Source organism: Alosa alosa, chromosome 22, assembly GCF_017589495.1.
Source record: "Alosa alosa isolate M-15738 ecotype Scorff River chromosome 22, AALO_Geno_1.1, whole genome shotgun sequence".
NCBI classification, from domain to species: Eukaryota; Metazoa; Chordata; class Actinopteri; order Clupeiformes; family Clupeidae; genus Alosa; species Alosa alosa.
The window spans coordinates 15,967,532-16,106,834 of NC_063210.1; the positions used below are offsets into that span (position 1 = coordinate 15,967,532).

At 42.1% G+C, this 139,303-nt stretch overlaps 8 protein-coding genes across 19 annotated transcripts in view; 4 read left to right on the forward strand and 4 right to left on the reverse strand.

Annotated features, from left to right (window-relative positions):
• prkg1b (protein kinase cGMP-dependent 1b) overlaps positions 1-5,415 on the reverse strand; it is a 145,567-nt gene extending 140,152 nt beyond the window's left edge. The window contains exon 1 of one of the 2 annotated variants that reach the window (XM_048233584.1): positions 4,933-5,415. In XM_048233584.1, coding sequence (XP_048089541.1) covers positions 4,933-5,198 — 266 coding nt within the window. In that variant the 5' untranslated portion in view covers positions 5,199-5,415. Of the gene's footprint in view, positions 1-759; positions 1,270-4,932 lie in introns of those variants that run through there. The other variant, XM_048233583.1, reaches the window with a different exon arrangement.
• Positions 5,416-19,062: 13,647 nt separating this feature from the next.
• On the forward strand, positions 19,063-32,123 carry a1cf (apobec1 complementation factor). 3 transcript variants are annotated; one of them, XM_048233354.1, is made up of 12 exons: positions 19,063-19,169; positions 21,593-21,736; positions 22,353-22,487; positions 23,002-23,132; positions 25,532-25,770; positions 26,657-26,821; positions 27,131-27,228; positions 28,158-28,437; positions 29,290-29,510; positions 30,038-30,174; positions 30,879-31,030; positions 31,499-32,123. In XM_048233354.1, the coding sequence occupies exons 2-12, from the start codon at positions 21,638-21,640 to the stop codon at positions 31,648-31,650; spliced, it is 1,809 nt and encodes a 602-aa protein (XP_048089311.1). In that variant the 5' UTR covers positions 19,063-19,169; positions 21,593-21,637; the 3' UTR covers positions 31,651-32,123. The 3 variants fall into 3 exon arrangements, with proteins under 3 accessions (XP_048089311.1, XP_048089313.1, XP_048089312.1); XM_048233356.1 differs by having other exon boundaries at positions 29,314-29,510; XM_048233355.1 differs by lacking the exon at positions 19,063-19,169 and adding an exon at positions 19,253-19,582.
• Positions 32,124-33,000: 877 nt separating this feature from the next.
• Positions 33,001-48,404, reverse strand: asah2 (N-acylsphingosine amidohydrolase 2). The gene is made up of 21 exons (XM_048233353.1): positions 48,338-48,404; positions 47,808-47,964; positions 47,326-47,432; positions 46,516-46,659; positions 45,842-46,018; positions 45,190-45,317; positions 44,380-44,457; positions 44,137-44,257; positions 42,655-42,780; positions 42,218-42,304; positions 41,268-41,372; positions 40,801-40,882; positions 40,454-40,569; positions 39,494-39,588; positions 39,053-39,092; positions 37,972-38,070; positions 37,663-37,758; positions 36,837-36,989; positions 36,531-36,587; positions 36,337-36,425; positions 33,001-33,610 (listed from the first exon to the last, which is right to left on the reverse strand). The coding sequence occupies exons 2-21, from the start codon at positions 47,938-47,940 to the stop codon at positions 33,409-33,411; spliced, it is 2,235 nt and encodes a 744-aa protein (XP_048089310.1). The 5' UTR covers positions 47,941-47,964; positions 48,338-48,404; the 3' UTR covers positions 33,001-33,408.
• A 415-nt stretch (positions 48,405-48,819) lies between these two features.
• sgms1b (sphingomyelin synthase 1b) lies at positions 48,820-66,661 on the reverse strand. Of its 3 annotated transcripts, XM_048233263.1 has the most exons (7): positions 56,486-56,778; positions 55,793-55,933; positions 55,035-55,705; positions 54,479-54,596; positions 52,213-52,366; positions 51,106-51,272; positions 48,820-51,004 (listed from the first exon to the last, which is right to left on the reverse strand). In XM_048233263.1, exons 3-7 carry the CDS (start codon positions 55,679-55,681, stop codon positions 50,831-50,833), a joined length of 1,260 nt encoding a protein of 419 aa, XP_048089220.1. In that variant the 5' UTR covers positions 55,682-55,705; positions 55,793-55,933; positions 56,486-56,778; the 3' UTR covers positions 48,820-50,830. The 3 variants fall into 3 exon arrangements, with proteins under 3 accessions (XP_048089220.1, XP_048089219.1, XP_048089218.1); XM_048233262.1 differs by lacking the exon at positions 56,486-56,778 and adding an exon at positions 66,485-66,661 and having other exon boundaries at positions 55,035-55,933; XM_048233261.1 differs by lacking the exon at positions 56,486-56,778 and adding an exon at positions 58,493-58,619 and having other exon boundaries at positions 55,035-55,933.
• A 764-nt stretch (positions 66,662-67,425) lies between these two features.
• Positions 67,426-72,730, forward strand: minpp1b (multiple inositol-polyphosphate phosphatase 1b). Its single transcript, XM_048233989.1, has 5 exons — positions 67,426-68,250; positions 68,610-68,804; positions 70,001-70,098; positions 71,240-71,370; positions 71,563-72,730. Exons 1-5 carry the CDS (start codon positions 67,671-67,673, stop codon positions 71,939-71,941), a joined length of 1,383 nt encoding a protein of 460 aa, XP_048089946.1. The 5' UTR covers positions 67,426-67,670; the 3' UTR covers positions 71,942-72,730.
• Positions 72,731-73,958: 1,228 nt separating this feature from the next.
• papss2b (3'-phosphoadenosine 5'-phosphosulfate synthase 2b) lies at positions 73,959-92,876 on the forward strand. Its single transcript, XM_048233141.1, has 12 exons — positions 73,959-74,148; positions 76,716-76,830; positions 77,431-77,666; positions 78,030-78,168; positions 82,971-83,089; positions 83,635-83,748; positions 87,143-87,254; positions 87,873-88,078; positions 88,981-89,116; positions 90,103-90,371; positions 90,766-90,995; positions 91,238-92,876. The coding sequence occupies exons 1-12, from the start codon at positions 74,122-74,124 to the stop codon at positions 91,377-91,379; spliced, it is 1,845 nt and encodes a 614-aa protein (XP_048089098.1). The 5' UTR covers positions 73,959-74,121; the 3' UTR covers positions 91,380-92,876.
• Positions 92,877-92,927: 51 nt separating this feature from the next.
• Positions 92,928-99,952, reverse strand: atad1b (ATPase family AAA domain containing 1b). 5 transcript variants are annotated; one of them, XM_048233145.1, is made up of 10 exons: positions 99,882-99,952; positions 98,811-99,003; positions 98,539-98,637; positions 98,093-98,213; positions 96,269-96,469; positions 95,670-95,776; positions 95,051-95,140; positions 94,917-94,967; positions 94,645-94,787; positions 92,928-94,276 (listed from the first exon to the last, which is right to left on the reverse strand). In XM_048233145.1, exons 2-10 carry the CDS (start codon positions 98,982-98,984, stop codon positions 94,153-94,155), a joined length of 1,110 nt encoding a protein of 369 aa, XP_048089102.1. In that variant the 5' UTR covers positions 98,985-99,003; positions 99,882-99,952; the 3' UTR covers positions 92,928-94,152. The 5 variants fall into 5 exon arrangements, with proteins under 5 accessions (XP_048089102.1, XP_048089100.1, XP_048089103.1 ...); XM_048233143.1 differs by lacking the exon at positions 99,882-99,952 and adding an exon at positions 99,817-99,878; XM_048233146.1 differs by lacking the exon at positions 99,882-99,952 and adding an exon at positions 99,753-99,773.
• Positions 99,953-101,691: 1,739 nt separating this feature from the next.
• ptenb (phosphatase and tensin homolog B) lies at positions 101,692-121,538 on the forward strand. 3 transcript variants are annotated; one of them, XM_048233718.1, is made up of 10 exons: positions 101,692-102,470; positions 112,864-112,948; positions 113,752-113,796; positions 114,121-114,164; positions 114,472-114,710; positions 115,310-115,451; positions 116,886-116,954; positions 117,532-117,698; positions 117,930-118,151; positions 121,009-121,538. In XM_048233718.1, the coding sequence occupies exons 1-10, from the start codon at positions 102,392-102,394 to the stop codon at positions 121,186-121,188; spliced, it is 1,272 nt and encodes a 423-aa protein (XP_048089675.1). In that variant the 5' UTR covers positions 101,692-102,391; the 3' UTR covers positions 121,189-121,538. The 3 variants fall into 3 exon arrangements, with proteins under 3 accessions (XP_048089675.1, XP_048089676.1, XP_048089677.1); XM_048233720.1 differs by lacking the exon at positions 101,692-102,470 and adding an exon at positions 110,843-112,658; XM_048233719.1 differs by lacking the exon at positions 116,886-116,954.
• Positions 121,539-139,303: the final 17,765 nt, after the last annotated feature.

Consider the following 139,303-nt stretch of genomic DNA (forward strand, 5'->3'; position numbering starts at 1 on the left):
ACTGAAGAACAGTGCTCAACTGGAAATTATATCAGTTGTTCACATACTACGGTACAAATAAGGCTTGATGATGACTCTGGGCATAAAGTTGATAAATAGTATGTCACTTAATTAAATGAACAGAGATGACACTGATGAATATTCCTACTATGTTGCGAGGGTCATTCATATTTACACTGAAGCACATAACTAAATAATTATCAAAATTCAAAAGCCAAATCCAGCTCTCAAGTCTTCCAGCCTCAACTGAGCCTTTGTTTTTGTCATGTGCAAACACACACTACTCCTGAAGTAGGGCTAATGCAACAAGTCCCAGCATTCCTGATGGACTGCATGGAGTCCAAATATGTTCACATGACGTCAGCTTCTGGTTCTCCCACTACACTACACTAACACTGTCACAACCAGTCACATTATGCAGACTCTGGAGTTATGCTGACAGTCTATAAATTACCTGTACAGAAGCTGGTTAATTGTAACTGACGTGTCTAATTTTCAGTTAATATGTGATCATGTGTCTGACATGTAATTCGTCTCCAAAGAACACACACACCGATCAAATCAATTGGGGAGTGTATAATTTGCTCTCTAAAGGGAATGTGCAGGCTTTCGTGAAATCTCTGTTTGTATAACGGCTTACTGGTATTATAAGGCACAAACACTGTGATTAGGAATGCAATTTGCAAAGACAGAGGTCGCGTTTCAATGTGCGCAACGGGCACCTGAGCGAATAAGACCTTGGGTAGGTCAGACACCTACTGAGGACTCTTCGGGTAGAAGGGAAGGGTGACGTGACTGAGATCTTGAATGTCAAAGGCGGTAGGCTCGGCGGATATGGCTTGTCTCTTCGTCCGTTGCTGTTCCTGCAGAACGCTCTGCTTGTGGACTTGTTGAGTGGCCGGTCGGATGACGGAACGGTACTTATCCAGTTCGTTTTGCAGCTTTTGTATCAATTCGTCTTTTTGGTCAAGCTCTAGCTCCAACTCATCAATGAGCGCGTCTCGCTGCCTCAACTCCTCGATTTTCTCCTGCAGCGCGTACTGGAGATCGCGTAAAGTGCCCATAGCTCCTTCGGATTTCTCAGGGGCCAGCAAAGTTATTTCAGAATCCTCACGCAGTGGCATAAAATCACCGGAAAGGCTTCTTTTAAAAAAAAAGGAACCGCGGTGGCGAAATGCCTTGCTTTGTGGAAGCGTCTAACTGCTTGGCAAAAGAAGGAAAGGAAGTAGAGCTCTTTTCAGTGACGCTCCAAAAAATGCTCAGTGGCTTCCTATCAAGTAGAAAAAAATGGGTGGACAGAAGTTTCACGAAGCATTCATCCTCTCAACTACGTCAGTCGCCACTGGCTGGAGACGCGAGTGTCACGCAGGATGCCGAAGCTCAGAACACCGGCTTATAGCAAGTTCCAAGCTCCGCTCAATTGTGCGCGCAGCCAATAAGACAGCGCGAACACACCTATAACGGGAAACAGAATCGAAGGAGCGTATCACTCTCATCAGAGGCAGCCCTATAAAGACGACCCTACTGTAGATTGGGGGGTATCACGGATGGATTGACGCAAGAATATAAAAATGCCTCAATTACTAATTGTGGCTGTCAACAAGCAATAATAAGAATATTTTTGCTTGTAAGTATTTATATCCCCAGAAGCACTTGCAAGTTATTGGGGATTGGTGTATTGGAATAGTGGAGGGAAAAGAACAGAAAATAATTGTCAATGTTTATTAGAAAGGGGTAAGAGAGGAGTGAAGAATTGTAATCCTGAGATTTGATTGTATACATGTCACTGTGCTATGTCACTTGGCCAATTAGATGACATTATGTCTACATCATTATTCTACTCTGAACTTTGGTATGCAATCATTTAGCACAGAACCCTTGGCTACCAAAACTCAACCGCAGAATTGTCTCTGCTGAATTTAGAATTATTTTCACTGTGTAAATGTTATCACAGGGCATGTGCGGTCTATATGTGCAGACACATATCCCCCACACACTAGACTGCAGTAATGGACACACGCGCGCACACACACACACACACACACAAACTTCCATTATTGTCCTCTATGATCCATGACCTCCCCATTATTGAGTCTATTGCTAAATCTCCTCTCCTGAGGTCACGGCCCTCCGTCCACTGATAAGTGATTGAGTTTGGGAGGCTGTAAGGGCTAAACATGCTATTAACAGGAATTGGACGGCATCTGTGACATAGGCCTAAACTTAAATTGACAATACCAAAGAAATAAGTCGTAAACTATTTCCTTTTCATGTACGTGGCTTCCCCTGTGTTTCACGTCACAACGACCCAACCCTTTAGTCTGCAGAAATGTAAATTGTGGAAAGGGCAGAAAAACAAGCAGTCGTGCACTTCACGATTTCACCTTGGGATAGCCCTAGCACTTGCCGGGTATGTGCATCAAAGTCTGAGTGCATGAGTGTGAAGATTGAGACAGGACGAGCGACCTCCCCATTCGTCCAAAAATAACAAGTAGCCTGAAGAAGGTAAAAGGCGCCCTCTTGTGGTTGTATATTATACATTGCGATCACCGAGAGAACCACATGTTATGTATCGTATCTTATAGGCTACAAAGCTCACTGATTCATTTCATCGAATTAATTCCTTATATACAGGATTGGGCAAGTTATCACATATCTCTTGACCTATATTTCTTATACCTCGCTCTGCCAGCTACAGCTATCCTCATTACGTCTGTAATTTGTGTCACCTCATTTTCATTGACTGCTCTCAGCTCATCCATCCCTGCTGAATATGTTTAGGCGCACGGGCCAATTAGGTCGACACCGACACGGACATCCTCGAAGAGCCCTTGCAAGATACCAGACCACGCGTAGATCAAAGTGAACGCAAGGTGACATGTAAATGCAGACACCGGGTCCCCAAGACCGCCGCGCGCGCACTTAACGCACGAAACCGAGCGCCTTTTATGTGTCCGATCAAGATAACGCACTGTTCAATGCTCAAGTGTTTTTCGAGGAGCTTGTTGATTACACTGGGGGGTTCTAATTTAGAAACACTGCGAGAGCAGGGGGACGGACTCGCTAGGGGCTTACCATTCACAAGCGCCTACTTATTCAAGATCTGTTCAGCCCCTCGTTATGGAGACAAAACAGGCCACAGTTCATGGAAGCAGGGGAGGGGTATGCAGGGACACTGGTAATGTATGCTGCTGTCGTCTTCATTATATCCATTACTAATACAATGACAAACTCTATGGTACACACGTTTTTGTGAGAGCACTGGGAGGTCATAGTGTGCAACCATAGGTTACTTCTTGATATCTACTCACTCTACTCAAATGCGAATCCATAGCCTACTGGATGTCTTAATAAACGTAGACAGACATTCACGTTTTGAATGTTCCCAAAGAAAGCAGGAAACACTATGATAGCATTATCACTATTATTAGCACTGAGCTACTGTCATAGCACTGTTATAAATGTAATTTATAGCAACTGTTGTTTAGTCCGTCCAAACCTAACGAATCATCCTATAATCCCCTGTACGTTCTTTTGCCGACACCTAGTGGTCAAACGTTGCTCCGGAGAGAGAGGAGAACAGAGGAGCAGAGAACTGACAGCCATATGTAGCCAGGGTAAACTTCACCTCCTTTAAACTGAGAAGGGAGGACATCTGACTAATGCAGTTGTTAAAACACCAGTGGTACCAGCCCTGCATTAATAGTTTTGAGCAAAATCAAAGACATTTGGGGGAAAAGTATGATAACAGAGAAAAGTAAAACTATTGGACTGCAAACCTGACTTTCCGACCCTGGAGATCACCAGAAATGGAAAAATTCGCATATAATTCATGTCAACCTCAGAGTAGAAAGCTCATTTGCGCCCTTATAAATAAAGAACGAATCTTTGAAATTATATCCTTAATATGGAAGTGCCATTGGAATGAATAATTCATCAAACGGGCATTAAGAATTGATCAAGGTAAAGATGCGGGGTTCGGGATTACAGCGTCACAGAGCGACGGAGGATGAGCCAATGATTGATTACGCTCACCCACGCAGGCAGAAAGAAAAACATTATATCAATTTGTACTAATGTAGATATAGGTGTTTACGTAGCAGCTTATGTGGTTTTAGAAACAAGTTCCCAAACTGTACAGCAATCCAAAAGCGACTGTATAGGCCGATATCTGTTTGCTCATCATTCTACATTTCAGTGGCCTCGTGACTCAAGAATACAACGTTTTAAGTATAATTGAGAACCTCACTTCGACATAATGTAATACAGGCCTGCATCTTTCTCTTGCCTAAAGTATAATACATGTTTTCTATTACTCTATGTAACCGTTGAAATAAACAGGTTTATCCCATTTTTGCTTTTCTCTTGCGCTTGGTGGTATAATGAGTCATATTATTCCTCTGCCCTCTTTGCAAGGTTCACTGACCAATCTCTAGGGCAACATCAAGCGTAACAGCTTAGATATTTAACTAGTTCTTAGAAAGGACATTGTCTGCTGCATTGCAGACAACTTTTTTAGAGATAGTCCACAACGAAGATGATTAGGAGGCGCTTGGAAATCAACAAGCGCATTTTTCTGGGCGTATAACGGTTTTTTTTACGAAGTATTAACTGTCCCATAATACGCGGCGAGCCCCTTTCATCCCATCCGACAATGTTATGCACTTCCTGAGGACAATACTCCAGAGAGATTAACCATAGACGCGATCAATTAAAACCACTGGAGCCAAGCCTATTCCAACTGTCTTTCCCTTTCTTCACGAATGAAAGCCCAGATCGATTAATCAACCCAATGTTCTAAGTAGCTTCCATTCACCACATTTTCGGTTGCCGTTTCGGTACCGTGTCTGTCTTTCACATAAGGGGCAACAGTAAAAAAAAAAAAAAAATCAGAAATAAATGGAGCACGTGTGGCAAAAAGTAAGCGGCTACCTGTCAGACTTGGCATGTTTTCTAAATGCTTGACTCGTCAGGTCCTGAAACGATCTGAATGACTGTGGTTCCGCAGAGATGCCTTGGGCTCGCCTGGTGCGCGGTCCAATAATTTGAGCGCTCGGCAAGACAGATTGGTATTTGTGCAGTTTTCTCCTCAATTCGTGGATCTCTTCCTCCTTTTCAGCAAGACGTCGCTCCATGTCCTTAATCCTCTCCTCCTTTACGAGAAGAATCTTGGTAAAGTCTTCCTCTAAATCACTCATGCTGACGAAAGGAAACAAAACTTTGCCTACAGCACTATTGACAATGTAAACCCGGCGAATTCCACACTTAACTAGCCAGGTACCCTGGATATTCCCCGGTGTTCCTTGACGCACGGATGAACGCGGGCTTTCGCCACTGATTTCAATTTTTCCAACGGCCAGCTAAGTGCTTGTCCACGGACTCTCCCACAGGCTAATGGCTGTATTGCGTTGAGAAACCAATTAGAGCTGTTCTTTCCCTCCTTGGAGACGGACCCGGGTCACTACGTAGTGAAGTGGAACGGGTGCGGGTGAGCGCGCAAAGAAGTCAGCTGCCGCGCTGGGTAGTGAGTGTAGGCTAGGCTACTCTGACGTAGGGGGAAGGACCATTCACATATTTATTCCAATGTTAACCCTAGGCTTCAATCCTGAAATAGCAGCAATTATTATTCGTTTTGATTGGTGATGTAACCTTGTGCAAGCCGAGCTTATGACTGGGGAGACATATAACGGGGGAGAGATAATTCGGGGAAGGGCACTCTAACGCGTGTATTTTATCCCATGCGCATCACTAGTAGTTATAGTTAGTACCCTATGCCCAAGCCAATCCCTAATTGCTCATGATGGTAAATAGTTTGAAGCTGTAACTAGTAGCCTGTTTTAAAGAGGGCTTTGCCTTATGGGTCAAACTGTATAACCCCAGGGTCACTCACTACATTGAATCAGGGTTGAATTGGTTGCACTGGTAACAATTGTTTTATCAATGACTGTGTAAGAGGTAAGAGGTGAAGTTGCAGTGCGTAGCCTAATTTTCTCTCAAAAATTGGAAATAGTAAGCCATACAAACAGGGACACACATCATCTCAGGCACTGAGCAGTGCTGTCACATGGCGCGCGCACCAAGTGGCAGATTTTAGCGGTCACCTTGAACCTTCTCAGCTGGAGCAGAAGCAGCTGCGATTCACAAAAACGTGAGCATCGCCAGATATCATATCGGGATGAATGTGTGCCACTGGTGTCATCCCCTCGGGAGCAGCTCGGGTTTCAGGCCGAGAGCTGGCAGACGTTAGTCACCCCTTTCCTGTAACGCATACAGATTCTCTCATTGAAACCGGAGAGGGTCCCTAAGTGAGGGCAGGATGTTGCAAAATCAATATTGTTTACCTCATATGCCTAGCCAGCAGAAATCATCAGTGGTGTGTGTGTGTGTGGGGGGGGCTTAACTGTTCATGCTCCATTGTGGACAGAGGGGAGGTTATGCTATGAGGTTGATTGTTAAGTCCAGAAAGTGGACGGCTGAGGTGAAGTGAGTGGACTCTAGTCTTAATAATCTTAATCAATGTGGATGTTGTGGATGTCACAGGAGGCGAGCCACTACAGGCTTTGCGTGATTACTGTAATGACAGGGATTTAGCTGCCATCAAATGTGCCCACACAGAAACACTCATGAGCACAGGCAACGCGCATGCAATACAATCACAGGTGCAATAAAGCACCTGCAGCAGTGTCTAGCACAAAGAAACACATATACATATAGCAATATGTCATTATCACAAAATACCTGAAAATAAAGATGCCCATGAACATAATCAGGGATCTTTTCTAATCGGGGGAAACGTGGCCCTCCCTGGAACTTCTCCCCATCCACTACCCTTTTGGAGGCCCTAACAATGACCTCCATTGTCATTGTAAAAGCAAGTGGGGAGATGGTACATCCCGCCATGATTTCCTATCTAGAGTTGTTGCCACCCTGTGGTGTACTCAGCTATAGTAAAACATAGTTGAATATCCAGAAAGTATGCTTTCACTAGGCTTTTAATGCTACCTGGGATTCTGAAATAATCAAAGGCCTCCCACAACAGACTATGCGGTTCCCCACTTGCAGTCATTCCAGAGCTGCATTGAAGTTTACACAGACACAAACTTGTGTGCCACAGGATGCATGTGATGCTCCAAGTGGCCACATTATGATGGCATCTCTGATTCAGTGTTTACTTACTAGGATTCCTCTTGCTTGTTTATGAAGTTTTCAATACATGACTGAAGGTCCAACCATAACAACAGCCCACATAGAATCAGCTCCATCCCCATCTAACCTCTCAGTATTGTGGTCACCCAGAGACATGATGCTGCTCCTCTTACTTTTCATTGTTTCTGAGAATGGCTAATGGGTCAAATCTGAAAATGCTCGTCCCAAACACATGCAGCGAAGACCTTCAAGGGAAGAAGTGAAGTTGGTTGTGCCCTACTCTCGTGTCATGGTTAGGGCATCCTGACCTCAATTTTCTTTCGTGTCATTAGAAATAAAAGCTTGCTTTGTCAGTGCTGAAAAAACGCCGTGGGAGAAAGAGTTGCAGATGTCTGTAAAATAAACAGATGGTGGAACATAAAATGGCAGAAACAGCAGAAAGAGACACCAGAGAAACACTGCCGAGGTGAGGGTGTGTTGTTGCCATGGGTTATTATGATATCCTTATAGTTCTTTATCTTTTCATCACTGTACCTCTGCCTCCTATTCTTTTTTGACTCTCTCTCCCTCTCTCTTTCTCTCTCTTTCTCTCTCTCGGTATGGTCCTTTCATCTGTGTCTTCATCTGGTCTCTCTACGGATGCCCTTTGGGCTCATGCATATATGGCAAAGGTTCTTCAACTGAGTTCCCCTGAAATAAGCCATGCCTCTCACAGGTCCTGTGTGTTTCATTAGTCTCAATAAAGCTAATAGTTCAGGAACTGTCAGAAAAGTCCTTGATCAGCTTCTGTGTAGACAGAACCAAAGATCTTAGAGCGGAGCATAGCGCTCTATAATCTTTGGACGGAACTTTGATGGAGACTAGTTGAAGTATCTTTAATGGTCTATGTTCCCTTCCTCTCTTTTTTCCTCTTCTCTCTGTCCTCTGTCTTTGTCTGTTCCTTCTCTTCAACCCCGGCTCTCTCTCTCTCTCTCTCTCTCTCGTCTCGTTTGCCCTGTGCTTGCCTAGACTGAGTGTATGTCTGAAAAGGTCATGGCACTTGTATCATACGATTTTCAGACACCGCAATAAGGAGCTGTCATTGATCATAAGGCTCCACGCCCTAGCCCTCAAGACGGGTAGTCATCCACCAGGCACGTTGCCAGAAGAGTTCTCCACGACCCTCTGAGGCAGACAGGAGCTGGAATCAAAGGGGGGGGGGAATGCGGCGGTCTCACAATCTGTGCCGTAATCTCCCCAGCGTTCGCCACATCCCATTACCGGAACGCAAATCAAGCGGGATCAGTGTCGGGTGTGGAGCCACGCTCGGCTGATTGTTATTTATTGTTCTTGCGTTCGTCTTGAGAAGGGTGAGCTGCCTGAGGCTTCGGTGTTTGGACTGCTGCCTCTGCTGACAGCGGGGACAGCGGCACAGCACTAAATGAAAGGCCTTTTCATCGGTTACATGAGAGTCAAGGGTACATCATGCATAATGCACGTCAGACATTTCTTCTGCAACGTCTCTTATTTATGTTTTTGAGTCCTTCACATTCTCTTACAGTTTTTATTCTCAGTTTGCTTTGGCTCATTTCTCAGATCAGAATGGTAATTCTTAAAACTGTTTGTTCAAACTCTATATCATCGTATCACTTGTGCACATCATTGAAGCAGTTTCTCCCCATCTTGAACAAATAGCATTATTTGATTAACTGATTTTCTACAAATGTCTTTTTTTTTTTTTTTCAATGGCCAATGTCATGTTGGTCAAAATGCACTATACTGGTTCCCTGCTGAATAGAACCCCATAAAAAACAAATTGGCCTTTTTTCATTGCTTGTGTCATTAGATGCAATCTTGAATTTCCCCTTGGGGATCAATAAAGTATCTATCTACTGTATCTATCTATCTATGCAAATTTGTTGAACTAGCAGTCATAACTAGTTGCCATAGTCTGTTTGGCATACATATATGTGACCTGACAGACAGGAACGTCAGGTATAGAAAGATGTACAGTGGTGCACAGCTCTAACCAAGGGGTGTTTTATGGTATATTAAACAGTCACAATGTCTGTGAACAGTAAAAACTTTGAAACTGTTTTGCAATCAACCCCCTCCATTCACAATAATGTGTAACTTTGTAGTTTTGAAATAGAAAATAGTGCTGCCCTGCGCATTGTTCATCAGAAAAAACGTACAGAATAAACTGTCATGTTGACAAAGACAAAACAGTTTGACTATCTTGACATAAACAATGGCATCATGACTTATCATTTTGATTGCACTGACCATTTCATTGGCATAATTATTTGCTTGAGGCATAAACTAAGCATTTTAAGCAAGGTATGTGCTTTTGCAGGTTATTAGATACACAATGCGGTGCAGTTTGTACTAATTGTTTTGAGAAAAACTGTTCATTAGGATTCCAGAAATGCACCAAAGTGACTGAGAAAAACTGTAAAAGTGACATGATGTAGGAAATTCCCCTTTTCGGCAATTTCCAACATACTTGATACCCATTAGGAATAAGGGGATAGGCTACTCAATTCCTCTAAAGCCTAAAAGGGTCATGCTTCTATCCATGACAACACAGTCACGCACCGGCAATGTCAGACACTGCATTCTCCTTATGCTAAGTCCTCGAGGCATCAGAACGAGTTTGAAGTCGTTATTTTAAGGTGAAGAGCTACGCTGTGTTGCTTAGAATGATCATTTACACTTTACTTGACAGTGTCGACATAAGAGTGACATGACACTGTCATAAACGTGTCATAAACAAGTCATAAACGTTTATGACATACCGCTTCTGTTATTAAGTCACATTTGGTTTTTGTCATAACAAGTTAGGGTTAGGATTAGGGTTAGGTTTAGAGATATGATTAGGGTTAGGGTCGGGATTGGGGTTGTACAGATTTTGGAGGAAACCAAAGCTCATGTGTAAGACCTACGTCGTGTCTGCTATGAATTTGTACATTTCCCTGAAATAAGCTGGTGACCCCAGCTTTGACCTCAGTACTTCCTGGAATTCCATATAGCATACCTTTACATTTTAACCCCTAGAGCCATTAACTTCAAACTGAACATAAATAGTGTTCATGTAGCCTACTGAATGTGTTTTAATTATTAGTCACTGAACTAATAATTACATTTGGACTTATTTTCTCAAGCAAAATTTTCAGTGATATGTAAACATTAATTCTGCTGTTATGCATTTTACTTTTATTATTTTTATAATAAAATATTATTATTATTATTATTATTATTATTATTATTATTTTTCACTTAACATGAGGGACTCTCTGATGCCCTGACATCCAGTACGTAGCTATTAATTTAGTCCATCTTATGAGAATAATTTGGAGCTTTTCCACTGAACGTGGAATAGGAGCAGGAAGCACTAGATCAGTATTATCCAAACTTTACTTTCCGTTAACAACAGAGGTGAGAATTATTGTGACCTGACCTTCAAATACCGGAATCTCCAAAAGTGTGTCTGTTGATAGAGGGTGTTACTGTTCTTTCCCTTAGGAAAGACAGCAATACTCCTGGAGGATTTGTGTCTCTCAAAAAGGGATATCTTTTGTAGTTACAGTATGTGTTCTGAAGGGACAAAGCTTTTCTTTTCAGTGACCACTGTTAACCTCTTTGTTGCACTGAAGGCCTGTTACATCAAAAAGAACATGCCCCAAAAAATATCCCCATGAAACCAGAGAACACTGTCAGCATATTGATGCGTTGATTGAAGTGCAATTCCACATAGACTAACCTGATATGAATAGTGCATTTATTTTTTTACTTGACATTTTAACACAAGAAATGTTTTATTTTGTTTTTAATAAATTAATAAACACTTCCTCATGCAGGTAGGGCCTACACATTTCCTGAACATGTGCTCACATAACCTTTTAATCCAGCAGTCAGTGGAATACCTTAGTCCTTTGCAGTCAAAGAGTCAGGGTTCACACTATTACATTAGCAAGAATTCACAGTCTTGTGTGACATTAAAATGAGTCCCCAGGTATTGGTCCTATGTCAGATTTAATCAGTTCCCAAAGCTGTGGGAGGAAATGACTTCTCTATGTGCAACAACCCCAGGAGAGACTGAAAGAGAGGAACGTAAAAATAATGTAATGCAAGTGAGCTGCAGCACATTGGGAGGGGGGGTATCAGAGATAAAGAGGATAAGATACTGTACCCATCAAAAGACTGGGCATGAACAAATTAAGTGAAGACAAGGGTATATAAATGAATGAAGAAGCAGACAGAGAGGAAAGGAGGATAGAGAGAAGAAAGAAAAAAGCAAGAAAGGCAGAGAAAGTGAACGAGAAATGAGTAGAGTGAGAAAGTGTATGCAACAGAGCGGCAGACAGAAGGAGAGAGAGAGAAAAAAGAAGAAGAGTCAGATAGACAGAGAGAGAGAATCTCATCCTCATCCCTCCCTCGATCGATAAACATCACATGAAAGGCCAACACTCTTCTCTGGCTTGTTAATATTCAGACTTGACTCCGGGAACAGAAATAGACGAATGTGGAGGAAGATCAATAAGGGACGCTCTCTCAATGGCCCCCAGATTTTCTTAACGGAGAGAGAGAGGGAAAGAGAGAAAGAGAGAGAGAGAGAGAGGGAGAGTGACTGTGATTTTTAAGTTCTCTAAGGGAAAGATGAGCTCTGATGTGCTTAGCGGATGACAGTAATTCTGCCCGCAGACGACAGCATCATCGTGTGATTTGAATACTTGAAAAAGCTCCATGTCTCTCCCAAATCCCCGTGGAATGCCACTCCAGGCAACAACCCCATTCCCGCTGCCTATCACAATCCTGAAACATTCTGATGTAGTCGTTACAAAACAATGAAGAGAAAGTAAAGGAGAGAAAAGACACCACATTATGTTGTTGTATGGATTTCTGGTACTTGCTATTATTTCCCGACAAAACAGGTAGGCCATATAGCTTAAGGCAACCTCAGAGTTGTTCACATATTACCTGGCATTGCCAGCGATTTCAGATATTCACAGGAGGTGTTTATCCTTTCACTATAGGTAGGGGATTTCCCATCGTGGCCAATCAACAACCAAGCCTATTTAACATTACACAGAATGACGCGGGATACAACAACAAGGATACACTTTATTTATTGCGCTCTCCCACCTGTGTAAACAACAACCAAGTTTATGATTTTTACATCTTTGATGACCTACAAAATGGTCCAGAAATTACTGGGTAAGTACCTGGTGATATGCCGCAAGAAAAAATAAGATTGAATAGATTGAATAGATAATTTGGGCCCTATGACAGACAGATAATTCTGGGATAATATATAGTATTATTGGGGGGGCCCCAATAATGGGCCCCAATAATGGGCCCCCTGTCTCTCTGTGGGCCCCGTCAGTGCTGGGCCCATAGAATCGTCCTAACCCCTAACCCCCCCCCCCAAGCATGATTTAATCAAATGAGCACACGATTTAGTAAAACAAGCGCATGATTAAGGAAAGTGAGCGCACAATCTATGTAGTAGAATAAGCACATGTTCTCTCAATATACAAAAAATCTTGCAGTGACACCTCCCGGCCTCTTTAGGTTAGCCACTGTTTGAAATTTAAGTTAGCCACTGGTTGAAATTTAAGTTAGCCACTGGTTAAAATGTTAAAGTGTTTAGCCATGGTTAGTCATGGTAAGCTCATGTGTGGTTTAAGGCTAGAATCAGTTTAGCCGTATTTAGTGATAAGAGATTAGCGGCCATGTTATGTCAAATGCAATGCGTCACATCTCCTAATGAATGATTAAAGGAACACAACAACTTTTGGGAAATGAGCTTATTTACCGTCTATCCCAGAGGTAGATAAGAGGATGCATGCTATTCTCTTCTCCATGTGTGTATAACCCAGTCTGAAACCCAGCCTAGCCTAACTGTACAAAGATAATACAATCCTTTTTTCAGTGTCATTTATTACTCATGAGGATGGGCCTCACACAGCATTTCAAAAACTTTTTCAAAAGTCTTTACATTTAAATTTATTTTATGATGTTAAAAAGTGCAAAAATATTAGACTAGGCTACTCTGGACACAAACCATAGTCTTAGTCTATATATATACAGTATATAGATATATTATAGTCCGTAATCTATAATCTTCATCTAAAAGCACCATATTATAATTTATTTTAAATCTCAGCTAATGGCCCCCTTATCCCACTGTCTGCTATCTGTCATTGTCAGTAAATCCCTGTGTCATAACCAAAGGTCAAAGGTCAAGGTTTCTCTCCGATAAACTCAACTGCACTTAACTCAACCCAGTCCAGCACATCAGATAAGGGATCACCTCTAATCTCCGCAGATGGGAGCATGCAGAACTGGCTGTGTGAAGCGCCCAGAAGTCTTCCTGTGGAACCTTCCCAGGGTTCTTTTGTTATAAACACAAACACAAAGCAAGATGTTAAATTCCTTTATTCCTTAATTCCTGTGCTGCCTTGTCGTTAGATGATCTCATTTACAGTAATGGCCAGACCTTTTTCAATGTGCCATGTACTGTATACCTCAATTCAGGGATGGGGAAAAATACATCAGAATGTATTTTTAAATAAAATATCAAATACCCTAATTTTAAGAATATCAAAATAAAAATACTAAAAATAATCTTTAAAGGGAGCATGATGTCACATTGCAAATTTTCCATATCTGTGTATTTAATCTATTCCTTCATCAGTACACTGACTGTTGATTTTTAAAGCGATGGTTCGGAGTAATTTCACTCTAGGGTCCTTTGCACCATGACCCTGAGCCAAACACCCTCCCAGAACCTGTTTTCTCTTGGTCCAACCCTCGTCAAGTAGCACTGTCAGAAACTAATGACTTTCTGCAGGCGCTAATGGAACCAACTTAGTATCTCGTAAATTACCCCACTAATAATTCCCAGAAGTGTTTACACTTAGTGTTAACTAATAATTGTTGCAAACTGGTACTACGAACAAAATATTAGTGCATTCCTGGATCTACATCCTTATGCATGCTTCCTGCCAAGACTTTCCCAAATCACGGCAGTAACGTCGACGCAGTGGTAGATAGTAACAGAGAGTAGAATCCATCAGGCAAGTGTTATTTAAATAAACTCCTGGTGTACTTACAAACTTTTCAATGCCTCATTTTATGAGTAAAGAACATAGTTGTACTGCTGTAGAAGTTTCGTACCATTCAGGGCATTATTAGTGGGGTAATTTACGAGATACTCTATAGGTTCCATAAGCGCCTGCAGACAGTCATTAGTTTCTGACAGTGCTACTCGACCAGGGTTCAACCAAGGGAAAACAGGTTTGGCTCGGGGTCATGGTGCAAAGGACCCTAGGGTGAAATTACTCCGAACCATTGCTTTAAGTGAACAGTGTTTGAGAGCAACAGTGTTTCTCTGCCTACGAGACATGCCATAAACCTGCAAACAGTCAACAGATCAACTATGCTGACCTGCCTGTTACATCTCATAGCCTATATATCAGAGATGCCCTCAAACAGTCCTGCCCTGTGAAATGCTGTTGATCAGGAAGGATCATGAGCCTTTCAGTTGTTTTTTTTTTGGGTCGGCAAAAATATTAGCCTGGAAAATCCAGACCCTGATAATCTAGAAAGATTAAGGGTCTGGCAAAGAACAATGTAATGGCCCAACTTGAGGGGCGGCAACAAGCATGCATTTAAAAATCTCACTGCACGCAATCGGATAACACTACGACCAATGTGTACTGTCCTCCAACGTTGCAGCGCTGTCTTCATAAGTTTAGCAGGTTTCCCGGAATGTTGGGGTAAAAGTAACGTGCATCATTGCTCTTTGCCAGTGTCTCGTAGAGACAATTCCATTGTGCTCTCGCGAGAACTCTGGATTTCCAGGGTACAAAAATATTGGGGTGGTCGTGAAATAATTTGCAGTCTGGATTAGGAACCTTTTTCTAAAGGTTTTTAGTCAAAGGCTGCCATTGACATAATGCCTTTGGTGTTGACATAGCCTACCTATGAGAGAACACATTTTCTGCCTCTGCTTCTAATGCCGATCTCGCAGCATTTCAAAACCAGGTTCCGCTGGTTAGAGAGAAGGGGGTCGCAAAACTTGGCCCACGTCTTTTGGGGTGATTTGGCGTCTTTAGGTGATTCATGAGACAACTTTTTGAGCAATGTTGCAGAGTAACCACATAACCAGTTCCGATTGGATGATTGAAGTTCTCAAGAAACTGACTATTAAAGTTCTCAAGAAACTTGCTGTACACATTAATAAAATAGCAGATCTTTCTAGTCAAAGGCAACCAAGACTATGAGGTGAGGACGGGGACTTCCTCCAACTACAGGTATGATATCTTCCATTATGTTGCCATGCTAAGATGGTAGCTCCTGAAAGATGACATCTCTAAAAACTGAAGAATGCGCTGTTCAATTCACCACAGCAGGTAACAGGGAGAGAGTAGCAATCTGTCAAGCTGGGCTTTAAACAGGATGGAGACTAGCTGAAAAAAAAGAAGGCACCCTGCTGACCACCCTTTCTCCCACAGCGATGCGTCTGAACACATGTGTCTTCCTCTCGTTTCATCTTGAAAAATAGTGGTCTTTAGATCAAGCAATCCTTGAATTCCCCCTAACGAACAGCCATTAAGCAGATATACATGTGTAGGGCTCAATGCAGGATTTGCTTTAAAAGGCTACAATATGGGGGGTTTGTTCTCTTTGTTGACATTGGCAACAAGTGTTTGAAATATACTGACCCGATGAGTGTGTTTATGGATGTTGCCACACTTAGACATTTTGTTTATCTAATGCTGTTTCCTAACTGATGGCTTTTCTGCTAGCTGAGTGCTGCTTCTTTTCCCTTTTGACAGCGCTGGGCAGCAGCACACAGGAGGTCAAGCAGAAAAAGAACAGAGGCAGAAAACCTCTGCTGGGAGAGAGACATTTTCGCCCGTGATGTGGAAAACAGCGGAGCACACAGACTCTCACTTACACTCATAGACACACGCACACACACACAAACACACACACACATTCACACAGCCAGCAGGCGTGACACACACACACACTCTCACTCACACTCATAGACACACACACACACACACACACACACACACACACACAAACACACACACACACACGCACACACACACACACATTCACACAGCCAGCAGGCGCGACACGCACACACTCTCAATCACACTCATAGACACACGCACACACATTCACACAGCCAGCAGGCGCGAGCCACGTGCTGACAGAGGGATCCCACCTGATTAATTCAGAAAGGGGTTGCATAATGCAGACGCGGAGGAAAAACAGGGACTCATTGAGAAGATGTGTGTGTGTGTGTGTGAGAGAGAGAAGTGAGAAAATGAGTGTGTGTGTGTGTGAGAGAGAGAGAAGAGAGAAAATGAGTGTGTGTGTGTGTGAGAGAGAGAGAGAAGAGAGAAAATGAGTGTGTGTATGTGTGTGTGTGTGTGAGAGAGAGAAGAGAGAAAATGAGTGTGTGTATGTGTGTGTGTGTGTGTGAGAGAAGATAGAAAATGAGTGTGTGTATGTGTGTGTGTGTGTGTGAGAGAGAGAAGATAGAAAATGAGTGTGTGTGTGTGTGTGAGAGAGAGAGAGAAGTGAGAAAATGAGTGTGTGTGTGTGTGAGAGAGAGAGAGAGAGAAGAGAGAAAATGAGTGTGTGTATGTGTGTGTGTGTGAGAGAGAGAGAAGATAGAAAATGAGTTTGTGTGTGTATGTGTGTTTGTACATGTGCTTAAATTTGTTTATGTAAACCTATACATGCCTTTGTCTCTCGTATGCTTGTGTGTGTCTGTGTGTGTGTGTGTGGTGTGTGTGTGTGCATGTGCAGTGACTGCACGGCTGCATCTTTGAGACTGAGAGCCCAGACATTGCCCAATGATGCAAGCTTAATGTGTGTCACATTTTCAACATGGCTACACACATGTATTCTTGGAAGACAGTGGCAGTAACAACAGCAGCAGCAGCAGCAGCAGCAGAAACCCACTCAGCTACAACAGCCACTTATCTAATTACCTCATACTGGGCTCTCCTCCAGCAGTTCAAAAGCAGGTTAGACCTAGCAGCATTCATCAACATTGTTAAAGCTGTGCTGTGATTTAAATGGCTGATGAGATCATACCAAATTAGCAACCCTGCAGTGATAGCATCACACATGCCTGCCTGTCCCTGCCTCCACCCTGTCGGTCAATGTCAGGCCACACGGGGGCGCTAGTTAGCCAAATACACCTGTGTGTGTAAAGTCCCATTCAGCTCACTAACCCTTTCTTCACATTATCAGTAATGAAAAATACTCAACATGGAGAGTGGAACATATTATCTGACTTTTTAAGAGATAACACAAACATGGGCGGGCATACAGACAAACCGACACACACATACACACACACACACACACACACACACACACATTTACAAACACACAGACATTGGCAATGGCACACACAAAAAGTAGTTGCATAAATGGAGCTTGCACAAGTTCTAGTCAGGGTTAGGCACTGGGGAGAATAATCAAAGGTTCTTGCTGAGGTTCACATAAGTTCACAGCAACTTGAATGACTGTTTTCTCTGTGGACGGCAAAGAAACGTTAAACTTAAAAAATGACCAACAACATGGAGACTCAGATTCAGAACTGGCCAGTGATTGATACAAAGCCAGAAACCACAACCCTCTCTCGCCCTCTCTCTCTATCACTCTCTTTCTCTCACTTTCTTTCTCTCTTTTACTCTTTTTTTCTCTCCCTCATTTTGTCTCTCACTCTCTCCCTCTCTCCCTCACTCACTCTCATTAGGGAAGCCATAATCCTTATCAGGTCCAATACATCAGTTGAAAGGTTTGTTCAGTATATTATGGACAAGCATTTTAACCTATACTATACCCACAAAAAACAGATATGACATAGAATCTGTGTTCATTTGAAGTCGGACAACCACCCCACCACCCCACCCCCGGTGGGCTAATCACCCCTAATACCCCGACCTGGCTCCCTCTACCCCCTATCTAACTCAAACAAATAAGGCGAGACAGCAAACACGGGGCAGAACAACAAGGTAGCCGCAGTAGTGTATTTGCCCGGTCAATAATGACACGCTCATACGAAACACACACACACACACATACACACACACACTTATATGGAGCCTAGGTCTAATGGCAATGAAGACGCCACACTGAGAGGCCCCTGTGTAGACCTTGTCAAAGACTCAAATCCACAGGCGTACATCCTCATCGATCTATTTAATGGTGATGTTTGGTGTGTGTGTTTATGTGTGTGTGTGTGTGTGTGTGTGTGTGTGTGTGTGTGTGTGTGTGTGTGTGTGTGTGTTTGTGTGTGCGTGCGTGCGTGCATGCATGCGTGTTTGTTGTCTGTATTTGTGTGATGATGGGGAAGAAAGGCATTAAGCATTACCTAATGCTGTTATGGGGTAAATTCCAAAGAAACTGGAGCCCAAAGAAATATCTGAACAGCACATTGGAAAGTTCTAAATACAAAGACACAAGGCATAGATTTTGAGAGACATTTTCTTTCTTGTTAAATGCTCAACTATGTCAGCACTTAACCACAATTATCTCTCTATGGAATACATATGCTACCAACGTACTGGAAAAATGCTTTGCATAATGATTCAAATGAGTAAAGTTAATGAATGAACCAAATTACACATGTGTGTAATAATCGTATTTCAAATTCAACTGGTAGTAACAACAAGAAGCGTGTGTGATGCAAAAGGACATTCAGATCACCATACGCTGTCCGAATCCCCTGACACAGTCCCTCTTCAGCAAGGTCTCTCTGGCTCCATGCTCTTGCTGTTCCTGGTCAAAGGCCTGTGGGTGCAGAGGGGGAGGCCGCGGGGAGAGGAGAGATAGGAGCTAGTTAATGTTTAACCGCCGGGGCTTGTAAAGCCGCAGAGCAAGACAGTGAACCTTTGGAGTTTGATATGATGGGATTACCAAGTCACCCCCAGCGACACGTTGCCAAATTCACCAGAATGAAGGTCTGAGGCTTCCGGGTGGTGATCTCTGAAATTGCTTAGGTACACTATTTTAAACTTGTTTTTTTCTCTCTTTCTCTCTCTTTTCCTTAACTCGCAGGTGTGTATGCACCTGTGTACATGTATGTGTGTGTGTGTGTGTGTTTGTATAGTTTAATGTGAGGGACATGGCATGAGGGTAAACACCAGCATCTGTTTCTCAGCTGACGCCTGGGTCTGGTAGTGGAGACGTAGGTGTGGTGGTAGAGATGTAGTCGTTTATTATTACCTGTACGTGGTCACTTTTATTCAAATGCTGAGCTATGCGACTTGTGTTGATGATTGGTACGTGGTGGAGGTGAGATATGAGAGGGAATGGTGCCAGGCAAAACTGGTTCTATCCTTGGAGAGGAGGTTGAATGCATGCGAGCAGAGAGAAGTGGGAGAGGAGTGGGAAGAGAGGTTAACACAATGAGGTAGCAACCTTTTTTCATCTATTCATTGGAATAACTATTCAGTGTAGGCCTAATGGCCTGTAGCTGAATTAACATTGATGCAACAATTCTGGATAGAGAGGTGAAGTTTGCCACCTTCTTCATTGTGTTTCGGTGTATTACTAGTGGAGCAGTTGACAGGTTGAATAACAAAATGTATCCATGTGAAAGATGGAGGTATAACCAAGTCTTTATTTGCCAAAATTGCATACAACTTCCACTAAACGGTTCAATTGTAGTAACATATGGTGCCCAGTGAAGTCGGAAATTCTGCAGATTATTTTAATTTCTCTGGCCTATGTACAACCAAGCGTTTGCCATTTCAGCTTTAATCCATAACCTTCTCTTAAAGCAGCACACTTTATATTTGTGTTGAATCTGTTGTATTTGCAGATATTAACACACAGCATTCAGACTTACCGACTAGGTAGTTCTAGCCAACGTGGTGGCCTTCGATCCTGTGTGTATTTAGCCTTAGTCAACAGAGCTCCAAAAAGCAGGTACTGATGTCAGGCAGATAAGCTGTCGTCCAGTTATCTTGTTTATGCAAACCGTAACCAGGTCGTCCTAGAGAGTCCATAGTTAGCATTACAGCAACGTTTCATGCGCCTGCCAGTGATGCTTTAAAAAGACAAGCATATTTTTTCAATGTCTGTTTTGTTTTCCTTTTCTTATAATTTTCTCTTGTAAGTGATTTTAAAGAGAACAAAGTAGCTTAGGCTATAGCCTACAATAAAGGTTTATGAGAGAAACAGATAGCCATTATGCTATTTGGGTGACTTGTGCCACAGAACTACAGCTTATCGTTTTAACAGATGTAGAAACTCAGGTGATTTTACTTTTAATTTTATTCCTGTTGTGGTGCTTGTTGAGAACGTTGGTTGAAAACCGATACTGCCTCGAGCTCCCGCTGTTATGAGAAGATGCAAGATGAATGGAAAGGTCACCTCACGTCTCCACATTTTCCTCACGGCTCATGGGCTGTCGAAAAAGCCACTGAGCAATTATTAGTTGAGTAATTTCGGTTTCTTGGAAATAATGAAAGATGAGATTTCATGGCCGTCTAGAGTATTAACGAACATGTTTAAAATATATCAAATGAATAGGTGTAAGGACATTACAACAACTCTAAGGACAACTCAAAAGGTTTGCCAACTTTGACCTAATTTGGTCGCTTGTCAGCTATCTCTTTGATCTATTATGTGAATAAAAGACACAGATGATGATTAGCCTACATTTTAATGGATGCTTAACTAAAAACCATTGTGTTGGTGATTTAATTAACCCCTCAATCATTATAGGATAGAAACCACTTAAAACCACGTTGAGTGGGCGTTCTGGGGGTGTGGCAGAATTTAATTGTAAAGTAGCTTACATGAAAATGTTCATAGACCAATATTAGCCATAGTTTTTATATTCATTGTTATTAACATGAAACACGGAGCGATTCGGGGATATATAGGCTAGGGTCGTAGCACAGAGTGGTGGTCTGCCAGCTTGATTCGAGGTAGTTAATAATTAACTGTGCTAATTAACTAAGCTGTGGTCCTTGACCTTAGACAGCACCGCTGCTTTAATGCTGTCAACATGAACATGGTCATTCGGGGATCTGTCGGTTACCTAAACAGACAATAGCTGAAACATAGCCTCTGCATTGATTCAGACATAAAAAAAGACGTGTACGTTTGGGTGCAGTTTAGCCAGATGATGGATAATTGCCGGATAAGCTTCATTTTATTATTTAAGTTCTAATGAACTATAATGATACAGTTGAGTGTTTGGCTTCTTTCATGTGAGACAGTTACCCAGACTGGCCATAAGAACGCAATTTTCCATTCAGCAATTTTTTCCCTAGAAAGCAAAGACAAAAATCCAGTGGGAAAAAAAACAAATCTCTTGTTTCATAAAGGCAACAGCAGCCAATGTCATTCAAATGAGCGAGGCCCATTTCCCATGTCATTGATCTTGTCCTGAACTTTGGTTTAATTTCAGTGAGCACCCCTAATTCTTCTGATTTATTGCTGATAATCATTCACAATGGAAACCAATCAAAAATCCGGGGATGGACTGGCAGGCACCCAGAAAGAGGCCGCGTTGCGTACCCTCATCCAACGCACAGGATATCACTTGCACCAGGTAGGAATATAGACTACCATCACCACCTACCTTCACTTGCTCTTGTGGTCACCATGTAGTTCAATAGCAACAGAACATCTTCTCTGATACTGTCAAATCAATGTATCCATGATGTATCCATGTCAAATTTACCCATTTGAGCATCCATACATGTATCCATTTCAAATGTATCCATGCAAATGCATTTGAAATAGATTAAAGATAGGACCAATTCACTGGCAATCTATCTTTATGTAAGAATGTTTACTTAATGTTGAGATGTTTACCCTTTTTGGTTATGATGATGATGTGCTGCCACCCACAGGAAGCTATAAGAAACAGCCCCAGTATTTATGCCCTGGTTTCTGATATAACTGAACTTTAACAATGATTGTATGTGTACCAAACGTCTTCATTGGTACGGCGCTGCCACTGTTGTTCATTAATCAAATGTTTATCCTCTTGATATCACCCTGATAGCATAAATCAGTTTGGGTGCTGTTAAATGTTTCTGCTGCATTTCCACAATCAACTGCTGATAGACTGATATAACTCACCTTCTTCTTCCTACTCTCTTTCTGTGTGTGTGTGTGTGTGTGTGTGTGTGTGTGTGTGTGTGTGTGTTGCGCTCTGACAGGAAAATGGACAGAGGCGATATGGCGGCCCCCCTCCTGGCTGGGAAGGCCCCCCTCCTGAGAGAGGGAGTGAGATCTTTGTGGGCAAGCTGCCTCGTGACCTCTTTGAAGATGAGCTGGTGCCGCTCTGCGAGAAGGTAACAGCTCCATTTTCTCAGTTCATATCAATAAATATGCTTCAAAAGCTAATTGTAAGGGGTGCGCTGTGGCACAACTGGCTACAGTGCCCATACCATATTTGGGTCCACACACCCACTAGGGTTTGAGTCTGACCCGGGTCATTTCCCAATCTCACCCCATCTCTCTCTTTTCATTGTCCTGTGAAATTGAAGTTACACAAAGCCCAAAAACATTTCTTAGAAAAAAAGGTAATTGTTATGGTTATGGTTATGGAATTTAGCAGACACCTTGTTATTGTATTGAGCTCTATTCTGTGCAATTGACTTAATACATGTAAGATGTGTATGAACATGTTTTATATTAGCATAGCCTTTCACTCTACACATTTGTGAAAGTCACTCACTGCACAAATGTTTTCAACAGTTGTTACAGTCTGCATAATAAGTTATATAAAACATGGTTTGTTGTGCAAAGTGATCTCCTGGTGAGGCCATTTGAGAAACCAAATTGCTCTACTTCTTCACTTCACAGTTTGGAAAGATCTATGAGGTACGGATGATGATGGACTTCAACGGCAACAACCGAGGCTATGCATTTGTGACTTTCGGCACAAAGCATGAGGCCAAGACCGCTATGAAGCACCTCAATAATTATGAAATCAGGTATGTAGACACTCTCTTTTCATATGGAGGTAGACAACTCAGCGGCTGTCTGGTGGAGAAGATGGACACAAGTCAAAGTTTTTGAATTCATCATTTTATGAATTTCTCTTATATTTTTGTCTTGGGGGTGAGGTAGCCTATGTGTCGATGAAGGCGTGTCTATAATGACTTGCAAATGTAAGTAAGTTATCAGCAAAGGTCATTGCTATGTGGGTGAAAGTTGAAAATAAGAGGGGAAAAGTTCAATTGCCTTGAGGAAGAGTTGTTATGGGTTAGCTATCTGATGATAATCTGCCCTATGGCATATATTAGGCTATGTTTAGACTAGGCATCATTTTTGCATCTGCCGGCATCCGTTTTACATTATAATCCTATGGAGTAGACCATGTTATCAAAAAAGTCCTCGACTTCTTTTAAAACGCGATTGTGGGCGTCTTTTTCTGCAGCTTAGAGCTGTTTTTAAAGTTGAGAAACGTTCAACTTCTAGCTGTAAAACGCCTTATGTCACATTGTTTTTTGACAAGCGGATAACCGAAAAAGATGCTTCCAGCTCCTTTTTGGAACAAAAAGGTGGCAGATTTTTTTAAAACTGAAAAGGTGGTCTGCACAACTTCTCTTGTCAGAAAAAGAAGCCAAGTTTGAACCTTAGTCTGTCTGATAAAGATGTTGGGTTACACTTTACTTGACAGTGTCAACATAAGAGTGACATGACACTGTCATTAACGGCTCATAAACAAGTCATAAACGTTTATGACATAATGCTTGTTATTAAGTGACATTCGTTTTTTGTCATAAAAAGTTAAGGTTAGGATTAGGGTTAGGTTTAGGGTTAGGATTAGGACTAGAGGTTAGGATTAGGGTCAGGGTTAGGGTTAGGTTTCATGTGTCATGACAGTGTCATGTGTTCACGACAGTGTCATGTCACTCTTACAGTATGTCGAAACTGTCAAGTAAAGTGCAGATGTTGTTTGTGCCCTACATAGTGATAGTGTTCTTTAAGATACAAACCCAGTGGGCACCTTTACTTTACTAGAGCAATCTTTTCTCTTCTTTCTGGCTGATTAAAGGAGTAGTCCCCAATTTCTACCTAATAGACACATCAAATTCAACATCTTCTCTTGGTGCTCTACCCCTCTGTTAGGTGCGTTTGGTGATGTCTGCCCAAAAAGCACTGGTGTTCGTTCACAGTCCTTGATCTGTAAACAGGAAACAAACAAAGTAAATAAGACCAAACAATACACCATTCCAGGAAGTCAACAATGTCCCTCCAGGTGCTGTATTTAATTGGCTTTATAAAAGCTTTATAACAGCATTTAGCCATGTACTGTATGCAAGACCCTTGAATCCATAGTTACTGTGGTTATAATCAATCAACTAGATGTACTCCTTATGGACAGTGAGCACAATCATAAGTAGATAAACACATACACACATGATAACACACACTTAGATATATGCACACATAAACAAACACACACACACACACACACACACACACACTCAATAGTAATTAGACAGAATCGCTGACTGACAAAGAAAGCACCCTCCTGATTTTGTTTGTGCAACACAGTGCCATCAGCCAAGCCTTGCTTCAGGTAGGCTGAGAAAGATTAGCTTAGCTTCCGTCTCTCTGTCTCTCTCCCCCGCATACATTAACCAAGCCTACACAAGTAGGACAGGCCAGTGGGGCAGCCGTGTCCTACTGGTTAGGGCTTCGGGCTTGTAGGGTTGCCGGTTCGATCCCCGACCAGTAGGAAAAATGTGGGCAGGGAAAGTGGTTGAGCACTGTTCTCCTATGCCCACATCCACTGCTGAAGTGCCCTTGAGCAGGCACCTAACCCCTCACTGCTCCCCGAGCGCCGCTGTAGCAGGCAGCTCACTGGTCCGGGTTAGTGTGTGCTTCACCTCACTGTGTATTCACTGTGTGCTGTGTGTGTTTCACTAATTCACGGATTGGGATAAATGCAGAGACCAAATTTCCCTCACGGGATCAAAAGAGTATATACAGTATACTATATACTTATACTTACTATACATACTTATACTGTACTTATACTTATATTTAAAGGAACACACCAACTTTTTGGTAAATTTGCTTATTTACCATCTAACCCAGAGTTAGGTAAGAGGATACATATCCATCTCTTCTCTGTAAGTGCCATAACCCAGTCTAACTTAGCATAATACACAGAAAGTGGGTGCTAGCAGGAAGCTATAGGCTAACTGGTCGAACCCAATTTCAGGAATGAAGAATTGTAGAAGGTGGTCTCCTTGGTGTCCCAAAGTATAGTGAACAGACCAAGCAATACACAATTTCAGTCAATTAACAACATTGCTTAAGAAGCGCTGAAGGATGTCCTCCCAGTTTCCCAAATTCTAAAGTTCAACCGTTCCCTCAGGAACGGCCGACTGTTGGGAGTCTGTGCCAGTGTGGACAACTGTCGCCTGTTCGTCGGCGGAATCCCCAAAACCAAGAAGAAGGAGGAGATCCTGGCAGAGATGAAGAAAGTGACCGATGGCGTCGTGGACGTCATCGTGTACCCCAGCGCCGCCGACAAGAGCAAGAACCGCGGCTTCGCCTTTGTGGAGTATGAGAGCCACCGTGCCGCAGCCATGGCCCGTCGGAAACTGTTGCCAGGTAACAGACGAGCAGCATGGACACTAAAAAATGTACACTAAAAAATGTAAGGTTCAAGGTTTATTATATATTAAAATGTATAGTAGATGGTTTTATCCAAAGGGATTTACAAAGCTTACAACTTTAGAATCTTTAGCAATAATGAAAAAAAGAAAAATTATTAGGTGCATTCTATATGTAAAGTTAGAAAAATAAAAGAAAATTAACAAATTTGATTTAATACTTGCTGACAATCTGAGGATCTGAAATTGAATGTTGAGGATCTATTGAAATGAAGATCTTTATGATGAATGCCCAGACAGTACCACTTTATAGTGTATTTCTACCCAGTATAATTTACATCACATGAATGATGGAACGATGGAAACTGCTGCCATACTTTGTACAAACGTTTGCCAGAGGGAGAGTGTCAGACGAGGTCAACCGATTCAAAATATTCTTGGTTATGTGATTCTAAGAAAATTAAGTTGTGGCACAGTTAAGGATGGCCATGTCAAATAGCAGAAAATTAAATAAAAATAATACATCAATAAGTGAAACTGAACTCAAGTTCTGGCTGTCAAATCAAAACATGTGAGGTTTCCAATGTGAGCGCCCCTGAAGGGTAGAAATTGAAGTAGCAATTTGGAATACTCTTGCAGCATTTCAGACAGCCAGTTCAAGTATATTAGCTCGTCAGTGGTGAGACTATTCAAAATGTAATTTCTCCTGTGAATGGCTTCCTTCAGGAAACCAGTTCATTGGTATATGATCAATTTCGTTTTCCATTACTGGGTGATGGGACTTAAGTTACAAGAATTGAGTGTCTTGACCCAGAGTGACCTGACCCAAATGTAACTGTGACAACAACATTCGGTCTGCTCTCTCTCCCTCTCCGCTGCCCCAGGGCGGATCCAGCTTTGGGGTCACGCCATTGCGGTGGACTGGGCCGAGCCAGAGGTCGAAGTGGATGAGGATACCATGGCAACGGTGAAAATCCTGTACGTGCGTAACCTGATGCTGGGGACCACAGAAGAGACGATTGAAAAAGAGTTTAACAGCATCAAACCAGGTACGCTTGGGGGAGCCTCACAGACCAGAGTGCAGCTCTAGAGGCCACTGTGTTATACAAATTATGAAAAATAAATTTAAATCAGGAAAATTACTTTAAAGTACTTTAAAGACATTGTCCTTGTTTAGCTTCAGTTGTTCAGCTTGCTGGATTCATCTATCACTGTCACAAATGCATTACTCCCAAACATTTTGAACATTATTTTTTCTTTGTAAGTAATATTTGTGATGTTTTACCTTGTGTCTAGCAACCTTTCCTTCATTAAAGTGTGTGTGTGTGTGTGTGTGTGTGTGTTTGCTTCATGAACAGGATCTGTGGAACGAGTGAAAAAGATCAGGGACTACGCTTTTGTCCACTTTGGTCAGAGGGAGGATGCTATCAGTGCCATGGATGCTCTGAATGGAAAGGTGGTGTCTTTGTCTATTCATCGATATCATGTCAGTTGTGTTTTTAGATAGTATACGCCATTTTCCGTTTTAATCTAAAATTAGATTAGATTAGATGTCAGCTCTCTTTATTATCTTATCTTTAAAAAGTGTTTTTGTCACAACTTCAGCTAGCATTTCATTTGGAAAAGGTGAACAAAAACAGTCACTTATATCAGTTGCTGAACTTTGACCCCATCTATTTCAATGGAGATAGCGTTATGATGTGCAACCAATAGTATCTCTTTCGTCTTTTGTTGTCAACGTTAAGAAACGGTGCCGTGCTCATCACACCTAATTTCTCTCCCAGTACTTCAAAGCAAAATGTAAATGAGTGCATCATTTGTGGTCTTCATGGCCCTGATACGAAGGTGTCGGAATGGTTTTCTTCTCCATTTTCCATATTTGGGAATGTTCCTGAAAAATAATTCTGCTAAAGAACACCCGTGAAGCCTGGGGTTCTCCTCAAAGATTATTTTCGGGGAATTGTTTACTGCCTCTGTTAGCTCTGTTAGTTTGTGGAGTCTCCCCAGTGACGATACTCAAAGTTAGGAGCTTTTCAAGATGAATTAGAATACAGTAGACTTTAAATAAAGTAATAAAGTAAACAGAATATAATTGATTTTAACTGAAATCACTTTACTTTAACTTATAATTGATTTTAACTCAAATTCATTGTAAACAACCAATTTTAGCATTTTATCTTCTTAGAGTAACACTCCTTGGGTAGAGTTTTTGTTAAGGGTAAAGGTTAATATTGTGTAATACTATTTGATAAGGACATCCATATCATACATAATACTTCTATGTTGTTTAAGTTACTTAAGAAGATTGTAAAAGAATACTCAACATACACACCAAAGTACTTTGCATTGTATATTTCGTCTGACTTTACTCGCGTAAAACCACAGATTGTGGACGGCTCTCCCATTGAAGTGACCCTAGCCAAGCCCGTGGACAAGGACAGCTACGTGCGTTACACCCGGGGCACAGGTGGGCGTGGGGCAGCGCTCCTGCAGGGAGAGTACGCCTACACCCTGGGCCAGGTGTACGACCCCTCTGCCGCCTACCTGGGCGCGCCTGTCTTTTACGCACCCCAAGCTTACGCCACCATCCCCAACCAGTTCCGCTTCCCCAGCGCCAAGGGGCACGTGGCGACACGAGGTCTGGTCCGAACGCCATCGGTTAGAGGTGGGTGAGATGTCGGTGCCGCCTTCCTGGAGTGGGTACAGTGACCATGAAAAAGGCCACTTACCATGAGCATGGTCATGCTTTCAGTGTGACACATAATGTTATTACGTTTATGGGGGACTAAAATGAGAGAATACCTAATCAACTGCTAGAATATAATCAGAATATAATTCAGAATATAATCTGTGAAGCCTTTCTTAAATTATTAGGTGTGTATATATATATGGCTATATATCAATCAAGTGAATCATTTTTGTGTTACTGGGATATTTCTGATTACCTCAGTGCCACAGCTTCAGAGCTTTTTTTAAATCACTATTTTTATTATTCCTATTTATGCGCCATCTTTTTGGAATTGTATGAATATATCTGAAACCTTAAATCACACTAATTTCAGGTCTTATGATAGATATATCATACTATATATCAGGAAAATGTGTTTATTTCATTTGGCAAACACTATGATAATGCATATTTTTATTATCAATTTTGCATGCTAGAGATTGTTTGAAACTGAAATGTGAAATGTGAGATTGCATTGCATTGTGTTATAATAATTTCTTCCACACCTGCATATTACAGTCTAATCATATCCAAGTGATAATAAAAAATAAAAAAGAATCTAAACTAAAATTTGGTGAAACATAGCAGAACAACCACACCTAATCATTCATATGACCAGGAACAAAAATCACACAGGGACACTCAGATCAGACGGAGTGACTGTACTGTGCTGGCCTGGAAAGAAAAGAAAAAAAAAGATAGAGAAAAGGACACAGTCTTGATTTGACTCTGCACACCTGGGTGATTTCTGGTGATTTGATTTGATTTAATGCCTTCTTGCATTCCTAGACATTTACATGAGTATACCTGTAGGGGCAGCTGGGGTGCGAGGGCTCGGGGGCAGGGGCTACCTGGCGTACGCCGGCGGCATGGGTCGTGGCATCTCGGCCTACCCGCTGAAGGCCGACAAGCGGCAGGAGGACAAGCTGTACGACCTGCTGCCCGGCATGGAGCTCACACCTATGAGCGGCGGGGGGCTGAAACCGCAGGCCATCAAGCACGCACCACAGGTAACACACATGCACACACACACTCACATATGTACACACACACACGCACACACACTCACATATGTACACACACACATACACACACACGCATGCATACACGCACACACACTCACATATGTACATACACACACACACACACACATATGTACATACACACACACACACACACACACACATAACACACACACACACACACACACATACACACACACGCATGCATACACGCACACTTAATAATATAATATATAAATACACATAAAAACACTCCAAAAGACACACATACATATAAATACACACACACAAATACACTCTTATACACCTGCAAAATGTACACATACACACATTCTTTCGAACAAACATGTATGAATTCAATGCATATGCATAAGGCACACAATCTCAGACACACTGACCTCTTCATCCTTATGTATGTATTTATTTTCCTCTGGAGCTTCCTGGTGTTGTCTAAACGTCACACACAAACAAAATCCATTTTTGAGTTGTGTAGAACTAAGTTGTGTGTTGTGCAGATCCTGGAGGACATCTGTCAGAAGAATAACTGGGGCCAGCCGGTGTACCAGCTGCACTCTGCCATCGGCCCTGACCAGAGACAGCTCTTCCTCTACAAAATCACCATTCCCGCTCTGGCCACACAGCACCCTAATGTGTAAGCCATCATAGTCCACACTCTCATAATCATTTTATATGTCCAGTATACTATATGTGTGTGTGTGTGTGTGTGTGTGTGTGTGTGTGTGTGTGTGTGTGTGTGTGTGTGTGTGTATGTACCCTAATGTGTAAGCCATCATAGTCCACATTCTCATAATCATTTTATATGTACAGTATACTATATGTGTGTGTGTGTGTGTGTGTGTGTGTGTGTGTGTATGTGTGTGTGTGTGTATGTACCCTAATGTGTAAGCCATCATAGTCCACATTCTCATAATCATTTTATATGTACAGTATACTATATGTGTGTGTGTGTGTGTGTGTGTGTACCCTAATGTGTAAGCCATCATAGTCCACATTCTCATAATCATTTTATATGTACAGTATACTATATGTGTGTGTGTGTGTGTGTGTGTGTGTGTGTGTGTGTGTGTGTGTGTGTGTGAGGGATAATGGATGCCTAGGTGTCCCGATATACAGAATTATTGGTAGAAGCAGTTGCCTCCACCAAGTCCATTAATTACGGATTAATTACAGATTAATTACAAATTACAGGATAAATATATATATATATATATATATATATATATATATATATATATATATAGACATCACTTTATCACTATAAACATCAGTACATATGTAACATCACTATTAGGCGTTATTAGCAGCCTGTCATCTCCCCGTCCCTCCCTCCCTCAGCCATCCTTTTACGCCAGCCAAGCTGTGTGCCGCCGTGGACGAGGCCAAGATCCACGCGGCCGAGCACACACTGCAGACCCTGGGCATGCAGGCAGAGGGCGCCGAAGCCTCCGCTGCTGCAGCTGCCGCTGCCGCTGTCGCTGCCTTCCCAGGTATGTGAAGGTCCGTAACAAAGATGTCTTTCTTTGTTTCTTCATCTCTCTCTCTCTCTCTCTCTCTCTCGTCTTACATTTGTAAGTTTTTTGTCTCGTATTACATCTGTTTCCCACCTCCTTTTTAACACACACTCTCCATCACACTGGTCTCAGTTATTATTATTGTCCATGTCTATTTTTCATAGTTTTTATATCTCTCGTGTCTGTGTTTAGGTCTCCCTGTTTCTGTCAATGTATACTTAAGTCATAAATCATCTCGGAAAATATTATTTTTGACTTTGGGATCCAAATTTGTTGTATGGTTGTTAAAGTTGTGTCTGTTGGAAAAAAGAAATATGTATGGATACTCATCTAATCACAATATTGTGTCATGTATTCTGTTGTGTGTGTGTGTGTGTATCTTTTGTGTGTGTGTGTGTGTGTGTGTGTGTGTGTGTGCCTGTGTGTGTGTGGTTATATCTGCAGGTTATACGATAGCCAGCACCTCTGCCACGGTGGCAGCCAACCAGCTCAAGCAAGCCGTCTCTCTGGGACAGGACCTGACGGCCTACACCACCTATGAGGGCTACCCCGCCTTCGCCGTGGCAACCCGAGGGGACGGCTATGGAGTGTTCTAAGGTCCGCACAGTGACTAGCTCCCTCCCTGGATTCCGAAAACATCTCTGTTGTGATTATGTCATAACTCAACACAACCATTGATTTTACTTTGATTCCGATGATTATGTTTAATAGCCGTTTTCCTGACATTAGCCAATTGTTAGTTTAAATGTGACTCAATGACACCAATTAACCCTGTGATAGTTTAGTGAATGTGTCATCCCATTGGCATCCCATGTAGGGGTCTGGGCTAGCCTAAAGGCTGTTTACCGAACGATGTCTCTGTACCCCCCCTGTGTGGTTTATATCTCTTTTTTGTTATTTCGTTTTTAATGGCCTTTCGAAGGAGCCTGTTAGGGCCTGTCTCATTTATTCACATAAGCACACTTTGAAACCACTCTTCTTAGAAAATACTTCATGTGTAATGTGTATTGTTTTTACAAGCCTGTTATCTGTGATAGAGTATGTGTTGAAATTCTTTATTTGTTAGGGGGGGGGGTGTGTGTGTGTGGGAAGGGTTGGGGGAGGGGTTTTGGTTATATGTAAAGAACCATACATGAGGTATACAAAGCTAACCATTCTTTCAGGGAAACTGGGATCACAGGGAGCCACAGCTGCCTACTGTCTACTATGTAACTTTGCATTTTGTGCTGGTGTGACAGAACTTACGGACTGTACGAATTAGAATGTGAGGTCCAGATGAATACTTATATTGGGCAGAATTCAATCATGGTCTTTTGTGCCTTATTTGGTTGCTAAAAAGCCCACTGTGTTTTAGGTATGAGTGCTTTAGATCATGTATGTAAAGGGGTGAGTTTCTTCTGCCTATTTCGTTTTTTCACTTTATTCTTTTTTTTTTGTCCAGTATATACGAACATAAACAAAAGAATTATGGACTTTTTAGCCAACCGTTGTTATTCCGTGCATCTTTATTACTTGTTCACTTTTTTAAAGACATAAATGTAAAATGTTTTAGGGCTGTTGACAATCCATACGTTAAGCAACTGCATCAAGGGCATTTTGCCTGAGATGACTCTGACTTTAATGGCACACAGTATCCCTCGTTTTATAGGAAGATACCAAAAGCGACAACAGTATTAAAGTGTGTGTAGCACTTACAGTTTTATTTTTTTATACCAGACGTCCAACACTATTTGTCTACGGAGACAAATGGGTATTTTTGCCTGATTCATATAATCAGTGTCTTGGTAATTGGTATCAGAGACTAGCAAGAAAATCATCAGCATGGTAAAAAGGGATGCAAATTTAAAATCGGGAAGAACACCATTGTGCCTCAACAAGAGTGGTTCTGCTTGGGTAATTCAAATGTCATTTACATGTCAATAAATCTAAACCACGTTCAATCAAGCTGGGATGTATGTCTTTTATTTGTGCAATTATATGTACAATTTTTAGCATCACAGTACAACACAGAATATATTAATAAACTGTTGGCACAGGGAGAAAAAAAACAGCCACCTCAGAAAATGATCGCAGAATTCTCTACTCATGTAGCCTCTATAACACTGTATGATATTCCATTTAGTCTCATCATAATAAATATCAACAATATCTCACAGCTAACTCATCTCACAAACATGGAAAGAGTCTTATTTCAGAGACTTTGCCATAAGTCTTTGTATCGAACCAGACATGACTAATCGATCAACACTACCGAACAAAAAGTGTATCAACATTTACACTAGATGTAAAGGCTATCTGTGATCATATTGTACTTCAGCTTTTTTACCTTATCATTCGGTCACCAAATCACTGACTCAGGACCAGTATGCCATGGCTTTTGTGACTTGAAAGGCATCAGAGGTGCCGTTATAAGCTATGATAACGGGTCTGAAGTTAATTCGCCGCTTGTAGTGTCCGAAGTGGCTGATCCTGTAAGTGCCAGTCTGAGCAGAAGGAGGGATATGCCACTCCACCGTCGCATTGCTCTGACCTCCAGCGCCCTTCAGCCAGTGGAATCTGTGTAAGTGAAGGATCGCACACACACAAACACACACACACACACACACATATATATACACACACACAGGGAGAGAAAAAGGCAGTCATGGTGGGTGAGCCTCTTGAATGCTTTTTTTTTTAATACATCTAAATATTGACATAAAATTAGAACTGACTATGAGTGACCATTTTAGACCAAGGTAAAAACAACAATCTTCCTTAATGCCCTTCGTCAGAAAGTTCCTCACTACCCTGATGTGACACCGCTGTTGTTCCAATTAAACAAGGTTACCGACATTTCTGAATTCCAAATAGAGCTTGCAGCAACTAATCTCCTAATGGTCACCTTTCTGAGCGCCCAGTGTCCTCATTCTGCATCCACACACAAATACAAATTAAAACCCTTTAGGGGGACCTATGATTTTAGGTCCTCACAAAACCGCTGTCCTTGTCCTCACACTGTTATGTATGTTTATGCGCCAGCTTCAGGATGAATGGAACAATCAGTTCAGTGTTTCCCACAGAATTGAATTTCATTTGTGGTGTTTGGTTTGCAGAATTAACTTGAATACAACAGTTTTTTAGCCTAGAAATCTAGATGCACCCTAGCGGCGGCAAATTAATTTGCTCAGCCTGTACGTCTAGTATCAAACCATAGGGATTTCTATTGGCTGACGCCGTGGACCTCATCCAATCACAGCGCTATATTTTGTTAGAGAGTCTTAAGGCGGGCTTAACAGGATAACGACAGTCCTGCAACGGTGAACAACAAGGAAGGTGGCTATGGTGAACGAAGAGCGGTTGTTTGAATTGGCGTTGGCGTCAACTTTGGAGAAGTTGGACTTATGCTTTTCTTTGAAAGTTGAGCAACACAATGCACTTAAGTCATTCCTTTCGAAGAAGGATGTATTTGCCGTTTTGCCGACCGGATACGGATATGGTGTCATGAGCCCTCTCACTCCACCGGGTTACCACCTTAATTGGTTTCCACTATCTTCCACTCTGCTCACCACTCTCTCTACTCAGCCTAACTAGCTCCACCTGTCCCTGCTCTGCTCTGCTCTAATTACTCTGCCAGCTGCGCTGCATTACCCACTAACCTCTCCCAGTATTTAAAGCCCTGTCTTTCAGCTCTCCTTTGTCAGATCGTCTGCAAAGCTCACACTGAACCTGTTTGCTCGCTTCTGGCTCACTCTTTGTTTTGTGACCCCGACCTGCCTGAATCTTGGATACTCTTCTGCCCCAGAGAACCAGACCTGCTTTCTGCCGTAACGACTCCTGACTACTCTTCGATCCCGGTAACTCTGACCAGCCTTCTGCCTTGCTACTACGAATTTGGATCTCCCTTGAACTGTACTTCTGCCTTGTTTCATCCGCCCCGTTGTGTCTGTGTTCCCCCCCAGGACTTCCGGACCACCCACCACTGGGGGGGACACAGACCCAGCACATTGGACGGAATCCCTGTTATTCCCAGTAACCCCTGGAGCCTTCACTCACTCCCTACTTCCCTTTTCCCTTAAGTTTAATAAACTTTCTGGTGTGACGCAATTGTGGTCCTCTGGTCGTCTGTCTGAACCGTGACATATGGTCGTAGCGCTGGCCTATTGCATGCCTAGGCAGTTTGAAAGACAATTCTCTGCCCGCCCCTTGGATTAAGCGAGGTGAATGGTTCGATGCCAGACTATACATTTCAATGATATAGGATGGCCCGCCAGGCTAACAGTTTTTAACAATTAGCACAGTGTGGTTATGATGCTAACCAGATTTAAGCACAATTTAGTACAACCTGGAAAATCATTGTGTGGTGGTCAATGTTGATATTGTGGTGGGCCACCACAAATAAGTCAAGGTATGGGAAACACTGCAGTTTATTAGTGACCTAGTTTCATCTGTATCACCATGACAGGGCATTTTCTGAATGCTTCTTCATCTTCAACTTCAACATTCATTAACAACAACTTTGGTGGCGGCACTGTGCTCCTGCAAGACCCCATCATGAAATTCCACTGAAACTCTTACTAAAACGAAATCAAAATGATCATACGAGAAAGCGCTATAGGTGAGTGTCCTTTTTACTTAAAACAATACCAACTAGATTCTTGATATATAAGATTAATAGCACTTGGTTAGATGAGCAGTTTTTGCAATGCATTTTCACAAAGGAAAAGCTCATCACACTGATTTGGAAAAAGACGACAGACAGAGCGGTTCTCATGCTGTGGGGTCTACTGTACGATTGCCCCTCTTTCCTCTACGATCCAAATGCTCCTTTTCATTTCTCCGCACTGATTTACAGTCCTTGCTGTGTGCTAACGTTACTCTGGGTTATTTGCTTGCTGAGATTACGAGCGATACGAACGATGACTCAGCAGCTCCATTAGATAATAAACAGTCCTTGAGAGATAACGGCCGATCGGAGAAGTGCAAAATAAGCATCAGACACTTGCCAATGAAAATAATCAAACTGACGCAAAGCCTCAAGCCAACATCATTAATACACACAAACAGGCCTTGGGCAGGAAGTCATCGGAAACCAGTTTGTAAGTGTTACAGTATACTGGAAATATGTAAACATAAACAGGATTGTAAGTGTTACAGTATACTGGAAATATGTAAACATAAACAGGATTGTAAGTGTTACAGTATACTGGAAATATGTAAACATAAACAGGATTGTAAGTGTTACAGTATACTGGAAATATGTAAACATAAACAGTTCTTTTCTAAGAGAAGAAGAAAAGTACCGTGTTTCCCAGGATGCATCTGTGTGAACTACTGTCCATGTTTGGGAAGCGTTGTGAAACTTCTCGACAGTGATGAAAGTCTTATCAGTCTGAAGTTATCACAAGGACAAATGAAGCAATTAGTAGAAGAAAACAAAACAAAAATGAAACAAACAGACTGCACATCACCAGTGTCATCAAGCCGAGCTGATTACCATATCTCCTGAGTTCCTTGGATTTCCTGCAACAAATGTGACGGAGGCCACTTCTCCCTTTTGAAAGAAAACATTAAGACAACCGTCATACATTTTACAGCTGAATATCTATGAATCTCAAAATCTGTATATTCAATAAATATACAAACCACAGCAAAAGGTAAAAATCACACACAATTAAAAAGGGTCTTTGCGATGCCATACTTACTAAAGACCTCCAGCCAAAATGACAATCCAGCTATTTGAAACACCATTCAACCTGGTTGAGTAACTTGATCACAGTCTGTTGATATGAGACATACACACCACTTTGTAGACGGGGTAGACCTGCTCCAGGATATCTCCGAAGGTGGTGTTGACTGGCGCGTTGTCCACTGGCACTGCGGTCAGCAGGGAGAAGAGTTTGCTCTCGTTGAAGAACGGAGGTTCGGGGCCCTTGGGCAGCTCAGCTACTTTACCCTGCCAAAGGAGAGAATAAGCTCTTAGAATCAAATTAATGTCAACATTTCTTAAGGATTCTGGAGGTGGTTTTTGCTGTAAACAGGTTGTGAGCTCAAAAGTGTGCTATCTAATTTGTTGGTGCTGTTTTGTAGTCCTCTTATGGCACAAAGGGAAATTGTACATGGTACAATGTAACAAGGATGCTACTTCTAAGCCTATATTATTAGTCTCAGCTATTGCATCAATGCATCTACATCCAGACATACTGTAAATTGATTGTTGTTCTCAACATACCAAGACATGCACATGTTTTGCACTTGGCATACAGCAGTGAGTCTAAACACAGAGCTGTAGTTCACAAGAAAAAGTGATTGGAGGGCCACTGTAGCCTATAGAGTTTTCTCTCCCTTTGGACTGGTGGACAGAGGATGACTTTGGGCCTCACCTCTGCGATGGCCTTGGCCAGGCACAGACACACACACACATACAAACACACACACACACACACACACCCCTGCGATGGCCTTGGCCAGGCACAGACATACACACATACAAACACACACACACACACACACCCCTGCGAAGGCCTTGGCCAGGCACAGACACACACACATACAACCACACACACACACACCTCTGCGATGGCCTTGGCCAGGCACAGACACACACACATACAAACACACACACACACCTCTGCGATGGCCTTGGCCAGGCTCCTGAAGTGCTGCAGGTAAGCCTCAAGAGTATGAGGTCCATAGATGGTGGAGGCCGCCTCATATCGCTGAACCTGCAGGAGAGCAGAGGAGAGAGAAGCTGTCATGGGTAATGGCTACATGGGTAAAGAAAGCAACATCTAGTGGATCTTGCTCCTAAATTTCATTGACATGTCCAAGATGTCTGTAACATGTACATATAATATGTAACATCAATACAGTTATCCATTCGCAAATAACGAGGTCTTCTGGTTGAAGCAATGTTATTAAAACCTCAACAAAAATACCTGATACTCCTCATAGGTTGTGATGTAATGGGTATAGATGTTGCATAAACCAGCGATGATGACTTCAGTATTGGAGAATCCCGCTTGGGCCTCTAGCTCCTGGTGCATGGCAAATAAAACAAACACAAAGTGAGTGCTTTCTGTAAGGCAACGGTTCAAGGCAGCTAGCCCGTCTTTAGAATTAGGAGCAGCTACCATCCGCACCCCCATCTTTTCATTCCGGTCATCAATTTCATCCCTGATAATCATATCTGTAATCATCCTGGACGCAAATCATCCTTAGCCTTTCTGTTATTAATGTTATGTTGTGTTATGTTTGTGGAAGCCAAGTCAATGTGATGTCTTGTTAAGTTACAGTATGTGTTTATGTAATGTACGTCTGTTTGTCGTATGTAGTATTCATGTGCATGTCGTAGTGTTGCATTTTCTGTAATGTCAATGATGTTTGCAAATAAAAAAAAAAAAAAAAAAAAAAAAAAAGAATTAGGAGCAGCTGAAATGGAATGGTGGTTGTTTTGTAACATACGCTAACAATTTCCATGGCTTTACACGCCCCTAATAACGTTATCTAAGAAAGTTCCCCTCTTGTGACCAGTAAGATTATGCACATGTGCAAGTGGTTAAAATCCGCCTTCTTTCCAACTTGCCAATTACTGTAATAACATGCGTAGGTTCATCAATTACGGTGCTTTGCTCTGATAACTTTTGTGTGTGTGTGTGTGTGTGAGAGAGAGAGAGAGAGAGAGAGTCTGACTGTCTGTATGTGAATGTCAGTGTGTGTGTATGTTAATGTCAGTGTGTGTGTGTGTCTGTTAATGTCAGTGTGTGTGTGTGTGTGTGTGTGTGTGTGTGTGTGTGTGCGTGCGTGTGTTTGTATGTGTGTGTGTGTGTGTGTGTGTGTGTGTGTATGTGTTTATGTGTGTGTGTGTGTGTGTGTGTGTGTGTGTGTGTGTGTGTGTGTGTGTGTGTCTGGTGTCTGTGTGTTTGTATGTATGTGTGTCTGTGAATGTCAGTGTGTGTGTCTGTGTGTGTATATATATACAGTAGATGGACAAGGCAAAAGGAGCAGCCCTTATTCCACCTGTTTGATGGCGTCCCTCATCCTCCTCCCAGCCATGGTGCTGTAACACATGAATAAGGTCATGAGTCAGCACCCACACACACGCCCATGGCTCGCCGGACACACACACACACACACACACACCCCACAGACTGGCCGAGGACAGCACAGCTCTGTCCTACTCTGAGCCTCCGCTGTGGTAATGAGTAATGTTAGCTAAACATCAATGCGTCGCTATGTTATGGCATTTGGAAGACACTTTTGTCCAAAGCGACTTATAATATATGAACGCTACATGTTCATATACATAGGAGAGAGGGGGGGGGAGAGAGAGAGAGAGAGAGAGAGAGTGAAAGAGAGAGAGAGGGGGGAATGACTAAGCAAATGAAAGAGAGAAGCGTGAGAGAAAGAAGGAGGGGAAAAAAAGACGGAGCAGGAGAGCAACAAATGAAAAAAACTCACGTCGGCTCTCCAGGGGTGGCTACAATGGCCACTGAGCCAATGGTGATGATCTGAACATCCACTATCTGTGGGTGCCATGGTAGGGGCCAGTTCATCTGTGCATACAGGAGACATAGATTCCCTTATCATTGCGGATATGACACCAAAAGATAAAGGTCAGATGGAGAGATCAGACGGAGAGTAAACGCCTCTGCTTGTTTACCATGGTTACTTTACTGCAGGCAGAGACATAGTTCATAAGGCCATGGCTACAGTAACCATGGTTACAACTTTTAGAGGAAATTTCATAACGGAAATATGAGAAATTTAAATTGCTTAGCGCATTACTGCCTAAAGACAAGATGTTGAAACATCTTTGTGTAAAACACACACACACATTGCATGCACAATTGACTTCACTGCACTCAAACATTAACAAAAGCTGACATTCAGTCTTGAGCTCCCAAGTGACAGATGTATTACAACTTCTAACAAACTTATGCAACCAACTCGTGCCATTTGCCATAGAGCGATCCAATTATAGAGGCCTTTTAAATTTGGCCGCATGCCTTTAAATGCTATTAACTCTATGCAGGCATGCTTGGTTCTGTGACACAAAGGGACAGCTATGTAGCACAAGAGCCACCCTGATGGTAATCACTTTAAACCTCTTGTGATGGTAGATTACATTTCACAAGGGAAACGCATGGCCTGTAACACTGAACTCTTCCTGTTTTTTTTGGTGAGCTGTCTGAGTTTCCAACAGACCAAAAGTAAAGAATGTCTGTACTCCAAAGAGTTTATGATGTAGCAATGCAGAATTTTTTGTCTGCTCCTGCTGCTGAAAGTATAAGAAAGAAAGAAAGAAAGAAAGAAAGAAAGAAAGAAAGAAAGAACAAAAGAAAGAAAAACATAACAAAATCTTTGGAGTGCAGACTTTACTTTCAGTAGATGGGACTTGTGTGGCTACGGAGGTCTCACCTCTCCAGTGTTGAACAGAATGGGTTTGGGCTCGTGGCAGTCCCGCGTCTCGTTGGATGGCTCACCGAAGAGAGCGTCCCGGATCCCGTCCCAAAAGGGATCCCCCTCCACAGCACCTGAGTGAGAGAAAAATAAACATGTCCTTCTCATCCTTCTCTTCCGTGGATTACACTGTCAACTGTCACTGCCACACTTCCAGACCAAAATATGTTTTTAGCAGTAAGTAAATGAACACTTCATTTGAAATTAAATTATAGTCGAGCTTGGATATTGCACGACGCCAGAAAAGATAGAGCCCAGTACAAACATGAAGCATTAGACATGATAAATTAGACATAAGCACATACCCTGGGTGAAGTTGAGGTCACCTCCACCATCTGTCGTTCCTGCAGCAAAGCTGTGGCCGAGAGCTGGTTTACATGTTTTAGCCTGACCGAAACAAAGAACAAAGAAGTATTTTAGATCATCTGCCATGGATTACTGAATCCTGTGTTTATGGCTTGAGTAGTCACCCCCAGCATGCATAATGCAGCATTACAATGAATATGTTGTGCTAAACACAAACCATGGTCTTTTATCTGATCGTGCATGGATCTAAAACATGGCATGGACCAAAACTAAGACAAATTGAGGAAAGGCTTCCCTAAGGCCATTAAAAATCATGGACAAACATCCTTTGTAAACATTAAGTGTTGGATGGTCAGCCATTGTTGGTATTACGGTGAATGAATACCCCAAATCCAATTGAATTTAAGTGTTAGTGTGCTTGCCCATAAGGCTTATTTTCTTTTGCTGGTGCTTACTGCCACCTCACCGTGTGTGTGGAGTTGATCTGCACAGTGACATCAGTCATGTTGACCCACTGGTGGGCAAAGTGCACTGACCCCCGCAGTTCCTGCTTTGCATTCCCATAAAGTTCCTAAAGGCAATCATTCAAAGCACAGGGGCAGCTGTCAATCAAAAACTAGTGAAAGGGAAGACAATATGATATAAGACACATGGGACCCGGATTTTTAATTATGAGCAAAGTGCAAAGTCTAAAGTCTAACTAAAGCTAATTTAATATCTAGGCAAAATCAATTTGCTAATTTAACACCACAGTGTAAAACCTCAAAGGTGCTCTAAACAATGTTACGCGGTTTCTAAACTAAAACATTTTTTGTCATATACAGCAAACATCACCTCACCATCTGCTAACTGCCTGTGCCCTGAATACACTGTAAAAAACGCGGTCTCTGTGGATAGCCCAGGCTCCAAAAACAGCAACAAAAACAACTTGACAACAACCATAAAAAGATAACAAACTGTTCCAGCCAATCCCCAACAAGATCCCCGTTTAGGGAGGGGGAGGGAGTAGCGAGCTAGCTCTCTGTTTTGTTTGAGTGTCAACAGAAGTGACGTTACATAACATTGCCTAGAGCACCTTCAAACATGAACATTGATGGGCCTGCTCAATACTCCCAAATGCAACACAATCTATACTTGGCTTGTTGATAGACTTTGCTCTTTGCCTGCCTTTTAAATTAGGACCTATAGACTGTTGCTTCAAAGCTCACAAAATCCATCAGCATAAAGCAAAGAAATTATACAGAAATGAATTGGCTATTGGTGAATTCACAAAATACTATGGCAACTTGCTCCAATCATAGTATAACATTCATAGCTACAGATACCTTCTTGGATCTCTAGGCTACATATAGACAAACCAGAGGCATGGCCTTTGCATTGTGCTACATTTCTAAAGTGCTGGAATGATTGTCTTACTTTGCTTTTTTTGTAAATGTTCTCCCCAATGATCCTGGTGTTCTCAAACATGTCCTTCCCTGGTCCGAAGCCAACACACATTTTTGTCTACAGAGCAGTAAAGACAAATCATTTAAATTATTGTCATTTCAGTACATAGATACAAATGTAATGAAGAAAAAATATATAAGTAAAATAGTTTCATTGGTGCTGATCTGAAATGGGCATCTACAGCAACAGGTTAGAAAAATATATGAAGCAAAGTGTTGTGTGATGGTGTAGTAAAATGTTGGAAAAAAAATGATACAGGAAATGTTATCAAAATGTTAATTTTGAGGTTTTGACTCTATTGGTGCAGCCACAGTTATAGTGCTGTTTGAGTAGGCTGAGCTTAAGCTGAATAAATAGGTTTGATCAAGTGGTTGATCTGTGAGGTAAAATATAAAATGGCAACCCACCCCACCAATGGGACAGGAGCTGTTGAGATAGTCACACTTCTCCCATGTGTTCACACAGTAAGGGCCCATGGTGTTCGGGGACACGTCGCCAAGGTTACTGGAGGCAAACGCCGCTACGAATGAGCCCTAGAGGACAACAGGACACACATTATAACATATCTGTTCTCCTTCAAAGCACTTCAAAGTCACCTTTGGGAATCCCGCTCTTGGTGTGTGTTTTTGTTGAGGTCTTGTGGTCTCTGTCAGAGATCTGAGGTTACATACGTAACTCTTATGGATCTCATCATGGCAGGCTATTGTACTGGTTTGACTGGTTAATAAGACGCATCTACTATCCAATGCGTAGGACATGTAGCAATAAACAGCTCAAATGATGCTTGATGTCTGACCTCATCGGAACACAAGATGTGATTTAGGTATGATGTAATTACATTATTTATAAACTTAAATGATGTTACTGCGTTGCAAGTCTCCACATTGCAGCTCGTTTGTTATTTGTGAAAACAAATTAAATGCCACTGATGTTTCATCTCTGTCACTACAAGGGGACAGAGGACTCAAATGAGAGGTTATGTCAAGTCATTGATGAAACTAGTTTCTGAAGATAAACACCACATAACCCAGAGCGTCTTGCTGTCATCCTTTAAGTCTGAGGAAGAAGTGCTGCTATGTACATCAAAAACTCTGGGGAAGGAGGAGCTTGTTTTCACAAGATTTGGGATATTTTCCTTCCGTCTGCCAACTATGTCTTTCACAATACACTCTCTCTCTTTCTCTCTTTCTCTCTCTCTCTCTGACACATGTTTTACTTCATCTAAATCATTGTCCATTTTCTCTCTGTGCACCAATTAAAATGCTCATATATTCAGCAGTGCAACCATTAGTGAGAGAACATTAGGACCACATTCAGTCTTGAGCTCTCAAGTGACGGATGTATTACAACTTCTAACAAACTTGTGCAACCAACTTGTGCCATTTGCCATAGAGTGATCCAATTATAGAGGCCTTTTAAATTTATGAAAAATTCAAGGGTGGTTGAACTGGGAAACTATTAGAATCAGTTAAATCGATTACCCCAGCAGTTTTAAACTGTTCCATTACACAGGATTACATTTGTTAATTTATTGCTGCCCTGATACTTATCTTTTATAGTATGAGTGAAACACCAACAATACCAACATCATGGTTCACTCACTCTGCAGCATAATGCTTTTGGTTCATGTATCCCTCCAAATGACTACTGTCCTCAAATAAATATGAATGAAAATGTTGCAGTAAATATTATGATACTGTATATGAGATACTATTTAAACATGAACGGCTGGATTATTCTTGTACATGGGTAGTTGTTGATAATTCTTGTACATAATTTAGTTTAGGAGGACTAGGCTTAATTCATGGAAAGCTGGCCCTGGAGGATGCCAATTATGATGCTCTTTCAAAGACATTTTTGGAACCGAAGAGGGCAACAGGAGACCTCACCTCACCAGGAAGTGCGTTGATGTTCTTTTCCTGCTCAAACAGATAGGAGGCGTAGCCCAGGTTGTCTCCACTAACCATCTGATTGGTGTAGTTCATACTGACAGGGTGGACAGCGAACCAGCTGCAAGCAAAGAGAAATGGGGCAACAAGACACGTCACATTTCCCACAGTCAAGAATTCTTGACCTCTGGAAAAAGCGGTGACCTATGACCTTTGGTGGCAGACATGGAGGCAACCTCTCACCTGAGCATACCCAAGCCGTCCCCATCCAGGTCAGTGAACTTTAGCATCACCACCTGTTTGTCAGTGTTGGATGTGTACCTGCAACAAGAAGCAATGTTCTTAGTTTTTCACCATAAAAGCCAGCTTCCGAAGGACAAGACCACTCAAATGGGTTTTCAGGATGTTTTGATGGCATTTGGCATTGTTCATTTTCCATTTTCTTGTTTACTCTGGAATTTACTTTTGAGTCTGAATTGACTGGGGATAGAGTGTGTGTGTGTGTGTGTGTGTGTGTGTGTGTGTATGAAAGAGGATGTGGGGTAGGGTAGGGTGGGGGTTGCATGAGTACAAGCACAATAAAATGCCACAATAAAGCACAAATGCAAAGCCATTATAAAACGCTATTGGCCATAAAGCTTCTCCCATAGAGTGCCTCTAATGGCCCCAGCTGGGCCGTATTGTGCCGTGTTGTGTTGTGTTGTGCCATGCCGTGCTGTGCTGTATTGTGCCGTGTTGTGTTGTGTTGTGCCATGCCGTGCTGTGCTGTATTGTGCCGTGTTGTGTTGTGTTGTGTCGTGCCGTGCTGTGCTGTATTGTGCCGTGTTGTGTTGTGTTGTGTCGTGCCGTGCTGTGCTGTATTGTGCCGTGTTGTGTTGTGTCGTGCCGTGCTGTGCTGTATTGTGCCGTGTTATGTTGTGTCGTGCCGTGCTGTGTTGTGCTGTGTGGTGCTGCGCTGTATTGTGCTATGCTGTGCCGTGTCGTGGTATGTTGTGCCATATTGTGCTGTGCTGTGCTGTGAGGTGCTGTGAGGTGCGCTACGGTGCGGCTGACCTCCTGCGTTCCTCCTCTGGGTTGTTCAGGTAGGACTGGGGGCTTCGGTTCAGGTTGCTCTCCTCCAGCTCACCCCGGCCGACGAAGATGCGGCCTGGTCTCAGACTCTTGTGGGCATTGTCAATGCTCTGTGTCAACAGGAAATCTGCTGTTATATTACAAAGTACTCATTCATCTCCATTGTTTCATCCAACTCTTCATTTTTATTCTGGGTGTTTCCTCTCATGACTGTTGGTTTTGTTGTCCAGCGAACAAAGCGATCAAAGATTTTGATGCTGACATTTTCAGCACATTTCAGGAAGGTTTTGATGTAGACATTTTCTTTCACTCGTTTAGAAATTGATGCAACTTGTTTTTTTTTATTATTATTTTATCTACTATGGAATGATTAAAGGTTCCATATTGGATTATGTTCCATGATAAGGGCCTTTGGACCACCTCTTCTTGTTTTAGCTTTTTCCATCTTAGATGTGGCACAACTACATTGAACTTACAACTGTTAGCTATAACTACTGTATAACTGTAATAAATAACTTTATAGATAACACAGCAAAGCAACCATCATGCTTAATGCATGCCTTCCTTTAATCTTTCATCAGTGATTGCATTGTCTAAGTCAACTGATATGAAGGAGAAAAGCTGAGACAGGAACCTTGACAATGCCATTGACAATGGGCTCAATGGAGGACTTGATGTAGCCTTTGCTGGTGATCATAAAGAGAGTGTACTGGAAGTATCCTGCTAGGCCCGAGTGTGTGTGTGTGCCACTCAGGATCACGTTGTCTTGTCTGTACAGGTCTCCATATTTCTCCTGGAGCACTCTCAGGACCTGCAACATACAACCCTATGAAAAATGCATTCTTTCCCCTTCCCCAGTGTACTCACATGTAGTATTAGATGAAAGGAAACTACAGCCAAGGACATGTAACGCATACTGAAGATGTTTGAGATGAACATGTTGAGTTTAATAGACATAATAGACATACATAAAGTCTCTGCATACAAAAATGTGCTATGTAAATAAATGTGACTTGACTACAGTCGAGATTTCATGTATCCTAATAGATTTGGCAGACTGCTAAATTCAAACAAGCTGATTAGGAGTATTGTCTCGGTGCCACTGTTATCAAAACAACTACCAATGCTGATTCCGTCATATCAATATTTTGAGCACTTTATGTTGGTCAGGAAGGGAATTTAATGTAAAAATAATCATGGCATGACAAACATGGCCCAGTTCCTCTAAAGTCTTTTAAGCCAAATTGCCAGACTCCTCCAGTCTTTTTGTTTGCCAAATTGCCCCCTTTAGACCAAGCTTTAACCCACCTCGAGTCTCAGCCTTTGGGAGACCATACCAATATCAGCAGTGACAAACACCACTCTCTTGCTCCCATCATCCACTATGAAGGCCCTGCTGTAGAGACGGAAGTGGATCCCCCCTGCTGTTTGGTCCAAGTTGGCGTAGCCCATCTGTAAACAGTTGAACAGTTGATAAAAGCAGTTGAACAGCTGAAGGAGATAAAAGCATGATGGGCTGTTGCATCACACAGAATGTTTCTTTCCCACTCTTTCCTCTCCATATCTGAGGACATCAGTAATAAACGTTATCACTCGATCATATCAAAGATGTTATTATGATTGAACTCTTCATAGCCTCACTATCAGATAAATTAGGCCCATGTGAGTACAGTGTCTGTGTCTAAGCATGAGTGTCTGCGTGGGTGTGTGTATGTGTCAGTCAATGAACCCTTACAAATGACATTTTTGAAACTTAAATTTTAAGGAAGGCTCTCTTTCTGTTTTTAATACCACCGGTACTTGAATTACAATGCTAAATGTCCCCCTTTACAAAATAAGTCTATACCAGAACATGCTGTCAGACATACAAATCCACATATGAAATTACTGACATGTAGGATTGTATGCCTTCAAAATTTCATGACTGAGTCTGAGAATTTTAACTGCTTATAGAGGTCAATATTTTTGTATTTGTCCTTCGGTAACGGTAGCTATTAGAATGTAAATATACTCTAGCAGTATAACTATTCATGGGCATTTAAAGATGTTTAAGTGTACACATACACATACACACACACACACACACACACACACACACACACACACAACAGCACTTACCAGGGGCACATCCCCAACAGGTCCTGTGCAGTCTGCTCGGCCTACCCCTACAAGGAAGTGGTTCTCTGGGGGACCCTGTGTGGGCCCACTGGTGGGTTTAGGTGCCTCTGTGTAGATAAACATCACAAACCCAGAACCATTTCTCCCTTGGCAATCAGTGCTTCAAATTGGTCTTAGTTATAAACAAATGCTTTCAATTTGAAGATGATGCAATGATGTAATATTGTAAAGTGTATTTAAAATGAATATATTAAAAAATGAAAATAAAGTTGAATATATGACACATTTGAGAGTCACGGGGTACTGAGTCATGTGGTTTGCATTTGGCATGAGCTCAAATACAGGCAATTGGTCAATAGTATACATTTACATTTATTAATTTAGCTCAAATTTATTTATTTATTTATTTTTAAAAGTGACTTACAAAAAAAGAACAACCAATGTAGAAGAAGGAATAGGAGCAGGGAGGAATCAGGCATTACCTGGCGATGTAGCGTTCCACCCGACTGCCATGACTGCAATCAGACCTACGGACACCCCGGTCATGCTCAAGAACAGCACGACGAGCAGAACCTCCAGGGAACTCAGGCCGCAGCATTCTCCCTTCCGTGCCATCCTTCCGCACTGGACTGTACTGGACTGAGTGGGAATAGACGGTCAAACACAACAACGCATATACTAGGTCTCACGCTGCAGAGTTTGGTTGTGGGAAAACCTAAACAGAGGCTTGTCTTGATAGGAGCTGGTTTAGCAACTAAAGTTCATACTGCTGCAAATATTCAGAACTTTAGATGTCTAACTGCAACGGCAAGAAAATGTTTTCAGTTGTCCGACCACTGTGGCTGACAAGAAACTAGAAGAGAATTTCCACTGATGAACCAGGTATCTCACATAAGAGATAAGAGAGTTAACAGCTCCTTTGCAGTAATAATCTCCTTGTAAACCATTAACCTTGAAATACTTCATTAATGCGTCAAAGAAATTCTGTAATATTTAAAGTTCATTCACAAACCTAATACTTAAGAGTAAAATCCACCACAGTCACCTCGACACCTGTCCTGTCTGAAGAATAATCGCTGGCACAAGAGTGAAGATTATACTGTTCAGTACTGGACAAAGGTGGCAGGGCTGAACTTTTATGACCGTTATCTAAAACACTCCACATAATGGATTTATTTTTATGCCGTGTGAAAGTTGACTGCATAACTAAAAAAGTTATTATGCATTGCTTACGGTCTTAATTTTCATTCTCCCAAAACATTTAATAGCACAGACTCTTCACCAAGAACTGTTTCTTAACACAAATACATTTTAGAAGTATGTGCATTATGAAATAAAATAAAGCACAGAGCGATTTTGTCCATTTAACTATATTATAATAAATATTAATATGGTCCTGTGGATTCTGTGATTCTAAGGTAGTTCTATTCCCAGAAAGCAAACCATGCAGTCCATAAACAATTTGGAAAAGAAAAACGCAAGAGACCACAACCATGCTGACAGTTCTTTTATTTTGCTGCTGGATGCAGATCATTTACTGTTCCATCACGTCTAGCAGCTTCACGTTAGGCAAAACCTCAGAGAGAGAGTTTGGACAGTGAAGACCAAAAATTGTGCCATCTTCCCCGCCCCCATCATCACTCCTCCATTAACGTAACAGGGCAATTCCTCGCAAAACGGTCACGTCCATAACGCCAACTAAATACCATGGCATTGTGTAGGCGTTATGGATGTGACAGTTTTGTGTGGAATTGCCCAACAACATCGACAACAAAATGTAACTGTTAACTCTCCCAAAAAACTTGTTACCTCCCTGAGGTCAAGTAAAATCGGTGCATCAACATTCAGGGCTGTAACAGCTTGTAACCAGTACTAGCGAGATCCCAAACAAACAATCTCTGTGTATAGCAAAAATTAAGATGAGGGTATTTGAGGCCTTCACTGACCATCCGCTCTCTGGAAGTCTGAACTTGGTGCTTTTCCACGCTCACTGTGCTTTAAAGGACCCGAGGGAGAGGGGAGAGAAGAGAGATGGGGTGTGGGGGTGGCGGTGGAGTTGTCGCATGTGACCGCTGACAAAAAAGCCCAGGGGACAATCTCAGCAGCTTGGAGCACCCAAGTCACCTCAAACTCAGTTGACCTTTTCATTTAGGGCCCAGGCAACACAGCTTATTTGGCTTGGACAATTACAAAGTAAAAAGGACTCGGAACAACTTGCAGTCCCGTTTATGGGGTCCGCAAATACATACATATTAACAACAAAATAAACAGACAAACACACACAGGAAAAATAAATAAAAACAGTATAACATGAATGAAATGGTTCACCACAATAGAATTAGCTTTGACACAATCATATTAGCTAAACATCTTGGCTAGACGTCTTGGCTAGACGAGAGAGCAAAACATTCAGAGGACGAGAGAGCTTTGTGTGACCGACGCCCACCAGTCTTAAAGGGGAGTAAGAGGTCAGGGGGCGACGAGCTTGGCAAAACAGGCAACCTGCTGGACCTCAGGTTCTCAGGTTAAAAAAAAAAGCAAACAAACAAACAAAAAGAAACAGAAAGACGACAACACTGATGCCTTACGGCATTACATCGTCGTTATACATTGCAAGGAAATATGAAACACAATGTCATGGACTTACAAGCTGATAGTACAGTCACGTCTAAAAAGGCACTGAGGAATGTATACATACCACTCGATATCCGTTTGCCATATACAAAGCATTAGTTGGAAAAATAAATGAAGTTTTAGATTTCTTAGAAAAACATTTTTCTCTCTTTTTGCCCCTTGGCAATATTTCTTAAGGAAAGCTACTACTACAAAAGAAAAAAAAAGAAATCTTCCACCAGATTTTCCCTAGTTGTGTTTTGGTGGATTCATGATTTTATCCCACTGCAGTTTTACTTGTTTTTCTTTTAACAGAAAAGCACACTTCAGGATCACTTGTTCATTCATCCTTCACCCCAACATTCAGGGAAAAGTGGCATAACAACCTTGTGACACATTTTCCAGGTCTGTCCTCGCAGTCATTCCAAGTCCTGGCCACCATGGCGTGGGGTGGGTCATTGACTTGAATCATGCACGGACAATTTAACCGGTTGCCTGGACAACCATTAAGCACATACCCAAAACAAACTTAGGAGGGACAAATTCTGCACAGCTTTGCCCCGTGGCAAGAAGCACGTAGGCATAAAAAGAAGCACTCTTAGCTTTGCAACCTTAAATGAAATGTTTTTAACGATAAGTCACAGTGTTGACCAGTTCGATATGGGGGGGGGGGGGATTCTGGGAGCTTGTAAGGAAGAGGTGGTTGTGGTGGCGGTACTCCACATGGGTACCTTCTTGTGACGGGAATCTGGCACTTGAGGTCTCCCTTTGAGTCTCTACTCACTTGTTACCCCTTTTATTGTTAAATTGGGGCCCAAAAAATGCAGTGGCAGCTTGAGAGACGAAAAGGTCACTGGGAAGGTCAGCCAGTTCTGTCGCTCAAGTCATTCGCTCACTCAGAGTCTATTCTCGTGTACTTCACGTGGCCCCATTGCCACGGTCGCCACAGGTAAGGCACCTGGTAGTTCCGTGGGATTATGCCTTGGATGTTCTCCTCCAGGTAGTAGAAGAACCGGTACCACCACGCTCGTGAGATGAAGTTGCTTGGTGATGGCTCCTTCAGGACCTGAAAAACAATGCAGAACATTCCGGGTTAAAAGTGAGACTGAGAAGTGAACACAAACCAGGCCTGGGAAGTGGAAATGGGGTCTAATCAGAGTGACTAACCTGCTGGTTGGCCATGGTGTGGTACCACCAGAAGAGTCGCGTGGTGATGAAGTAGGCCACCACGACGTCTATGGTGTAGTGGTCGTGGGCCAGGAGGATGCAGAAGATTCCCACCACGCTCATTAGCCAGCAGGCCCAGTGGTACCACCAGAACCTCTTTGGAGAGTCTTTGGAACACAAGCAATTCATCTCAATTAAAATCATCAAACTAACACTCGCTCTACAGTCTACAGCAGCAGAGTATCATTTATGTTTTCTTTCGGATGGATATGGGATAGCAGTTGATTGGTTTATTGACAACACATCAGTTTTTCCCTTTACAGGAACACTGTTCTTCCTGTGGTCAACAGCAGTCTTATGTGTTGCTCCCCTGAAGAATAACAAACAACCTGAGCATCTCAACACTTTACAATTCAGTAATTGTGTAAGACATTAAAATGGCATAGATCCTCTCTTATCTGTGTAATGAGCACGTTCAGTGATGAGTTTGTATGTATTTGGAGGTCACCAAATTTCACCAGCAGGTGTCACTATTGTGTCCAAACCACCGTGCTACAGGATCCATATAGACAAGGCCCTCTTCTCACAATGAAAACACACACACACACACACATTTCGGAAGTTTGATGACATTTTGCAAGTTTGATGAAATTTTTCACATGCATCTGTTTCCCAAGGTCACTGAGTACTGTTATAAAAACTGGTATAAAAAATATTTTTAAAAATGCCCCCAGAGTGTAGCACTGTAGCTGCCTGTCTACTCTAGCTGTTGACTGCAACAACTCGAGCTAGGTAGCACCGATTGTTTTTGGGTTTTTTTCCGTACCAACAGTTCTCTGTGACTTCAAGGAAACAGAGGTTGTGAAAAATTGCTGCGTTGTTCCTTTAAGCTTCAGTCAGTTTTGAAAAGTGAACCACGCAGAGGTGTGCAACCCCAGCTTCAGAAAGCAGAAAGTCCTCCTGTTATGTATCGGTCCCACCTGTGCAATGAATGAACACACTATCTGGTTTGGTGAAGGGCTTTGGATCAGATACGTGTGGTTGGACTTTTACTTTGAGGTCAGGTTATTCACGTCTGACTGGTCCGCACTGCCAAGCGCCACTTACACTCTTTGATGAAGAGATAGGTGAGCGTGAGCATTACAGTGTGGCCACTGTACAGGTAGTCGCCGCACATGGAGTGGGAGCCGGTGATGGTGAGGCCCCCGCCAGCTATCATCTTCATCACCCTCCTCATCTGCGCCTCCCAGTCCCCGAGCAACTGCAAAACACACACACACACACACACACACACACACACACACACACACACACACATTATGGACCCTTTCAAGAGAGTTCCATTATCAGCATCATAGTTGGCCCCACAAGACTTCCTTTTTAACATTCCATATGTTATCTTAATGTAGAGGAAGTAGATTGGGGCCCAAATAGAACGTTCAAGCATTGTTTTTGTTTACCTTGTTGAAAGGGTCTATAATAGCTCTGCATTTGTGTCTATTATTGTGCCATTTTATTGTGCTTGTGGATGACATTTCCTTGTGCAACCCCCACCCGCATCCAACCCCCACCCCAAAACAATTTCTCTCTCTCTCTAGACAAATTTAGATCAGATATCAAGAGTCAGTTCAACACAGCTGCCTAAACCGTTACAAAGTAACAGCAACAACAAGATTATAAATCAGCAGTTGGCCACACAGAAAGATGGCAAACGGTAAAACCACAGGAACGCACGGCTCACCACATGGGTGAAGTAAAACCATTATCTCCAGAGAACACAGCCAGCGCTCACAAATGAACCAACACACTTGGGGGTTCGTTGAGCAACAGAGACACACTGGCGGTCATTTGTAAAACACACACACTTAACACTCTCACGCACCAACAAATGACAAGTTTCAAAGAACACAACGTCTATTCACACAAAACTCACGGTTGGCTCATCTACAAATTATACTAGGGCGGTGAACAACAAAACCCAAACAGGCATTTTACCACCAACAAAACAGGCAAACATCTCGTCATTAATCTACTCTGTGTCTCTGTTTATTGACATGTTTTGCTAGAGTACAGCCAAGACATTAATTTCTCCTTTGTTCTTCTTCCATCAGCGTTCCACTCTCCGGCTCGAAATGATATTATGCCCCAATTACTGTCATGGCCGTTTCTTCTAGAACAAACCCTGATGTATTCTGGGATCGAGTGTGGAGTGGCAGTCAGCGTGCGGAAACACCCCGCCGAGTGGTACGTGTCATTCGGAAGAGAGGAGAGAAGGACACAGGGTGAAAAGCATGTGTGTGTGTAGTGTGTATGTAGTGTGTGTGTGTGTGTGGGGGGGGATGCCGTGGTCTGTCAGGCTCACCAAATGAACGACTTCCCACATTTCCTGCTGCTAGTATTTCCAGGCCTCAACGTGCGCACACATGCACACACCCATCCTGACACCATCCCTCACCCCTGTGTGAGTCACTTGCGCCCAGTGGATGATGAACAACAGTATTCCAGCTCCCCCCATAACAGCTCCTTAGCAACGGTAATGTGCCTGTGACACAAATAAAAAAAATAAACACCGAGCCTCTGTGTGACTGCTCAGAGGTTCGACTCACTCGAGTAACGGGTGAGCACGGGTGCTTCCTCTTATGGGATTCGAAACATACCCCTGAGAGTGATGCAACGAGAGAAAACTTCCCGATGCCATGTCGGTCTCAAAATAGCCAAGGAAGAGGATCTTTCAGACACATCTGTTGAGCATGTGTCTCTGACAGTTCCAACCTACCCCGCCCCCAGACCCCCCTCCCTCCCCCCCCCTCCCCAACCTCACAAACCCCCACCCCCTTCAACAACTCTGCAACTCCCCACTGACAGACACAGTTGAAGGACAGGCAGAGCAGGCATGGAAAATGAGGATCAGGGGAGGTTAGTTGGCCTAAAATAGAGCTTTCCCAAAATTTTTCCACGCAATGGCCGGGGCACCTCCTTTTTCCGATTGGAAGAACTCCCATGGACTTCAGACAAAGCTATTTATTAAAAGCATGATCCCAGAGACGTGGAATAACACAACATAATTCTATAGTACAGTAATCTCAATTAAATTAATCTTCTTTCCAGTCACTGGCCACCATGCTCTAGAGCAATATGACCCCTGCCATTAAATTAAATTAAATTAAATTAAATTGAACATTGAAATTGAAGTTATCTACAGTATATGACAGTAGCCATTACTTGCCTGAGCCCTGTAACTTGTAAGTGTCACAGTGTGACATCAACCATGAAATTTCAACTGTCAACTCCATAACAAAAAACTACCATGGCAAATTTTCACATTTAATCCATGAAGTGCTGCTTTGGACAACAACTTGATAATGTGTCTTACCTTTGGGGAACACCTGAAGTGCATTCCTGGCACGGGAAGGGTCGTAATGTACATGGTGATACACCTGTACAGGTAGAGCGTGCCCACGATGAAGAAGAAACGCCGGCCAACAATGGATCTACAGAGCAAGGAAACAGTTATCAGGGATACCCTGAGTGCATAAGAACAAAGCAATGGCAAACACCAGGAGTGGAAACATGGTGGTGTTGACACAGCAAGCCAAGCCAACAGAGCCACAGAGGGTAAACGCTAAACAAACACAGAACACAAAGGTGTGTTTCATTGGACTTCGTATCTCTTTGCCTCTCTTAAAGCCGCTATGAATCATGCTGTGATGTGACATGATTGGCAAGCAGGAATGTCCGTCTCTGTGGAAGATTCCGGATTGGATAATCTAAGATGTGCCAAGGTGCCTAGTTTAGAGGCTGAGTACAGACCGGCCACTATATAAACAACTACAATTAGCAATTATAAACAGAGACAGTGTTAGAGAGAGAGAGAGAGAGAGAGAAAGAGAGAGAGAGAGAGAGAGAGAGGGATATGATGGATAACCCACTTGTATTTCAACAGGGTCCACTGTAACAGCCACAGGCACACTAGGATGATGCCGTTGATCTCACAAATGGAAAAGGCCCACTCCACGCGGTCAAAAAGGTCAAAGAACTTGTCGGGCAGTGGAGGGTCCACCTCCTTGGGCGGCACGCGCTCATGGACGACGGAGATCATGACTGTGGTGGATACGAAGCAGCAGATTGCGTAGAAGAAAGCCACTGCTGTCTTGCCCCACTCTGTCGGGAACTGTGAGCGCGTGGGCTCGGGCATAGGGATTTTGACCAGATCTTTGTGGTAGCCATTGACCATCCCGTTGCGTTTCCCGGGCATGCTCCCTCCGGCGGGGGTGATCCCATTCCCTGTATCCATGATGAGGTCGTCGGCAAGGTCCCGCATGGCGTCGCCGTTAGCATGTCCGTTCTTGTGCGCCTCGATGTGGTGCTCGATGCGGAGCGTCTCCACGCGCTCCAGAAGCTGCTGCCCACCGTCCGAACTCACCAGCGACAGGGGCGGCCTCTGGAAGTCCGTCTGTGAGAGCTGCAGGAGTGAGTGGCCGTCAACGTTCCGGAAGGGCTCAGAATACTCCTGCATGCCTTCGTCCATCAGCCAGCGAGAGACCTCCTCCACTGACCACTGGGCTACTTTCTTCATGTCAGACCGCTCTGCCTCAGAAAACTGTGGGAGAACAGGGGTGGAGGTGCATTGAGTTTTGAGCGGCTGGGTCTAAGAGACACAAAGACCTCCTCAAATGGTGCTCATTACGCATTTAGCACATGGGGGACACACTCCACGGTACTGCTCAGCAGATCCCAACAAACTTCCAAATGGATAATCCAGTATTGGCAGCAATTCAGCTCATCTTACTGCTGAAATCTGCACAGGGAGGGGTAGACAATTTCTTTCCTGTAGAGAGAAATGAGATTTTAAAAATAAAAAATAAATAAATAAATACATAAATAAAAATTACTTTTATGAAATTTCAATACCATCAATGCTGAATTGGTGAAAATAATTGTAATTCCAGGACAGTATTGGGTAAACTGTAGTTGAGCGCAATACACATTCTGCTTTTGGCATTCATACAAATAAAGACTTTAATAACTTTGTACCAGTTTAAAAGATGACTGAGGACTAACAGCCAAAAAAAAAAAAAAAAAAAAAAAAAAAAAATGAAGCAGAGAACTCCATAACACGCCTCAGTGACTAACTCTTTCCAGTAACATAGGTTTAAGACAAAGTTAAAAATTAGTTTTCAGGTTGCTTTGTAACAAGACGGAAAACAGCCTATAGGCTACCACTGAAGTTTTTCCCATGTTGTAAGCAAGATAGGCTACAAAAAAAGATCTACTGAAGTTTTCATGTTAATTTGTACAAATCTAAGACAAATATATCGAATCATCGAAGACTGACATGTGCTTTCACTTAGCTCCACTGAGTCATAACAGACCGTCTTACCGCTTCTGAAGCAACATTTTCATAAACTCCCGTTTCCTTGCCAGAGAGGAATGATCATGCCGTAGCGTAGAGTAGCCTAAAGACCGAGTGTGGATATGCTACCCTTGGCACAGGAATTTCAAGAACCCTTGAGCGTGTTAGCAAGGGCGTGGCAAGTGTGTTTACAAATCTTTACTCGGGCCACGGAGAAGGGGTCGTTTCGCCCCCGGCACCATATGGTTTGCGTTACTATGAGGAGTGTCGCGTTGTACGCAACAAGTAAAATATGCGCGAATGCTTGATCATTGAAGACCCTTTCAAGAGAGTTCCATTATCAGCATCATAGTTGGCCCCACAAGGCTTCCTTAACATTCCATATGTTATCTTAATGCAGAGGAAGTAGATTGGGAACCAAATAGAACGTCCAAGCATTGTTTTTGTTTACCTTGTTGAAAGGGTCTATAGTGGCGGGATACGCAGCCCAAGTTCTTTTCAAATAACTCTGTGTTAAAAGGATAACGGCAAAACAGTGGCCTTGAATGTTGAAATTGTAACTTATCATTTTTGAGTAAAGAATGGGAATTACTACAGGGGAGTCGTCGAATATATTTCACTCAAAAACAAAACATTGGGTTAAACCTATTTAGCCTATACATGGGGAATTTGCACATCTCTGTTTCTGTGGCCTATTATTGACTTCTGATTCAAGAATATGATCTCCTACTATTAGATGTTGTAAACACAACACTAACTTAGGTTTGAGTGTTTACAATTTAATAATTTGTCAAACGGACCTCTTCCATCAGTTTAAGAAGCTTTCAAAACTTTTCGGTGCACAGTTTACATTGCCACTGGGGTGGTATTGTTCTTTCAAGTGCCAAAATAGCCATTCCAGATACTAGATCAACCAGACTAACTCACACAGCGGGTCCATGTGCTAGGACAGTCACTAATGAGAACCAGACAGGGCATGTGACAGTTATCCCAAACAGACTCCAGGGTATCTGCTGCTACTGAAATTCTGAATATTAATGAATAGCCTAATTAATCGTATAAGTGATAATAATAACAATAATCAGACCTGTCCAAATCCAGTGACATCCTAGTGTATTGGTTACAAAGCATCTAATCCGAAATGTCTTATGGTAGAACAACAGCCTAGCCTACATTACGCATAGGTGGTAAAAAAGAGGGGGGAAACAATTTCCCTCTACAGTAGGCCTAGGCTAAGGAAAGGCCCATAGGGGGAGTGTGGGAAAACATTTCCAAAGTCATGCCGGTTTTGGTGGCCAGTACCACCACTTGATACAACTACGACGCTCTTCCTCACTCCACTTTCATGGTATCGAAAGCCAACTGTGGCCAAAACAGACTACCGAACCACAAGGGACCACAGAGCTATGGGGTTTGTTGATTGATGGGTAACATGATGGTACCTGTCTGTGTGAACTGTGCGAGTCATACTAGTGACGCCATGTGATGTGCTGTGGCTGTGATGCATCTCATTAGAATCCGGGTAATTCAGGAGGTGAGCCATCTGATTAGTTGTGACATGATCATGTAAAAAAATAATCACCGACATTATAGAGTCCAGTGTTTTGAAAGTTAGACTATGGCTACTTTTAACACAACTTCCTCATGCGCCTGGCTTCATAAAGAAGTAGCCTACCTATTTTTTCCACTTCGTTAGGCTACTTTTCAAGGTAGACAAGTCGGATTAGACTACTTCATAGATAGGCTATAACGATACAGGATAGTTATTTCCAAGAATTGTGTAAGATGCTTCGAGAATGCATCAAAATACACCAATATAACTGATACAATAGTTTTAACAGATAACGCCTCAGTGATAGAAGCGAGAAACAAATCGAGCCTAAGCTGCGATGAAATCACAACAGCATCACATAACGTTAAAGTCACACTTTCACTGAGGGAAAACTAGCCTATTATAGCCTAGCCTACATGGCGGCAATGGGTAAAACAGCACTCGCAGATATAGCTAGCGGTTTCAAGTAAAGGTTATCTTACCGTATTTTAAATGAAGAGACGTTTGTTTCCACTGCCTACCACGAACCGTCTGACAGCCTACCGTTTGTAACTGTACAGTCATGAACAACACCAATCCCGCCCATCCGCTGACTAACTCTGGTCATCCGTGTGTAGCCTAGGCTAGAACTACATCACATCATTCACCACCGAATCCACAAGTCCGCGGAGGGCTGAGCACTCAGTTTCCCCGCTAAAGTTGAACAACAGTAGGAAGAACCTTCCACTTTACCAGAATACAAACCCAACACGCGCCAAGTGACAATCCCGTTACTGGTCTGTTTCAAGTTCAACTCAATGCGAGGTTTCGATTTCGACATCGACATTTGAAAAGGTTTATTCTTCATGAGTTGAGAGATGCTGAAAACAGCAAAATCAGATTGTAAAAATAAGCCCGTAGCCTATGTGATGTGCACAAGGGACTAAAACCCTAAAACCAACACCTAAGTGTAACACACGGCTTGTCTAAGGCTATTTTTCAGTAGTTCAAAAGACCTAAATTATCCCATGGCAATTATTTTGTTGTTCATGTTGACAAGACGTCTTCGGTTACGGAAGACCTCTGTTCTAGGACAGCAAACAAAGGTGTGCAGATGGAAGGACAAAATGGAAGGTAGGCTATTTCTCACTAGTCTCGAGTTTCATGTAGCCTATCCAAAAGCCTACTAAGCCTGAAAATTGACAAAGAAATAACCCCATCCTTTAAGTAGGCTAACCTAGTTATAGTTTTAAATATTTACAATTCTAAAAAAGAAAATGTGGTTTTAATAGTTACAGAAAAGTAATTTCCCATCACAGTGTTATGGAGTAGGCTAAAGCCAAAGCACTGATAAAGACCCATAACTGAGAAGAACTATAGTAGTATAAAGGCATAGTAGCCTACATCATAGATGCCTTTTTAACCATCTTATCTTTGTGACAGAGACATATGTCTAAGCTCCAGCATAACTTGATATCTGCAGAAAACCTGTTTAACTAAACCATTACATAATATGTATGTATAACCCAAGCAAACTGCCTTTACAGAGTAATGCTACTGCAACACAGTTCCTGATAGGAAAGGTGACCCATTACATTGCATTGTGATGGACATCTATTTCACTCGATGCAGTGCCATCCTGACCCAAGCATATACAAATATTTGGGTTAAAGAGGAAATAGTATGTGAGCATGATAGCGAATACACTAAACCAGGTCACTGTGTGCTCTTGAGCATACGGATAGTGTTAGCATTTTAAGGATGTCAGAGCTCAGAACAATCTCATTGCCCAATCATTACAATCATCACCTCTGCAGGTCCTCAAAGCTCAGTGGTTCGTGCGTGTATGTGTGTGTGTGTGTGTGTGTGTGTGTGTGTGACACCGCCACACAACCGGTGTTAACAATGACTTATCTCCTCTATCAACCAACACCTTGATGAAACCTCACAGAGGTCAAAGGGAGGGGAACAAAAATTGGTTGAGACACATCACATGATTCACTGACCTCATTCTCTTTCCTTCTTTGACAGAATAATGGCTTTATCTGTCTGAACATAGCAGCGTGTAAACCTACACTGTGGTGATGATTGGGGTCGCAGGTCTGATTGCAACCCGGAACTCCCTTTTACAGGTCAGTGGTGCACTACCAAGGAAATGGCCTGGCACCTCTGTCATAACTTCAAATATGAGAACTTGCGAGGATGAATTCCTTCCCGCAAGGGAAATAGTTTGGGTTTGATATCCTTTTACCTTCTGCAGAAGCAGCAGACAGCGTGGCCGGACATTATTGGAAATGTTTCAAACGAAACGTGTGCCAATGAAAGCTTTTCAACAGGAACCATCTCTGACAAGATAATTTGCCCTTGCTCGAAGCCAGCTTTTCCACAAGGGAAGTTAAAAGGATGCAATAATCATTCACAAAATAGCTGTCTCAATTCACTTCAGCGAATGACACCAACACTCTGTTGTTCCTTCCTGATTAATAACTAGTGTTCTCTAAAGGGAGTTTACCAAGAATTGCCAGCATCTCAAAGATAAAGGACAAGCTGGCAGGAGGAAGCAACTGTATGCAAATGCTTTGAATATAGGGGCATCAACATCGCACATTCAGGCTGTAGTGCGTGTTGTGCATGGGCAAAAGCCCTTGTGAGTGGGTTAGATTCTTGACATATCCAAAAGATAACAGCTTGGCTGTGTGTCCGTAGTCCAACCATAAGGGCATGAACCTTGACACTAAAGCCTCTACTGTGCTCCTGGAATTCCATGAATAGCCCAGCTTGCATGTGGGCCATCCTCAGCATAACACACAGACCCACACACACAGGCACACACACACACACACTCCCTCTCGCACACAAGAAGCAAGCTCTTCAAATTCCTCACCACCACTTAGAAGAACTCCACACGCGCAATAACAAACGCAAAACACAGGCCTTCAGTTAATCTTATCTGGCCTATTTGGTCAGGGAGACAATGTATTGAGACAAGCTTGAACATAACCCAAGCGCAGATTTGTCCTCGGCCTGGGAACGGCACTGTGGTAAACAAGCCGCTATTCCCTTGCCCTTACTCTGCGGGTGACATGCCTCCTCCCCCTGCACCCTATATGGGAAGAGGCTGTGTCCGGATCTTTCTCACACACATACATACACGAGGTGAGGACGCGCGGAAGAGAATGAAGTTTGCAATTCAACATGTCCAATGATAAACAGCACAGCTGAGCTATCAACACAGCAGACAAAACACTAGGAGCTATGCACATTTTAAGTCAAGGATAGGCAAACATACTTGCCAAACATGCAATCTTCTGTCTTCCAGGCCTTGAGGCAGCTGTATACTCCCACCCCTCTCCCCCCAAACCCCCTCCCAGTAACTGCACAGCGAGGGTTGCCGAGGGCCTACACATGGAAAGATTCTTTACCTCACATACAGTTACCACACACAGAGAAGCAAAACAGCATCACAATGTAAACAGACTAAGGACGGATTGTTGTAGTTGCCAGCATTAGCTTCAGTTTTATGACTAATGGAATGTCCAGTAAATAAAGAACTTTGCAAGATATCCACTGCTATCAATAGGGAAAAGCAAAAAACATGGATTGGAGACATTACAAATTGATTGCGATGTGAGATTCTTGTGCTGAAAGTCTAAGACTTAACATCCCACCGTAGGGATTTATCAAGCTCGAGGGGAGCTTACGTGCTTTGACCCTGTCCGGTAAACAACCATGAAAGAGAATGTAATATCTGGTAAGATTCTGTTCAACAACGACCACAAACAAGCGCACTGATCAGCTAATGCGAACACCCAGATGGCTCATTTCTCCAATGCTTTGCTCTGATGATCTTTTAGTGGACAGTCTGTGTACGTCCAACCATGAAAGGTCACATAGCAGTCTAATCTTGCTTACTGTACGTACACACCGCCGCCGACTTGAGCTTCCAAAGAAGCTCGGGTCACCCTGTCAAGGACGTTTGTCAAAAAAGTACAGGGAAGCTTTGGACGCTTTGGCCGCTCTGACGTGGCAGCATTCTACATTCAATCACCTTCTATCTTAGGCCAACTAAGTTACTTTATTTAAAGGCCGTCTATTCCGATTGGTTGCTGGTCGTTGGTCGCTGAACCGCGTCATAGCTCATTACCATAAAGTTGACCAACGTTCAACTTTCTGCTTGACGCTCAAGACGGCCAAAATGCGATGCTGACGGATTTGCCGCTTCTTGCAGCTGAGAGAAGCCGGCCTCCATTGAAAATGAATGACTTCCTGAATCTTTGGAAGTCGGCGGCGGTGTGTACGTACAGTTAGTGTTTCCTGTAGTGGTGCATCTGCAAAGATCAGATTTGTTTGTCCTTGACCTGTTTCTTGCCCTCCCAACCACCAACAAAAACCCATTCGATTCAACAGAGATGTCCTGATGGTCATCTTATAGTTTACTGTGTTCAGCCCAGACATCTGGACTCCTTCTTACAACAATCTATTGTACATTGTCTCACCATTGGGCTCATTGGATGCATTTCTGGTGAATCTCTTCCATTCAATCTCACAAAGCATTGTTGTCCATTTGGAGCAATATGGTAACAGCCCGTAAACATCACTCTGTTGCCACCGGGCCAAATGTAAATGTAAATGTATTGGCTCATGAATAACTTCTTACATTTTTAGTTGCAAATTAACATTTGAAGCCCAGGTCAACAGATTTGTTTTTGTTTTTTCCCCCTAACTGATTAAACAACATGGTCAGACAGTCGACAGGTTTCACCCTGACCATTTTCCTGAATATTGAATAATTCCCTCACACTTATTGAGTTGTTATACCATCCTTGACCTTTACCGTCACAATTATTGTTTGGCATATATTCAATGTAATACGTTTTCTTTTTGCAACATTATTATTATTTTTTTAGAAACTGCTGGCCATCAAGGCCTTGCCTAAATTAAAAAAAAAAAAACTATTTTTGCAATTTTCACTTCCTCCCGCAATTTCTCCACAAGAAACAGCTAAAAACACCACAACTTCCATCCAGGCATTTTAGGTCGTAACGGTCTCAAAAAACCTTGTGAAATCCTGGAGGGACTGATTTTCTACCTATCCCTTACTGCAACTGGGGGGACATGGCCCCATGGCCTCAACTGACAACCAACAGGAACCAATTTTTTTTTTTTATGCCCCAGTTTCAGTTTCTTAAATGACTTGGGGGGTGGTGATGGTTGTTTGGGTGGGTAGCTGACTTCTGGTATAGAAACATGATGTGGATAGCATTCAAATCTAAATAGACATGCCTGGGATTAATTGATACTCTCTATGAAACAAGAGAAGTGATTAACCAAGGCTTATATTCCTGTTAATCGTATTGCTTCAGGAAGTCTAAGGCCCTACTCATGAAACTGATCGGAGTTGCCACAGCAACCAAGCAGATTGACATTAGCATACCCAAATATTTTCAGGTCCTTAATTATTACAGGGTTCATGATTGTTAATGTCCACATTTCTGCTTGTAGTTAGGCTTTTTTTCACCAATCTGCAAATTTTTTTTTTTTTTACCAATAGATTTTTTACTATGTGTTCCTCTAAGTGTCTAGTAACACCTCCCAATTTATCCATGGCCAAATCCTTGGCCACCTGTGAAGCTCTGTTGAACTCCATGCCCAAGAGGGTTAAGGCACTGCTGGAAAATACTATAATGGTGGCCACACAAAATATTGACACTTTGGGCACCATTTGGACATTTTCACTTAGGGGTGTACTCACTTTTGTTGCCAGCGGTTTAGACATTAATGGCTGTGTGTTGAGTTATTTTGAGGGGACAACAAATGTACACTGTTAAACAAGCTGTACACTCACTACTTTACATTGTAGTAAAGTGCAATTTCTTCAGTGTTGTCCCATGAAAAGATAATAGAATATTTACAAAAATATTATCTCCACCCTCCGCATTGGACTCGCTCTCTTTTCACACACACACACACACACAAAGAAAGGCATAAAAGAACAGATCTCAGATTGTCAAGTTTTGTCTCAACATGGTGTGAGAAAGGACATTTTGCATGTGAGTGTGTGTGTGTGAGAAAGAGTATCAGTGAAGGTATGAACTTTATTTGCAAGTTAAGTGTGTGCATATGTGTTTGTGTGGGTGTCTGGGTGGTTGTGAATGTGTTTGTGAGAGAGTCAATGTGTGTGTGTGCATATGTGTTTGTGTGGGTGGCTGTGAATGTGTTTGTGAGAGAGTCAGTGTGTGTGTGTGTGTGTGTGTGTGTGTGTGTGTGTGTGTGTGTGTGTGCGAGAGAGAGAGAGAAAAGAGTGTCAAACATTGAGGGTGGACAGTGAGCAACAAAATATAAAACTCATGAGGACAACATAACTAGTATCAAGCCTGAGAAACTGCCTCCGACTACAGGAGCTGCAGCACAGCACTCTCTGCGGGCATATCTCCAGACCAGAGATTGGGTACTGCGACAAAGTCCATCACTAGATGTCCTTGAGTGTGGATTAAAAACAAGGAGAACATGGTTATGCACCAGTCCCTACACCAGATTGCACCGGACTACCTTCTGAAGTTTGTCATCAGCAACTGTGCAGGCGACTGTGACACTCTCAGGTGCTGCTGTAAAAAGCAAGGAGTGTATTTCTGCTTGTTGGAACTGTCATGGTAACAGAACATCAACCAACCAGATGATGACAGGAGTGCAGGATAGTTGAGGGATGAGGTTTGTTAAATCTTAAACTGATTAAGGAAGTTTTGTTTTGTAATTGTTCAATAAAACCACTTGTTATGGATTTTTTATGTACTTGGAGTCATTTTTACTCAAAACTAATGGCTGGGATAGATTCAGCACCACTAAAAAACCCTAGTTAGACATCTCTAAAAATTTGTTTTGCAGATTGGCGAAAAAAATGCATAACTTTCCCTATGGGATTGCTGCGTTGCTTAGTGAATTTCAGGATACATGTAATGTTTTTAAACTGTTTTTAAAACATTGATTAACAGATGACAGCCTAATATTTACAACCAGACACGACATATCCAACCACTACAGTAATTCAAAGTAGTAAGGAGGACAGCTCTCCTTTATTCAGAGTTGACTAATTATATAATATATGATATGACCATCTGACTTTTTCAACATGTTCTATAATAGGAACACATGTACGTTGCCTCTTGGGGCAGGCACAAATCTTACTATTTCAACAGGCTGTCCAGTGAACAGGCTCGGAATGATATAAACAGCTGGAGTGGGGATGCAAGAGACCACACAGTAAGTCAGGCAGTGGGAGGAGAGGGTTGATTGCAGTTCACTTGGTAAAATATTATTAGGCCTACAGTGCACAGAATGAATGCATTACCTGGATGGCTCATTTATCTAATCACACCCTTGAATCATCTTTATATTTATACTAGTAGACTATGTCAAGACATAATTCAATTTATAACCGAAACTAAAGATGCATTGCTTAATGCAAAATAGTTATCTCTCTCTCTCTCTCTCTCGGTGGTGTGAGTGTGCATGTAATGGGGTAAAATTAGCATGCATTAGGCTTTGTCTGTATTTACTAATAAAGTGTACTGTGGCCACTTCTCAGAAGGAGTTCTCCTGAGACTCCTATGCACATCTGCTGCCCTGAGACCTGTGCACAACGACTGGAGGAACTAATGAGGAGAGAAGCTGGAGTAAACAAGCACGGGAGGGGTTTCAAATGGGCCACACCGCGCCACAGGCCCAGACTCCAAAGCAACACCTGTATCCATATCTGACTATCGCAGCTGTTATGCCAACCCCAGTTCTCATACACATTTGGCATTAGACAAGCAAGGATGCTAACTATTACAGGGGTGCTGTTGTCGGTACCCTGTTCGTTTTAGGCTATTTGTATAGAACAGAGAAAGGCAATCTGGACAGTTATTCAATAAGCTTAGTCACAAAAGAGTAAGGTCTCTGACCTGAGAGAAAACTGGAATACTGTCTGCCATATCGACTCCCTTTTCTCAATTGAGAGGGGGCATTGCCTTAAAAACGGTGGTCTACTGGAAAGATCATAGATGCACCTATGAGAAAAAAGAGAGTAATGTTCTACATTCTGCTATTATTAATCATCATGAAGCCACTTTAAGTCTTCAATCAATGTGATAACGCGGGCATAACTGAACACGACTGACTGCAATATAGCGAACAGAATCAACTAATTGCCCGCACCTGATATTTTGGACAGCCCACGACAGAAGTCGCATCGCTAGCTGTTAGCCTGCCCACCGCACAAAAGCGGAGGCATGGAAGTTTCAACAAGCAACAGATAGAGCCTCGCTCGCTGAACAAGCATGGACAGTTAATTGTTACAATGTGCACAATGGAGTGAGCCGGTACTCCATAAAAAAGCCATTTCCTGCCATTAAGATGCCCACCCAGCTGGTCAACTAGCTACCAGTGAGCTACATTAAGCTACGTAGCCATAACCGTACCGGGAATGCAGAGCTATTGAACAGAGCAAGCCAACATACCATGAACGCTGTCTCTGAATCGTTCCTGACTGGAATCCACACGCAGGTCCAAACCCGTTTGTTATCTAATCGATTGGGATGCCATCAGACACATCTGTCCTCAGTTTGAAACAGACACTGTTGGCTCAATGCATGTGTTAACTTCTGCACTGCTTCTGCACTGCTTCTGCACTGCGTGGAGGTGGGCGGTTTCATTGTTGCACATTTAGAACAGTTGACTATTCCTACCATTCGCCGTGAATCCTAGAAAAGCGGAAAAGCGGGGCGCACGTCACATCAACTACACATTTTTGCTATCAGAGAATGATGGCCTCCCTGACAGTGCCACCATCGCAAAATGTTGCATTTGAATTGACTTCAGAATAATGCCTTGCATTACATTAAAGCCTACTTAATCTAGTTTACTGACTTAACCAAACCTAAAATTATGTTTAGCCAAATTAATATGCATAATTTCACTGGTCCGGGGCAGCATTTTCCTCATACTAGTCAAACTATTGCACTATCAAATTATCCATTAATTTCTAGCGCATGAACGCAAGAGACTTTGGTAAAGAGTATGTATAATATGTTCTTAATTTTCACATCAATCATGATGTCATAATTATTAGCCATCTTGTAGGCCAAATAGGATGACCCTACTTTAAGGAGTATTTAAACCATCCCTCCCTGTGGCTGATAACGGAGCTAAAGTTGGGTAGGCACGGCTCTGGGGGTAGGTGGCACAATGGCTCCACCAGGTGGTTATTTGAAACAGAAGATGGGTAAAGCGGACACAAGCCAAAATTAGTTGGAAAATAAACTAGACAAAAATTATAAAATAGTAATTTCAATTAACCCCAGTAGCATTATAATATCGAAAACTATAATATGGGACATTATTTTAAAAATTGTAAATTCAAATGCGCTAATAATTTGCTGTATGAAGATGTTTGAACGCAGGGTTAAATTTGGTCGGTCAGATCAGGGTAAATTCGAAAGGTCAAAGTGCGACAGGAAACACATGCGTTCCCCCTCCCGGTTTTTCCTGTAAACAACAACAGTTTGTATGGTAGGGACAAAGATTCGATAGTTAACCGTCTCTGGTAGGGACGAGTGGAGAATATCATTTTGTTCCGAAATTATAGGCGACCTAAACCAAAGACAGTTGAATTGGTCGCGTGAAAGAATTGAAACTTTTTGCGACATGAGGCCAGCAGTACTGAGGAGAAATGCTGTTCTCTCCGCCTTTAGTGTTATCTTTTTTCGATTTTCAAGCGCTACTTTTTCGCAATCAACAATACCAGCGATTGCGAAGTACTTTGGAACAAAGGGTAGATACGAGGAGGTTAATCCCTATCTAATTGATGATATTTTATCTGTTAACAAGTCACTGTCAAAGCCTCCATCTTCAGATTGTCGTGCTATTCACCTTACTGCTGTCATTCGGCATGGTACACGATTTCCTACCTCTAAAAATATCAGAAAAATAAAAAATCTCCATAGTCTCGTCATTAATGAAGCCAAGGATACACACACGTGGTTAAGAGACATCAAGACCAACTGGGAAATGTGGTACACCGAGGACATGGACGGAAAACTTGTGGAGAAGGGCAGAGATGATCACAGGCATTTGGCTGTAAGGTTGGCCACATCTTTTCCAACCTTGATCTCTAAGGACAACTTTCAAAACAATCGTATGAAGTTCATAACTAGCTCAAAACACAGATGTGTCGACAGTGTGGAGGCTTTCCAAGAGGGCTTGCACAGACTCTGGAATATCAAAGGTAATTTAACTCTTGACCCAGGAAATGGATCATACTAGAACTCTGTTGGTATAGAAAATCAACGTTCATATCTTTGCAATGGTGGCGTTGGACCAATATGATTCCATGCATTGTTTGCGGACCATGACGGTCACCCAAAGACACATGAATAATAATAAAAAAAAAAGAAACATGATATTATTGACCTTTGGGTCAGAGTCACTAGTTGCTAAATCAATTGCAGCCTTTGCCATTCGTTAATTGCATTAGTGCATATGGCAGTTAAATTTCGATTCATTTTTTCATTCACTCCCTCTCACTCTCTCTGTCCTGTGTTCCCGTGCCTTTTGTATTGCTTGCTTTTACTTTTTTTTCTCCAGACACAAGCTACAGCCATGAAAACAATGACAATCTCATGAGATTCTTTGATCAGTGCAAGAAATTCATTGAAAATGTGGAGAACAACAAAACGGCTCTTCAGGAGGTCGACCTCTTTAAGTCTTCTGATGAGATGAAAAAGCTACAGAGGAGGATTGCCGATCGCTTGGAGATCCCCCACAACCACATGACCACAGGTAATGACAGACCTGGGGGGTATTCCAAGTACGTGGTTTAGTGACAAACCTGGGTAAGTTAACTTAGAGTAAGTGGTAAACCTCCTACAACAAGAGCCCTATGGTATTGTTTTGTTAGGAGAATGAAGCCATACAGTTCTTCTATTAGGAGGTTTACCACCTACTCTGAGTTAACTAACCCAGGTTTGTCACTAAACCACGTACTTGGAATACCCCCCTGCACTGTACCAGAGAGGCTTTGTTGTTATTATTATGCAAACATAAAATGTATTTGATTGTTCTACAGTTCAGTATTTTTACCACTAGATGGAGTCACAAGGAGATTTTTAGCTGAATATTGCACAAGAAGTCACGTTGTTTATGTTTATGTATATATTCAAAATTATTAGCAGATGCTATGTCCAAAACCACTACATAATATTTTAACTAAGGACCAAATGAACACCAGAAGTGGCCACCCACCTCAGTATTCCAAGAAAAACTCCACACATGGTTTTGTTTTTGTTTGGGGGACTAGGCTGCCCCCCCCCCCACTTGGTTTGTTTCCAGTTTTCGGAGCCTGGGCAGCCTACAGAGACCAAGATTTTTTACAGTGTGACATGGACAGCTAACGAAGTGTGAGGAGATAATTGCTGAATGGGACAAAAAATGTTATGGGTGAAAGTAAATAACTGTGCGTGTAGAACTGTTTTGTCGTTGACTATGAGACCAAGGTGAAGTTAGTTTCATTTTGAGGCTATGAGTTCAAATAATTGGCGAGTGTAGCTGCATGTAAGCTGTACTCTGCTAGTCACAAACAGATTTTAGTAAAGCAAAGTTAAGTGGAATCCCTGTGTTCCATAGGCCTACAAGGTCTCGGTGCAAGCAGATTCCTTCAAATGCGCCGTTGACTGTCAAAATACAGATGCGCTGTTTGAAGTTGTGCTGCTTGCTGTTAAACGGAATGACAGATGTCACTCTCATTGATTTAAAGGTTGTTACGCCCAAAACACACCCATGACTGATTAAAAAACAGAAGAACAACCCTTTTGAAAAATGTGCCCGACGTCTGATCACAAAATCGCCCTAAATGTTTTTAAGCTTTGCGCCTCTGTCAAAGTGTTTCAGATCGCCAAGTGCCCCTTGTGTCTTTATTGGTTCCTGTGGATGACTTTGCTAATTGCTGACAAACATGTTATATCTTTCTTCCTTATCAGATATGTTGGAGGCTGCATTCTTCCTGTGTTCCTACGAGTTCTCTATTAAGTCTTTGAATTCCCCATGGTGCAACCTGTTTGATGAGGCTGATGCACAAGTATGTTCCTTTTTTTTCAAATGAATTGAAAATGCACAGGCCTATCCGAGGCACTGTATTTGACTATGGTAAAGTGTGATCAGCCATGTATATTTTTAATTTCAGAGTTTTGCTATTGACAGTTTTTGACAGATGCCACTTTCCAATCCCACTTCACTTAAAGGTCACATATTGTGCAAAGTACTCCTTTTCAGTGCTTTTACGCATGTATTTGGTTATTTGGAATGGCTACCAGTGCAAAAACACAGAAAAAAAAACTAGTCATTTTTTTTATGGGCTGCCTTGGTCTGGAATCATTTGGTTCAGTGAGATGAGAATGAGCCATTCAGAACATCCTGCTGTGAAGAAGGGAAGCTTGTTGAATTAAACCCCTTCAATTTTACCTACAGTTGTATTCAAATAAATAGTAAGTATATATAAGCAAGCGTTACTCACTTACTTGTGTGTTTAGGTCGTTGTCTTATTGAAAACCCCATTTCAGGGGCATTTCCTCTTTTGCATATTATGGCAACATGATCTCTTCAAGTATTCTGGTGTATTCAGACTGATCCATGAACCCTGGTATACGATAAACAGATCCAACACCGTAGTATGAAAAACATCCCCATACCATGATTTTTGCACCACCATACACACTGCTATTTATTTGAACACAACTGTATTTGGACCTAGTCTCTGCACACAAATTAAAAATGAATGTGCAAAAGTTTGCTTTTATGGCTTGGAACCTGCTACAAAAATATTGACGCGAAGCCATTGTGCAATATGCTTGTTTTCGTAAAGGAACAGACACACAAACTGGGCTCTCTGAAAAACGCTCTTCAAAGTTGAAAATGGTGTTGTGGCGCTTCTTCCTTTTGGTATTCTGATAAAAGTATGACACAGATGTCTTCTTAAGACTTCAGGAAACCATTTAAAATTGCAGGATGAAATATGTGACCTTTAAAAAAAGACATCTGGAGACCCCCATTATGCATATCAGTTTGCGTCCTCTCTATTTTATGTGGCAATGCAATGCTGGCAATCACAGTTTAATATAAAAAAAATATGCAATGCTTATATTGTCTATTTTACATAATGTTGGTTAAATATATGAAGTCCAACTATGTCTAACTGCTCATGTGGTAACTGTAAACATAAGGTTCTGGAGTATAAAAATGACCTGAAGCAGTACTGGAAGAGGGGATATGGTCATGACATCAACCGCAAATCCAGTTGCACTCTCTTTCATGACCTTTTCCGACGACTTGATCAGGCTGCTTATGATTTCAAGTAAGGAAACCTCCATATGTTTTGTAAACAAGTAAACAAGCTGTTGCACCTGCAGTGTAATGTATGTGTGCATTGATTTCATTGGTTGATTGTTACTAACAAAGCGGTGTTCAGATGATGAAAGTGTAGACATCTTCTTGTAACAGCTGTTGTGATGTTGAGCGTGTGTCTGCCCTCTCGTCTGTTGTCCAGGTTCGGCCATGTGACCGAGGCCGTGACGGTGCAGGTGGGCCACGCCGAGACCCTTCTCCCGCTCCTCTCCCTCATGGGCTTCTTCCGTGACGAGACACAGCTGACCGCCAGCAACTTCCACCAGCAGCAGGGACGCACCTTCCGCACCAGCAAGATCGTGCCATACGCCGCCAACCTGGTCTTTGTTCTCTACGAGTGCGGCGAAGGCCTCAGGCTCCAGTTCCTGCTGAACGAGAAGCCGATGACCTTCCCCACTATCGAACAGTCAGCTCCGCTGTACCGGAAGGTCAGGAATCACTACAGTGACCTGCTCAACGGCTGTAATTTTGAGAAGGAATGTGAGCTGAGCAAGATGAACAGAAGGAACACGGAGTTGTGATATGGGCAAGGAAGTGATTAGTGAGGAATGGAAAAAAATGCAAATTAGATTTTTTTCACTACTATTACTAGTGGTTTACAGCTGTACAAAAATGAAGCACTAGGTGGTGGATGGGGTAGTCACACACCTACTAATTTTCTCTCTTTCAATGTGTTCTGGCCAAAAATATGTTCCTTTGCACTTTTTCAGAGCTTTCATGATGTTATGATGTTGCAGGATTATATTTTATCTTGTTGGTTCTTTGTTTTTGATTGCAGCATATTTTGAACGTGTTATTGTGCTTTTGTGATTTTTCCTTTCCACATACTTTCTTGCCTTTATTTATCTTACATTTATTGTGTGATTTGAATCTATGAATATAAAAAAAAAGGAATCATAGTGGGCCTCATGCAAGAACAAGTTTATATTCTTCTCAACTTTTTCCATAATTTTTTTTTTATTTTTATTTCTATGACTGCTTTTACAAAAGTATCAGGTTTAAGGCTGTGATACAGTATGCTCCTGCATCTCTGTCCTGTGCGTGTCCTTGCCTCATCAACACAGCATGCAGGGGTGTCGCAATCTTCCCAACAATGATGCCTGTCTTTGACGCACACAAATCTGCACAGAGGAGTATACCCCCTGCGTTAGGCACCATTAAGCTTAAACATTAAGTGGCTAGAAGACAGGCAGCCGTGGCTTACTGGTTAGCGCTTCGGACTCGGACCCAACCAGTGGGAATGGCTGAAGTGCCCTTGAGCAAGGCACCTAACCCCTCACTGCTCCCCGAGCGCTGCTGTTGTAGCAGGCAGCTCACTGCGCCGGGATTAATGTGGGCTTCACCTCACTGTGTGTTCACTGTGTGCTGAGTGTGTTTCACTAATTTACAGATTGAGATAATGCAGAGACCAAATTTCCCTCACAGGATCTAAAGATTATACTTATACTTACTTATACCAGGGTTATATTTTCCTTTCAAGACACAAGATCCATTGCTTATTTTTCATGAAAATATTAAGGATCCTCACTTTTATGCCCAATATGTTCTCTTTATGTGTTCATCAAAAAAGCTTTCCTTTCTATCAGAAAAATAACTTCAGAGACAGATCAATCAGGTCCGAATTCCATTCATGCCTCTGAAAGGGTTAAATCTGTATATTCAGGTTGTTTTTGCATTGGGCCCGTTGTGTTAATATGATAAGGACTTGAACACTCCAAAGTTATTTTGTACTTTTCAGTTTTACTCTTCTGAGAGGATGTTTCCACTGATAATGGGGCCTTTTGATTTCTTTATTATTTGTATGTCTGTCAAACACGGTCACAACTTTGAATTTCAAGTTTTTTTTAGAGTATATATGCCCTTTATGCATATATTTTGCATCAGCTTCAAAGGTTGGTAATGTGTGTCCTTTGTATGATGTTAAATGAAAAGTCTGCCAAAATCTATTTTTAAATAGTTTTTCATTATGTCAATGGGTGACATTTCTGAGTTTGATTTTTGTATGCTGGTGATTTGAAAATGGTATTTGTTATGGTTGAAGTTATTAAAAATGAAAATGTTATTTCTGACACATTGTACTTATGTTATGAGGAGTCTGTATGTCTGCTTGACAAGACCTGCACATATTGATTTAATTTAAGAGTGTAGCCTGGGCTAAAACTGATAAAGAGAATCCATGATGACCTTGACCTATTCAGGTTCAGGCCTATTCAGGTTTGTCTGTCAGAAGTCCTTGGAACATAGTCAAAACAGATTTGCATGAGTTAAAAGATAGGTTACCACCAAAAAAGTTAAAATACAAATCACCTCGGCCTAGTCTGTGTGAATTCTGTGAATTCTTTATTTTCCAACGTTTTTCAGGCCATACTCCATGGTTTATTCTAGCATTCATATATTATTTTAAAGGCTTTCTTTCTCTCATGATGAGAAGATACCACCAGAGAATGTCGTAAACGGGCTCTGATACCACCACCAAGATGTTACGTCGTGATTCTGACGCGTATGATGTTGGAATCTGGCCTATGAGCGTCTTGGAGGAGGAGGAGGAAGACGTTTTGGATGTGCTACGTGTCCAAAAAGACCTCGGCGATCGGCTCCGACCATAAAGCCTGGTCGTCTATGCCGGACTGCCTACCGGGTTGGTTTACATCCTCCGAAAACATACTGTATCGAGAAAACTCATCACATAAACTTGGAGAACATGTCTGGGACCAAAAAACAGCGAACAGTAAGTGGTTCTGCACAACAAAGTCTTCATAACTATATGTACTTATCAGGTTGTTTTATTGACGTGAACTCGAGGATTAAACAGGCAGACCTAGAGCTAGCCTAAAGCTTTGCCGTATTCGACATGCTAAAGATTGATAACGCTATGTTATCTCTGCAACATATTTTTGCAGAATGCTTTTGATCTGTTTTGTGTAGGTTTGTTGTAACCATGAATACAGTGTGCCATAGTCACGAATTCTTGGCTAGTATGCTCTTACGTCGCCAAGTACAAACTAGTATATTTGTCAGTCATGAAGTACAGTATCGCTAACATTATTTTGACCCACTATGTAAGCCAGAACCAGTGATGCCGCAAAATCTACCTTTATTCGTAACCGGCCGGCTAGCCAGCTAGCTATGCTAGCCTACATTCTCGAAATGATCATCAAAGCTTGAGCTAGCTAGTCTACTGGTTAGCGTAAGGGTAAAGTACCCACCAGTTAAACCGGAATACAGTGCGAACCTATGTTATTACAACCTTGTAAATCACGTTATTTTTTAAAGTCTTTTAACATAAAGAGTTAATCTGGTTGTATCTTAGATTGCTGATAGTAACGTGTAATGCAGATTGCAGTCTAACATGTCTGTGGTTGTGGCCGATTCGAAATTGTTATTGGAAGGATGTCCTTTCAGTATCCAGGCTACAGATCAGATGCAGTGCGCATTTCGATGTATTTTAGTTACATAGTAAGTTAAACGTTGTAGTAGTAGGATGCAATTTAGAGACGAAGCTAAGAGACACTGGCACTTATGCCTTATGCTTTGCACACTGGGACTAGTGTACAACACCACTGTGGTAAAGCTCTGAAAGTCAGCCAGTTCTGGAACAAGGACCCTACTTGTGTCTGGCCATGACAGTGCCACGCTGTGCACCTTTGCTCCTCCAGTGCACATGAATGAATGGGTATCACGTGATGACGTTGAGCTTAAGGGGGGGATATTAAATGAACCAGACAGTAAAATATGCAAGGAAAGACAGAAGGGGTTCTGTGGTAAGTGAGTGGGGGGCCGTGGTGGGTGTTGGGGAAGTAAATCAGAGAAATTAGTGGGGGCCAACCAGGAACAGGTGGGATCATGTTAGAACAGACTGCCTTGGTGAGTGAGAAAGAAAGGTGTGAAGGGGGAAAATTACAGAGGAAGATGATGAAGTGAGACATGTAAGGTGAACTCACACCACCTCCTGCAGCAGGGATAATTGGGCGTGCTTTCCTGCTATTATGAATAAGGACACAATTCCGGGTCTTCACTTGACTGCCACATTGTGTGTGTGTGTGTGTGTGTGTGTGCATAGGCACCCCAAGCTATGTATCCCATGCACACCATTCTACATCTTGACCAATATTAGGCCTAGCCTCATTTAACTTATCCAAACACATCTCAACATTGTGTGGAGTTGTTGTTGCTGTCTAGAATGGGCAACAGCCATTCCAGAAGAAATGTCTCCAGTGTCGAGATTGGGCGTCGGTCTGGGGTCGGATCAGCATATTTTTGCACAAAGCAGAATTAGGCATTCTTCTGCACAATCCATACAGTAAGCCTAATCGGCCAAGCCTAGAGATCATGTGAGGCAAAGCAATGATTGCAAGGCGCCACCAAGTTGATCAGAGTGACATTTCAGGACAGGAGGAATGTGGTACAGAACTATGGTCATCAGAGAGATTATTATCAAAACATTATAGCAAGTCACTTTACAGGTTCTGCAAGAGACCATAATGGAAGCAGCTTGTTATGAGAAACCAGTTCTTGTTCTTTTTTGTAGACACAGAGGGTGTGTAAGTGTGTGTGTGTGTGTGTGTAGGTGTGTAGGTGGGTGTGTGTGTCTGCGTGCACGCAGACGTCAGCAGTATAGGACATTATTCATTTTATGCATACCAGCCGAAGCTTGAAAGTGCAGGAAAGGCCTAGTGGAAGAGATGAAGCAGACAAGATGAAACTGCATTTGACATGATTGCACCAAAGGCTGAGTATTTACAGACAACAAACATGACCCGAGAGAGAGAACAGGAAACTTGGCTATATGGTTATGTAATCTACACATACTGTATGTTCTGTGTATGATAACTGGTCGAAGCACCCAGACAGTCAAAATACATGTATTATGTATACATAAAGTCACTTTGTAAGTCTGTTTGGAAGGTTACTGATTTGTGGTTGAATTTTGACTTAAATAAAAAAAATAAGAGGGAACCATATAGATATTCTTTTTATTTATTCAGCAGACCTATTTTCATAATAGAAACCAGATCTCAAGAAGAGCTCAACTTGAGTATGTTGTCAAGTGTATACCTCCGTGTTGGCCTAATTACATGTAGTTCCATGTCGAGGTCTGTAGGTGAGAAAACAAAATTGCCACAAAACACTACAATAAACCAGTCATCACCTTACAAAACTCACCACTGCCCTGATTTTCTTTGAATGGGGTCTAAAGAAAGCATGTTTAATAGAAGCATGCATGCTAAACGAATACAGTTTGTGAAGCCTTCTGTCAAGTGTGTCACGACAACCCCATTTTGCTGGCTCTTGCAGGACCTCCAGAGAGCCACCAATGTGGTGTACCAGGCCCACCATGTCAGCAGGAGCAAAAGAGGCCAGGTGGTGGGCACCAGAGGAGGCTTTCGAGGATGCACAGTGTGGCTAACAGGTTAGCACTCCAGCTATTTACATGTTAACATAGCAGTCCAATTTCCAATGTTCCCTATACACCCTATTCAGACAGACATCGGAAGCCATTTATTGAAGGCAAAGCTCATGTTTATTTAGGTTTTCTGTCTGAATGCTACCTACACGTTAAGGTAGAAGTGTTTATGAATCCTCCTGTTACATTGACACAGTAAGGTCTCTGTGTATATAATATGTCCCTTCCACACATATTTAATCTTTCCTTAAACTCATTTAGCTCAAATATACACGATAGCGCAGTTTAAGTGCTCAACCCTGTGTTGTCAGTGCAGTCTGTTGTTGGACTCTGTCCAGAGAGCCAGGGCTGGGGAGTCAGACAGGCGAGGCGCAGTGACCAGAATTCCCCTGGCCAGGAGAAGCCTGTCCCACCCATTCACGCCCCCGTTCAACATAACCTCAAACATCTGTGTCTGTCTGTCTGTCTGTCTGTCTGTCTGTCTGTCTGTCTGTCTGTGTGTCTGTGTCTGTGTGTCTGTGTGTCTGTGTGTGTGTGTGTGTGTGTGTGTGTGTGTGTGTGTGTGTGTGTGTGTGCGCGCCGCGTGTGCGTCTGTGTGTCGTGTAGGGTTGTCGGGAGCTGGTAAAACTACCATCGGCTTTGCTCTTGAGGAGTACCTGGTGTCCCACGCCATCCCCTGCTACTCTCTGGATGGGGATAACATCCGACAAGGGCTGAACAAGAACCTTGGCTTCACCTCTGAGGACCGGGAAGAGAACATCCGGCGTATCGCTGAAGTGGCCAAACTGTTTGCCGACGCAGGCTTGGTCTGCATCACTAGTTTCATCTCGCCCTTCACTAAGGTGAGGTCTAAATCATTCATTCAGGACACCTGTTACAGTGTTGTAAGTCCTACAGGCTAGAATATGTCTTTCACGATTAGCCATAGACTACAAGTATCTTGAAGTATCCAAATTGTTTTAGAGGAGAAGAGATTGGAAGTCTAGTGCACTGATTATAAAGCATAATCAGTGTTTACTTCATTTCATTACTAATGCACCCTCTCACAGCTAGTCCAACATATTTTCAGTCCAGCTTTATTGTATCAATGTGGTTCACTAATGACAGTTATTTGACCCTGTTTTACACTGCTCTTAGTTGACCAGGTTCAAGCTTGCTAATACCCACTGTGTGTGTGAACAGTTTTTTACTTTTGTGTACCACAGGACCGGGACGAGGCCAGGAAAATCCATGCGGCCGCCGGGCTGCCCTTCTACGAGGTGTTTGTGAACGCTCCGCTGGAGGTGTGTGAGAGCCGGGACGTCAAGGGACTCTACAAGAAGGCCAGAGCTGGAGAGATCAAAGGTATCACGTGACCAGCATCTCTAAAAGGATTGGCTGGTTGACCGACTCGTAATAGTTGATCTCAGAGCCCCTATAGAGAGAGAGAGAGTTGCGACAACTCCGTTCACAGCAGTATGTTACAGTTACAGCTAGGGCTGGGGCGGTAACTGCATTACCGCAATACCGTGGGAAAAAAATCCATACCATCCCAGCCCTAGTTACAGCAGTATGGCCTGCCAACAAGGCAGGGAAATTGACATTAAGATCAGTCTACTAGCTATTAATAGGCTGCGATATAAAGTGTGGAATTGTAGCCTATTAAAAAATGTATGGTTGTAATGGTAGGCTAACCACATACTTTACAGAATAATTACACTGCTATACATATTATATATCAGTGCATTTTAATTTCAATTACCCAAAGTCATGGCTCTGTCTCTCAATATTGAACAGAATTCAATGCATTCTAATCAACTGTCAATCACTTCCGGGAACTTTTTGAAGTTGAATTTTGAACCCCGATTGTTGCAAGTCTCTCTCTGTAGGGCTCTGGTTGATCTCTAACAGCGATTGGTGGGATGAAACGGCTGGTATGTCTGAGTCATTGTAATGTTGCCTCGGCGAGCCTGAACAGAGGGGTGATTGTGATGTCATTTGCGTGGTTTTGCTGAATGAGCAATGCGTCTGTGACCGCTCGTAGGTGTTTCCCTGACTCATTATGGATGAATTTGGAGGAAACATAGAAAGTCAGAACTTCCTGTGCTAACTGATTGATGCCTGTTATGACATGCTTTGGGCTTATACTAGGATGAGATGGACCACAAACCAACATGATTTGCATCGAGCATGTATCATTAATCATGTATTACTTGTAGTGAACACGGTAGTACACACACACACACACACTCATATATACACACACACACACACTCATTCAGGATTTTTCCAAGTTGACAAAGAGTTTAACAGTTGCCCAGGGTGTTGGAAAGAGGAAGTGTTGTAATAGTAACGGAATCTGGCTGCACTGCTTTTTGCTAGAGCAAGACATTTTGAAGCTTCACTTCGTGGTCGCATTACCACCTCGATCGTGCGTTATTTTTCTGATACCCGGATCCTGTGTGGTCCATTATCCCTTACATCATTTACGATTGGGTAATTATAACCCTGATAAGCAGAGTTTGCATAGAAAACAACAAAGAACACTATGAAATGCGCATGAAGCACATTTTATGTGTCCGAAAGGTTTATTGTCCCAAGGTCAACATGATTCAAAGTATTAGCCAAAGCTTCAGCGTGTGATCGTTTTAAGGTGTGCCTGACATTCTGCTTTTGTTTCTCCTTGATGTGTGTGATCTTTCCATTACAAACCCCATTTTTGAAAATGATGGTCTTCAAAGGGTAGCACACCGTGCTTTATAATAATAATAATAATAATAATACATTTTATTAGTTACATAGCGCCTTTCAAAGCACCCAAGGTCGCTTTACACTAGACATTTATGCATAAGACAAAAGATGCCGGACGGAACGGCGTAGGTCGCCAGCGTTCCCGTGACATCAAGACAAACAAACAAATTTACAAAATAACAATTGACGCACAAGACAAAAGATGCCTGATGGAGTGGCATAATCGTCAGCGTACCCGAGACAACTAACGGTAGACATACAAGACAGACAACAAACAAAAATTAACAAGTAATAAAATAAATAAATAAGAAATTAGAATAAAGAAAAGTCTGTGTTAACTTAGTCCAACACAGTCCAATGGCAATGATATGACGTAGCGTTACATCCTGCCTACTAGGCTATGTAACCAGAGAGGGAAGATCACGCGGATTTTGCCGTATACAAATATGTATTTATTTAAGTTAAAGAATTAACAACGTAGGTTGTTAGAATGCCTCTGTTAAAGCCTTCAAAAACCCCTCACCCAAAAATGACAATTTTTTTTTCTTTTTAAATAATTTCCATAATTTCCAATAATTCTAAAAGTGAGCACTTAACTTTGGTCTAGGGGTGTTGACAGCCCATATACATGAGCTGGATGGAAAAACTCTTGTCCACAGGCCCCAGTCCCTCTACCCTCTAGCAGCTCCAGCCGCCCTCCTTCTCTCTAGTCAGGTTGTCGGACGACATCTCACAGGCTAGAAATCACCTACGTCGAAAACCATTAACATAGTCCAAAAAGTTAAACCGGAGACTCCGGACGCTTCAGCTTCCCCTGCGAAAGTGCTAGAGCCCCACCAACTCTATGGCCAAAGACCAAATCATTAGGCGAGATTCCCGTGCTCTCTTGGGTTACTTCTCGTGCAGCCAACATTAGCCACGGGAGCCCTTCCTCCCAGTCTCTATTAAGCTCAATACAATAAACCCTGAGAAGCGACTTCAATCTCTCATGAAAACGCTCCAGAGCACCTTGGCTCTGGGCGTGATGAGCTCTACTACGCTAATGTTTCACACGCACCTGCCCAAACACCTCTCTGAACATGCGTGATGTAAAGTTAGAGCCTCCATCACTCTGTATGGTGTGAGGGCTACCAAAGACAGAAATAAACTGGGAAAGGGCTTTCACCACAGAACTAGTGGAGATGGTACGCAACGCATAGGCAGTAGGGTATCGGGTGGACTGATACATCACCATCAGAATGTAAACACACTCTGACTTATATGGTGGCAATGGTCCTACAATGGTCAATCAACAAATTGCCAAATGGTTTCCCTACAGCTGGAATAGGGTAAAGTGGAACTGGCTTTAACACCTGATTAGGTTTCCCCGTTAACTGGCATACATGACACGTCTTAATGAAACCTGCCACATCCTTCTTTAGGTGAGGCCAATAGAAGTGCTTCATAAGCCGGTCATAGGTCTTTCTTACACCCAAGTCCCCAGCTACATCCCCATGAGCTGTCTGTAGAACCAATTCTCTAAACTTAACTGGCACTACCACTTGAAACACTGGGTCCTCAACCCCCTCGTCAGTGTGAAAAGACCACTTTCAGATCAACAACCCCTCCTGAACAAAATACCCCCTTGCTGCACTGCGCTACTCCTGAGGTGGCAAAACCCCAACGAACAGATCTTTTAATGTCACATCTTCCTTTTGAGCTGAAACAAAATCATTATGAGACAGAGAGAGAGGTAGATTAGGCAAAACAACAGACTTTAACTCACCTGTCTAAGAAACATCATTAGAGACCCTGCTCATAGCCTGTGTCACTGCACAAGCTGTAAAGACATCAGACAGATTCTGATGGCTAACATCACTGTCAGCTGGATTAGAAGGAGGATTATTAACAACTACAGGGGGCGGTATGTCACGCCAGACACGCTCTCTGGCTAGGTTGCTGCCCAACAGGAGATGGACACCCTCTATAGGCAAAAAGAAGGGCAGACTGCTATGGTTGCTTCCCCCTGCACCAAATCAGACTGCAGATTGATCCTATGCAATGGAACAGAGATAACCTGCAATCCAATCCCCCGCACGAAGACATTGTTCCCCGTGCTCGAGTTAGTAGCAAAAGGAAAGACAGACTCCAAAATAAACGACTCCGATGCCCCTGTGTCCCTAAGTATTTTAACTGGCACCTGGACAGAACTACCCACCAGTGAAACTAAACCATCTGTGATAAAAGGAGAGTAGCCATTACCACACGCTTCAACTGAATCAGCCCTACTGTTGTTCTCACTAGACCCGGCAGAGCTCACGCCTGATGGCTAAGATGAAGTTACCACCATTACAGGTCTAGCCTCCGTCTCAGCCACCAAAACTTTAGAAGGTGCACCTGACTCCGATACAGCAAGTGCGACCCCCCCCTAACAACTTCAGTGCTATTTCGCTGACTTTTCCCCCTTTAAAACAGGACAGTCTTTCTTCCAGTGCCCCTTGTCCAGACAGTAGTGACAAACATTAACATCCCTCTTACGGTACGTACACACCGCCACCGACTTGAGCTTCCAAAGAAGCTCTGGTCGCCCTTTCAAGGACGCTTATCAAAAAAGTACAGGGAAGCTTTGGAAGCTTTGGCCGCTCTGACGTGACAGCATTATACGTTCCATCATGTTCTATTTTAATACTTTATTCTATTCAATTGGTTGCCGGTCGTTGGTCGCTGAACCGCATCATAGCTCATTACTATAAAGTTGACTGACTTTCAGCTTTCTGCTTGACGCTCAAGTCGCCCAAAACGAGACGCCAACGGATTTGCCGCTTCTGGCAGCTGAGAGAAGCCGGCTTCCATTGAAAATGAATGACTTCCTGACTCTTTGGAAGTAGGCGGTGGTGTGTATGTACAGTTACCTTGACTTGGAGATGTAGAAGCAGAATATCCAGAATCTCAGCGAAACCCCCCAGTGCCCTTGTGTGACTGATTAGCGTGTGAATCTATTCTACTCTGAGAAGGTGACTCAAACGAACGTAACAAAGAAAACCCCAACTCTCTATTGAAACGTCCAACCACTTTCTGCCGCTTCTTCGCTCTCAGAGGCCCTGCTAAACAGTTCCATTCTGATTGCGGCACCAACTTTATTGGAGCGTGCAAAGCTCTTGGAATGGACAAAACAGTGCCTCAGTGATGGATACACCTCATGCCTCTTATATGGGAGGCTCTTGGGAACGCATGATTGGCATCGCCAAAAGAATCCTAGATTCAATGTTTCTTAAGCAGAACACTTTGCTTTGTACTCTGATGGTGGAGGTCACAGCCATCATAAATGCACGACCACTTCTACCAGATCACTGGAAGCATAACCAAAGATCCGTTATAAGAATTAAACCAAAGATTTATGTTACGTAGTGGCTAACTATCCGCCATGTCACCTCCAGGTTTCACAGGTATTGATTCGGACTACGAGAGACCCGAAGCCCCAGAGCTGGTGCTGAAGACTGGGGAGCTGACCGTCAACGAGTGCATTGAGCAGGTGGTGGAGCTGCTCAAGATTCATGTGAGTTGCCATCATGTTGCCAGACTAATTGTTCTTGCATTTTATGTCTTTAGTCTTTGTGTTTCTGGTCACAGAAGCATCCTTTAGAAATCTCCCTTCTTGCAGTGCAGTTTCATGATGGACAGGTTCTTTATGTGGAAAAGTTTCGAGGTTGAAATATTATCCGAGTCCTATAGCCTAAGACATTAAATAAATTTCATTGAAAAAAGTTATTTTAAGATAACCAATGCTTTTCTCCCGACAGCCCCCTTGTGGTGGTACTGTAATCAAATAGCCGGATTGCAAGATAACTGCTGCTTTTATTAGTGCAACCGGTTCATCTTTCTTTGCATTTTTTTGTTCTTGCTTTTCTGCAAGTGATACATGCTTAGACCATTAGTAAATGCCAAAGATGAGTATCAGTGACTCAGAGCCTGAGATGAGAATAGAGCCTGGAGCTACCATAGACAAAAAAATGGGCTTCTTCAGATCAGGTTGCCAGAGTGTCAGATTGCTCTTTTTAAAAGGACTAGTGTAAAAAGACTGTCATTGTTTTCTGTGCACAGGACATTGTGCCCTCTGGTGTAACGGAAGATGTGAATGAGCTCTTCGTGGAGGAAAACAAGTTGGACCTGGCTCTAAGTGATGCCAATATATTGCCCGTTGTAAACATCACCAAGGTAACCAAGGCACCAACAGTACCGTCATAAATATGACACTTAAAATTCACACTAAAAATCTATACTGTGTAAATGGAAGACAGGATATTAGGAGACAGGACATTAACTGACACATTTAATTAACTTCCAATTAGCTTTAATTTGATCAGGCAAGTCTCATTTTGATTGAAGTCTCATTGATGACTTTTCTTCCTTTGAAGCGCTCACTTTTAAACTTTGTGGTCCTGATCCAATTTTGTTTGTTGTAATTTACCGTCCCCCTAAACCATCAGGTTGTTTTTTAAATGAAATCCAAGAATTTCTCTCCACTCTTGTCTTATATTATGACAGTGTTGTTCTTTGTGGTGATTTTAATTTTCATGTTCAGTGTTTCCCATACATTGACTTATTTGTGGCGGCCCACCACAATATCAACATTGACCACCACACAATGATTTTCTATGTTGTACTACTTAAATTGGTTGAAATCCTATTATTGTAGAGCTATGTGCACCTTTGTGCAGCCTCTCCTTGTGTCTCTGTCCCTCAACAAACCTGCATGCACGTTTAAATTAAACATTATTGTTGGCATAGAAGATGACTGGCTAAATCATAACGTTGCGCAAATTTGTTCAACTACTATCAACCCCCTCCCCCCCTCACCAACCACCACAAATAGAATTCAATTAAATTCTGTGGGAAACACCCTGATGTTGATGACTCCAGTAATGTTCATGCTACTGATTTCCTAAACATTGTTAAATCTTTTCAATTTTGCCAACATGTGTCTGGACCAACACATAACCGTTGTCATACACTGGACCTTGTTTTCACTCTGGGTCTTAAAATATCCTCTGTTGATTGTTTTGATATGACTGTATCTGATCATAACTGTATAGTTTTTAGTTGTGAAACATCCATCATCAGTACTGTCACTCCCAGCTCTTTCTGTTCCCGCATATTCAATGAGCATAGTGCCTCAAAATTCTGTGCATTATTCCAGAGTCAATGCCCTGACCTCTCTGAATACTCTTGTACCAATGATCTGGTTGACCAGTTTAATTCCATCTGCTTGTCTTCTCTAAATGTTATTGCACCCATGAAGGTTAGAACTAAGTCATCAGAAAGAAAGCAGCCCTGGATTAATAGTGGCATTCGTAGTTGTAAAAGGGATTGTAGGAAAGCTGAGCGTAAATGGAAGACGTCTGGTCTTCAAGTTCATTATGACATTATGAAGGAATCACTTAAACACTATAACATCTTGGTTAAGGATGCAAGATCACATTACTTTTCAGAACTTATTTCTGATCATCAGCATAATCCTAGATTTCTATTTAAAACAGTAGAGCAGCTGGTAAAGCCATCTACTCCCTGTGTCCCAGTGGAAAGTGATGCTGACTGAAAAGTTTTTGTCCTTTTTTACTGAGAAAGTAAAGTCAATTAGAACCTCTATCACTCCTAATACTATGCACTCTGAAGTCTCTTTCTTACAAGATAGGCATACTTTAAACCACTTCAATACAGTTACTCTGTCTGAACTTCTAGAGACCGTGTCACATATGACAGTAACTTCCAGTCCTCTTGATGTAGTACCAACAAAGTTCCTATTAGAAGTAATTGAATCTGTTGGGTCCTGTTTGCTTTCTATTTTTAATAGTTCACTTTTAAATGGCGTTGTCCCTGATTACTTTAAAACTGCAAGTGTGAGCCCATTGCTAAAGAAATCAGGGCTTGATCCATCTCTACCTCAAAACTACAGACCTATTTCCAAGTTACCATTTGTATCAAAGATTCTTGAAAGATTAGTGTCCAAGCAGCTTGTCTCTGCACTGGAAAATAATAATCTTTTTGAAAAGCTACAATCTGGTTTCCAAAAGTATCATAGCACTGAGACAGCACTGCTGAAAGTTACAAATGACCTTTTAAGAACAGCTGATGATGGCATGTGTTCTGTCCTTGTACTTCTTGATCTTAGCGCAGCCTTTGACACTTTTGATCACAGCATACTGCTGCATAGACTGGAACATTTGGTGGGAATTTCTGGTACAGCCTTACAATGGTTTTCATCTTACTTGTCAAATAGGAAGTTTTGTGTTTCTGCAAACAGTTACACATCTTCATTTTCTCCTGTCAAGTATGGGGGTACCTCAAGGGTCAGTTTTAGGACCAATCTTATTTTGTTTATACATGCTTCCTCTTGGGCACATTATCCAGAAACACTGTGTCTCCTTCCACTTCTATGCTGATGATACACAGCTGTACCTGCCCATTAGTTCCTATGTCTTTGTGACATACAAAACTGGATGTCAAACAATTTCCTCCAATTGAATTCTGACAAAACAGAAGTCCTCATCATTGGATCCCAGCACATAGTGAAACAAATGATACCATCCTTAGGTCCCTTTCAATTTTTAGACTGTGTAAAACCTGTTGCAAAGAATCTTGGTGCCTGGTTTGACAGTAATTTAAGCTTTGAACGTCACATCACAAAGCTCATACAGTCTTGTTTCTATCACCTCAGAAATATTTCCAAGATTAGTTCCATCTTCACTTTTAAAGACACTGAGACCATTATACATGCATTTATTTCTTCACGCCTGGATTACTGCAATAGTCTTTTTTCTTGTCTGAACCAAAAATCTATAGAGAGACTTCAAACTGTTCAGAATTCAGCTGCCCGGCTTCTTACTAAGACAAAGTACTGTAATCACATTACTCCTGTTTTAGCCTCACTGCACTGGCTCCCAGTAAGCTTTAGAATTGATTTTAAGATTCTTCTGATTACTTTTAAAGCTCTACATGGCCTGTCTCCCAACTACATATCTGATCTCCTAGTACCTTATACACCTGTGCGTACTTTTAAAATCATCTGGTAGTGGTTTCCTAACTATTCCTAAGGTCAATCTCAAAACTAAAGGGGAGAGAGCATTTAGTGTCAGGGCACCTAGGCTCTGGAATGACCTGCCTGATGAAATGGGTCAGCCAAGTCAGTATGCTCTTTTAAATCCCTCCTTAAAACTCATCTTTACAAGCAAGCCTTCCTTAGTTTTGTTTAAGTAATATACTTCATTTTGTGTTAAGTTTATTAAGTTTTATTTCAGTGTTACGTTTTATTTCAGTAAGTTTTAATTCAGTGTAAGTTTATTTTCCTTTTTAAAATGTATGTTAAGTTCTAATTAAATTAGTATATATTATTTGATTGTTATATTATTATGTCTTATTTGCATTTTCATGTATGTTGATATTGTACAGCACTTTGTAACTTTGTTTTGAAAAGTGCTATATAAATAAAGATTATTATATTATTATTTTCCAAGGGAGTCTGGGAACAACAAATATACAACAATGGTAACACCCGTGCAATGACCCCCCCCGCCCCCACTCAGTAGTTTTGCTCTGCTGTGTGTCCCTGCAGCTTGACCTCCAGTGGGTGCAGGTTCTGGCCGAAGGCTGGGCCACCCCACTCAAGGGCTTCATGAGGGAGAGGGAGTTCCTGCAGGTCCTCCACTTCAGCACTCTACTGGACGGTGGGTGTGCTAACATTTGACATGTGTTTACATACATTTAACATATATTGAACATTATGTTTACATACATTTATATTCAGCATGTGGTTATGATATTTTGCAGATGATTTTGTCCAAAGAGACTAACAGAATATGAACATAATGTTGTCATTAAGAGTTTATTACCCTTTTTGGAAATGTAGACTAAATGACTCTGGGTTGGCAGTGCTTTGCTGACAAAGCCTATACAAAGCTTATTATGCATACTACAGCTACTAAATAGCACTAATAAAACTAATACACTTTCTGTTCAAACAACAGTACTATATGCATTCTGTAACTTATTCTGTGAATATCATCATTGTGTGAAATCATAAAAGTGGTTTGGTACGGTAATCATTAATAGTTGTGAGAACTCAGGGAATCTTGTAGTCGCATGACTAATACTTTTAGAGCTGGCCTGGTGCTAGCTGGTTTGCAAGCTAACTTAAGTGGACAATATGGAACACTACGTCAAAACTGTTGTTTCTTCACACCTGTTGATTCTTCGCCATTTCTACAGTTACATTTTCTACAAGATGTCTTAAACTGAAAGAACTCCACATAGCTCCTTTAACAACGTTGTCACGTAACTTGTAGGTGGGACGATCAACCTGTCCGTGCCCATAGTCCTGCCTGTGTCCACTGAGGACAAGGAGAGCCTGGACGGCTGCGCCGCCTTCGCCCTGCAGTTCAGAGGTCGCCGAGTCGCCATCCTCCGCAACCCCGAATTCTACGTGCATCGGAAGGAGGAGCGCTGTGCCAGACAGTGGGGCACCACTTGCCCCCAGCACCCCTACATCAAGGTGAGTCTTCTCGCTCCGCGGTTGCCTTCAGAACCCCGTACTTCCATGGGACGTTAGAATATAGAGCATAAATAACGCTCAGGGTCTTTGGCAATTTGATATCAATACACCATGATTTTTCTAGCTTTCATGTGAGATGTCTGGCCAGCAAACATGGTGCAAGCAAGAGGTGAAGAGACATAGCAGAAATTGAAATTGGTGGTTGGCACTTCAAATGGTGAATTTATCTGACTCTAGTTATCAGAGAAACTCGGGCAGAAATTTCCAGGCGCCACAAAGTAAGAATGTCCATGGCCAGACTGATAAAGTCCAGAACAGTACTCTATGGAATGTCACTGTCCAACAATATCTAGGCAACTGTGACCATTTTATTCAGGAACGCTTGATTCAAGGCATGACCCAGTAAACTTGTTATTCAACTCAAAACAAATCAAACTTTGTTTATAGAGTGCTTTTAAGGCAAATAATATGCAATGCAAGATGATTCACAGTAGTATTCTAAAGGACGTAGAGAAGCAAGTAAAGCATGTAGTAGAAACAGTTATGAACAGAAAATTACCTGGCAGAAAAAAAGCCAGGTCATTGCAAAGATGAGCCATACAGACACAACAGGATGAGAAACAGGAGGAAGGGTGTTAACAGCAATCAAGGCTGCTAATAATAAAAGTAATAAAACAATTTTTTTCTGTTTGCCTGGATTAAGTTCAGTTTAATTCAGCCTCAAGGAAACTCAAGGAGTTTTTTGCAACGGGCTTGGCATTTGATGCCAGAGATTTTAGATTTGTGTTCAGAATTTCCCTCTGGGCCTTTGTGCTTTGCAATTATTTTGACTTCTGTACTAATTGGATGAGAGTTGTTGTGGTCCGCAGTTTTAAACCACAGCTTCTGTATTTTTCTCAAAGATGGTGATGGAGAGCGGTGATTGGCTTGCTGGCGGTGATCTGGAGGTGCTGGAGCGAATCAAATGGGACGATGGGCTGGACCAGTACCGCCTTACTCCAAGAGAACTGAGACAAAGGTTCAAGGATATGAAAGCAGGTAAGGCTGAAGTCCTCAAGAGCTGTAGAGTACTTGGATTTCATGCAATTTCAAGCTCTTTCTGAGATGATAAGGGACTTAAATGACCACACCGTTGGAAAACACAGAAATGTCAGTTAAGATTTAGTATCTCTTGTTTTCTTGTATGAGTCAACAAGGAAGGCCAGAGTGACCGTGGACAGCTTTAGATATCAGTCAAGGTCACAGTTGAGTGGATTTCAGATGTATTTATGTTACATTTAAAGTCAGACTTCCTGTCAGCACTTCTATCCCAAGGGGATTAAACTGTGGTTTCCTAATGTCAGCTAAAAAAAAACATGAAAGATCCCTCAAAAATTCCACAAAGATTTTGGCTTCAGGGGGTTTTCATGACTAGTTCTACACAACTATTTCTAAACTTACTTGTAAATGGGCCGTGGTTATCCAAGGCCTCTGAATAGACTCCTTTAGGTTCCTCTATTAAGATGAGACATAGAGGCCCTCATGGATCAAAATGTGACATCTTAGTTTTTTACCTTTTTGTTTGAACTTCTTGATAAATGCACCGTCATCAACTTCTGTTATCCTGACCACTTTGTGCTTTTAGCATGACCGCAACAGAATGCACAATAGCATGCAGATGCTTTCAATTATCACAGCTCTGCTTGGAGAAGTTTAAGGACAATGGAGTCTTTTTTTTATACAGAAGACTAAAATAAGTCTATTCTAAAATTATCAATTTAAAATGGGCTATCCAACACTATGCAAAGTAGGTAGATCCAAAGCCCTAATATTAGCCTATTTTAAAAAAGCATTATTTAAATAGGCTAATTCATGATTGAACCGATAAAATCATACCAACATGTTTCAGCCAACATGGCCTTCATCAGGGCTGAGCAGAGCTCAGGGCTGTCCAGCACTCTTTGAGTAATATTTCCGTTACCGTGGCTACAGCTGCTGTTATTGGCAGCGCAGTAACATTGACCTTCTGTGTCCTTTCTTGCCAGATGCCATCTTTGCCTTCCAGCTGCGCAACCCGGTCCACAACGGGCACGCCTTGCTGATGCAGGACACCAAGCGGCGTCTCCTGGCGCGCGGCTACAAGACCCCGGTCCTGCTCCTTCACCCGCTGGGCGGCTGGACCAAGGAGGACGACGTGCCGCTGGACTGGCGCATGAAGCAGCATGCCGCTGTGCTCGAGGAGGGCGTGCTGGACCCAGCCAACACCATCGTGGCCATTTTCCCATCACCCATGATGTATGCTGGACCAACAGAGGTGTGTTATTCATGTGTCGTGTGCTGCGACCACAATGTCCATGTCCGTGTGTTTTTGTGTATACAGTGTATTGTAACACAGATCATGGATTTTGAATGGTCTTTGCACACCGCACACTAAGCCAGCTCTTAGTTATCAATATCAGCCTTCGATAAATGTTGATTCATTTTAATCAAATTGGAGCCTTTAAGATAAAATATAATATAATGTTGCAAATACCCGTATATTAAACATGCCCCTAAAACATAATATGTAGTAAATACCATAAACAAACAAATACAATTTCCTGTTTAGTAGACACTCCACCATGTAGATGTAATTCAAATTATGTCCTATGTGGACATTCAGGAGGAAACATTGGTCACTGACAGCGTTCTTCTGCTCCCCCTGGCAGGTGCAGTGGCATTGCAGGGCCCGCATGATCGCCGGCGCCAACTTCTACATCGTCGGGCGCGACCCCGCTGGCATGCCTCACCCCGAGACCAAGCAGGACATGTATGAGCCCACTCACGGGGGCAAGGTGCTCACCATGGCACCAGGCCTGACCTCTGTCGAGATCATTCCCTTCCGCGTGGCCTGTTATAACAAGGTCAAGAAGGCCATGGACTTCTATGACAAAGAACGGTAAGGCCATGGATGTGCTCTTTTTGCTGTGGTTTACACAGACATGTAAATGTGTTTTAATAGGTGTTTTGTTTTTTGTCATCATAACAATTGTACATTGAAAGCAGTATTTATGTTTCCTTTTTTTTTTTTTTTTTTTTTTTTTTCCTGATTTCAGTCAGTAAATTAGCCTAGCCTACACTCCTGGCTGTAGTCATTTTTCAGCCAATTAAATGTTCTCTATTCTGGCTTCGTTGTTCTAGAAATGATGAGTTTGAGTTCATTTCGGGGACCAAGATGAGGAGGCTGGCCAGGAGTGGAGAGAACCCACCCGACGGTTTCATGGCTCCCAAAGCCTGGAAGGTTCTCACCGAGTACTACGGTTCTCTGCAGAAAGACCAGTGAGCTGGGGCATGTTTTATTCCAAAGGCTGCATTCAGACAGGGCTCTCCCATGTGCACAACTCTGAGATGTGACATATTGGCTGCTAGTTTTTCTTTTCTGTTTTTCTTTGTTTTTCTCTGTTTGTCCCCCTGTATTTTACCATGCCCCCTAAGTGTTTTTGTACAGAACGGAAAACTCTGCAAAGGATAGTACTGTATTTCTCATACAATTCCGAAAATTACAGTTACTCCCTCACAGTGAAACATGTCAGTGTTCTCACCTTGTGGTCTTCTCTGCACCTGAGAAAAGAAATTAGTCATGCTTGTTCATCACACCCGTTTAAAGTCTGAATGCAGAATGTACATAATGTAAGTGGCTAGAGAGAGAGAAAATCATATTTTATATTTTATTTGGATTTTAATACAATCGATTAGTGTGTAGAGGAATAGTTTATGCTACATGCCTTAAAGTGGGGGTGTTCAGTCGTATTCATAAAGGCATGGTTGTAGCCAGTTTGTTTTACAAAGGATCTGGCAATTTTGTGCGTCAGCTGACGAGTATCGCGCGTTCCCATGCGACCTTTTTTGGATAAGATTGGACAACCCTGCCTTAATGAGATACAGAAAATGTGATATTTTAACTACAAGTTTTAAACGTTCCTTAGTTTTATAAATTATCTGTAGTTTTTTACATAAAGTGTCAAAACTGGCTTCTTACAACAAATATACTTAAAAAAAATGTTGTGCCTTCTTCAAAACAAAGCATGTGCATTCAAGGTGCCAACTTGAACGTGATATGTGAAAGTGGATTTTAAGAGGAAATTACATGTTACTGTTTTTTGTTTTTTTTCCACCCATGTTTTTTGGTGGATATTCACTCCCTTTTTCTCCACTTCATGGGTAGGTGGGTCTTCGTGTGCGAAAGGACACAATAGCAGTAATGTCAGATCCTCTAAATCTATCAAACAAACAGAAATGTACAAGCCAATGTCTACAATTGTCCATTAGCTGTGATATCATCTATTACTGTCTCTTTTTAGGGTGCTCCTAAGATGAATCAAATTGATATTTTTCATCTTTGTCACAAAGAATATGTAATGCTGCACAAGTATTTACTTCTGATATGAATTAATATGCAAAAGTATGTGTGTTGGATTGGAGGAGCATCAACTGTGAAAAAAATACTATTGAATGGATGTTGGGTGTTTTATTTTTAAAAAAAAATATATATGCACAATTTCATTGAAACACAAAGATTATTGGATTTTCCTATTGGCTTCTGGTCACAGCCTGAAAAAATGCAACAGCATATTTATTGATTTCCTAAATGGTTACTTAACTGTCCTGCATTACTGAAATGTTGTCCTATCTTTAATGTGAACGTTATGAGGCATCTTAACAAAAGTTCATGTGAGAGTGTCACTCCTTTTTACTACATTCCACAGTCATCCAGGTGAAGGTAATGTGTTCAAGGTGTGGATGATCAGAATCAAATGTCAATTAAAAGGTTTAACCAATACTATATGTGAAGTCTTACATGTATGAATGACAAGAGCGAATGACAAACTGCAACTTTTTATCACTTATTTATTACCATTAACTTAAGATACCATGATTTCTAAATTTAAAATTGTCTCACATAAAGGAAAAAACACACAGTCAACTGATAAACAAATTCTCGTCAGAGTGAACTCAGCGTCAACTTTATCTGCTCAATAAATTTGATATTTACACAAGACTCCACCAGAGTCAGAAACGTGATCATTTTTCCACACCCATTCTCTGATACTAAGTCCCACTCAGTGTAATTTCACTAAAGCATATCAAACAGGAGTCTGCAATACAAACTATATCTTACAGTTGAAGAATATTTTCCTTGAAGGTCTGTGTTCTATCCAATGTTAGACAGTGAGTAAGTGTGTGTGTGTAGTGTGGTATGTCAACAATGTAAAGCAAAACCAAAAATTGGAAGCAAAACATGTACAAAACATCTGCAATGCTTCCCTCTAGTGGCTGGGCAGACACTCATCACAAGAAATAAATACTGCACTAGCAATATACTATCAACATGTTCAACTGGGTTACACATTGGACCAACTCTCTGTCTAGAGACTAAGAGGCCATAATCAATGTAAACTTTTATAAAGCACTTCAAGTAAGATCCTTATGTTATCAAACACAATAGGAATCTCCACCAATATTAGGATGCATAAAATTCACAATTTGTTTTCTTGACACACACACACACAAACATAATCTGTTGTCATCTATGAAATGGACTTGGTACATTATGAATGTATCACCTCTTTTAGACCCTAACTGAAGAGGGTACCCACATGCATGTAGAGAGATGTAAATGTAGACTTATACGTTCACACACAATGACCAACAATGGGACACCTCTCTGTCAACGCAGTTTAACAATGTTCACAGCATTCTAGAAGTCATGAAACGGTAAGAATTTCATGAATATCCAAACACTTCAACAAAAAGAGGATATCTGGACTGATGTTACAGTATCAAAAAAAGCTATATTTAATAGCTGGATGGCAAAGATGAGGGAGGAGGACAATAAAAGGCGTTAAGCCAAAGGCCTTCTCCAACTGTCATAAGGAGACACATATGGCTACTTGACAAAAAGCCAGTCCAGTGACAAAGACCATAACCCAGTATGATATGAGGAAAAAATATACATATGCCTTTTTTTTAAAAAAAAAAAAAAAAAAAAAGGTAATCGTAGACCGTAGAGGTTTTTCCCGGTGAGAGGACAGGGGACGGTTGTCCTCAGGGGAACTTTAGTCCAGTGCGGCATGCAGGAGGACAGTCTGTCCCCCGGCCGTCTTGGACTTCTTCATCTTCTTGATGGCCTTCTGCAGATCCTGCTGCTGAATAGGACGCATGAAGTCCTCCTCTAGACTACTGCATGAGGGAGAGAGAGAGAGAAAGAGATGGTGAGGTAGAGGGAGAAAGTGTGAGAGACAGAGGAGAATGTAAAAGTGTGGTAATTCATATTAACCAGGACAGTCATTTTAACCACAATTCCTTAAAAATGTAAATCCTTATTACACACTTACGGAACAAGAAAACCATACCTACACAAAGCTTACAAAATTATATATATATATATATATATATATATATATATATATATATATATATATATATATATATTTCAGAAGTGAAAAACATTACAAAATGTTCTTCCTCTGATGTTCATTAAAGGAGCTCCTGTGATTTTAACCTCTTCAATGGGGTGTGGGTGGGGGAGTAAAAGATGCTATGGATACCTTTGGCCGGTGCTGGCTGTGCTGTTGCGTACGCAGTCTCGTACGCAGAGTAGCGCGGCATCCCGACACATCTCCCTGAGGTCACTTCCTGAAAAGCCGTCCGTTTCCCGGGCAATTTCACACAGGTCTACGATCGGTTCCACCTGGACCAGAAACAAAATGGTCAAACACAATTATTACCGTCAAGGTATGATTTGGAGGCTACGCAGATAGGAGGATTTTAATAGCCAAACATTGTCAAAACAGGGTTTTGAAATGAAACTGACACTTACATTCTCATTTTCCAGGATAAGCTTCAAGATTGATTCTCTTTGTCTGACATTCTGGAAGGTATAGAAAAAAAGTAAGAACCTTAACCACCTTCTTTCATCCAACACATACTGAAGAATCAGCATATGGCACTCACAGGTAGGTTTATGTGGAAGCGGGTGGGCATCCTCCTCAAAATGGCCGAGTCCAGATCCTGGGGCCTATTGGTGGCTCCCATGATAATGACCTGGACAGAGACAACAGCGCACAGAGATGAGAGAAAGAGAAGAATGGCATTTGTGTTATCTAGTTATCTGACACCTGCAGTAGATTAGTTTGTTTTCCAATATCCTCCAGAGTCAGGCTAGGAAAACCCTTTCTGCTACTTTCATGCAAATAATGTGCAAATCATTATATGTGTGAAAGCTATTGGACTGCAAATATTTTAAATAAATACAAACACTGTCCCTTCATATAGCAATAGTATGATTACCCTAGCCCCTAGATAAAACAGGCAACTTCATCTGCTTTAGAAGGGCAACCTATAGAACTATTCAATCTATACCTCCCAATACACACTCACATTTACTGGTACATTTATCTTTTTAGTACATGAACCAACTTATAGTGCAGCACAAGGTTTCTGTTTTCTAATCGGATTGTGTCCACCATAGATAGCGTGTCATTCCCATAGCTTTGGTGCTATAAGCATCCTGTGTTACCAGGTGAGCTCAAAAACACTTGGTAAAACAGGTGAGCTGCAGCGTTCATTGCACCTGGCAGTTGAAGTCTGTGTCCAGGCCATCCCACAGGCTCATGAACTGGGCCTTCATCATGGCTGTGGCCTCATGGTCCGAGCTGGAGCGGCTCCTGAGGAACGAGTCTGGCAAACACAGAGATCAAAAGGTCAACAGAGACGCAACACAAGCTGCCCAAAATTTATTCAAAAACCGATTATAGGTCAAGTATGTGCAGAACTTTTTAGTGTTAATAAGGATATTTTCCTAAATCAAACCCCTGGCCTTGAAAAACAGATTTCTAATCATCAGCTGTCAATATAATACAAATTGACTTTCAGCTGTTGCTATTGACATTGTACATGTAGATGTACACTCTTATCATTACGGTCATCATTACATATAGTCTAATCCTAAATAGGATACCCTAGGACAAGATAGGATGCTGCATAGTTTATCTTTTATCTAGCAGAAGATAGGATGGTATTGGATGGGATGAGCTTTACTGATCTCTGATGAGAAATCCATAATGGAAAAACAACAGGGACACTGTAAGCTGATCTTTTTTTTTTTTTTTTTTTTTAAAGAAGAATAAACTGAAAGGAACAACATGTAAGCATCGATGTAAGCTTGTTTACCGATCTCGTCAATGAAGATGATGGAGGGCTGGAGCTTGATGGCCAGGGTGAAGACGGCAGCAGCCAGCTTCTGGGACTCGCCGTACCACTTGTCTGTCAGTGTGGACGGCTGCAGGTTGATGAAGCGGAAGCCAGCCTCCTTGGCGGTGGCTTTGGCTATCAGGGTCTTACCACAGCCAGGGGGGCCGTAAAGAAGCACACCTTCAAAAGGAACATTGTTTGGTTAGTTAGCTAGCGACTCAGTGCTCCACTGGGTCTCTGCACTAAAATCATATTATGTAATTTAGTTCTAAAGTTCTAAGTATATCATAGGTAGGGGGTCGTAGTATTGAGGTCAACTGTTCCACTGTTTGAGCAATTCTTGTCATGAACTTAGTAAACCCGTGTCTCTGGTGGTACATAAGTAATGGGGTTCTAGTTGAGCTAAAGCTTGCTGCCAATCACGCTAAGTTACCAGTACCTTGATACCATCACATCAATAAGAACAGAGGTTATTAATAGACCATGCCATCTCCCGACATGTAGAATATACTGTAGCTTGTATAAGCTTATATAACAGGACATAACCTTGGTCACGTCACACAGATCCTACACAGCTATAAGCTACACTGTTTTGCCAGTTAGTTAATAATCCATGTCAGGCTTTTTAAAGGTATACAGTGGGGAGAATAAGTATTTGAACCCATGCTAAAGTTGACTAAAAAGAAAAATATAAAAACATCTGTTAGAAATTGATCTTAATGCCTTAATTAAAACAAATAGTAAAAATCCAACCTTTAAGGACACCAATTTTCTTAGTGAATGAAGAATGTATTGTAATGTAATGTAAATAAATGTTCTTCCTTAAATTACAGGGGCAATAAGTATTTGACCCCTATGTTGAATTCCCATAGAGGCAGGCAGATTTTTTTATTTTTAAAGGCCACTTATTTCATGGATCCAGGATACTATGCATCCTGATAAAGTTCCCTTGGCCTTTGGAATTAAAATAGCCCCACATCATCACATACCCTTCACCATACCTAGAGATTGGCATGGTGTGTTTTTCAGTTAGCCTATTAGCTGGTTTGATTTGCATTGAACCCAATGAGCATTTTAGTCAATTTTAGCATGGGTTCAAATACTTATTCTCCCCACTGTACTATGCAGGTTTAGGTATTTTTGGCAAGTTTAGAGCTCCCTTTAGAATCACAATGTATTTATGTATGTATTTGTATGCTTTTGTTGCGCAGGTGAAGGATTAACAACAGGCAAAAACTTTGGAGCTATATCTACTGACAAGGTAATGTTTTACGATTCTCAGGAGTTTTGGCGGGGCACCGCTCTTGGAAGTTGCATGGCTGGTTTTCTTGGTAGGGACACGCTACGTCTATGCTGTATAGCTATGCACGTTCGTTTACCATCAAATTGGCTTCATAAAGGTGTAAATCTTGCAGAGTATAAGTATAAGTATATATACTCTTTTGATAAACATAGATGCTTTCTCACAGAACAATAAGAATAATAACAATCAGCGCATATATTGTGGGAATTTCAGGTGCATGGTTTAGGGACAAACCTAGGCAAGTTAAGTCAAAGTGTGGCCATCATGCCACATGGCCATCCATATACTGCTCTTCCTTTAGAGGGTTTAGTCCTTACCCATAGTTAACTTACATGGGTATAAGGCTGTGCAGTATGACTAAAATGTCACTACAGGTGATTTCATATCCAGATATGTACATAATAGATATCACATATCAAATCACAATCACTATATCTGTCAGAGAAATCTCTCGTTCAGCCCTACTTCACATGCCTCCAGTGTCCCTTAGAGCTGCTCACCTTTCGGGGGCTGAAGGAGGCGGGAGCCTTCAAACAAGTGCCTCTTCTGGATAGGCAGTATGACTGTGTCCTTCAGTTCTGTGATCACCTCATCAAGACCTGCAATGTCGCTCCATGTGATCTGTTCACACAGGACAGAATTGAATATCTTGCCCCACAGAACCTTGCTATGATCAGTGCTTAATTCCAATTCCTATGTTACGATACAGTGTTGACCATAGGAAAGCATTAATTGTAAATCATAAAACAATATGATAGTGGCAATGTATGATTTCGCAACAATCAGTCCCTTGATGCATTCCTTCGCAGACAAGAGTGGCTTACAAGTCCATACAACCAATCATCACAAAAGGCAAGTCATACAACTGCAGACAAGCAAGGTTTTGTCTGCCTATGAATTCTCATGAGACAAAGTGAAAGAGAATAGGTATACGTCTTCATCTTACTTGCATACTGAGAGGATCCACCAGGTGGGCAGCAATGCTCATCTCATATTCAGAGAGTTTCACGTTCTGGACACCTATCTGTCGCATCAGTTTCTCCGCCTACACAAAAGTACAGTTGGACATTTAACAACCAAGACGGCATACGATAAAATCACGTCCAAACTATTGACAGTGTAATAAGCAGTATAGTAAGCAGTTGTGCGAGCACAGTATGAGTTACATAATATTTTAGATAGCCAAAAACTGCAGAATAGTTTGAATAGTTTTCTTACCTGTTTTTGTGCTTCAACCTTCTGTTTTCTGGTTGGGTCAATGGCATCCACCATCCATTTGATGGTAAAGTAGGTGACTGCACCAAAGATGGTCAGACGGAAAAGTAAGCCAATTACTTCATTGCGACCCAAGGGTCTGGCAATGTTATCTGCTGGAATCTCCTTCAGAACCATCTTGGCTGACCTGGACTCTCTGTGAGGTAAATAAAGAATCAACAAAAAAGGTACGGTGAACAGAAACAGCTATCAACACAGTACAATGTTAACAGGTCAGTAGTAACTGATACAATTGAAAGTTCAAAAAATACAATGTCTAATAAAGAGAGTTTAACCTGACGTTTACGTTCGTTTATAATTCAGCAAATTATGAACCCGTTCTTCTTTTAATACCACAAATAAGCACTGCATTGACCCTGGTATGACACAGTACAAAGCTCACAGTTCCAGTTTGTGTTTGCTATAGCTTCCATTTCACTTTCATTTCCTTTACTATTACACATTCCTTCAGTATTACAACACACAACGAGAAACCCCAGGTGTTGGTCGAAAGTGAAGTATCGAAGGATAGTTCAGTTGCATTAAATTCTAGTGTCCAAAGTCGATAACGTTAACTTACTTGCCAGTAAACACAGGTTAGACTTGTGCCTTGCTATCGTTAGCATTTGAATTGTGGATTACTAGCGTTTGGAAAATAGTCGTTCGACAAGACAACACTTTTCAACTTGTTAACAACAGCTTTGCCATTACAGCCATACCTGAGTATCGACAAGTTGTTGTGTTTCTAGTTCGCCATAACATGCTTGAACAGAGTGAGCTAGAAGTATTATGAAATTCCCTAGCATTAGCTAGCTAGCAACGAATGCATATTAGCTCATATTAGCTACAATTGACCTTCCAGTTACCAGTTTCGGATGATTACAGAACGTCATTAGTTCAGCTAACCCAGAATTGTCTTATTGGGGAAAACATCCGCGTTCATCTCAAACTATATTTAAGTATCACATACATTCAGTGTATAAAAAGCTCTTCCTTTTCGCCAACTGTGGATGCAAGAGATTGCCTGACACTCACCTCCGCAATACTGCTCCTTCTTGTCAAAATTGTCACTCTTTCACCTTTTGCCTCTGTAGCGCCATCTGAAGTACCGGAGCGGGATGATTCATTAGTTCAGACGTAGGCTTTTACAGACAGTAGCAGAGACGGTTGATAAAGCGGCCTAGTTGTATCTAAAATATTATTCTTCCAAAAATGTCATGCCTGTATTTTATAAGTAACTATTCAATAACTAATTATAATTACAGCTGCAGTTAAACCTAGATTAGCAAGCAGCATAATTCAAGACATAACTTATAGGATAATAGGGCCTAACTGTACTTCATTCTGAGTGATAATACAGTGTAATACAAATATGGAAATCATTATAAAAGCTTAACAGGCAATCTTTGTTGGAATGAAACAATAAGCAAAGTGGACCTTTGGTTATTACCAACATCATAGCTGTGGAGTATTGCAAGCCTGTCATATTTCTCACAAAAAGTGTTTTAATATTCTAAAATGGCCTCATACTCTACAACACTGGTTGCAGTTTCGGTTAGAGATGACTGGAGAGTCCGGCTTCTTGGTAGTGTGAAAGTGGGTCTGGCCTACACATCATGACACTGCGGGGGTTGGGGTTCTGGTCTAGACTGTGTCTAGGTCTTAATAGGTCAACTCTGCAGATGACATTTAACCACATGCCAATGTGGATTATCAATGCCTTCTTCCCACATAGCCAAATGACATACAGTACAGTTGTGTTTATTGAACACTTTCTGTCAACCTGAATAGCCTACAGGTCATGATGTTGGTATGCTTGAAGGATTTGCCTGCTGTGACAATAAACACAGTGGCCTCGATATGTCTGATTTAAGTTATGTGTGTGTGACTCCAATGACACGTTTACTTGACTACATTGTGTCTGCCCGCACATATGACAAAACCTACGTTATTTTTTTCCAAAACGTGTGTTTACCATAGGTGTTAACACACTCCACACCAATGACGTCTAGGTCTAGGAAATCTAGCTCTGTGTCCCAGACAGATGGCGCTGTCGAATCGATAGTTGACTTTCTGCCACGGCTAAAACATTCCACCTCTGTCCCACCCTACTAAAGGGGAAAAGAGCAACTTATGCAGATTGCAAAAAATCGTTTGTCAAGCACACACTTTACAGTACAGATATGTGATGTATATCCCGCACTTAAATTAATGTTTTTTACTGACAACTAGAGCAGTACAGCGAAATCACACCAGCGCCATTAGGCCTACGAGTTGGCGCACTGGCTTACTTTTTTTCTGCTTGCGTAAGCACTTCTCTAGTTTCCTGGCTCCCATTGCAGGTTAGTCAAATGAAGCATTTGAAATAACAGTCGCAGATATCCCATAGAAATCAGTCACTTCACAATTAACTAGTAAGCCTATTTCATAACTTAGTTATGATTCGACTACCATCATTGCATAAGTTACAATATAAAAGGGGGACATAAAAAGCAAGACAATGGCATAGCACACAATGAATGTTGCAAATAAAGCGTTACGGTAAATGTGTGAAAATCAGATAAAATATTGGAAACTTCCCCAGTTGCGGACACGTGACTCTGGGAGAGAAATGAGATCGCGTGTGTTGCGTAAATGTCCCTCCGCCATCGATGAGAAATCTCATTAATGTAAAACTACGTCTCATTCAGATTGTCTGTGGCTCAGATACTTCAATGTATCCATTTCCATAAGTATTTAAGAAACACGTGATTTCTGTCATCATCTTTCCATAACTATACCCGAGAACGTACTGTTAAGGGAACTATTTTCGCGGAGGAGCACTGAGACCGAATGGGACCAAATCTAACCTTTTTCTATGGGAAGCCATGATGGAAGTTTGAGAGCAGCGGAGAAACAAGAAAAGGAAAGGGGACATGCATGGAAAATCGTTGAAAATGATTTCGTCAGAAATACAGTAGCACATTTTCATCATCAAGGTGGAGGCTGTCAATCAACCCCGAAATTTGTTGGAATTTTATGACCGTGGATGATTCGATGGGAGGTATTTTAGCGTAAATTCGTTTTTTAATTTTTTAAAAATATACGTGCTAGCTAACTATGGAGCTAGCCAGCTAGCCAGTCGCTATCCAGAGCCACGGTACGTGTGTGCAAGTCGTCTGTCATAGTTCTGGCTTTGGACCGTCGGAGAGGATCCTCTCCGCCTTTGCAGCTCAATCACGGCGGCTGCGACGGTCTCAGAGACTTGGCGTGCTTTCAAATTATTGCGGTGCGAGACTTGGAGGATTGTCTACCTTTTCACTTGGAGGATTGTAAGCCAGTTTGTGGGATCCTGGAAGCCGGGCCTGCGGTGGCCTTCCTTTATGAGCCAGCAGCAGAAGCCATTCTAGCTAACGTTAATAGCCCTGAACGTCAGTTAGCTAGCAAGAGCTAGCTAACATAACCATTGACTTCAACGGGACAGCGAAATCAACCAAGCAAAGGCATTTTAATAAAACACAGTACTTTATAGTAAACTGGCAAACCCAAGGACACCTGCCAGAACCATGGCTGCGATAATAAAGGAGTTTGTCAGTAGAAACAAGAGAAGATACCAGGAAGATGGATTTGACTTGGACTTGACTTGTATCCTCTTTTGAAATGTCTTTATTTTTGATCTAACACTATCTAGCTGTAACGTAACGTTGACTGTAACGTTAACGTTACGTTATTTCCATGAGGAGGTAATACCCAACTTTCTCACCTAATGGCTTTTCCCGAATGGTTATCGTTACTGGAGCTAGCCCTACTAGCTTTATCAGTGCTGTCAGCGTTCTCTAATACTGTTGGTTTGATTTAACAGGAGCCAGAGAGGTAACGTTAATGTATGTTCATCAATTTGGTTAGTGATCTGCCTATCTCGCAGACTGAGCTACATTAATGCTTGATTGTGACATGTCAACTATGTGAACTTGGTAGTACTGGTTGTATGATAAGGTAAGGCAGAAACACAGCCCTAGCTTATCTGAAGGGTTGAAATCTGAAGTCGTTTAACGCTGTGGTCTACTTGTGGTGAGGTAGCTGCCAATTGTAGGGACCAGTCTTATCTGACAGCTCGGAGTACTGTAGGCTGTAGTCTTCAGAGATGCGTTGCTCCAAATCAGATTCTCTATTCAGCAGCCCACATTATGTTTGAAAATGTCTAGCAATTCATATGCCATTTGTGAAGGACTTTTTTTTTTGTAGTCAAACAGCTTCATATGTTGTGTATAAGTAAATATTTCATTCTATGCATTACCTGAAGTAATGCGCAGGAGGTTGAACTAATGGTTTATATTTTATGGTGCGTTCAAATATGATGGCCTACATAATGCATTGGATTAGATGGAAATTGACAATCATGGCCAGCTACACAAAGAACCATTGCATCATCAACTCGCAGAAAATAGCATCCCAGCTGGGGAGGGGGGGGGGGGCTTGCGAGATGGGTCATATAGCACTTGGATTACATATTGCATCGACAATAGGCTACTAACAGTCAGTCGGCTATTTCCCTTGAAAAAATATGGATATCATGTGTTGGTCGATTTATTTATTTATTTATTTATTTATTTATTTATTTATTTATTTTTTTGGATGGTGATGATGTAATGTTGGTGCTGTTCATGTACGTGGTCAGATTAATAGGCTAGATGGAGTACACATATAATTCTTTACGTATGTGAATACTCTTTTGCAGCTGTAGTCATGTCCAGGAAAGGGTTTTTGTCCTTAAGTGCAGTGAAAATGATGGATGTGACAAAGATGTGGCTGCACTTGTGTGCTGTAAGATGGGCACAAGTAATTCTGTATAGCATCACCATAATGTGTGGATTTGAATGTGTTCTCAATTTCCTGTTGCCAAGCCGATGTTGCTGCTTTAACTGACGATTTTGACTCTGTGTGTCTTTACCATGATACACTATCAAACTACATGAATCAGGTGCTACAGCATGAAAGAAAGTCCTGCTCTGTACCATTTTAGCACAATAAGCCTTTGCTTTTGTCTGTGCACCGTGAAGCAGTCAGTGAAATGGTGATTTGGCAAGTGTGTTAGTGTCTTATTGGACTCATCTCTGTGTGTTGAATCATTATTGAGCGGTAGGCTGTACATGGCATGAACACCATATTGATATTATGTTATGTATGTCCATTGGTTCGGTCACAGTAATGGTTACCAGCACTTTGGCAGTTTGGTATGGTTGTGTCATTGGAGACAAGGGATTCTCATAGGAGGCAGTGAAATAAATGTCTGAACATCTGTCTTAAGAAGTTGCTTGTGATTTTAAGCTTCAAGTCCCCTCTGTTGTTATGGCCATGCATATAATTGCCCTATGTACTGAAGGACTAAGAATATCCCCCACTAAGCGTTTTCCCAGATTGCCATCATAAATCCACACACACATTTGTGGTGTTTGGTGGTAGAGTGGTTTGAGTACAGATATCCATAATTGTCTCTTTACATTTTGGTGCTTTTTAGTGTCAGCAGTAGGCCTCCCTTGTACAAAAAGTTGCGCTCAAACATTCAGGCTTCAGGTTAACTTTCAGGATGTTGTATCTGGCTATGCCTTGGGACACACTTTTGTCATAATACTACAAATGGGTGATGCATATATTGCCCATTAGCAGTTGCTTGTTACTGATATAAGCCTAATTCCATACCTAACTATATAAAATGTGCGTCAGCTGCTTCTTCTCCGGTGGTAAACATGCATTGTCACATTGGTCTGCCTGTGAATCTTTTGACGTCCAGACGGTCTGGATTTTGAGGTGATGTGAAAAGTATCATTTCCCGTTTTTGACAGTGGTCGCTATGAAGCCGTTGCTATATCTGTCTTGTCAATTAGCGCGCTGAGCTACAGTTAATAGACCAAGGCTGAGAGGTCTGTTGTCTTTGCACAGCTTGTTGAAGTATTGACAAACTTGTCATCCCATCTCACAGTTTGACTCTGTGTGTGAGTAGGAAGATGGTAAGAAAACACGCATGGTACAAAAGGACCGTAAGTAGGCAGTGTTCTTCCCAAGCTGTTAGCACTCAGTTCTCAGTGTAAGAATATACTGCTCAAAAAAATTAAGGGAACACAGTTTTCCACAATTGTTAAAACATATTTTTTTGAAACCTTCCACCCTTTTCTCCGTTCTCAAACTACATTCGCAATGTCTGACAGTGCTTGCAAAATAAAACACTCGCCTCAAAAGTTTTACTTGTGCTCAGAACCAAATAGTGTCAGAGTACCGATCCAGTGTATGATTGAAGTGTTCCCTTAATTTATTTGAGCAGTGTATGTATACATCAGTGTCTTGACAGAAGACACTGATGCCTTGCTGTATATTTATTTCCTTTTGAACTATTTCCTATTGGCATACCTTGAGTGATGTCATAACATAGCACCAGTCTATCTACAACCATGATCAGAGATGTATCACCAGCTGGCTTTGAAAGAACACATGACAGGTTCTGAATCACCTCACCATGCTCTGGTTTAGAGTGAGAGAGAGTGAGTGTGTTTTTGTACATTTATACTTCTAGAAGGATATTACATTACATTACATTACATTACATTTGGCTGACGCTTTTTTAACCAAAGCGACTAGGATATGTTGGGACATATGCATATTGCCTTTAAACTTGCCCACACACAGAGTACAGTTTAATTTCTGCTGTTTGAGGCTTTGCATTTAAGCGTATCAAAACAGAGGAAGAAGAGATGTTGTAGTTTTGCATACCTATGGAACTGCTTATATGTATGCCTGTGCACCACCTAGGTTATGTACTTATGTTCTGTGTGTTGTCTAGTGTCTGGTCCTAAGTCTTGATGCGAGATCTAGTATAATTTATGTGTCTGTCACCTAGTTTTTGTTTATCTTCTATGAATAGCCTCACACTGGTTCGAGTTTTTGGTGTGCGTGTACGTGTACGTACGTTATACTGTTTTTCAAATATTTTTAGTGTGCGTTTGGTATTTGATGCGACGAGGAGTTTTGTAAATTCTCTGTGTGTAGGTTCTGCACAGAGTGGGCAGAGCAAGCGCAAGGTGAGACGGTTGGTTGGAGAACAGATGCATAGCTGCATGGTACAGTTTTTTTGAGGGAGGTGAGGTAAGGGCAAATGGCTGAGGGAAAAAAGTGCACTAAGTGTTTTGCATGTTCTGCTGATTATTTTTAAGTGCTTTGCAAAACATGGCATTTGTGATGGGTCTCAACGCCAGAAACTGGATACATTTTGTTCTCTCTTTTTGTGTGTGTGTGTGTGTGTGTGTGTGTGTGTGTGTGTGTGTCCCCACCCCCGTAGCAAATAAGAATGTGAGTCAACCACAGTTTAACCCGCTGTGAAGCCGTTAATGCAGGTTGTGGCTTAACCTTAGCACAAGACTTAGGCAACCGCCTACACTGAGTTGGAGCAGTATAGTAGTCTAATTCATGTGCCATGTCAGTAATAATTTAACAAATGTGTTGCAGGCAGACTTAAAGCTACTTAATTGAGCCTCATGTAGGCCACAGGTTTTACTGCTCAAGTCATTGACGTTATGTGCTGTAGACTTGCAGTGCAGTTAAAGCCCTTGAAGGTTGACTGATTTTAGACGTGTCACTTCTAAGGCACCTTATCATCAGTCATATGCTAGAATACAGGTGAACAGGCTAATGTTGCTTGTTAGCACAGTCTGCATCATGCCGCTTTGGTTATGTGTATGGCATTGTATGTGATTGAACAGCAGCTATGGAGTGTTACACATTACAACTGCATGTGTTACAATATACGCAAGACTGTGAAAATGCATGAATTGACCAAAAAAAAGCATGGTGCACATTACGTAATATGTAGAGAGTCCAGTGGTGAAGCACATGGTATGCGCAGGACATGGGACAAGTTCAGTTTGAGATCAGCCTGATATGGGTTTAAGTGAACAGACCAGACAAAAAAAAAAAAAAAAAACGATAAGGTTGGTAGAAATGAAGATCTTGATCTAGAATGGTGTGTCATAGCTCTTGGATGATTTACAACAGAGCCTCTAAAAAAGTGCTCAAGAACAGAGGAAAACGACTCTGAATGGGCTATGTGTTCTGGTGAAAAAGACTCCAGGTTTTGCAAAGGGAATTGGACACCGAGGCCAAACGTTTGTGTTAACATTTAACTTGGTCTATTTCCAGACCTCCTGGGCACGCCGGTTAGTCACTGTCGATGTTCATTTCCCTCGAAATCCACGGCCTGTCGGTAAGAGATTGTCACTCGCTCTGAGGCTTGGGCAAAGTCCTTGAGAGCAGGGGGTTGGCGTGGCGCAAGCGGTCTGGTTGTTGCACGTCTCCATGCGGCCGCGGCCACACTGACTCATACACTCTCACACACACACACAGACACACGTGTGATGGGGAGTAGGCCAGGCCAACAAAGAGATTGAGAACAAGACTCTTAAGGATTGGATGGATGTAGAACAGAACAACAGCAAGGGTGATATTCTCAGGATGTGGGGTGGTGAGGAAGAGATCAGGATGTGTGTGTCTGTCTCTCTGTGTGTGTCTATCTCTGTGCGTCTCTCTGCGTCTCTCTGCGTTTGTATAGGCGCGTGTGTGTGTGTGTGTGTGTGTGTGTGTGTGTGTGTGTGTGTGGGGGGTAGAGGCATTGTGGACGGTAGAGAAAGGAGAGAGTGGGCGAGTGGCTGGGCCCGGGCCCAGGACCAGGACCCTGGGCAGCGGGTGATTTATAAGGTGCCTCTGTGTGGGCTGGCGGAGCACTGAGGTCTGTCCCAGAGGTCCTCGTGGCCCAGGCCATCTGGTCGCCCGGCTCCCACAGCCCTGCAGTACAGTTCGGACCCGCACTGGATAGCCTGGGAGTGGGAGGGATGGGAGTTGGGCTGGTAGTTAAGTTAAAAGTTAAAGTTGACTTATAGTTATGGAATTTAGTAGACGCTTTTCTCACAGGGTGAAGTGAGCAGTCGTATGGGTTGAGAAGAGGGAAATGTGGTTATAATGGGGAGTGTTTGAAGGGGTTCTTTGCAAAGGGGGTGTATAAGTGTGCCTGGAAATGCCACAGATGTGACTTATCAAAACAATGTTGTGATTTGGCGCATGCCGGTATCTGTTGCATGTTGTCTGTGAATGGGGAACCAGGCTGATATGTGTGTTGGCTCATTGCAAACGTGAGTATGCTCTAGCAGGTCATTTCTATGTGTCTGGTTTAGGGGTCGACCGATATGTTTTTTTCAGGGCCCATACCGATATCAATTATTACCAAAACAGGAGGCCGATAACCGAAATGTAAAACCGATATGTCTTTTGTCAAAAAGGGGGGTAGATAGTGAAGGCGATATGCTGCAAAATTTTCATTCAAAAGCATTTAAAGGAGAATTACGGTGTGATATTGACCTAAAGTGTATTGAAACATGATACCGAGTGTGAACGTATGTCTCATAGCCCATCTCGGCTTGTCCCCTGCACTCCAAAATCTGGCGCTTAGTTAGCCGATGCTACCAACAGCTTTTTTCAATAGTGGTGCTTCGCATCGGGCTAGCCATGCAAATAAATCACTGTTTTACACCCATTTACGAGGCTCAATGTATCTCCACACTTCATTGGTAGACTTCCGAGGGCCCTGACATTTAAAACGAGACATTGAGAACTTTGAAAAAGCACTGGTAGTTTACTTACAAGACGATTTATACAGACAGTATCTTCACGAAGTTTAGCGTTTGCAAGCATCTTGAATTTAGTCACGATAAGTCGAGCAATGAGTAAGAATGAACAGGTATGATAAGGGATCAGATTCCAAAAATAATTTAGGGGAAATGCATGGATTCCAGTTGCTGCTACTGGAAGAAACTGGAATCCATGCATTTCCACTGAATTAATTTTGGAAGAGCAATGTAAGGTTACCTTACCTTACCTTCGAAAAATAGCTCCGTAGGCCTACAACTGAAGCCCAGTCCACAGTTTGCCTTAGAGATGCACCGATATGGAATTTTAGGGCCGATAACCGATATTTATTGGTTTGTTGTGGCCGATACAGATACGATAACCGATACTATTACTCTTGAAAAACAATTGTGAAAAGTGATTTGGGGAAAGCATTTAATAAGCATAATTGTATTGCAGTAATTTTACCTACCACCAAATAATGGACAGAACTCGTAATAGTCCTCAATAGTACGGCAGTCAACAACATAACAGTAGCCTAGCCCTACAGTATGTGTGGCTCCTTTAAGTGAACCTGTCTATAAACTTGCAAGTGATGCAAGTTTATAGACAATTGTGTATCAAAAGAATTGCGAGTGAGTGGCTAGAGAGTTTGAATCGTTTTCATTTAGGACTAAACGCTCATAAACGGCTCAGCTTGGAATAAGCTACAGTATAGCGACCAAATCTGAGTTTGTGATGGAAACTTAGGTTTAGTTTCAACTGCGGGTAACTGAATAAAGCTGCAACTCCTCAGACTGTATCTTATGTCCGTCTACTCTGTTGCGCACAATCTGCTGCAGCAGAAATGAAAGGCGTTAGCCACGAAGGTTTTAATAACTTATTATGATGACCTGTCTGGAACTGAAGCACGAATGGTTAGCATATTTCTAGGTAATAATACAAAACCCAAGCTAAAGTAATGCAAATATAATACTAAAACACAACTTAGAACTAGGCCTACTTATGTACTCGTCCCACTAATGAGTTTGTTTATTTGTTTCCCCGACCAGCGCGGTAAAGTGCAAACACACCAGCACAAGACGGCTCTAGATAGGGCTGAGCTCCGCTCTGTTAAGGTTAAATGGCGGATCATTCACGAAAGGATTTTGAGATGCACAGATTCCCAAATGAACGCATATCCACAGATTTTGTTAGAGTGGTGAAATACATTCACACCGCTGACATTATATTGAGGAAAAAGTATAGCCAACCAAGCTCAAGTAGGCTAGCTCAGCGTAGCCAGACGGACCTTACGTAGGCCTAAATTAGGACTTTAAAAAATATCGGCGCAAATTCTCGGCCAGAATTCAGTTATCGGACCGATGATAATATTTTCATTTTTTCACTTATCGGCTAATAATATATCGGCCGCCGATATATCGTGCATCCCTAGTTTGCCTCAGTGAGAAACTTTCTCTATGTTCAGTCTTCGATCCTGATTGGCTGCATTCATGCTAACTAACAAATCAGACAGTGTAGTGAGCGGGACAATGCTCTTCACTACAGAGTAGCAAATGCAGGGAGTGAGAGACGCTTTATAGACAAAGTAGCGCGTTTCATTCTTTATCGATTTCAGTATCGGCTTATCGGTGGAAAAAATGGCCGATACCGATTATTATAAAAATGCTAAATATCGGCCCTAATAATCGGCCTGGCCGATAATTGGTCGACCCCCTAGTCTGGTTCCTTGCCAATCTGTTCTCACTGAAGCATTGTAAGTGTAGCCTAGTGGAATACCAGATGACTCCTCTGGTCCTTTACAGAAGTAAATTGTAGATACTCACACACACACACACACACGTCACCCATCAGTGACATGTTCCAGTGTTGGTTCACCTTGTGAACTTGTTTGAGGAAGTGGTGTGAGGCAAGGGGCTTGCCAAACTCACCACTGAAGTACGCTATGAGCTTACTGTGAACTTGCTTCTCTCTCTGGGGTTTCACCAACTGCGTGTTGGTAAGGTGCACCTCTTGATCCAGATAAGCCTGTGTGGTGTGTTTGCGTTGCAACAGACAAAATGACACATTAAGACCTAAGAGGCATGTTTGCATGCTTGGATGCAAGTATGCTTTTTTTGCACAAAGAGACAAGCACTAGTATGACCTGACCTGTCAAGAAGATGTCTAACCAGTTGTGTGAAAGCCACTGAAAATCTTTAATAGCTAACTTGCTTCTGGACTCAGACAGGAAATTGAGGAATAGTACCCTGCCTACTACTAGTCTTCTACTACTACTACTACTACTACTGCATGGTGGTGCACTGACACTGAATTCTGCAATATAGTAATAAGTTATTATTATTATTATTATCATCATCATCATCATTATTATTGCAATCCTTCTGTAGGCTACATGGAATGAGTTCAATGGGATGCAATGTGAAACAATGTTAAATGGCCTATTGGTCAAGTGGTTATTGCTGCTCAATTTTGTACACACACACACACGCACACACACAACCTTAGGTTGTCCTCATCCTGCTTTGAACACAGTTGTACAGCATTTTAAGCACCATCAGTTTGGGAAAAGCCTGCGCTGCACAAGTGACTGACCTACCGAAATAATTTTTAATGCGCATCCGAGGGTTTGGGGATGTTGTCGCACACTATACAAAAGGTTGTGGTGCTCAACCTGTTACTCTTCAGCTAAATAAGGTGTTCCAGAGAGAAGTTGTATGTTCCGTCGCAGGCAAATGAATCCATAACACCGTGGACGTCAATTCCGGTGTAAACATACCAGTCGTGCAAATAACTCGCTGAAGTCGCTGTAAGCTATTTGTGGAGGTTTTTTTTATTTGGTAAGTGAAATCCACATTTTCCTCTCGAGTTAAATGTGTGCTGGCCTGTGCCAAGGCTATATATGTAGGCCTATTGGTGTTGTGTTGTGGCTATGTTGTAAGAATGTGAAATTGATATAACAAGGTTTTTGCGCAATAGCCGAAAAAGAGCAGAGAGCTAAACAACAATGCGCTGTTACTGTAGTGCACTCTTGCGTTTTTTAAATTCGTAATAAGGAGGAATGTAAGGAGGCTGCTGTAAAGAATACATCTGCAATCCAAACTTGCCACACAATCGCGGGAAACACGGCTAAGGTCGGGAGGCGTTAGATCAGAAGCAGCAAATGTGCGTCTGTCGTCTTGTCTGCAGTCATTCATTCAAGATCAACAGATTAACGCAAGTAACGAAGTCATGTAAATTTCAGTAACTGTTATTGCGTTACTTGATTTACACAAATACTTTGTTACATGCTTGTTACCACTAAAAGTAGTGGAATTACAGTAATGCATTACTTTGTAACGGGTTACTTTCAGCACTGGTTGCGGGGCACATTGACGTTATCGAGCAAGCAGAGATTTTCATCAATATGATCAGTCTTGAGTTTGGATGTCAAGAAACGTTTGACTCGTGATGTTTCAGTTTAGCTGCTGATATGGGCTCTGAGGCTCAGCTAAATATATCTTTGTTAAAGTTGTAGAATATGAAGTCTTGGAATTGGCTTCAAAGTCAGAATGTCCTCTGTTGACGGGTCATGTGAACAAGAGGGCAATTGGAGGGGAAAAAGAGGGCAATTGGAGGGAATTGGGGGGGAAAAATCATTCGGCAGAAATAAACTGTCTAGAAATTGGCATCCAAACATGCGCTGTGTTAGACATGGATGTTTTACAAGCGGGCCAACTTGTTGCTCAATCGATGTCCCACAATCCATTGCAAAACTACGTGCTTCCACTGATAAGGTTCCTTTTCAACATGTCTTCTGGACATTGTGGGTGGTCAGCAGCAATCCTTGTCCAAAGTTCACCTGGTGTGAATCAGACCCACTGCTGTGATGACATTAGTTATGTGTGGCTGTGTGGTCTTGTTATGTGTGTCTGTGGCTTTGTAATCTGTGGATCTGTGAAGCAATATGGCCTACTGTACAATCATAGCAATTGTACATACAAAAATGCTCTCTCTGATGTATCCAGGGGATGCAGTTAGACTGTTAGGGCAAACAGTGGACCAGCCAGACCCTTATTATTTTGAAAATTGCGTATTAAAGAATGCATTCCAAGAAGTTGCAGTAGTTTTCTCTGTAATGATTTTCTACAAATTTGAATTCTTGGAAGCAGTAACTCTTGCATTAAGGTATCCTGGGTTGAAAAAATGTTAGGATGCATCTATGATTGTGCCCATTAATTTCTGTAGAACTATTGTTTGTTAAACCAGTATTGTTTTGAAAATACTTATTTTTATACCTCTTGTGACCTGAGATTTGACATGTTTATTTGCTTTGTCCTCGGACATCCAGCAATCCATTTACTCACTGTGCTTTTCCTTAACGGCCACTCAGATATTTATCCAAACATAATCGCTATGGGCTTTCCTGCCCAGAGAATCGAGGGGGTGTACAGAAACAACATAGACGATGTCGTACGGTAAGTCCTCTTCTTCTCTCCTCCCTATCAGATTCTCCAAAAATAGACGGCTCTAAAAAACGCTCCAACCCCAAGGGTAACGTCACACCGTTTTTATTTCACATTTCGTCTTATCTCGTCTCCAATCTTCCAAGAAGAAATTCATCTAATTATTTGTTTACTACTGAAATCAGTCTGGCAGCCGTAAACAAAACCAAATGGTTATCTACAATGGCATGCCAAGTCTCCCTATCTGCACCACGAGGACACATCTAAAAGTCTATGATAACCTCAATTTGGTCGCTTGTCTCCTTAAAAACAATCTACTGATCTGAAGCAACCAAACCATACACAAGATTTTTTTTAAATTAGAAGATGGTCCAGTCAAGTTATGTACACCTTGTGATTTAGTGTTCTCTTAGATTTCTTTAACATGGGGCTAATTCCTCTGCAGTTGTAACATGACTCTCTTTGACTCTTTTTATAGACTTTTCTCTTTTTATAATAAATGATAACGTTTATATATATTGCCTTTCGCAAACCCATGGTCTCTTTACATATTTATTTGTGATGACACACATACAGTAGATGGACTCGCAAAGACAGATGTAAACATCTGTCTGTTAGTCTTGCATTTCTCTAATGCCACTCTTGACGTCAGAGGTTGAGATTATTATCTTCATGCTCACTGCGGTAACAAGTGTTGATGAGGTGTAGGATACTTAGTGGTGTTTTTAGAGGATGTACATGTCTGATACCAAGAATAGTAAACATTGCGTAATTCAAATGTTAACTGTCACTATTTTCTTCCTTTGTCTCTGCAGGTTTCTAGACTCCAAGCATAAAAATCATTATAAAATCTATAATCTGTAAGTATACAATGCATGCAATTGAAGCTTCTATACAAGTTGTAAATACTATGTCAAAGGGGAGAAGGGGAGGGGAGAAACTTTCCTCTATCCATTTTTTTCATTTTGGTGACTGAAAAGTTTTGTAATGCAGCCTTATCAGTTCCATGTGGTCAGGCAAGGGACACTATTTTATATGAGGATTGGCTTCCCCCTGCATCTTGATTAGCCTGAACGCATCTACAGTGTCTGAATGAGTGTCTGTCTATATTTACATGCAATGCAGGTTTTGTATGTGTATCTGAATATATATCTGATGTTTTGTACTTTTCTTCCTTGCCTTAGATGCGCTGAAAGAAATTATGATGCTTCCAAATTTAATTGTCGTGGTAAGTAATGATACTGAATGATACAGAAAAGGAGAGAAGGCCACACTTTGCAAACAACAATCCTACATACAGCACATGTCCGCGTAGGGCTTTCTTTAGTGCGCCTTTTCTCCGATTCTGATTAATCTAAATTTGGCCCAGCACACTTCAAAACAAAAAAAAAGAAAAGATTGAAGCCTGCTCCTACTGTAGAATTCTCACATTGAATGAAACAATGATCGTAATCAACTGTCAAGTTGTAAAACCAGCTCTTTTTGTTGGTCCACCTGTGTATTAAAGGATCTCCGTGTTTCTTTTGTCCTTGTAGTGGCCCAGTACCCTTTTGAGGACCATAATCCTCCACAGCTGGAGCTCATTAAGCCCTTTTGTGAAGACCTTGACAAGTGGCTAAGCGAGGACGATAATCACGTAGCTGCCATCCACTGCAAGGCGGGAAAAGGGCGCACCGGTGTGATGATATGCGCGTACCTGCTGCACCGCGGCAAGTTCCTAAAGGCCCAGGAGGCACTGGACTTCTACGGCGAGGTTCGGACCAGAGATAAGAAGGTGAGCAAGGGCGGGTGTCCGGCGAAGTGCCTGACGGGAAAAAGAGTGAGGTCCTGAAGTAAGAAAAAATCACCAGCTGATTGCGGAGAATGGTGTGTGATCTGTTTTCGAGTCTGCAGTTGTCTGAGGAAGGGTCAGGGGATCAATGGTCAGAGCCCAATCATGCCTGTAGTCTTTTAAGATAAAGGTGTATGCCAAAAAGCACACTGCAACTGCACTTTGGAGATTGTACTTTGTTACCAAATAGCCATAAGCTTCTGACCAGTGCGTTCTCACTCAACAGTTGTGGTTTAAAAAACACTGTGTACACAGTTTCATTCAGTTTAGGTTGTGAGCCACATGTGATAAGTAGACCAACTTTTATATTAAAGGTGCTATAAGCAATGTAACATGGCTTGTAAGAAAAAAAAAATTGTGACACATACAGCTTACATCACCTCACCATCCGATAGATAGATAGATAGATAGATAGATAGATAGATTATTGATTATAGCACCTTTAATCTGTAAACAGATTATCTTTACGTTCTTGCTGTGTGTTAACTTTGTGTGATATGCGTATCTTGACGTGTGTCTCCTCAAACTCCCTCTCGCCACAGGGAGTTACTATCCCCAGCCAGAGGCGGTATGTCCACTACTACAACTACCTGCTGAAGAACAACCTGGAGTACAAGCCCGTGGCGTTGCTCTTCCACAAGATGGTTTTTGAGACCGTACCCATGTTCAGTGGAGGCACCTGCAGTAAGTGACTCACCTCTCTCTTTCGTGGTTTAAACCACCACCCCGTCCCACACGGAGTTATTGGCCAATGTCTTTGCTAAGCCCTTTTTTTAAGCGAAAACTCCGGCAATTTTTCCCACATAGATCTCTGTTTCTCGAGGTCACCGAGTTCTGTCGGTACGAAAAGAAGTGTAAATGTAAACATGGCCCCAGAGTGTAGCACTGTAGCTGCCTGGCCGCTCTAGCTGTTAGCTGCAGCAACTCGAGCTAGGTAGCATCGTCTTTTTTCCGTACTGACAGTACTCTGTGAATTCTCCTTTAATTTTGGGTGGTTGGTTTCTTCAGTCCCTCCTGTCGACTTTGCTCTTGATCTATCCTGTCTGACACACATCTGCATGCGTTTTGTCCTTTAACCTGTGCAAGGGTGGGGTAGGGTGGGGTGGGGTGGGGGGGGGGGGGGGTGCTCAGAGCAATGTTGTGTCCATTTCATTTATTTGTTTATGACTGGGAGTGACAATTTAGGCAAAGAATACTGTTCTCCACGGTCACTTGTTCGTCACTTGTAATTTTGGAGTAGTCATTGGTTACAATCTCTGTAGACTGGACTTGGAGTGCTTACCTCATGAAAGTTGATTTTGCCAAGTCTTTAGACTGGTGATCTGGACCACCCTCAGCTCATAGATAGGGTTTCTGTGTTTGTGTGTGTGTGTGTGTGTGTGTGATGTGAAGAGTGAGTGACGACAGCAGACCTTGTCGGTTAAATTAGAAAGAAATCATTCCTGCGGAGTCATCATGCTTTGGCTTTCTCATTGTCGTGTCCCTACAGAGTGGAACCGCAGCCTACAAACACATGAGACATTGGCAACTTCACCCTTAGAAAAACTTTGGTGCAGACACTTTTTTGGCTCTTTTAAACGCGCCTACACACACACATTTTCCTACACTTAAACACACACTCTTATTACAGTCTTTTCAACACACACGCTCACGTAAATTCACACACCTAGTTCACCTAAAGTCCGCTCACTTTTTTTTTTGTTTTTTTTTTTACCTATGACTATGTCAGACAAAAAGCTGTTATTTTGGTCAGTGGATCACCTGTCCTCCAAAAGCAATACTGGTATTAAGTGTTGAGGTTCCAAACAGCAGTCAGTCACTTATCCCACCAGATTCATGGTATAAACTCGGCACAGCACTACATGGGAGTTAATGTTTTTAAAAGCCCAGGAGTAGTCCCACTTTTCAGCCTTTCCCAGCACCTTGTTTATGAAGGCCTGGGCCACGTGTGTGTGTGTGTGTGTGTGTGTGTGTGTGTGTGTGTGTGTGTGTGTGTGTGTGTGTACTTACAAAGCCTTTTCCCCAGAATCCTTCACCTGCCCCATCTCACCGAGCACCCTCTGTTGGGCCGGAGTGATGGCCCCACTGCCCGATTTAACCTCCTTCTTTCTCTCTAAGGGGAGACTGGTGTTAAAAACAAGAACGAGCAGAATCCCCATGGTTTCAGGAAAGGGAATTGGCACTGGGGTAAAAATCTGCTTTTTTTTTTTAAAAACTATCATATTCTGGGTTGTTTTTTTATTATTATTTTTCATTTAGTTTCACCTTTATCATATTTTTCCCCTCTCCCCCATCATTTTCAGTTCAAAACTAAGTGGTTCAGTTGAATGTTGGAATATGTTTTCTTTTCCCATTTTTTTAAATCAATCAATCAAGTAAACCTTTTATAGAACCTGCTTCTCATACCCTCCCCCCCCCTCACCCTACAATGAAAGCCCCATCCTCCATCTGCAAGTAGGAGGTCTGCTTGGTCAGCTTGTTCTCAGAATAGAACCCTTAAGCATGTCCTTCTCTTTGCTCACACAAAAAGGTCCTTTTCTGCCACTTAATACTTCTGGCAGCCATACTGTTTGTCCTTCTTTCCTCTCCTCACCCAAATTTATCCATTTTTGTTTCTTTATTTATTCAAACTCCTATAGCGCATCCTGCAGATAATTGACATTTATTTGTCCTCTTGACATTTTTTTTTTTATTCTGCGTGGTTGACGTCAAGCAAGTCTTGTTGATGGTGGTGTTTTTCTTTCTCCCTTTCGTCCCTTTGCAGATCCCCAGTTTGTGGTCTACCAGCTGAAAGTGAAGATCCACACTTCGAACCCCATTCACACGCGACGCGAGGACAAGTACATGATCTTCGAGTTTCCTCAGCCTCTGCCTGTGTGTGGAGATATCAAGGTGGAATTCTTCCATAAGCAAAATAAAATGATGAAGAAGGTACGTGGCTTTGTTTTTTCTATTCTAGTCTGAAGGGTACTTGTGCAGTTTTAACTTTATATACTATGCATTTATGTATTTGTTGATTTATATAATTCTTCTGGAACGTTCCGTGTCAATATGTGTGTTTTATGGCCTTATCTGGGATTTATTTGTTGTGACCGCTCATTTAGTTCATTCAGTTCATTCAGTTTATTCACTTGTCCCCTTCTGTGTTCTTATTTGTTCCAGGAGAAGATGTTCCACTTCTGGGTGAACACGTTCTTCATCCCTGGACCAGAGGAGAACTATGAGAAGATGGAGAACGGGGGTCTGGTGAAGGACCTGGACAGCCTCCCGCCGGCAGAGAAGGGCGAGAATGACAGGGATTACCTCATCATGCCGCTGACCAAGAATGACCTTGACAAGGCCAACAAGGACAAGGCTAACAGATACTTCTCGCCGAACTTCAAGGTGAGTGAACCTCATTCTGGTTACACCCCTCACCCCTCGATACTTGCTCCGAGGCATATCCCATTTACAATGCCAGAACTGTATGAACACTAGAGTTTGTTAGCAGTCGTTTTTTTTTTAGCTACAGCTAAAAGACTGTGAGGACCAATACAACAAAAATGCTAAGCCTATGTGTGCGTCCTCTTTTAACGGTGGTGTTTTTAAAGGCGTCCGTAGAGAAGTCCGTTAAAGAGGATGTGAAGGCTTAAGGTGTTTTTCCCTGTTGATGTTTGCTGCTTTGGGGACTTCTTGCCTTCCAAGGAAACAGGAATCGCAGCTCTTGGTATGCATTTGATGAGTAATCTTTGTTTCACGTCCTTACTTCCCCAGTCGAAACGTATTGTCGGGACATTAACCCTGAAAGGGGAAATAGGTGCTTATCGTTTCGGGATGTGTACATTCGTCAGTTTTTGTTTACACGATTGGATTCAGACATGACATTCATTTTGGATATCTGTGGACTTTTCCCCCAGTCAACTGGAACTCTTCAAACTCTTGGGAAGCCCTTGTGATTTTGGACATTGTGCGAAATTGTTTTCTCTCGAGTACATCGACCTGCTGAGTCATTTGTCTCTGCGAGGCATGCACCACGGCGCTTATTTAGAAAACACCTTGAATCGGACGCTGTGAGGGAACCACTGTTGTGTCGCAATTACAGTTTTAGTGGCATTTCAGTTCTGACTGTCCGAAATGTGTCATGAGTTTTCTGGTGTGTTTTTTTTTATAGTGTTAGCTGACCAAAAGAGCTTTCTCAAATTGTGTAAGAAATTGACATGAGTTTGGTTTGGTGTTTGTTTATTGTCTGTGAAGGACATGAGGAACTAACCTCTGTGATCGTTGCATGACTTATGACTACCTCTAAAGATTGACACACACTCGGGTTTTACCAAAAGGCCTGGGGGGTATTCCAAGTATGTGGGTTAGTGACTTAACCTGGGTAAGTTAACTCAGAGTAAGTGGTAAACCTCCTAATAGAAGAGCTGTATGGCTTCATTCTCGTAACAAAACAATGCCATAGGGCTCTTGTTGTAGGAGGTTTACCCCTTACTGAGTTAACTTACCTAGGTTTGTCACTTGGAATACCCCCCAAAGTTGCTCCTGGTTTCATAAGACGAGACAAACTAGGTTCTATGCAAGTTCAGCTGAATGAATGAACTGGTTTTGGATAGTTGTTATCTGTGGACTGCATGTACTTCAACTCGAGCCTGTCAGCCTATAATTAGAAGATGGCTGGTTTTGAGCTACTTACTCCTCGAGGCTTAATGTATCTACTTTTGATTGTATTTGTGTGTGTGTGTGTGTGTGTGTGTGTGTGTGTGTGTGTGTGTGTGTTTCAATGTACAATGACTCTAGATGATTGTTTTATCTGACCGTGATCAATCGGAGGTTGTGGTAGACTAGTTTCTGTAACTTCCATTTTCACTTCACTCTTCCACTGAGATGGTTAACAGGAAACTGAGACGGTCATGACCTGGGCCTGGCTTCATTCTGCTTGATAAGAACCTGTATCAGAAGTCCCATTACTTCTTCTGTTACAGTGCAGTGCTTAAAATACATTTTCAAAATGGGGGGGGATTTATACAGTTTTGGTTTTGTTAGTACTTCTCTCTTGTTGCTTTTGACAATTATGCATGGTAATTACCTCACATTAGTATGATGCCTTACTAAGGCATCAGATGCCATTTACTGACATATCCATGATGGTGTGGTATTTGATGCCATGTCTTCCATTTACATGATAACATGCATACAGGAGGAAATGTACAGGGCCACCTGCAGAGCATTTATTTGTGTTTGGGTGTCCCGCCTCTTCCCAGAACAACAGTGTCTCTCTCTCTCTCTCTCTCTCTCTCTCTCTCTCTCTCTCTCTCTCTCTCTCTCTCTCTATCTCTCTCCTCCCTTGTCTGCCCTCTTTTGCAGGCCCTTCTCTCTATCCCTCCCTCTCTCAGGATAAACTGCCGTTTTTTCCCGCTCTAGCGTTTTTAACATGAGTTCAAATATTTAGTCCATTGGGGTTTTTCATTGTTCATAAATGTCATGTCTAGCACAAGGTCGTGTAAGATTTGTTTATTGCCTGAGTCTCACGGTCAATGCTTTAGACGTTTAGATGTTGCCTCATACGTAACGTGAGCGTTACCTGTCTGAGGATCCTGAGGATAGCTAACACAGTCACGGGCACTACTGTTGCGGGTTCGGGTTCTAGTGTTTTCTTCCGAGCGGGCTACACTTCTGATACTGTACAGGCCTGCGATTTAGCTAGCACTCCATGGAATGATTTTTCTCAGGCTGAAAGGTCATAGCAATAATGAAACCTGTCTCTGTGCCAGATGCTGTAACTGCAGAGGGGGTCGTAGCCTTGTAGGCCTTGAGAGGCCTACTTTTGCGCGCGCTGTATGTTCAATTCAAGTAGATCCGCGCTCAATAGCTTCACCTGAACACTGGTGCATTATTAGAGAAACGTTGCTGTAAATGCAGAAATTTACCAAATTATAAGTGCTAAAATTGCGGGACTTCAATAAATTATGCGTAATATCCGCAATGTCATTGATGGTGGCACTTTTTCCTGCATCCTTTCAGATCATTACATCATGGTTGTGCTGTAGTTAACTCATAAAATGTTACTTCTCTTCCAGACTGTTGGGAGATATGCGTACTATGTAAAGTATGACCAATTAAGTTCAGCACTAACACCAGAGTTAGTGAACAGAATTAATTAGCTTGAGGTGTGAGTGGTTGGTTTGTGTTATGCAAGAATGACAGGACATGCTGACATAACCTAACATCTTAGTCATTAACTGCGTCTGGTCTTTGCTCTCAGGTGAAGCTGTACTTCACAAAGACGGTGGAAGAGCCGTCCAACTCTGAGGCCAGCACCTCCACGTCAGTCACGCCGGACGCTAGTGACAATGAGCCGGACCATTACCGATACTCGGACACCACGGACTCTGACGCTGATAACGAACCCTTCGACGAGGAGCAGCAGATAACGAAAGTCTGAATATTTTTTATGGGGGAAATAACCGAAAAATAAACATGCATACAAAGAGACATATATACACACAAAAAAACCCTGAACGTTTGAAAAAAGGAGAAAACTTGAATATGAACTGAAAAAGCAAGTACCTTTTTTTTTTTTTTTTTTTTTTCTTTTCCAGACTGAGGTAGTTTGTCACAAGAAAATGGCCACTGGTTTGTAGGGACAATAATCTCGACCAATCACTCTTCATTTCCTGCTTTTTTGGTTGTTTGTTTGTTTTCTTTTTACTTTTTGTCCCATTTCGCTCATGTGCAAGTATGGACACCGGCTCTCAGTCATAAAGGTTCACTAGCTATTATGTACATAATGTCACGTGGTTGTGGTTGGGGGTGGGAGTGGGGGGGGGGGGGACTAATCACGCAATCAGGAGATGGGAGATCAGGGGCCGGGAGACAACTCAGTCAAAACAAAGCTACAACTCGCTGCTCCGTCTCCTTTCCATGCCAAGGCCAGTGCTCCATGAGCTCTCTCTTTCTCTCTCGCTCTATCTATCTCTCTCTCTCTCTCATATGTGCGCTCTATCGCTCATTCTTTTTTTCTCTCTCTCTTTGTTTCTCCCCTCCCCCTTTCTCTCTTCTTGTCCATGTCCAAACTATACGCAACAGGACAGAGTGCAGCAAGTAAACACAATCTCTTTCAGATTGTTTTCATCAGAAACGGCAATATGTAAATGGACAGCTCTGACTGACCATTATTTTCTGTATTTTTGACTATGTGTCATATAGCCTAGTTAGTAGCAGTAGTTTCTGGCTTTGTTTGATTGTGTTAACCTTTCCTGTATTTTCTTCTGACCTAGTCGAAGAACACAGGGGAGCCGAATTCTCTGTAGCTTCGGGGCTAACCCCATTTCCCTCTATCTGAAATTGGTTAGCAAATTCAGGTTCAGTTTGCACACTGGATCGAGTTTATATATATATATATATATATATATATATATATATATCCGACATTAAAGATGGGTCGCTATCCAAAAGGTAGGTATCTTGTGTGCATGGCTATGTACGTGTTTGGCTGTGTGCATAAACGCCGACGTGAGCAATTTTTCTCGGCTCGAGGTGCTACTCCAAAAATGTCTTCAAGGTTGGCAGGTCTGATGTCTTGCTGTAGTCCCACGTGGAACTGAGATGTCAGGATGGTAGAGCGCACTTGCTGCCCGTTACTGAACGTGATTGCGTATAGGTAGGACATATGGTGTCCACGCTCACCCTGTCTTTGCCCTTTCTTCTCTTTTCCTCTCTTCTTTTCTTCTTTTTTCCTCTCTTCTTTTCTTCTCTTTTCCTCTCTTCTTTTCTTCTCTTCTCCTCTCTTCTTTTCTTCTTTTTTCCTCTCTTCTTTTCTTCTCCTCTCTTCTTTTCCTCTCTTTTCCTTCTTCTTTTCTTCTCTTCTCCTCTCTTCTTTTCTTCTCTTTTCCTCTCTTCTTTTCTTCTTTTTTTTCCTCCCCCACTCTTCCCCAACACGCCTACTGTGAAAGCCTTTCTCATGCTGTTAGCAGACTCGCGCAAGTCTTCAGTCTGTTTCACCAGGTCACTATTCTGATTTGACATTGTGATACTACGATTGATATTATTTTTGGTATTATTATAATAATGATAACAATGATAATAGTGGGGATTTTATTTTTTAAGGCTCCATGACGTTTGAACAGTGTCCATTCCTTCTACAGTGGTCTTTTTTTCTTTGTTCACTTCAGGGCAGAAAAACAGTGACCCATGTATGTCTTTTTTTTTTTAATTATTATTATTATTATTATTATTATTATTTCTTTTTGTTTTGTTTTTAAATATTAAGGTAATAACTATAATACACAAAACAGCAGGGAAACCAGTGTTGCAATAATGTTGACACTTATAGTTAATTGAGGAAAGTGTGCATGTTATTGAAATTAGAACCCTTGTCGTTTTAATAAATTATATACATGGTCTCTTTCTCATGAAAAGAAAACTGTCTCCAGTGTCGGTCAGAGTTGATTGTATTTAGCTAGGAGGCACATTGGCAGCAACCTCTTATTTTTAAGGATTTATGCAGGTATGCCCATTTTTCGGCAGGTCGTTATTTGGTTAGTGGAAAGGCTTTTAAAATTATTATTTGTAAGACAGCCCCCTCCACCAAATGATTCACATAGTTTTTTGTGTTTGGGTGTCTCTCTCTCTCTCTCTCTCTCTCTCTCTCTCTCTCTCTCTCTCTCTCTCTCTCTCTCTCTCTCTCTCTCTCTCTCTCTCTCTCTCTCTCTCTCTTGCTCTCTGCAGTCCTAATTTTTTGGCAGACGTAGGAGAGGTCAGTCTCTTCGCACCTGCTTTTGTGGTCAGTGTGCATCTGAACAGTCATCAGTGCAATGGAAGATCTGCAAGTGTGTGCCTGTACGGTCACATGTTACTAATGCAGGGTAGGCGTAGACATTTTTTTTGACAAGTATATGCAACGTTAATTAACTTTCAGTCAGTCACACCAACCTTGAATGAAATGGAGAGATACAGGCTATAAGTGAGAAACTAGACATAAATTGTAAATGTCCCCATGAGGCAGTTTTGTATACCGGCCCAGGATAAGTGCTCTGCACTTCTGACCCACTTGTGCTCCTTTTTGTGTGGTAAACGTTTATTCTACAGAAGGCCCGAGCTTCTTATAAGAAGCAGCACCAATTTGCATCGCAGATTTGCTATTTTGAATGTATTTCCATCTTGTGATGCCAGTCTTGGACAAGTTGATGCAATCTCCTAGTACGCAAAGTGAAAGGCTTGATTGAATGCTTCTGGTTTTTGAATGTAAGTGCTGTGACCCAGGAATTAAATATGACACTGATGCTGGTTCGGATGCACACCTGACCTGACGCACAATAAGGCATTCTGGAAAGGTTTCTCCTCGGACGTAAGAGCTTCTGGTTTCTGGTTTTTCTTTTCGCCTAATTTTGTCTTGTTATTTTTGTTTTGAATAACAGACGTCAGATTTTTGGCTCCCCCCTCCTCTGAATGCTGGTTCCTAGCCTTATTGCACATGGTCTAATGAGATTGGGATCATTTCGGGATATCCAGCCCAAGGTGCTTACCAACTGCCAAAACTGCAAAACTTGCAATGTTCAATAACATTGGAGCCAAGAATCTGTTGCTTCTCACATGGTGCAAGTAGTCGCAGTCAAATGCGGCGCTTCTGTGTGTGTGTGTGTGTGACAGAACTGTTAGTTGCACAGCCATGTGCATATATTCTTAAGTCCTCTGCTGTTGTGGCCCCTGACCAGCTGGGTTTCTGCCTTCTTGTATTTTTGTTTTTCAGCCTCTTCTGCTTTCTTATCGTTCTCTCTCCAATTCACTTTTTCAAACCGGTTTCATTCCCCTGGGAATGGGGCATAGTGCAGCTAAAGATTTTACATAAAGTCTTGTGCTTGCTTCAAGAAACATTTAAGAGAAAAGAAAATAGCCCTATATATGAAAAATATTTAAATATGTATAATTTTTTTTTTTTTTTTTGTTCTGTTTTTTTTAAAGCATGCCAAATTTTTTAATCTCCTGGACCCATTTCAATTCATGGGCCAGACCAAATATTTAAAAAAAGAAGAAAAAAAATAGATTCAGTCTCTTGGGCAAGAATTCTTTCACAGCAACCTGGTATCATTTCTCTTGACATTATTGCTTTTGTTTTCTCAGTGAATCCCCCACTATCACACATTTACCTTGCCTTAGTTGTTTTGTTTTCTTCCTGCCCTGAACAAGTGTGTTCTGTCTATGGACAAAGATTAGTGTTTCTTTTTTCTTCTTTTTTTTTTCTTTTTTTTTGGTGAACTGCTAAATTCTTTCCTTGATTCTTTCCTATCTTGTTCACATTCAAAGCCAACCCAGGAAAGAACACTTTAAATCATGGATTCTCTTCTGTTTGTTTACATAAAAAAAAACTACATCACTGAAAACCTGCCAAAATTAAGCTCAACTTGTTTTTTTCTGTTCATGTCAATTTTATTTTTCTTCCTTCTCCCTGTGTGTTTCTCGAAAGAGGAGTCTGAACCAGTGGAGAGGGTGTTCTTAGCCTTACTTGAAGTTGACTGCTCATTCTGCTTTTTTTTTTTTTTTTTTTTTTTTTTTTTTGTTTTTTTTTGGAAAAAAAAAAAACTACCATTCTGCCCAGGCACTGACTTGATTACTTCAAGTACTTATTTAAAAAAATAAAAAAAAAGCTACTTATTAGAGAAACATATTGTACTAGACTTTTGCACTGTTACAGGATTTTGCAGGGTTTCAGTCAGTCAGTGGTTCACAGTACACCCCTGTCAGTTGCCCTTGATTAGGAAGAAAAAGTAAAGTTGGAAGGCAGTTGTGGACAGCCTAATTATAAACAAAATATTCTTTCCACACACAATCCCCATAGATACAGCTGTGATATGTTGACTGAAATTGTCCTGTTTTTTTTTTTTTTTTTTTTTTTTTTTTGTTTTTTAATTGATATCTGTTTATCAATGGTTAAAATGAAATAATAAAAAGTAACTATTTATGACAGTGTTCCTTACATCCAACCACTCTGCAGGTATTCTTTGTGTTCCATCCCCATCCCCCCCCCCTCACCACATCCCTACTCAACTTCCCCTTCACATAAAATTCTGAGTATATGACATTTCCAATTTGATTTCATGAATCTTAGCCACAGTTGTTTGTATCGAAATGTGTGTTTGAGCAACATCCTGTCCCTGTAGCTCCCAAACTTTGACAAACAGAAAAAAAATCATTTATTGTGTTTTTTTGTTTGTTTGTTGGACCTTTATGATACTGAGAATCAGGCTTCAGGGGACTGGACACTTCTGTCGGGGTTTTAGTTGTGGCACGCATTCGAACTGGAACAGTTCACAGGCAGCATAAAAAAAAATCAAATATCTGTTTCAAGCTTTAAAAAAAAGAGTTTAGGGAGGGAGATGTGTTAATGACGATGATGCAGGGCTACAGGGAGGGTCGGGGAGGGCATGGTGCAAATCAAAGATTTTAGAGTGGAGCATAGCGCTCTAGAATCTTTGGTGCAAATGTCAAGGTGCCAGTGGGTAGGTCTAATATGTGCGTAGTTGTAGTTTTTAAGCTGATTTGTGGAATATGTTAAAAGACGCCTGTGGTTGCCACAAAGTGCCTCTTGTTTACCGTCACGAAACACAGAAAAGCGAGATGGAAAAACTCAAACTAAAAGTGCTTGTCCAGCAGCACTTGTTTTAGAACATCCCATAACATCTCATCCCTATACACACACACACACTGAAAAAGGGGGGTGAACTGCACTAAATCTCCGAAGCTGTACCTGCAGAAGTGAGTGGGGATCTGTGGCACTAGCCACTCCAAGCTTTTAAACTTTTTTTTTTTCTTTCTTTTTTTTTTTTTTTTTTTTTTTTTTTTAAAGACCTCCCCATCCCTCTCCTTTTTCCCTCCCAATTTTTCATTTTGCACAAACCATGTGTTAAGTCAAGTTTTTGTTTTGTTTCAGTCTTTTACAATTAATAAACAGCCTTATTCCATTTTCAGCCTGTTTCATATACTATATTGTGCTGTGCAAATGGCAGAAGTTAAGCTGTCTCTGTGCACTTGACAATACACAACCAACCAATGTATGGGCAAAAGGAAAAAAAAAGATATAGAAGAAATTGTACTGCTCATTCAGATCACGTCCTTGTGTAATTTGTTTGTGTAAATTGCCCCTTTATCCCAATGTTCAACTGCACCATAAAGGAAAAAATCCAATCCAATAAAGTCTCATTCTTGTTGAGCACTGAGTGCTTCTCTTGAAACTGATGATCCTTTATCAACATATGGCAGGGAGGTTTTAGTGTAATTTCAGTTTTTTAAAGCTTTTATTTTTATACAGGGCCCATTGTGTTGATGATGTTTATCCCGCCTTTGTTGATTGTGGGTTGCAGGTTGTCGCACGTAAGCAGACGCCTACACATTTTAAAAACTGATCATCCATTCTAACATGATTCACTACTAGTTGTCTTTTTACTGGAAGAGCGTCTTGAGTCTTGTCTCCCTGTGTGTCTTGTCCATGGCGCGAGAGATATGACTTTCAGCATGCTGTCGCCAGAACGGTCGGAAAATGCACTTATTTACATGTTTTCAACAGAGACTTGGAAATATTTACCTCTTTGTGTAAATACATCTCTCTCCGCATCCTCCTCACTCTCACACACTCACTCTCTTGTGATGAGACTTTTCCTTCCGTAGCTTACGGGTGTAGGCCTAGAACATTCCACGAATCAACACGTGGGATGACCTAGGTGGAAGCGAGCTGAGGTGAGTGGACCTGTATTGGCCCCTGCAGGCACTAGCCACTACCAAACATCCACAAATGTGAATGACCTTGTCTCTGTGTTTGCGCCGCAAGTCTGTAAATAATGGCACGGCGGACAAACGTGACGAAACCCATTGGAGAAGAGTTTATATTAACGCCCACGCCTTTAAAAGAGACGGTGGTGGTTTTTCCCCCTTTCTTTTCCCTAGAACACACAGGAAGTAGGCCTACAAGCTCTGTGTCAAAAAGTATTGAGGCGTTTTTTTTGCAGCTAGATTTCAGAAATGGCTGAGAATTCAGCGTTTATTCATACCTTTTGTTTATTTATGCCTTCCTTTTGTTGGTTTGTATTTGTTGTTAGTAGTTACTTTTGAAATTGTGAGTGTTATGAGTAAACTCGCCATTTGTGAAAGCACACAGGGCTTTCCCCCCTCTTGGTTAAGTCTGCATCTTCATCCAGTTTTATACTTGCTGCTTTCCTTGATGGGCTCTCACCTCCATACTGGGTCCTCAATCCCAGCATGGTCGTCCATTCATCGTTGATTATTTCACTTGAATCACTTTGTCCCCTGTCAGTGTGTGTGTGTGGGGGTCTCTTCTCTGGACACAAGGACATTTGGCGGTCCGATAAACCAGCTGTGTGGGGAGTGTCCTTTCTGAGACGTGGAAACTGATTCAATATCATGAACAACAAATCAAATTCTCAAAAGGAAACAGAAACCCACTGCTGCTAAATGTCTGTTGGCATTCAATGTTTGCATGGAATAATTCCTCAAATAACAAACAGGGCACCAGAGATTAGTCTAAGACAAATGAGATGATTACAGCTGAAAATTGCCCAGAATATGCATGCCAGAAAGACTGACATCACTCATTGGGTTGCCCCACAAGGCAAGACTAAATCCGTCTGTCCATGTCACAAACCTCCAGGTGTTGTCCATAAGGCCGGCGAGATGATATTTGGTAGGTAACGGTCTCCTGGATGCCGCCCAAAAGGCAAGAAGAGATGCTCGTGTAAGTAAGCAGCTGTGGGATGCTGCTGCCCTGTAAAGTTAGAAGGGGAGTCTCGGGAGGAGGATTTGGAAGAGAAAGGCAACGTGTGGCGAGCTACGGTCTGCTTCTTGTTAGCACGCACGCAGCCCTCTGCTCTCGCAAAGCTTAATTTCAACTAGACAGCTTCTCACCTCAACAGCCTCACGCGGCATATGGAGCGCAGGGCCACTAGCCCGGAGGAGTCATGTGCTAGTCTTTAAATAATAATACATTTATTTATGAATAGCACCTTTGCGTTGGCTCATGTAGCCCTTAAGCACTTCATATGTTTCTCTCCTGTCCAGAACGAAATGCAGACCACTGTCAAATTCACGCCCGCACGTCAATTCAGTTGATGTATTCTCTTAAGGAGGTGTGTGTGAGAGTGAGTGAGTGAGTGAGTGAGAGAGAGAGAGAGAGAGAGAGAGAGAGAGAGAGATGGGGGGTTGGGGTGCAGTTTAATAAGTCGAAGCTATTGACTGTTTTCACAGAGTGACAGTATGCTGATATGTGACCTGAGGAATGTGTCAAGCGTGCCCCCCTCGCAGCCAGTGGAGTTGACCTTGGGCGCGTCCAATGGCTTCATTATTGTTCCACGTCGATGGGCAGTCCCATCCATCACCCCTGTCTGCCCAGGAAAACCGCTTCCTGATTAATCATCAGCGAGTTGGTCTCCAGGAATCCCAACAAAGTGGGAATAATTAATTTACTTCACCTCATTTGGTCAGGCTGGTTCATCCACTGATAGGCAGGTTTGTACCAACCTTAGCAGTTGTGAGCTGCATGCACAACAATGTAGGATGTGTAGATGTTTAATTAAAATGCAACTGTATATACACAGACTCAAGGGTTGTTGCCCTATACTTGAAATGGAACGGAAATGCGGGCTTCAATTAGTCAATCTGATCTTTCATGCAACCCAACCTTACTCCATTCTACTGCTATACAGTACTCTTCTTGTAGATTCCAGGCCTCAGTCTTAATAATTGAAATTGAAATAATCGAGCTGGTGTTGGGCTAAGAGCAAGCTTCACACTCACTGATTAACCCCAGCAGTATAGCCATGCATTCTCCTCATTGAACGTTTCTCCCTGAATCTCTCTCTGACACACTTTTAACCCCTCCTCAGCCATCCCTCCATCTCTGGTGTTTTAGCAGAAGGCAGCCAACAGTGTTGTGGGTTTGGTGTGGCCCTGTGCTGGTTTGACAGGCACCTGGTGGAGCTGTGGCTTGGCTCACCCTTCCAGTAGGGCAGGCTCTGGCCCGGGCTCGCAACACTGCCAACGTTACCTAACTCGACCGCCTCGGAACCCGCTCAACTCCCCGAGAAGGGTGTGACATAACCGGCTCCCACACACTCACACACACACACACACACACACACACACACACAGTCCTCTTGCCTCTCCATCTCACTCGTTGCCTAAGGAGAGCACACAAGCCCGGGGGAGTCGTTGGGAGTTTATTAATAACGAGAGAACCCAAATCCCAATGGCTGTTAAAGCCATCTGGTGTACTGGACGTCCCTGGAATTAACATGCTAATGTTGCTCTGCGAGAGCCAAGAAAAAAATAAAGGAAACACAACCATGGGTCAAGCAGGCAACTGTGGCTCTTGCGATTAGAAAGTTGCGAATGGGCCTTAAACACTATTTCTGAGCCCTGCGACATGCCAGGGGAAACTATTGCAAAACCTGCAATCCTGCTTGCCATATTCATATACTTGGAGATACACTTCACATACACATGGACATTGCTAATGGAATGTAGAGCATTGCTAAGGTCCAATGGGTTGACTTAGCTTGGTTTCTTACTGGGTGTGCTCGTTGCTCAGAGGGATTTATAACTGTCTGATTGTCTCTTTTGTTTGTTCTGTAACCTTTGAAAGCATTATCAGTAGGCCTACAGTTGGTGGATGGCGTGTGGCTGTGTTATTGCCGCTGTCCAAAGAGTCTGTCTGTCTGTCTGCATCCCTCAGCTTTCTGTTTACAACACAGTGCTGTTAATGAGGCAGTCGGGGTCTTTGTACACCACCCAGCATTTACAGTTACGGCTGAGCTACGTGCTACCGGCAGGCCCATGGGTAATGGCATGTGTCAAGATGTAATGGTTCAGACTAGCAGGTAGAAGGTGGTGTGTGTGTGTGTGTGGAGGTGAGGGGGGTGGGGGGACTCAGACAGGTGGTCCTTGTTCCCTCTCGGATGGCGGACGGAACAATGCCGAGTCATCACCATAACGGCTGCCAGGAATGAGGTGTGTGCGTGTGTGTGTGTGTGTGTGTGTGTGTGTTTGTGTGTGTGTGTGTGTGTGTGTGTGTGTGTGTGTGTGTGTGTGTGTGTGTGTGTGTGTGTTGTCGGATCTACTTCCTGGCAGGTGAGGCGGTTCGGGCCTGTCGCGGTGTGAGGTGGGGACCTTGGCTCGGTGCCCCCTAAAGAAGCTGGGAGGACGCTCTGTGCACGCTCCGTCCCTCGTCACACACGGAGGAGAGCAGAGTGGACCGTACGGAAGGCACCGCCATTCTGTCTGCCCCACTGTCAGCGCTCACTAGTAATTTGTTCTCCAGCGCAAGAGTCAGCAAATGACATGCCAGATGCGACAATTCTGGGTTACACTTTACTAGAAGGTGTCTACATAAGAGTGACATGACACTGTCATGAACGTGTCATACACATTATAAACAAGTCATAAACGTTTATGACATAACGCTTCTGCCATCAAGTGCATTTGGTTTTTGTCATGACAAGTTTGGGTTAAGATTAGGGTTCATGTGTCATGACAGTGTCATGTGTTCATCACAGTGTCATGTCACTCTTATGTAGATACCTTCAAGTAAGGTGTTACCCAATTCTGTTAGTCATATTAGTTTAGCGGTTCACATTATGACACTGCACATTATCATTCACCTGGATCCATTTACAAAATGTCACAACATTTGTTATGCGATCTAGGAAAACCCTTCCCATGGTGCACTGAAAAATCTTTTGATTTTTGCTCCATTTCAACCCTCTCTGGTGAAATTTCACCAACTTAAGATTCTGATACCATCTTAACAACATTTAGGACACTGTCCCCTAAGAAAATCCTGGATACCATCCTCCCAAAATCTTGGATGTTGCTATGGTATATCAGAAAAATTGCACCATATTATGAAGGGTTTTTTTCCCAGATCGCATCACATTTGTGCATTTGGGAGTTTCCATGGCTCTCCATACTCAAGATTCTAGCTCTGTGTAAGCTAAAGGTAAGCATTTCCACGGCTAAGTCTTTGCTTGACTCCTAATGTTTTACTCTGTGTAAGCCAATGTGAAGACACTTCAGTGAATTAAATAGCAGAGAGACCCAACTAATCCCCCAAAGCATACACTGGACTCCCCGATGCCTGTAGTAAACTCAATATTCGATGGCCATGTTTGGCCACTTTGCCTGTGAGAGCCGCCAATACGCCAGCGTATGGATTTGGGGGGCGGAGGGCATGCAGCCTATGGGATATTGACTGACTGACCTGACCTGAGCGAACCGCTCGATGGAACCCACACGTCAATGCTCATCATGGTCTCTCGTTCGCCACAGGAGTGAGGGGGCATGTGACAAGCGTCCAAGCGTCCAAGCCTGTGGCCATGCTCGGGGGTGTCCATATTGGAGTCCAATCGGGGTTATTGGTCCCAAGTGGCACCACTCCACAGAGCCGATGGGAGGCAGTGAAGGTGACGGTCAGTCTATGTGTCAATGACTTCCAAGACCTGTCCACTCTCTACCCTAAAGGCACCATCTAATCCATCACAGTGGTGTGTAGCCTATAAATAACTACTGCACAACACTGTTTGTGATTGCTTACATGATTGTTTACATGGTTGTTTACATGATGTGTTGCATTGCTCTGGCCAATTGAAAGATACTGTAGACACAAGGTGCAGATGTTAGAAAACCATAAAAACAACTATATTGCTGTAACATATCAACTGCTATAGTGCTATGTATTATGTACTAATAATAAAAAATAAAAATTGGATTATTTCTCTTTCTATATTTCTATATTTCTATATTTCAATTTAAAGTGAGATGTCCAATGATGATCTGTGTGCATTTCCCCTTAGAGAATAAATCTTCTATGACCAGAGGGGAGTCATTACCCTATACCACCCATAGTGTCTATCTATTTATTTACAAATGCACATACTGTATTTATTCTTACACATAGGCATATTCTACTGCTCTGCATTCTATTCTTACTGTTCTGTACTGTTCTCTTTTTATGTTTTTTATTTTTTATTCTTATACAGCGGGAAAAATAAGTATTGAACACGTCAACATATTTTTTCAGTAAGTATACTTCCACTAGTATACTACTTCTATTTGCATTACATTTTCACAGGACATTAGTATTAACTTAGGTAATCCACACATATAAAAAAATCCAAACATTAATGTCTCAAAGTAAAGTTATGAGTAAAAAAGTGGAATGGCACAGAGAAAAAGTATTGAACACACTAAGAAAAAGCAGTACACAAAGGCAAGTAATGGCAAGGAACAAACTGGAATCTGTAAGTAAGAGAAATTATCCCTCCTATCTGTGCAAATTGATATAAGCTGGGTTAGTATATACTGGTGGGCTATAAAAAGGTTTTTTGTTACCAAGGTGTCACACAAGAAACTTTTCATGATGGGTAAAAGCAAAGAGCTCTCCCAAGACCTTTGCAACCTTATTGTTGCAAAACATGGATGGAACTGTCAATGGAACTGGTTACATATGCACTTCAAAAATTCAGAATCATCCAGCAAGCAGTATTGGAACCATTATCTGCAAGTGGAAGGAACATCACTGCATCATCAACTGGCCATGCACAGGATCTCCTTACAAGATTTCTGACCAGGAAGTCAGAGGGATAGTCAGAAGAGTAGCCCAAGAGCCAAGGACCACTCGGAGAAAGCTCCAGAAAGACTTGGAGGCAGCAGGTACAATTGTTAGAGAAAATCATAGGTAATGCACTCCACCGCCATGGCCTCTATGCGCACTCATCCCACATGACTCTATTTCTGAAGAAAAACATGTCAAAGCTCGTTGAAAGTTTGCTACACAACATTTGGACAATCCTATGAAATACTGAGAGAATGTATTCTGGTCAGGCGAGAGCAAAATTTAACTTTTCGGATGCCATGCTACACACCATATTTGGAGGAGAAATGGCACTGTGCATCACCCTAAAAATACCCTACCAACAGGTTTGGAGGTGGTGGCATCATGGTGTGGGCTGTTTTTTCATCTCATGGTACTGGCAGACTTCATACAGTTGAAGGAATGATGAATGGAGTCATTTTGTTTCGGGAGAATCTTTACATCCACCAGGATGATGAGGATGAGACATTGCTAGACCTTCCAGCAGGACAATGATCCAACCCATTCAGCAAAGGAAACTCTCAATTAGTTTCAGAGAAAAGAAATCAAGGCCCTGACTTCAGTTTTGGAAGTTAACTAAAGATCAGGATTTACAAGAGGGAATGGAATCTATCATATTAAAGGACTATCCGTTTAAAAGAATGGGTCAAAATCACAACAGAATACTGTGACTGATTAGTTTCGTCATACAGGAAATGCCATGAAGCTGTCATTACAAATAAAGGCTTTTCCACAAAGTATTTAAGAAAGCAGGCGTGTTCAATCCTTTTTTCCTGTGTCATTCCACTTTATTACACATAACTCTACCTATGGACTTTAATGTTTGGATTTTTTTTTTTTATATGGGTGGATTATCTGAATTAATAATAATGTCTGGTGAAAATTTCATGCAAATACCCTCATTGGAAGTATACTTACTGAAAAAAAATGTTGATGTGTTCAATACTTATTTTCCCCGCTTTATGTTAAGTGAGTGTTGTACTTTGAGAGCAAAGATTAACCAGAGTCAAATTCCTTGTTTGTTTACGCAAACCTGGCCAATAAAGCTGATTCTGATTCTGAAGTTATGTAGGGGATGTAATGAGTTGTGCGTAATGTTCAGCACCTTGTGTAGCATCCTCCTCTCAACCATCAACTCCAAACACTAACTAATAGCATCTGCCCCATTAGCCCGCAAAGCCCTCTCAAGGCTCATGTGTAAGAGACATAGTGTGTGTGTGTGTGTGTGTGTGTGTGTGAGAGAGAGAGAGAGAGGGTTTGGAGGCACATAGGGGTGCAAGATGGTCCACTTGGTGGTCCAGGGAGTTTGGCTTGGGGTGAGACAGATAGATGTCCTGTCTGGACTAGACTGCGCTTGTGTAGCATCCTCCTCTCATCCACCAACTCCATAAACTTGAAGCTAAAAACATCTCTCTGATTGGGAGACAAAGAATTGGCGGTTGTAAAAAAATATGGCTTTCTGTGAAAGCTTGAAGGTGCAGGCATTGATGCGTTTTTTGTCAGATTCTGTAAAATTCTCTTCTTATTCCTCTAGCTCTTTGTCCTGTGAGTATTGCTCAAAAAACTCTGATGCTCTGTAAATGTAAAAAAATCACAGAAGCTTGGACAAAGCCGTACGTTATTGTAGCCAACCAAACAACATCTCATCATTCAGGTGTGTGGTACAGTGTGAAAAAAATGTGTTTTTGATTGGCTGTGGAGTTAGCATCAATAGCATACCATTCACCAGGATTGAGGACTGAGCCTTCCGCAGAGTTGTGTCCAGTGTTATCCAATCTCTTAGGAGACACCAGCCCATTAACTCCCCCACTCAACGGCCCACCACCTCCTCTCCCCGCGTGTCCATCAGAGCCTGCTCTCCAGACGGCCGAATGCTCCCCTTGTTAGACCTGGCTAAGTGCTGATTATCCTATTGGCCTGAAACCCCATCCAGCATCAGCACATCTGCCCCAGCAGCCCGCAAAGCCCTCTGAAGGCTCAAGTATAAGAGACATAAGTGTGTGTGTGTGTGAGTGTGTGTGTGCGTGTATGTGTGTGTGTGTGTGTGTGTGTGTGTAAGGGTTTGGAGGCACGTAGGGGTGCAAGATGCTCCCCTTGGTGGTCCTGGGAGTTTGGCTTGGGGTGAGATAGATAGATGTCCTGTCTGGACCAGAATGCACTAGGCTTCACCCTCCGGCCCGAACCCGGTGACCTCAAAGTGAGGGTAACGAGTGCACCTCTCCCATCCCCCTTCCAACCCTGTCAACTCCCACACCCTCCCTCTCTCCAACCCTTAAAACCCCTTTCACACTTACTTACTCTCCCTCTCCCTCTCTCTCTCTCTCTCTCTCTCTCTCTCTCTCTCTCTCTCTCTCACACACACACACACACACACACCAGCCCCTTAAACTGGGGGCCAGTTTAGTTCAGACGAAGTGCGGGGGCATCCCCGGGGAGCCTTGAAGCAGTCTTTTAACTTCCCAGCAAGGGCCCCCATTTCTTTTGCTTGGTTTGCCCCAGAGAGAACGCGCCCGGAATAGAAAACATGAATAGAAAGATGGATAAACATTTTAAAAGTTTGCCCTCATCTTCTTTCGCTCTTGTTCTGTCTCTCTTTCTTTTTCTTTATCCTTTCCATTTCATTCTATCTGCATATATATATATACGAGAGCAGGCGCTCGACCTTGGCACCACAACGTGGATCAAACTGCTGGGGAAAGAAACAGATGGAGAAGAAGGAGAGAGAGAGAAAGAAAGACAGGAGAGGGAGAAGAAGAAGAACAAGAAGAAAAAGAAGAGGAAGAATGAGAGGAGCAAAAAGAGGAATCTGTGTGTGTGTGTGAGGAATCCAGGGTGCCTGCAGTGTCTGTGTGCAACATGCTTCCCTCCCCTCAATGAGTCGATTGTTGTTCCTGCCTCGAGCAAGGGTCACTTCTTGAAGTGTTATTTACGTCTGAGCTCCCTCTTTCCTGGCCGTCCGTCTGGCCGGGCGGCCGGTGTTAAGTTTGGAGGCAGCGGCCCAAGGCGTTGCCTGACATATCATTCCTAAAAGTGACCAGGAGGCAGTGGAGAAGGGACAGCGCGGTTATGGCGGCCTTCGTGCAATCGGCCTGATATGCCAGCAGAGATCCCCTGTGGACGTTTAGCCTTCGCAAAAAACGTTTCGGCTTTTAGAGGTCTCCTGTCTTCCCCTTTCTTGTTTTCTTTCTTCCTTCCTTCCTTCCTTCCTTCCTTCCTTCCTTTCTTTCTTTTTTCTCTTGCATGCTTTCTCTTGCATCCCTTTTCAATGACGTGCTGCTGTCTCTAAATAACTATTGCACACCACTGTTTGTGATTGTTTACATGGTTGTTTACACGATTGTTTACCTTTTTTAGTAAGTTGTGTTAAACACATTAAATACTGTACTCTATGCATTCACAGGCACTTTGGAAGTAAAAATATGTACTATTTGGCTTGGCTCTCTGATTCAAGTGCTGATAGCATCACTCTTAGCATACATGGTCCTCATCTTACCCATGAACTCTTCTGTGGGTTCACTTCAACTACAGTTGTCATCCTTGGGAACTAAACCCAATGACCTGGTTGCCACCATCATAATGCACCGTGAGCGTGTGTGTGTGTGTGTGTGTGTGTGTGTGTGTGTGTGTGTGTGTGTGTGTGTGTGTGTGTGTGTGTGTGTCTCTCTCTCTCTCTCTCTGTTTGTGTGTGTGTGTTGGATGGGGGAGGTGCGGTACAGGGAGCCTTTTACACCATGTACCCAACCGTGCGGTGCACAAACACTCCTCCATTCCCACAATCTGTAAAAGCAGTTGGAGAGTCTTTTCTCCTGCACCCCTCTGTCTCTCCCTCCCTGTATCCCTCCCTCCTCTCCTCCTCTCCTCCCCTTCTCTCTCTCCCTCCCTCCTCCTCCTCCCTGGCCTCCCTGCACAGCTGTCTTGCGTTTGGATTAAGGTAAGAATAGAGCAGGAAGTGGAAATTAAACAAGAACTCAAAAAAGAAAGAAGAAGGAGGTAAGAGAGAGAGAGAGAGAGAGAGAGAGAGAGAGGGAGATGGAGAGAGATGGAGAGAGAGAAACTCCCTGGTTCCTGTAAGTTATCAGGGATGGAGGAACCTGTTTTGGCAGACCACGAAGGAGACCATTCCTCATGACGCCAAAACACCCACTCGAAACGTGTGTGTTTTGTGTGTGTGTGTGTATGTATGTGTATGTACGTGTGTGAGTGTGTTTGTTTGAAAAAAAGGGAGAGAGGGATAGTGTGTGTGTGTGTGTGTGTGTGTGTGTGTGTGTGTGTGTGTGTACGTGTGTGCGTGTGTGTGTGTGTGTGTGTGTGTGTGTGTGTGTGTGTGTGTGTGTGTGTGTGTGTGTGTGTGTGTGTGTGTGTGTGTGTGTGTGTGTGTGTGTGTACGTGTGTGTGTGTGTGTGTATGTGTGTGTGTGTGTACGTGTGTGTGTATGTGTATGTGTGTGTGTGTGTGCATGTTTATTTGAAAAAAGGGAGAGGGATAGTACGTGTGTTTGTGTGTGTGAGAACGAAAGAGAGTGTGTGTATAAGAGAGAGAGAGAGAGAGGGGTGGGGTTGTGTGTGTGTGCGTGTGTGTGTACAGAGATATATGTGTGGATGCCATGTGTTGGAGTGTGTGTGTGTGTGTGTGTGTGTGTGTGTATGTACGTGTGTGTGTGTGTGTACGTGTGTGTGTGTGTGTGTGTGTTGTGTGTATGTGTGGGTGGGTGCGGGCGGATGGGGCGAGCTGTGTAGCTGCAAGTCATTTGCTTAAAGCCGTTGAGGGCAATACATCACAAGCCAACCAATTAAACAGCAATACAGGGCTTAAGTTAGGAACAGACTCAGTTTCGCCTGTGGACCTGCTGTGCTAGAAAACAGACTCGAGCTTTCAGATTCCCTGTCTTTAGTTTCAGACTTTATAACGTACAGTACATCTATGTTTATTTGGATAAACTGTGTCCAAAGATGTCAAAGGTGCATCAGAGAATAAAGAAACAATCTTGTAACTTTGTTTGACATGCTTGAGTGAGGCAGGTTATTCCAACCTCTTTCTATCTGCCTCTTGATGTTTTATTGTTTGTAATACTACAACATGTACAATAAATGTGTGTGTTACCCTAATTCAAAACAAACACAATTTTAAATAAAATTAACAGACGTTAAAATAACTCAGTAATGAGATATTTCCCCATTGATGCTGCTCTTATCAAGTTAACAAATGGTCTGCTCATGAACAATACAATGCGTCCACAGCCCCCCACAAACTCTATTGTACACACAGATGTGCGGCCATTTTAGAGGCTTAACACAGTGTTTACATGGTTCCAACATGGTTAAGTGCTTGTGTGCTAATCCTATAGGGCCGAACTAAGACCAACAGCCCCACACTGCTGGCAGATGAATTATTTGGGATTAAAGTTGCACTTTCCTTAATTTCCCCCTCTCTCACCAAACACACACACACAGGCTGGAGAGGTATTGGCATATGGGGACCAGCTGACGTAGGCTGTGGGGGCCAAAGACAACAACGAGTGGGATAAAAGCTGAGAGACAGAGAACAAGACGAGCATTAGTGTCTGCTTGGGAACGTTGGACCCCTCCTCCCCCTTCGCCCTCGGACTTTTTTATTTGCTACGGTGAGTTTCACAAGCGAATAAACAACAAGTATGGCTCTAGCGGAAGCCCACCGTTGTGTTTTCCGCACCAGAATGAAACAAACAAATAAAAAAACAAAACAAAAAAACGACTTTTTCAGAGGTCTCTGAAAGGACAGCGACAAGCAGACCTAACTTCTTTTCAGTTGGCAGGCAGATTACTCTGAAAACAACTTATCGCATAAGCAGATTATCCAATGAGAGATCTTCCATTTTTTTTTAAAACATGGGATTAACTGTACTGTCATAAAGTGATATTTCTATACA

What these genes read in the sequence shown, in the direction of transcription:
- asah2 (XM_048233353.1), bottom strand. Translation starts at nt 47,940, where the DNA reads ATGGCACGGAAGGGAGAATGCTGCGGCCTGAGTTCCCTGGAGGTTCTG. An exon ending in TGACCTCAACTTCACCCAGG is followed by an intron (nt 40,570 to 40,800) that starts GTATGTGCTTAT and finishes TCTCTCACTCAG; the next exon opens with GTGCTGTGGAGGGGGATCCC. An exon ending in GATGCATCCTGGGAAACACG is followed by an intron (nt 33,611 to 36,336) that starts GTACTTTTCTTC and finishes TCACTTACACAG; the next exon opens with ATTCCACTGGCTGAAGGGCG.
- minpp1b (XM_048233989.1), top strand. Translation starts at nt 67,671, where the DNA reads ATGAGGCCAGCAGTACTGAGGAGAAATGCTGTTCTCTCCGCCTTTAGT. An exon ending in CAGACTCTGGAATATCAAAG is followed by an intron (nt 68,251 to 68,609) that starts GTAATTTAACTC and finishes TTTTTTCTCCAG; the next exon opens with ACACAAGCTACAGCCATGAA. An exon ending in TTGATGAGGCTGATGCACAA is followed by an intron (nt 70,099 to 71,239) that starts GTATGTTCCTTT and finishes TGTAAACATAAG; the next exon opens with GTTCTGGAGTATAAAAATGA.
- atad1b (XM_048233145.1), bottom strand. Translation starts at nt 98,984, where the DNA reads ATGGTTCTGAAGGAGATTCCAGCAGATAACATTGCCAGACCCTTGGGT. An exon ending in ACACAGACTTCAACTGCCAG is followed by an intron (nt 95,141 to 95,669) that starts GTGCAATGAACG and finishes GTCTCTGTCCAG; the next exon opens with GTCATTATCATGGGAGCCAC. An exon ending in GCTTCCACATAAACCTACCT is followed by an intron (nt 94,968 to 95,050) that starts GTGAGTGCCATA and finishes TATACCTTCCAG; the next exon opens with AATGTCAGACAAAGAGAATC.
- a1cf (XM_048233354.1), top strand. Translation starts at nt 21,638, where the DNA reads ATGGAAACCAATCAAAAATCCGGGGATGGACTGGCAGGCACCCAGAAA. An exon ending in TGGTGCCGCTCTGCGAGAAG is followed by an intron (nt 22,488 to 23,001) that starts GTAACAGCTCCA and finishes TTCACTTCACAG; the next exon opens with TTTGGAAAGATCTATGAGGT. An exon ending in TGGATGCTCTGAATGGAAAG is followed by an intron (nt 27,229 to 28,157) that starts GTGGTGTCTTTG and finishes GTAAAACCACAG; the next exon opens with ATTGTGGACGGCTCTCCCAT.
- sgms1b (XM_048233262.1), bottom strand. Translation starts at nt 55,681, where the DNA reads ATGAAGAAAGTAGCCCAGTGGTCAGTGGAGGAGGTCTCTCGCTGGCTG. An exon ending in TGGACCCTGTTGAAATACAA is followed by an intron (nt 54,597 to 55,034) that starts GTGGGTTATCCA and finishes CTTGCTCTGTAG; the next exon opens with ATCCATTGTTGGCCGGCGTT. An exon ending in ACACCATGGCCAACCAGCAG is followed by an intron (nt 51,005 to 51,105) that starts GTTAGTCACTCT and finishes ATTGTTTTTCAG; the next exon opens with GTCCTGAAGGAGCCATCACC.
- papss2b (XM_048233141.1), top strand. Translation starts at nt 74,122, where the DNA reads ATGTCTGGGACCAAAAAACAGCGAACA. An exon ending in GGACCAAAAAACAGCGAACA is followed by an intron (nt 74,149 to 76,715) that starts GTAAGTGGTTCT and finishes TGGCTCTTGCAG; the next exon opens with GACCTCCAGAGAGCCACCAA. An exon ending in CCCAGCACCCCTACATCAAG is followed by an intron (nt 88,079 to 88,980) that starts GTGAGTCTTCTC and finishes TTTTTCTCAAAG; the next exon opens with ATGGTGATGGAGAGCGGTGA.
- ptenb (XM_048233718.1), top strand. Translation starts at nt 102,392, where the DNA reads ATGGCTGCGATAATAAAGGAGTTTGTCAGTAGAAACAAGAGAAGATAC. An exon ending in TTCGGACCAGAGATAAGAAG is followed by an intron (nt 114,711 to 115,309) that starts GTGAGCAAGGGC and finishes CTCTCGCCACAG; the next exon opens with GGAGTTACTATCCCCAGCCA. An exon ending in GTTCAGTGGAGGCACCTGCA is followed by an intron (nt 115,452 to 116,885) that starts GTAAGTGACTCA and finishes TTTCTCTCTAAG; the next exon opens with GGGAGACTGGTGTTAAAAAC.